Below are 141,015 nucleotides of genomic sequence, written 5' to 3' on the forward strand. Positions count from 1 at the left end.
GCACTATAGTTGATATTTAAGCTCAGGGGGAGGGAGCGGAGGAGGGAAGGGGTGGCAACACGGGACGGCGCTGGGCGCACTCAGCCTAGCGCCGGCCCTGTCTGAACCCACCTGAAGTTCGGGGATCCGGGGCGATCCGAGCGCTGCTCGGATCTCACTGCCTGCCCCGGATCCCCGAGGCAAAACCTCACGAGCCCTCTGTCGAGTCGTGAGGTTTGATTTTCAGTGGGCTTAACGTTGATTGGCTGAGAGAGCCATCTTTCACGCTCTCAGCCAATCAGCGCTAAGCCCATTGAAAACACTACAAGGGAGGGAAAAAAGATGGCACTCATCATCCCCCGCCACCTGACACTGCTGTCACAGTAAGTGCACTATTGGTGTATCCAACCCACACTGTATAACACACTGTATCCGTGTTGGAAATTAGAAACTGAACTGCCACATGTTAGTGCCGCCCACTGTGTCACTTAACTTAGTCAGCCAGCTAGCTGGATGCAACCTTTTGGCCTTAACTAGATTAAGCAAATAATATTGTGAGGTGGTCAAAATTGATTGGAGATTACTGGAAATAAATGTTATTGAGGTTAATTATACTGTAGGAACAAAAACAGGCCCATTTTATGTGATTTTAGCTGTTTTTATGATTTTGTAAGAAAAAAATCCAGATCCAAAACCAAAACACGAAACTAAAACACGGAGGTGAGGTTTTGACAAAACCAATCCAGATCCAAAACCAGGGGAGATCCAGATCAAAAACCAAAACACGAGGGTCGGCGCACATCTCTAATATACATACATATGTCACACATACCTTACACACATACATTTATACACACACATATATCACTCATACATTACATAAACACACTTACCTTCCACTATGTCATTAGGCCACTCCCCCTAGTGGCAAAACCGGGAGGGGGCATCCCGACTCCAGCATAGCAACTGCCGGCATCCCGATGGTAAGTATTGGAGTTAGGGGGAGGATAAGAAGTTAGAGTTAGGCACTAAGGGGAGGGTTAGGCTGAGGAGGGGGTGGGGTCGGTTAGGTTTAGGCTGCGGGGAGAGAGGGTAAGGGATAGGGAACCCAGTCAGGATGCCGGCGTTGGGGTTCTCACCGATTGGGATTCTGAGCGCCGGAATCCTGTACCAAACCCGTGTTGCCATAGCAGGTCCCCCCGTTATAGGTGGCATGAACCAAACAAACTTAGCTCTGCATATTTCTAATGTGTTTAAGATCTAGTTAATTAGAAACTGGGATAAATTGATGTGATTGGCCAAAACAAGTGGCTGGTGGGAAGGATACATTATCATGTGCCAGTATAATCGTAAGCCGGTGACAAATGCTAATATTGGGCCATGTAAATTTTGCAAACATATTGGAAGTTCAAATAAAATTGTAACTCCTAAAATAATTTCTTATTAGAACTGTCCCTCTCTATTGCACCTCTACTATGACTAATGCTGCAACTGGTGCTATTAGTGACACACGCAGCGAGTGAGTAATCGTGTGTCACACACCACAGTTTTTGCAGCTGTTCCTATAGATGCAGTAACAATATAGCGTGCAATGAGACATCTTCACTGACAATCCTTGGGATCTTGTAATGCTTAGAATACCAGTCCTTGTGCGCTGGTTACGATTTTCTCTGTGGGCTTTGTACCCAGGGCCTAATTCAGAGATGGACGCTAATGCAATTGTCACGCAGATCGAGAGGTTATTTGCCATTGCGAATGTGCATAAGCCGCACTGTGCGTGCGCAGCGATCGCATTGCGATTACGGACGCAGAGTGGATCTCATCACAAAGTGACTGACAAGTCAGCGTTTGGGAGTAGTAACAGGCAGTGGTCAAAGAAAAGCAGGCGTGCCTGGCCGTTTGAACGCCATTACATGGGCATGCATAAATTAGCCACTGCTATCACATATGCAGCTCTGCGTGTCAGAAGAGCCCACAAGGCTGCGGCAGGTCAGACCTGCCGCAAGGGTAAGATGGCCATCGATGTGGTTCGCTGTTACCAATATTTACGCAGGTATGCGTCGTCGCACGCAGGTAAAAGGGCAGCAGTGGGCGTCTTTATGCTCCAGTGATCTTTGCGAACATTAGCATATTTTCGCTGCGGTGTTGCATATGTAATCGCAGCTGCAATCGCGTTAGCGTCTGTCTCTGAATCAGGCCCTCAGTCCACAAAAGGTTTCTTTTAAAAACACAGAGCCTGATCCACTACGGATCGCAATATAGCGTACGCACACAGGGCCTGACTCAGACGCGGTCGTAAAGTTACATTCGCACGCAGCCTGCCAATCTGCGCATGTGTACAAGACGCAGTGCGCGTGCGTAAATCAGTCACTGCGATCGGGAAGCAGTCGCACCCAGTACATAGACGCTCCGCAAGCATGAATGACAGGATGTGCCGTTTGTGGGTGGTGACAGAGGGTGGTCGATGGTAACGGGGGTGTGGTGGTGCCAACACAGGCATGTCTGTGCATTGGAACGCCATTTCAGGGGCGTGCATAATTAACACGCATCCTCAGCATACACGTCACGTGACTGAATTAAAAACAGCAGCATTCGCAGTGCTTGCGGTAGGGTATGGTCAACCATAAGTGGTGAATATGGGTCCGATGTCAGCCGATGTTACCGATTGTTTCATACACTTCATGGAGATGATGTCTGTTACTAAGGGAAAGTGGGCGTCTTGTGTCAGGCTGGTGGGCGTCTAAATACATACCTCAATCGCACAGCATAACATAGTGGTTGTGCTAATGTCTTGCTAGCGATCGTGGGATTTGCATACGAACGCAGCCTTGCGACCATATCTGCATCAGACCCACAGTTCAACTGAGAGTATGCTAATACATAGCGATCGCAATGCCACCACAGCACTACATAAGGACGCTCACTTCACCTACACGCACATCCGTAATGGTTAGCAAGACAGCGAAAACATCGGTACAATCGAGTACCATCGGATCCATATGCGCAGTTAAGGCAGGTTAGACCTCACTCAGGAATTGCTAACTTCAGCTCACGCTATGAGGCCTCAGGCTGCGTATGGTATCACAGTGGATAATTTATGTATGCCCCTGCAACGGCGTTGAAACGCACTGGGGCGCCTGCGTTCGCCCGACCACCCCGTCACCACCCAAAAATGGTACTTCCTGTCAATCACTCTGCGATTGGTCTGCGTAGCCGCTGCGCATGCACAGTACGCAACAATCGCCCGATTGTGTGCGTCTTAGCACCTGTGTTCCTTGCTGAATCAGGCCCACAGTGCAATAACATGAATTTGGTGTAACGCATAGCAATATGTTTACTTAAATCTGTCCAGTGCACGTCATAAGGTGCGTACACACTGGGCGATAAAGTGGACGACTGAACAATAACGATATCGTTATCGTTCAGTCGTCCACTTTATCGTCCATTTTTAACCCCAAAAAGATGAACGATAACGACGACGCGCGTTCCTGCGGGTCGTTCGTCATTATCGTTCATCGGGCTGACATGCAGGCCAACCTGACGATCTCGTCAGGTTGCTGCATGTCAGGGAATGGGGGAGAGAGCCCGGCGCTGAACGATATCGTTAATGATATCGTTCAGCGGCTGTGCTCAATGTCATGAACGACATTGAGCACAGCCTGCCGGGGACAACACTACACGATATCGCTCAGGGAGCATATCGTGTAGTGTGTACCCACCAATACAGTACGCTGTGCTAGCCTACAGGGAAGGTGACAGTCCGAAAATCGGACAACCTCCATACACTACACGATGTATGGGGGTCTACTTTGTCCCAAAGTTACATTTATAAATTTTGGGAGGTATGTTTTCCTAGGGATTAAGGGCCTGATACAGACCCGCTCGCTAAGATGCATACTCTCGCTGCTGCTGATGGCATCCAGTGTGTATGCATTGTGCGTGTGCATACCTTAGTGAAAGTTCACAATGCATTCGCTCGCTGCGCATAGACAGCCCAGCAGAGTGGGTCACAAGAGAAGCTTTCTCTTTCTCACCGCTTTCTCACCTCAGCAGCAGTCACCACTTTCTCACCTCAGCAGCAGTCACCACTTTCTCACCTCAGCAGCAGTCTCCGCTTTCTCACCTCAGCAGCAGTCACCACTTTCTCACCTCAGCAGCAGTCTCCGCTTTCTCACCTCAGCAGCAGTCTCCGCTTTCTCACATCAGCAGCAGTCTCCGCTTTCTCACCTCAGCAGCAGTCTCCGCTTTCTCACCTCAGCAGCAGTCTCCGCTTTCTGACATCAGCAGCAGTCTCCGCTTTCTCACCTCAGCAGCAGTCTCCGCTTTTTCACATCAGCAGCAGTCTCCGCTTTCTCACCTCAGCAGCAGTCTCCACTTTCTCACCTCAGCAGCAGTCACCGCTTTCTCACCTCAGCAGCAGCCTCCGCTTTCTCACCTCAGCAGCAGTCTCCGCTTTCTCACATCAGCAGCAGTCTCCGCTTTCTCACATCAGCAGCAGTCTCCGCTTTCTCACCTCAGCAGCAGTCTCCGCTTTCTCACCTCAGCAGCAGTCTCCGCTTTCTCACTTCAGCAGCAATCACCGCTTTCTCACCTCAGCAGCAGCCTCCGCTTTCTCACCTCAGCAGCAGTCTCCGCTTTCTCACCTCAGCAGCAGTCTCCGCTTTCTCACATCAGCAGCAGTCTCCGCTTTCTCACCTCAGCAGCAGTCTCCGCTTTCTCACCTCAGCAGCAGTCTCCGCTTTCTCACCTCAGCAGCAATCACCGCTTTCTCACCTCAGCAGCAGTCTCCGCTTTCTCACCTCAGCAGCAATCACCGCTTTCTCACCTCAGCAGCAGTCTCCGCTTTCTCACCTCAGCAGCAGTCTCTGCTTTCTCACCTCAGCAGCAGTCACCGCTTTCTCACATCAGCAGCAGTCTCCGCTTTCTCACATCAGCAGCAGTCTCCGCTTTCTCACATCAGCAGCAGTCTCCGCTTTCTCACATCAGCAGCAGTCACCGCTTTCTCACCTCAGCAGCAGTCACCGCTTTCTCACATCAGCAGCAGTCTCCGCTTTCTCACCTCAGCAGCAGTCTCCGCTTTCTCACCTCAGCAGCAGTCTCCGCTTTCTCACCTCAGCAGCGGTCTCCGCTTTCTCACCTCAGCAGCGGTCATCGCTTTCTCACATCAGCAGCGGTCTCCGCTTTCTCACCTCAGCAGCAGTCTCCGCTTTCTCACCTCAGCAGCGGTCATCGCTTTCTCACATCAGCAGCAGTCTCCGCTTTCTCACATCAGCAGCAGTCTCCGCTTTCTCACCTCAGCAGCAGTCTCCGCTTTCTCACCTCAGCAGCGGTCATCGCTTTCTCACATCAGCAGCGGTCTCCGCTTTCTCACATCAGCAGCGGTCTCCGCTTTCTCACCTCAGCAGCGGTCATCGCTTTCTCACCTCAGCAGCGGTCATCGCTTTCTCACATCAGCAGCAGCCTGTGCTTTCTCACCTCAGCAGCAGTCTCCGCTTTCTCACCTCAGCAGCGGTCATCGCTTTCTCACATCAGCAGCAGTCTCCGCTTTCTCACATCAGCAGCAGTCTCCGCTTTCTCACATCAGCAGCGGTCTCCGCTTTCTCACATCAGCAGCGGTCATCGCTTTCTCACCTCAGCAGCGGTCACCGCTTTCTCACCTCAGCAGCAGTCACCGCTTTCTCACATCAGCAGCAGTCTCCGCTTTCTCACATCAGCAGCAGTCTCCGCTTTCTCACCTCAGCAGCAGTCTCCGCTTTCTCACCTCAGCAGCGGTCTCCGCTTTCTCACCTCAGCAGCGGTCATCGCTTTCTCACATCAGCAGCGGTCTCCGCTTTCTCACCTCAGCAGCAGTCTCCGCTTTCTCACCTCAGCAGCGGTCATCGCTTTCTCACCTCAGCAGCGGTCTCCGCTTTCTCACCTCAGCAGCGGTCTCCGCTTTCTCACCTCAGCAGCAGTCTCCGCTTTCTCACCTCAGCAGCGGTCATCGCTTTCTCACATCAGCAGCAGTCTCCGCTTTCTCACATCAGCAGCAGTCTCCGCTTTCTCACCTCAGCAGCGGTCATCGCTTTCTCACATCAGCAGCGGTCTCCGCTTTCTCACCTCAGCAGCAGTCTCCGCTTTCTCACATCAGCAGCAGTCTCCGCTTTCTCACATCAGCAGCAGTCTCCGCTTTCTCACATCAGCAGCAGTCTCCGCTTTCTCACATCAGCAGCAGTCTCCGCTTTCTCACATCAGCAGTCTCCGCTTTCTCACATCAGCAGCGGTCATCGCTTTCTCACATCAGCAGCAGTCTCCGCTTTCTGACATCAGCAGCAGTCTCCGCTTTCTGACCTCAGCAGCAGTCTCCGCTTTCTCACATCAGCAGCAGTCTCCGCTTTCTGACCTCAGCAGCAGTCTCCGCTTTCTGACCTCAGCAGCAGTCTCCGCTTTCTCACATCAGCAGCGGTCTCCGCTTTCTCACATCAGCTGCAGTCTCCGCTTTCTCACCTCAGCAGCAGTCTCCGCTTTCTGACATCAGCAGCAGTCTCCGCTTTCTCACATCAGCAGCAGTCTCCGCTTTCTCACCTCAGCAGCAGGTGTCAAATGGTTGATTTTTACACATTTTAGTAATGGTGGAAAAATGACCTATCATCATTAAACCCATATTTTAGCTATTTAGAGAAAGTGACATGAAAATTAACAAATTTTACTATTCAAACTCCTCCAAATGCATATTACACATTGCCATACAGATGTGTCCACATACATGTTGCCTCCATGCACTACAAGTCACGTTAAACTTAACATGTGAGCAACGCACGACTCGGTAGCGCAGAGCGTCTTATGCACACAGAATATAGGCATGCCGCATATCGGTTTAATCAGCATAAGCTGCTTGTGTAGCCTATTCGCATCACTCTGTGAATAAGATGCATTTGAAGGGAAAATGACGCACGAAAAGACAGTGCTACCGAGTCACGACATGGCACGACTAGAAGAGATAAAGTGATCACTGATTTCTAACTCAATTGCACAAAATCAGCGGTTCGGATTCATCCAACCCAATTCACACCTAATCAATCTATCCCTAAATGTTCAGCCTAGAATGGAATTCTATGAATGTCTGTAGCTATGTGTGCGTGTGTGCGTGCGTGTGTGCGTGTATGGCTTCTTTGTATGTTTGTACTGTATATGAAATAGACATTAACTGCATGAGGCATTAGTACTGACTGTGATCAGTGTTGAGTCATTGTATGTAATAGCTGTCTCTGGGTCACCCAGCTCTGGGTTTCCTGCAGCACATTACATAGATGACTCGCCAATACGTGATTATGCTGTTAACTAAATGTAAAAGAATAAAGAATCTGCTTACTCAGCACACTGACTGCAGGCCTGCTCAGGCTCCCAGGTCCACAGGTGCCGCAGCCTGGAGAATAGTACTAGTGGGATGCTGGCGTGAGCGAGGACAGGACCACAACAATTTTTATTTTTTAAAATAAGTAAAAACAGTCAAATATTGAAATGTTTAATGGTTTATGTCGGTCTTCTGGATGGCCATGTCTGGACTATGGGAAGCCATGTTTAGAGTCTTGTCCAGGGGCGTTTTAAGAGGGGCATAGCCAGAACTTTGTGGGCCCCATACAGGGCCGTAACTAAGGGTATGCGACAGAGCGCTGTGGGTGGCACAGCCACTCACCCACGGCCCCTGCATCTGACTAGCAGAGTGCCTTTCTAGGCACCCTGCAGCCAGTATCTTTACAGCAGTGCCACCTGAAGCGTACTTAGGATGCTTCAGGCATGCACACCGCTGCTCCGGGCATTGCTGTAATTCCCAGCATTTGAGGTCCCTCCCCCTCCATATGAGATCACACAGAGGGGGCGTGGTCAGCGTTAGGAACACAAGTTACAGCTCTGGCCCCATAGCAACATTTTCAAAGGGCCCCTATCCTTGTAGAGAGACACCTTTTTCTGCTGCAGTTGTTGATTTTATGCTTCATAGTAATGCCCTAGCTAATTTTATGCCCAATAGTATTATATTAGTTACTGTCATGCCCGTTTGTAAAATGCCCTCGTTCATTTTATGTCCCATAGTAGATCCCTAGTTCATTGTATGCCCCATAGTTGTGCCCTAGTTCACAATATGTTAAATTGTAGTGCTGCCAGTATATATTATGCTACACAGTAACCCCAATTCACATTAAGCCATACAGTGTCACCAGTACATATTATGTCACATCGATGTGCCCTCAGTTCATAATGGCACATTGTAATGCCTCCAGTCCATATTATGCTACATAGTAGTGGCACCAGTTCATTTTATGCCACATTGTATTTCCCACATTTCATACTATGCAATATTTCAGTGCCTCCAATTTATATTATGCCACCTCACAGTGCACTCAGTTCATTATGCCACATTACAGTGCCTCAGTTCATATTATGCCACATTAGTGACCCCTGTTCCTATCATAACACACTATAGTCCTGCAGCTCATATTGTGCCACACTACAGTGCTCCAGTTCATATTACGTAACATTACAGTGCTATCCAGTTCATGTTATACAACATTATAGTGCCCAGTTCCTATTATGCCACATTAGCGTCCCTTGTTCCTATACCACACAATAATCCTCCAGCTCATATTGTGCATCATTACAGTGCTTTTGTATATATTACGTAACATACAGTGCCATCCAGTTCAGATGATGCCACATTACAGTTCCCAGTTCAGATGATGCCACATTACAGTGCCCAGTTCATATTATACCACATTACAGTGCCCTGTTCATATTATACCACATTACAGTGCCCTGTTCAGATTATGCTACCTTACAAGACCTCCCTTCAAGACCCAGTTGCTTAGCAGGCAATTCTGGGAACTTGGTAGACAACTACATGACTCGAGTTGGGCCCCCTTAGTCTCTGGGCCCCATAGTAATTGCATCACCTGCTCCCACTATGTCTATGCCCACCATCACTGTATTATCATAAAAGGCTTCATATAAACATGTGAATGATATTCGTAGAGTGACAAGTGGGGGTGCAGAGAGAGGGGTGGGGGTGCTGGTACTGTTTACATGGTCTTGGGCTTGTTTGAGGACAATGACAATAGGAATACATGGCAAGCTTGTTCAGCATTTAATTCCTATAAATCCAATTTAAATCTATCAGTCACAACCATCGATGATAAGCGACTTTAACAACTGCTCATTAGTAAATCTACTCCAAAGTCTCTTTCCTATTATGAACCACTTACTATTATTATTGTGTCTATTGTAGACACCTTTATCGGATTCCTTTCCTGGCAAGTTGAGCTAAATATTTAGTTTTGGTGGGTAGAACAAACACAAATGATTTGTCCTATCTGGTTTAATTTGATTACTGCATTGTATTGTGATTAAAATGCACACATCTTTATATATTTTTGTACCATTTGTAAAGTATATAAGCCTCCATCAAGATGAGCATAAGATAAGGATGATCACAGGAAGTCCTAATTTACTTTATACAAGTAGAGACATCGGAAAACATTTGAAACCATTCATGTTCTGGAACCAAAATTTAAAACTAAACAATAGTTTGTGACCAATGTTTGCTTTCCATTGTGATTTTCAAGGATCAGGGGACCAAAATACCCAGGTGCGTATCAGAAATGTGAGCTGAGCCTAATCATGTAACCAGATACCTATATTATCCATTGGTCATTCAGTGCTGCTGCCCACACGTTGCAGTACACTGTTTGGCCTGTGGACCAGCAAAAGTGGCATTTTTATGGGCCATAGGGGGAAATGTCTCCGACCTTCTAAAGAGAAAAAGTTGAGATTTTGCCCATTGCCGATTGGTTGCTATGAGCAACTTCTCCACTTTTTGTCTTGAGACTGGTGGGGCCCGTCACTAAATATAATTTTGTCCACCATACCACTCCATAAATTTGAGCTTGTAGTGATACTTCCAATTTGTATAGTTACAAAAATAATTTATGTTGACAATTGTAGGGAAAAAAAATATTTTCAAAAACCCATGAAATGCGAAGGGTCTTCTGTGCCCTTTTAAAGAGACGCATTTCACTCCCATATAGAAACCTCAAATCTAATCACAACCTGACTTTTAAAACTAGGAAAATAGGCTCCAAAGTAGCCGCATTCCTTCCTAACAATAAACTGTAGTCTCCTATACTTCCAATGGATCCAAATTCTTTATAGATGAAGCTAACAATGAAAGTGATGCTTAGGCTGCCGTGAGCAGTCACTGAAGAATGTTGTCCCTATTTCTCCAGTCGGATCATGATTTTGCAGGAGTTTTGGGACTCGTCTCATAACACATTCTTCATCTGCCATTTTCTTCTCATGGAATCGACAGAGGGGAAAACAATAATCGACAAGCGAAGGAGTCTTGTCCACTGCCAGTTTTCTCCACTCCAGAAAATAAATGGCTTTCCAGGAGCACTTCCTTCTGTTCATCCTGGCATGCAAATAGCAGAGGTTAAAAAGTGGCTGAGCAGGAATGAGCCAGCCTCCCTTCCCCATAAGCATTGCATAGCTTTCCTCTGTCTCTCCCTCTCTGGCTCAGTCTGATTTGGAGGTGTAACCCTGGGCTTTATTACAGCTCTGTACAGATTACTGAAGCCACTTGGAAAGAGGGAGATAGACACAGTCAGACATATATGATCCAAGCAAAAGGAGGACAAGAGCAATGCAGCTTCATTCCTGCCTTCCCACCAGGGACTTAGCATCTGGTCACCTCTCCTGAGAACACAAGCAGCAGGATTCTTATTGTATCACAGGAGAGGAGAGGACAGAGAGGGCACAGGCAGATGGTAAGTCTGGTCTATCGCTCATCTTTATAACTGAATGAGTAGACAGACATTGATACGCTGCCTTTTCTTGACATCACACTGTCGACAGGGAAGCATTCACCGGCGAACCCCATTTTGATAAAAATACAGAGGTACTGTACTTAGTCGAAAGCGAATCAGTAGTGCAGATCAGATGCTTGTTTCTATTTGTCTCACAGAGCTTGCACTCTAATTTTATGTTGGTGGATAGGCTGTAGGAAAATAGAGGTTATAGTGTAGAGGCGGGTACCGCATTAATATGTTACTGGGATCCCCTGAATTTTGCAATACACTGTATTAGGAACTCTTTTGGGGGTGCAGAGCAAGCAATGGCACACTGACACTTGGGGTCCCAGAACGCCATTATACTGACACCTGATGTATAGGTTAAGGTCAAGCACTACTGTTATATTGTTATTATTATTACCAGTTATTTATATAGTGCGGAATATATATATATATATATTCCACAGAGCTTTACAGAGAGAATATTTCCTTGCAACTTAACCCTTGGCAGCCTAATTATGTGTGTTTGTGTGTGTATATATCTATATACATACACAAGGATGGACAGACACATACACACATTGTTTTGCTCACTTGAATGACCTTTGTAATGTTGTCTCAGACACAACACTGAGCATTTAAACCTGTTGATCAGGTATCCAGAGATAAGTAGTTCTGCTTATGAGAGCACTGTTTTCAGGTCAGTGTACACTGTATGTTCTAGTATTCTATGAAGTGTCAGCGAGGTGGCCACATTCAGCCTGGGTCGGCCAGACAGTCACAGGCTGCACAGTGAAAGCTGCTTATCTCTTGATAGTTATCTCTGAAAAGATCATTTGCTTTTTTTTTTCTGTTACCCAGGCACATTAAGGGCATGATAATATCATGTTACCGGATGTGCAGCATGCAGCGTGGGTCTAGGGCTGAACGCATTACTTTTCTTTGTGTTTGTTTTTTTTTCACCTCCGCTCTAATATTGTGATTGTTTTTTCCAAACCGAACCAGATGATTATTATACCCGTCTGCTGCCACAAACATAAAACATGTACAGTACCAAAGAACAGACACAGAACGCAGCTTCCGATTCAAAGCACAAATGCGCTATTTTTTATTCTATTTATTTTTTTTATCGTTTTCTGGTTTATATTGTTTTTATGTTTTTTTTTTATATTTAGTTACATTTTTTATTTTGATATTTTATTGACAATTCTCATCGGACCTCACATGTCCATTAATGGGAAAGAGATCAGCTGTCAGGATTCTATATGGCTGCCTCTCAGTAATGATATCACTGGTTGCTTCAGCAATCCAATCCAATTACTGTCAGTGTGCTAGAGCCGAGAAGGGGAGATGCTTCGGAAATACTCCAGCATTGGATTGCCTGTAGTTACAATGTGTATATATATATATATATACGTTAAAGCCGCCATCGTTTAATGTTGTTCCAAATTTAGGAAATATATAAATTAATCTCAGATATGTAACAGAGGCAGGTAAATCTGCATCGGAAGACACAGGGCCTGGCCTAAGCGCTATGAGTAAATGGGGGTGACACACCTCCTTTTTTTCTGGAACGCTGACCGTCGCTGCCTACTCCACGCCCCCAAACCGCCGCAGCATGTGGAAGGAGACCTGCACACGCACACCATCAAGTTTGCTTAGAAATAGTAATCAGGCCCATTGTCCCGGAGGGGTATTGTTATAGAGGGTGATAGGATAAGTTTACAATAGGTCTCTGGATTGTAGATAACAGGTCTGTTGTTCTTTGTTAATCTATGTAGACGTTTACTAATTTTTTAGTGAGAGAGGGAAACAAAAGTTAATGCAATATGAATAGGATATTACTTTACATTGCACCTTTCACCTAAGTGCCATGAAACTGTATTTTAGAATGATTTCTATCAAGTTACTTCGCAAAACGTGACATCATTGCGGTACAGGGTTATTAGTGAATTGATAGGATGCATTCTCATAATTTGGGGGAGATGTACTAAGCTCTGGAAAGTGATAAACTGCCAGCCACTCAGCTAGTTTTTTTTTTAGTTTTTACAAGGTGCCCGGGACATGGAGCATAGCTCCGCCCGACTCCCATGAAGCCACACCCCCTGGTTCTAATTGGCCAACAAGCCAGTCATTGACAGAACAGGGATGACTATTGGTTTGGTGAAGACATTGATGGTCATCCATTGCATAGTTGGTTACCATCGAATGCCACTTGCTATTTTCAGATCGATGGTAACCATCGATGGTAAGCAGTGGTGGATTTTGCCTTGGGGCTGCGAGTCTGCAGCCCCCCCCAGCAAAAACCACCTCAGTGTAGTCAACTCAGTCTGTGGCTGCACTCTCTACATTGTGACTGGCAGTGGCTTCCTATTGGAAGCGCCACCTGCCAGTCACATATGCAACAGGCATCCCCTGGGGGAGGTGTCTCCTCCCCCCTAGGACTGCCAGTCCGGGCTGCTATTAGCAGAGAGCGGTTTCCAGGAGGAAGCCGCTACTCTGCCTTTCCGCCAGCCCTAACCGGCTTCTTGGGGCTGCAGGCAATGCAGCCCATTGGAAGCCGGTGACATGTGCATGCGTGGCTCCACGCCGCTAATGCGCAAGTGCCGGTCACGGTGCCTGACAGATCAATTGCGCAGGACCTAGAGGAGGCAGGACCGCAGGAACTGATGAGTGACCCTGTCATTTTCAGCTCCGGCAGCCCCCCTCATCAAAGAGGGTAGGAGCCGCTGCCGATGGTAATCATAACGATGGCCGTCCCTACCTTACAGTGAATGGCTGTCAGCACTCTGATTGGTGGATAGCTCCAGCCATCAACTAATCAGCATGCTGACAGCCATTCACAGTCTGGCTGCAGGCTGGGAGGCAGGTAGGGAATGCTGCACTCTTATTAGTGGATAGCTCCAACCATCCACCAATCAGCATGCTGATAGCCATTCACAGTCTGGCTGCAGGCTGGGAGGCACGTAGGGAATGCTGCACTCTTATTGGTGGATAGCTCCAACCATCCACCAATCAGCATGCTGATAGCCATTCACAGTCTGGCTGCAGGCTGGGAGGCACGTAGGGAATGCTGCACTCTTATTGGTGGATAGCTTCAGCCATCTACAAATCAAGTCAGCATGCTGACAACCATTCACTGTCTGGCTGCAGGCTGGGAGGCAGGTTAGGGATGGACATTGGAATCCCAGCATCCAATGGTTGCAGAGATTCCAACATCAAATCCAGCGCACATCGCAACCATTCCATGGTATGACTATCGCAATGGTTATACTGTGCGCATGTACAGAAGAAGTCTAGATGTCCATCCATAAGGAAGGTAGAGAATGCTGCCTGCCCACTGTAATTGCCTGCCTCTGAGCCACGTAATGTGCAGCCGCTCACTCTGTACATAGGACTGCCGGCTGAGAGGAAGGCAGAGAAAGATGCTCCCCGGTCGCTCTGTGGGCCTGATTCACTATGGAACGCAATATAGCGACAACACGCAGTTTCACTACGAATGTATGCTAACCAATAGCGATCGCAATGCCGCTGCAGCACTACATAAGGATGCCCACTTCACCTACACGCACATCCGTAATGTTTAGCAAGACTGCGAAAACATTGGTACAATAGAGTACCATCGAAGCCTCGCACACAGGTAAGGCAGGTCAGACCTTACTCAGGAATTGCTTACTTCAGCGCTCGCTATGAGGCTTCAGGCTGCGTATAGTATTGAAGTGGCAAATTTATGCACGCCCCTGCAACGCCGATGAAATGTACTGGCACGCCTGCATTTCTCCGACCACCCCCCTGTCACCACCCCCAAACAGTACTTCCTGTCAATCACTCTGCAATGAGGCTGTGTAGTCACTGCGATCGCAGTGCCGATCGCAGTGACTGGTTCGCACACACGCACCGCGATGCATACGCATGCGCAGTATGCAACAATCGGCGGATTGCGTGCGTAAAAGCAACTGCGTTCCTTGCTGAATCAGGACCTGTATGTGGATTACACACAATCAGAGCAGCACATGTTACCTTATGGAAAGTCTGATGGGATTTATAAAATCTATGCATTCCCCAGTACTTTATCTGTATAGTGTTCCCTGTTTCCCAGCGGTTACACAGGGGCTTGGCTCAATGTCAGCTGGTCCAGAGCTGGTGATTGGACGAGCGAGGTATAATGGGGGGGCAGGTGTATCTCTCAGTGGTACTGTACATCAGTACAAAGTGACCTGCAGGTCCTCGGCATATTCCAACTTTCCTGCATACTAAAAGGGGATTTCTACGCTTCTGCTCCACACAGCACAGGGAAAGGGACCAGCAGTCACACAGACACTTCCAGCACATCTTCAAAGACCCCTAGTATTAAAGTGCCCCGGGCAGCTGCCCAGTGTGCCCATGCTGTACGTTAAGACGACCCTGCCTTAAGCTGGGTACACACTAGACAATGTGCAAACGACGCGATGGTCATTCCTATTTCCCTTCATCCACAGAACAATCCGTCAAAAGACCGAATGAAACATCGTTTGCCCGTTAGATCGCTAACTATATAACGTTAACATATCGCCTTTTTGTCTGGTAGAACGAACACACTAGACTATTTGCACAAAATTAACGATATCTTCAGATCTGAAGATGCGATGAACGACGCACGGGAGCATGCAATACTGCGTATACACTAGACGATGTGGACGATTTGACGTTCCAATTCATCTAAAATCGTCAAATCGTATGATACAGGCAGGTGCATAAATATTGGGATATTGACAGAATTTTCATATTTTGGCCTCTATTCACCACCACAATGGCTTTGAAATGAAACAAACAAGATGTGCTTTAACTGCAGACTTTCAGATTTAATTTGAGGGTAATTACATCCAAATCAGGTGAACGGTGTAGGAATTACAACGGTTTCTATATGTGCCTCCCACTTTTTAAGGGGCCAAAAGTAATGGGACAAACTAAACAATCCTAAATCTAACTTTCACTTTTTAATACTTTGTTTCAAATTCTTTGCAGGCAATTACAGCCTGAAGTCTGGAACGCATAGACATCACCAGACGCTGGGTTTCATCCCTGGTGATGCTCTGCCAGGCCTCTACTGCAAATGTCTTCAGTTCCTGCTTGCTCTTGGGGCATTTTCACTTCAGTTTTGTCTTCATCAAGTGAAATGCATGCTCAATCGGATTCAGGTCAGGGGATTGACTTGGCCATTGCATAACATTCCACTTTTTAGCCTTAAAAAACTCTTTGGTTGCTTTTGCAGTATGCTTCGGGTCATTGTCCATCTGCACTGTGAAGCGCTGTCCAATGAGTTCTGAAGCATTTGACTGAATATGAGCATATAATATTGCCTGAAACACTTCAGAATTCATTCTGCTGCTTTTGTCAGCAGTCACATCATCACTAAATACAAGGGAACCAGTTCCATTGGCAGCCATACATGCCCACGTCATGACACTGCCACCACCATGCTTCGCTGATGAGGTGGTATGTTTTGGATCATGAGCAGTTCCTTTCCTTCTCCATACTCTTCTCTTCCCATCACTCTGGTACAAGTTGATCTTGGGGCTGTCCGCTCGCAAGTGGGTCGATGTTATGGACTGAGCATGCGCACGACGGAGGGAGCTCCGTCGTGCGCATGCGCCAGACGCGACGAGCGAAGGAAAGTACTTCGCTCGTTGTGTCTGATCAAAGGGGGCGTGCTGTCGATGTTGATTGACAGCATGCCCCCTTTGGTAGGCGTGCCGGGGGCGTGCCACCCTGACAGGGGCGTTCCCACGGGAATGCCTCCCGTCAGAAGCCGGCCCACTGACATCACTAGTGATGTCAGTGGGAGTGATTTTGGCTCTGATAGAGCCAAAATCACTCCGGAGCTTGCGGTTGAAAACCTCAACCGCAGGCTCTGGCTCGCAGTTTCGATGGTCGCGATGGTCACGACCATCGCGGCCATCAAAATGCACGCTCGTATAGCCTGTGGGTGGTGACCCGCAGCTATACGAGCGTCCAGGAGGACGCTCCATTTTCATGGAGGCCGGCCCTCATTCAGAGCGTGCGCTCTGCTCAGAGCGTACGGCTCTGAATGAGGGCCTTTGTCTCATCTGTCCATAGGATGTTGTTCCAGAACTGTAATGGCTTTTTTAGATGTTGTTTGGCAAACTCTAATCTGGTCCTATTTTTGTGGCTCACCAATGGTTTACATCTTGTGGTGAACCCTCTATATTCACTCTTGTGAAGTCTTCTATTGATTGTTGCCTTTGACACATATACACCTACCTCCTGGAGAGTGTTCTTGATTTGGCCAACTGTTGTGAAGGGGTTTTTCTTCACCAGGGAAATAATTCTTGTCATCCACCACAATTGTTTTCCGTGGTCTTCCGGGTCTTTTGGTGTTGCTGAGCTCTCCGGTGCATTCTTTCTTTTTAAGAATGTTCCAAACAGTTGATTTGGCCACACCTAATGTTTTTGCTATCTCTGATGGGTTTGTTTTGATTTTTCAGCCTAATGATGGCTTGCTTCACTGATAGTGACAGCTCTTTGGATTTCATATTGAGAGTCGACAGCAAATGATTCCAACAGCAAATGATTCCAAATGCAAATGTCACACCTAGAATCAACTCCAGACCTTTTACCTGCTTAATTGATAATGAAATAACGAGGGAATAGCCCACACCTGTCCATGAAATAGCTTTTGAGTTGATAGTCCCATTACTTTTGGCCCCTTAAAAAGTGGGAGGCACATATAGAAACCGTTGTAATTCCTACACCGTTCACCTGATTTGGATGTAATTACCCTCAAATTAAATCTGAAAGTCTGCAGTTAAAGCACATCTTGTTTGTTTCATTTCAAAGCCATTGTGGTGGTGAATAGAGACCAAAATATGAAAATTCTGTCAATGTCCCAATATTTATGCACCTGACTGTATATCATCTAGTGTGTACCCAGCTTTAGTGATGTCACCAGTTCCAGTTGAATAAATAGGCCGTATTTTCATGATTATTGATTCAGGTCACAGCAGAATGAACGTCATACTTGCTGACTTTTAGTTACTCCTCTCTTGGCTTCTCCCAGAGAGGAGATGCGGATGATCATTTCGGGGGACGGAGTCGGGCTCTTTGCGTCATTAGGCCCCTCCCCTGTGGCGGCAAACTGCCGTGAATCGCAAGTCCGTGGAGACTCGCATTCCCTGGTATTATCTCCCCATCCTGCCCACTTCACTAAAATGTGTGTGGGATGCGGGACCCTCTCTACTGGGGTGCTCGGGATTAGCCGATAAATTAGGAACCTCCTGCACTTTCCGGGAGAGTAGATAAGTATGATGAAAGTATCACAATTATTTGTGTAACAGCTCTCTAGTGTCCCTTTAGTGTAACTCTTTAGTTGTCTGAAATTTGGGTCTGTATGTAAATTTCGGACAGGACCATCCTCGTCCAGGATAGAATAAGTTATATGTCTGACAGCCCACGTGCCTTCTGCCAGGAAATGTGTAAGGGGTCTCAGGAACAGACAAAAAGATAAGGTTAGGAAGATATACTGTATGTAGAACAATAGCTGTACTTACTATGTGGTCTGGGTTCTAAACAAAACTCATGAGCCCAATAACCAGATCCGGTGACATGTCACACCATAGAGCAGCTAGGACATGCCAGGACTAAAGCTGGGTACACACTTGAAAGACTCGATGATCTAGTGACGTTCTTCTGATAGAATGCAACAATATACGTACCTGTACATTTATCGTGTTCGGGGAAAATTGCAGCATCCTACATCGCATCGTCCCATCTGACGTGCAGCACAGCAAATGAGACGAAAAGATGACCGATATGTGTAAACGACAGATTGGGAGTACACACTACACTACAATGATTGCACGACATATCGTGTATCGTGTACCCAGCTTAAGGGGCTGAGGATGTTGGGAGCTGTATATACGCTGAACACCTGGTACCTCCACCTGACCCATGAGAACACCTGGTATCTCCACCTGATACATGAAAAGGAGATGTTACTATTACTGATACAGTTTCATGGCATGTTTATCTACCTTGCGTGCACTTTATGTGATCTGGAACCTACCAGCATCTGGGGTTAAACGGCCCGTGCAGCGGCACCTGGTGACACATTCCATTAGCTCATGGACAATTCCTGTCTCAACTTGATTTTGGAGAGGGCTTGAAGTGTCTTACTACTGAGCACAGGAACTCTTCATGCTCGGTTACCTACGTAGCTGTAAATCATAATGTATTTATCCTAATTCAGTGCTGGTGCCATCCTGAGACTGTGGGAAAAGGGCATCTGACCAGGAACCACAGCCACAATAACTTGGGTCACTTCACTGGGATTCAGCTTTGATGTCTGTGAATAATGTTGAGAATACTGAGTAGATTTGTAAATAATATTGGAAAAAGGGAACGGTTCGGAAAAAAGGGATTCACCCTATGATTAAAAGTTAATAACTCCTTTTTCCCTCTTTCCCATACTCCTCTGTACGTTTTTTTTATTATTATATCTATATTTTGATTTTAAGACAGTATTCATGGTTAGGCGACTCTTTACAGTGTTCCCCTAGTTTCCAACGGGCTTCTAGTTTTACATCCAAAAACTTTAACGCACAATACTTATTTTCACATCATTAACTATCTATTGGAAAATGTTGTGCGTTTCAGTGGTAGAATTTCCCAATCCTGCCCCACCCGCGTCGTCCAAACGAATTTAACTCAGCGCCATTGCGAGACTACTGTACATTGAATAACGGAAAATTTTGCCATCGGTTCGAGTAAAGTCGTTGTGTACTATATTAAATGTTAAGTGATGTTACTATATCTGTATATTCTTGTAAATATTATATATATATATATAATATATATATATATGAGTTATGATGTCATTGTTTAAAACTGGTAAGTTCATAAGTAGGGGTAGGGAGTACATTATAATAGAGAGAGAGAGGTTATAAAAACATACAGTATACATACATTAACGATATATATTTGTGCTGCTACTATCCATCAGAAATATGTGAGGAGGAGGCAATGTGAGCACCCCCACCCACTGAAAAAAAGTTGTCCCCCATTAACTCCAGGGGTCTCTTGGCTACATTTTCATAAATGCCTCAGTTTGTAGGCAGCCATTTTGTTCCTCAATGATGTCGCTCCTTGTGATTTAATAGGCTGCATGAATATTGGATATGCATGTCTAGACTCTTAACTCTGCTTAAGCAAAAGGTTCTCATTAATCATTTTTGCCCTGATACGAAATAATAATTAACATGTGTAATTTCTCGATACAGACAAACACATGGTGTCAGGAGTTGACTAATACTGACTTAGACTGGGTGGGGGCATACAACACTCCCTATCCTATTCTCTTAAATTATATTAAACTGCACACCCAGCTGCTATTTAATTGATGGCATGCAGATTATTTGCATCATTAGCTGTAATTGTTTTGTGGCAAGGTGTGAGCATACTACTATTTATGTGTCTGTGTGCAATGCAGGACTGTGCTTCCCATACAGGACAAGGCACCTCAGAAATTCTGCTGTCAGGTCACATGGGATTAGGCAGTTTACTAAATCTGTTGTGGAATTGGACATGCTAATTCCAGCCCACCACAGCATTCCCCACTACACAAGTGTTGCTACAAACAATGCATGATATCACGAGCGCCTAATCAGTGGCTCACAGTCACATGACACTCCCAGGTCAGCCACAAGGCAGGTGCCTAAGGGCTGGAACTAGTAGGGGCTGTAAGAAAAATGTATGTTATTTAGCCATTCTCACCATTTTACTGGTTGACCAGAAAGGGGGAATCAGCCGTAGAGGTAAAATAATATTGAGATGACGTGATATTTTGGGGCCAGTTCTACAAAGTGGCATATTGTAAGAAAATAAGTTTTATTTGCTGGTTTACTAAGGTTTGTGGCAGATTATTATTACTATTATAATTAATATATTATTTATATAGCTTCTCCTAATAGGATTCAGTTTCAGTCTGTAATTCCTCAGCTGTTAAGGAACTACAAGTCCCAGCAGAGATCTTGATCAATGTACTGGCAGACTGATTGTATATTAGTTTCTAATGTTTCAGTCCGTGTCACCCAGCGATGTATCGGCCTTCTTATGCTGCCTACAGAATTATAACGGTTACCTGCTACTGTTTTTCAAGTCACGTTAATTATTATTTAAGATTTTCAAAGGCAAGATGTAAATACCATTGATGGCAAATATAGGGGTCAATCCTATTACGTGCAAAGGGTGCGAGTTGCCGTTGCAACGGCGTTAAAACACCAGCAACGATCCGCCACCTCGCACCCTTTGCATCCCGCTCCAAATTCGCTGAATTTTGCTTGGAGCTCTATTGGGCTGCGAGCAAAATTCAGCGAATCCAGGCTGCCGTAAAGTGCGTCCATCATCGCACCGGCGAGATCATCGTGGCTAATAGGATTGACCCCATAGTCTTTATTAATTAGATTTATTTAAAATTTACACATATTGATCTTATTTTTTTTGCTGACAGTAATGTTGTTAAACGAGAAGGCTAATAACTTTCTACATTCATTTATTCATTTATATGCTTTTTCAAGCAGCTGAGCTATTTACGCAAATGAGAAAACATTCGCAGATAATAGCTCTGAAACTAGATCCCCACTTTAGCCATGAAAAGTCGTATTCTTGTTTTTAGTTTCCTTAATTGGTTGTTATTATTATTATTAAAATTATTTTTATGACTGCTATTTATTTATATAGTACCAGAATATACTGCAGTGTTTGTTCTGTATATCCCATTATAAGACATCAAAGCAATTAGTGAACAAATAAACAAGAAATATCTTTGATATGTTGGTACAAAGAGTAAGTTCGTGACCTAACATACGGCTGCTGTGACAAATTGGTGTCAGCTCTGACATTTCGTGTGACCTGTCCTCATTTCGAAGCCCCATTTGTTAACTACTCTATAATGAGACAGCTGTGTGTGATTCAGGTCTGAGACACAAGTAGGGAGCAGTAATTGTGTGGTAAATTGGGCATCGGGATGGATTAATTTTAGAAAACGCACCACATCTAGATGGCAGTTGTTTCTATAATGTATGATCACTATTTAGCATTATTAAGGCTCCCCGAGTATCTTTCTGGTTAACCAAATGAAACCTGTCTAATATTTTATGAGTTAGAGTAATGTTATCCTCTGCCTGGGCACACACCAGTTGGCAGCAAACCTAGAGATGGCACGTGTACAAAACACTAATCCCAGCGTGACTCATTGCTCAGCTGCATGAGGCTATTAACGAGCCAGGTCGCAGACGACTTTCATGGCAGAACGGGCCATTCGCACCGGTGCAGAGTTCCAGCCATAGAATCCTCAGGTTGCGCTTTTGCTTCAAGATTCCATGACGGGGCGACAAGAATGTCAACGCTGAGATGTTTTCTTTTTGTAATAGTGCGTATGCACAGTGGACTCTTTGAAAAAAGCTTCTGCTAAAGGGGCGAAACGCGTCAGCGTACCCGTTGATTGTCAGCACCCTCAAGTGTGGCAGACTACTTTGGCGTTTGAGGACTTTTACAATTCATTAGAGCAGTGGTGGGCCACATGCGGCTCTTCCATTGTTCTGATGTGGCTCACCTGATTGACATTGACAACTGTTTAGCGGAGGCTCGTCTTTTGTTACAGCAGTCTTCTCCGCTCCGAAGGCATGTATGGGCGATGTGGTGATGCCACACTGCAAACAGAAGGCGGAGCTCAACTTGTGACTGAGCCTGCAGCCACGAGGAAGACGCGGTTTCATTTTATTTGTGACATGTGGGGGGGGCTGGAGTGGCCCGTTGAGTATGGGGGAAGCTGGCTGGACTGGAGTGGTCCATGGAGAGCGGGGGGCTGGATTGGCACATGTAGGGGCTGCTGTTGTGAGACGAGGGGCTGCTGGAGTGACCAATGGGGGGCTGAAGTGACACATGTGAGGATGTTGAAGTTACACATGAGGGGGACTGTATGATACCAGGGGGGTTGGATTGTATTATGTTTATTTTTTTTTTTCAATGTATTTTTTGTGGATGTGGCTTTTTCAGTGTATTATTTGTATATGTGGCTTTTTTAGTGTATTTTATGTGGATCTGGTTTTTTCAATGTTTTTTTTTTTTTTAACTATTGTTCTGGCTTTTTCTTTCTCTTTAATAGTTACCACCATGGTGATTGTGTGCATGCGCTTTTACAATGCTCCTACAAACATCATACCACTAGCGTGGCATAGTTGGCCATGCCCCTTTTTTTCCACGTGCACGTTCGGCGAGCACATGATCTCGGCTCTTTGACATGCATACAGATGTTTTGGGGCTCTTTGCCTCTGACTGTTTGGCCACCCCTGCATTAGAGGCTATTCGGCAAGTGCTGAAGCAAATCTGCTGGGTCTTTAACGACCTCCGATTCAGTACTGGCGGTATCACTGGCTGACTGGCACGGGAGACAGAAAGACTGCTGGTGCAGCATATCCGGCTCTGGCTGCCGCCCGAGTGATCTCGGAGACCAAACACGCTGGTTCAGCTGGGCAAATATCTGGAATACTCACAGCACATTTGAATATATGTCCGTAGACACCTCACTCTTCACTAAATGTGATTTTACAGTTTCTGTTTGCAAATCGCCATAGGATGTCTACGGATAGTTCTTCTGGATCCTATTTAAATCGTGCCAATACTGATACACTGGAAACCCGTATCAGGTCCAAATAAGGACTATAATAGAGCGTTTTTTTATATCAATACTTTTTTTTTGGACATAGTTTCATTTTTTACATTGATATCAATGACGCATTGTTTAAATAAAGACTGTAATTAAGCGGTGATCCGAATATTCAAGGGTGGGATACTCCCACTGTTGATTTAAAGCAGAGGTTCTCAAACTTGGTCCTCAGGACCCCACACAGGTCATGTTTTCCAGGTCACCTAGCAGGTGCACAGGTGTATTTATTACTCACTGACGGAACCATAGGGGGAGATAATTATTTCACTTGATTATGTGAGGAGACCTGGAAAACATGCACTGTTTGGTGTCCTGACAACCGAGTTTGAGAACATGTGATTTAAAGAATTACAGAAAGGATTTTGGTGTAAATGTTTATTGATACGTATTGTGACCCATGTTTTATTATTTTCATGTGATTAAATGAAAAGTAATTTTCAAACGATTTGAGCCCTGACTGTTACATTTTCTGCTATCTCACAATTGTATGGTTACATTGATTAGCGCAGTTTTCTCTAGTCGATTCTAATTAAGCGTGTTATGTATATTGGGTGTTCACTAGCCCTGTAATAAAGGCTTGTAGCTGTAATATAATTAAAAATAAACATTGTTTTTCTATATACAGCATAAAAATCGTATTAGCGCCGAGGTCATTTGGAAGTTTTTCTAGTATGCACAGTGGATGCTAAATCCCCCCGCACCTAGTATGGGGTGGGAATATTTGCCAATGCTATTGATGAAAGCTCCTCTTGCAGACGGAGCAGAGGGGCGGTGCCTTCGCTAACATGCGTACGACAAAGAATACGGACTGTAATCACATTACCATTCCAGCCGCATTAAATTCGCAACCCCCATTACGTGCGACGTAGAATCGGGTCTACATCATCAGTCTATTTGCATTGCGCAGAATTATTATCCTGTTAATAGCGATTGGGCGGTAGCGTCAATCAGTTCTGCACTATGGTGTGTTTTGCGTTCAGGGAGGGAGAGAACCAAAACGATGGGGGGGGGGACCATTTAAGGATCTGTTCCATCAGAGTAATGTGTGAAATTCATCGCTCATATGTGGAATGAGGTGAATATTCCATGGAAAAGTATTGAAAATTCCAGTCGTCTCTACTAAGACAGAAAAAGTAACCAGCAGTCTCCCACAGCTATTTAGCCTCAGCTTGGAACAAATGGAATTGCCCTCAGCCATCTATTCACATTGCCCTTTCTGCTGGCAGTAAGCAGATTTCCATTGGAAGCCTATATATGATCTAGTTAAATTGCAGAATTTAAAACATTCTTGCAGCTTGGTTGAAGTGCAACAAACAGTCTATATTTTCATCACTCTGACAGCCTAACACCAGGACATAACTTAACGTCCATCTGGTTTTTCTCTTGTCAAACTACATACATGAAACTTCCAGCTTTCCATAAAAGTCTACTATGAAGTAATATTCTCAGTTATAATAGATAGAACAGACTCCAGGATCCCCATAACTCTCTCCTTCTCTTATTTATATCTTTCCCTTTTCCTGCAATTGTTTCTGGAATGTAGGCTGGGGGCCTCCACCAAAGAACTATTATTGGGAGTGTAGAGGGTTTATACATATTGTTTCTTTAAATTGGCAATCCCCTTTTAATTGCTACTTTGTTGGCCACTGTGGCTTGTAGAATATTCTAGGTCAAGACACATCCATACCGGAATGTAGTTAGCAGACTGTCGGACGGCTGCAGTCCACTGGTCTGAGTCCCGACGCTGAAAGTCCAGAACAGGACTTAAAATAGGCGTTGAAATACCGACGCCTATCTTAATCCCGACACCGGAACACAGTCAGACTGCAGCCCGAACCAGGTAATTCCGGGGCATTTTAGCTGTTAGCCGCGGGGGGGGGGAGGTAGGTTTAGGTTCCATAGCGGGTTTAGCGTTAGTTTTTCTTTGGGGGGGAGGTTAGGGTTAGGTACCCTAGGGAGGGTTAGGGTTAGGCACCACTGTGTTGGTGTTAGGGTTAGGCACGAAGGGGGGAGGGTTAGGTTTAGGCACGAAGGGGGGAGACTTAGGTTTAGTTCACTAAGGGAAGGGTTAGGGTGCAGCGTAGAGAGGGTTAGGTTTAGGCACTAACGGAAAGGGTTAGGGTGCGGAGTGGGGAGGGTTAGGGTTAGGCTACAAGAAGGGAGGGTTAGGGGGGGAAGGGGGAGGGTAAGTATACTTACCAGACCCCTGTCGAGATACCAACCATCGGTATTTTGACAAGAGGCATCCCGACAGCCGGCATTACATACCGATTCCATCCATACGATATAGTTGCTGTGTGTGTTTGGTATTTATATTTTAGTCCTGATTTTCTCTGGTGTATCCCAATGATTGGTGGAATAAGAGAGTGTGCTCTTCCTGGTTGGGGATTTGTGCATGCTAAATGGGGCTTGGCTAGTTTGATTGAAACTCGGACTGGGTGTAATGGAGGCTTGGCCTACAATTTGTATTAATTTTGGGAACTTAATAACACATATATATATATATATATATATATATTATAATACTGCACGTTACTAGTAATTAGGACCAGGCATGCGCCCGGTCACCTCAGCCCCACCCTCACGCAGCTATACTTAATCTGTGCCATGCCATCTCCTGGTTTGCTCTAACTCTGTCTGGAGTAATCCCAGATGGGTGGTAAGTCTAGGTGCCCCCTCTGGATCTACTCACCCATGCCCCGGGCTGGCCCTGCCCACTGCACATGTCCAGCTCAGAACATGCAATCCTTGATTATTATATAGAATGCAGCTTTAACTTGCGTTATAGATATTGAAAGAGGAGGTTTTTTACTCCTCTTGTGCCCGTGTATAGGTCATATACAAGAATTTAAAAAGCAGAGCAGGCAAACTATATACCCAAGTTAAATAATGGCCATATGCATATGTTTTACTGTTCATGTAAGAGAAATAAACTGAATGTACAAACAGGGCATACTTTTTTTTTTCAAGTAAAAACGATTCTTTGAGAGGACGTACAGTATATGTTTCTGCACGGCAGTAAAATAAACATTCGCTTCAAGGCTCTGACCAAATACAGTAGACCCTGAACGAGCTTTGCCCTGACCAGTCACGCGTTTACCATGCAGATGTGATGGGAAATATCAGTTTTTCCTGGATTTAGAAATAAAAAAAGTGTGTGTATTTCTTCCTATATTTGATTTATAGTACAGATCCCCATACATTGGATTATTTGCAAACGATCTAATGTCGTTTGCAATCTCCCTTGAACTCTCCCTGGCAGCTGAAGGAAACAATGTGCAGAAAAAACTGCACGATGTTCCCCCAATCTATCGTTCACGATAGATTGTGGGCCTGATTCAGACCCGGACGCTAAGCCGCAAACTAACACAATGGCCGATAATCGCACGTTTCGCATGAGTATGCATCAATATGCGCATGCGCGAGTCAATCACTGCGCTTGGGAATTGTGCGCTCGTAGTACACAGACTGGACGCTACTTTGAGTGACAGATTGCGCCGTTTGTGGATGGTAACAGGGGAAGGTGCTTGTGAACGGTTGAGTGGATGTGCAAACGCAGGCGTGTCTGGGCGTCTAAGCGGTGTTTTAGGGGTGTGCATAATTAGCAAAGAAGTATCATTGTACACGTCACTTGGTTGGATTTTAGACAGCACTGATCGCAGTGCTTGCAGTGGGGTAGGGGATGCCTCAAGCGCTGCGTGCAGCTCCGATGGCTCTCGATGTCACCGATTAATCACACACTTCCTGGAGATGATGTGTGCTAAGAGAGAAAGGTGGGCGTCTTTATACTGGCGTGCGTTCGCTCTGCCGTCGCTCTTTAAGGCATAGAGGGCGTCCTTCCACCAGACAGTGCGATATCGGCATTTGCATACCCGGCCCCTTTTGGCTGCGTTCGTTCGCAGCTTAGCGTCCGGGTCTGAATCAGGCCCTGTGTGCGATATGACAGATGCATAGCACGGGTCTGGGAGATCCGTGTTACATGCATCTGTGTCATTGACACAGAAGCCCGGCGGGATCAGTGAGACCTGTCTCTGTTTCTATGTGTGAAAAAAATGAAAGCCTATGTAAAAAGAAAGAAAAAAACCTGCGTGGCCCCCTCCCCACAATTGCAACCGGCCCCGGGCTTTGACCCAGTGCTGGTTGTGCAAAATACGGGAGACAAAAGACGTAGAGGTCCCCGTATTTAAGCACAACCACCACCGGGCTCTGATACGGAATTGGTTCTGGTAATACAGAGGGAAAAAAATATGAGATATGGTAAGAACTTACCCTTGTTATCTCTATTTCTACGAAGTCCATAGGGTTCCACAGGATACCTTGGGGTATAGGTGTGACGTCAGTCGCAGGGCACCAAAGAGTTAAGCTTTCAGCCTCCCAGGATGCACTAGGTCCCCCTCCTATACCCCGCCCCCGGGCCAAGGCACCTCAGTTAGTTACCAAGCCATAGGCCGGAGGAGGAGAAGGAAGAGAGAGAACAAAGATCTGGACACATACAAGAATCACATTCTCACCAGAGGGAGACGGAAAACCGGTGACCAGAGCAAAGCCCATCTGCAGCACAGGTGCGACAGGGCGGGAGTCCTGTGGAACCCTATGGACTTCGTAGAAATAGAGATAACAAGGGTAAGTTCTTACCATATCTCATATTTTCTACTTCAGGGTCCATAGGGTATCCACAGGATACCTTGGGGATGTCCCAAAGCAGTATCCTTTAAGGGTGGGGACGCTCCTGTGCAGAAAGGAGAATCCGCCGCCCGAAGGAAGCATCCTGAGAGGCGAAGGTGTCAAACCTGTAATACCTCACGAAGGTATGGACAGAAGACCACGTAGCAGCCTTGCAGATCTGAACTGCCGAGGCACCACGTCGAGCTGCCCACGAAGGACCCACAGACCTAGTGGAATGAGCCTTCAGAGAAGGAGGGACCGGTAGGCCTTCATGAAGATAAGCTTCAGAAATAGCCATACGGATCCAGGCTGCCAAAGTTTGCTTTGAAGCAGGCCAACCCTTTTTACGGAAGCCAAAGAGGACAAACAAAGCGTCCGACTTCCTAAACGAAGAAGTGCGGTCAACATAAGTCCTTAAGGCCCGCACAACATCCAAAGAGGCCTCACCCACGGAAAGACCCGGTGAGTTAAAGGCCGGAACAACTATTTCCTCGTTAATATGAAACTGGGAAATAACTTTGGGAAGAAACTCGGGCCGAGTGCGGAGCACTGCCCTGTTCCCATAAAAAACCAAGAAAGGGGGTCTACAAGAAAGAGCCCCTAACTCAGAAACACGTCTGGCCGAAGCAATGGCCAGAAGGAAAACAGTCTTAGCTGTTAGCCATTTAAGATCCACTGAGCCCAGTGGTTCAAACGGCGGTCCTTGGAGAGCCCTCAGGACCACAGCCAAATCCCAAGGCGCCACAGGTGGAACAAAGGGCGGCTGAATGCGGAGAACACCCTGCATAAAGGTGCGCACATCCGGGATTGTAGCAATCCTACGGTGAAACCAGACAGATAGGGCCGAAACCTGTACCTTCAAAGAAGCAAGGCGAAGCCCATGATCTAGTCCCGCTTGCAGGAAGGCGAGAATCCGAGACAGACGAAACTCCCGCGGTGCATAACCTCTCGGTCGACACCACTGGAAGAACGTATGCCACACGCGATGGTATATCCTCGCGGAAGACGGTTTCCGAGCTCGTAACATGGTACGCACCACAGAGCTGGAAAACCCCCGGGACCTCAGCATGGCCGTCTCAACAGCCACGCCGTCAAAGACAGCCGAGTCAGGTCCGGGTGAAGGCAAGGACCCTGAGACAGAAGGTCCGGTCGTAGCGGCAACCGCAGAGGAATGTCCACGGACAGACCCTGAAGGTCTGAGAACCAGTGCCGTCTGGGCCACGCGGGAGCTATCAACAGGAGCGTCCCTCCTTCCTGTTTGAATTTCCGGATTACCCGTGGAAGAAGGGAGACCGGAGGGAACAGGTATGCGAACCGGAACGTCCACCGGACGGACAGAGCATCCACCAGAGACGCCCCTTCGTCTCTTGTGCGAGACCCGTACACCGGCAACTTGTTGTTGTGCCGGGACGCCATGAGGTCGATTTCTGGAAGACCCCACCTGTCCACCAGTAGTTGAAAAACGTCCGGGTGCAGGGACCATTCCCCCGGATGAACGTCCTGGCGACTTAGAAAGTCCGCCTCCCAATTGAGCACTCCCGGGATGAAAACCGCTGATATGGCCGGAAGATTGCGCTCCGCCCAAACCAGGATCCGAGAGACCTCTACGAGAGCCGCCCGACTGCGAGTTCCTCCTTGCCTGTTTATGTAGGCCACGGTGGTAGCGTTGTCCAACTGGACCTGCACCGGGCGACCCTGGAGAAACCGCTGTGCCTGCTGGAGAGCATTGAAGACCGCACGGAGTTCCAAGATATTTATTGGAAGCTCCGCTTCTGTCGGCGTCCACCTGCCCTGGAACAAGTGTGGACCCGAAACTGCTCCCCAGCCCCGAAGACTGGCGTCCGTTGTCAACAGGACCCAATTTGGAACCCAGAACGGACGTCCCTTGTTGAGGTGGGTCGTCTGTAACCACCACGTAAGGGACAGGCGAACCTCCTGGGTGAGCACAATCGTCTGGGACTTCAGAGACTGAGTCAGCCCGTTCCACTTGGACAGGATCAGGTGCTGCAGAGGTCTGGAGTGAAACTGGGCGTATTCCACCATGTCGAACACCGACACCATGGAGCCCAGTAACCTCATCGCCGAGTGTAAGGACACCCGGCGGCTGTGCAGACAACTGCGCACCCTTGACTGTAAAGCAGAGATCTTGTCCTCCGTCACGAAGATCCTTTGCTGTCCCGAGTCCAATAAGGCTCCAAGATGCAGAATCCTCCGAGACGGGATTAGAGTGGACTTCTGCCAGTTGATTAGCCAGCCGTGCTGTTGCAGCAGTGCAATGGTCAGGTCCAAGTGGCGTAACAGGAGCTCTGGAGATCCTGCCACCAATAACAGGTCGTCCAAATACGGCAACATGCGGACTCCCTGCAGCCGCAGAGAAGCCGCCATGACCGCCATCACCTTGGTGAAAACACGTGGTGCTGTTGCCAGGCCAAAAGGTAACGCCCGAAACTGGAAGTGGTCGCTGCTGATTGCAAACCTGAGGAACTGTTGATGGCGCCAAAGAATAGGGACATGCAGGTAAGCGTCCTGTATGTCCAATGACACCAAGTAGTCCCCAGGTTCCAGCGCCAGAATGATGGACCGTAGGGTCTCCATCCGAAACTTCGGGACCCGCAAAGACTTGTTGAGTGCTTTGAGGTTGAGAATCGGACGATATGACCCATTGGGTTTCTGTACCAAAAATAGATTTGAATAGAAACCCTGGCCCCTCTGGGAGAATGGAACCGCCACTATAACTCCAGCCTGGAGCATAGTGTGCAATACCTTCCGCAGCTCCGTAGCCTTGTTCCGGTCTGATGGGAGACCCGTGGTGAAGAAGCGAGCCGGGGGTCTGTGCCGGAAGGAGAGGGCGTATCCGTGGGAAACCACCTCCAGAACCCAAGTGTCTGTCGTAGTGGTCGACCAACACTGGGCGAACTGTAGCAGGCGGCCTCCCACCCTGGGATCCCCCAAAGGGAGGCCCGGACCGTCAGGCCGCAGGCTTGCCATCTGGCTTGGGGGCCGGACGTCTGGTACTCCATGCCTGCTTCCGGGGCTTGACCGATTTCTTAGGGCCAGCCTGTCGAGGAAACGACTGTGGTTTGGGCCTGCCCTGGGCCCTAGATGACCGAAAGGACGATGGTCCCGAACCAGAAGGAGCAGCGGCCGACGGGAGACAGGCAGATTTGGCTGCCGCCAGCGTGGCCACAATCTTATCCAGATCCGGACCGAAGAGAACTTCTCCGGTAAACGGCAACGCTTCCAGACCTTTCTTGGAATCTGCGTCCGCCTTCCAGGATCGCAGCCACAAGGTGCGACGAGCAGCTACCGCTGCTGAAGAAATTCTAGACACCAGAGTACTAATGTCTAGAGCCGCCTCGTTGATGTAGGTGGCCGAATCACGGAGATTGCCAATCAACTCCGCCTGATCGGCCGGACAGTCGGATTCAAAAGAAGCCTCTAATGAATCCGCCCAGCGCTCCATCGCTCTGGCAACCCAGCAAATGGCCATAGCCGGCCGTGCTGCCCCCCCAGCAAGGGAATAAGCGGACTTCAGGCAGATTTCTACCTTGCGGTCCGTAGCATCCTTAAGGGAGGACATGGATGGCATCGGCAATGTGGCACTACGGACAAGACGGGTCACGTGAGAATCCACCTGTGGAGGGGATTCCCACTTCGCAAAATAATTATCCGCGAACGGATAAGCCACCGCCAGGCGTCTCTGCGGCTGGTATCTTTTGCCAGGTTGTTTCCACGCCTCCTCTAAATGGTCCACCAACTGACCCGAAAGAGGAAAGACTGTGGCATCGCCCTTCACATCTTTGAAAAAGGCATACTTAGATTTAGCCGCTGGGGGAACTTCGTCCTCAATCACCAAGGCTGTGCGGACCGCCCGAATAAGTCCAGGAATATATACTTTGGACTTAGCATCAGCGTCCTTAGTATGGAGAGGTTCCTGATCGTAAGGATCTAGAATCTCCCCATCATCAGACGTCCCTTCGTCATCCTCATAAGGAGCGGACAGAGACGCCACCGGCCTTTTATGAGACCGCATCACAGACTCCCCTTGCAACACATCCGACAAGTGCTGTACAGAACTCGTCAGGGAGTTAACCCACGCTGGCTCCTGAGAACCCGGGAGCGGGGAAATAGGGAGACTGTGGGGTACCACCAATTGTCGTGGGAACCCCTGCATGGGTGACGACACCACAGACTGCTGGGACAAACCCATCGGAGTAAACGCGGGCTGCGGAGCTAACTGGCCCACTAAAGCTGTTAACGCCTGAGCGAAACAAGCCCAGGGCGGCTCCTGTACCGGTGCTGTAACCGTAATAGGCCGCGCCATGGACAAACACTGCCGGCAAAGGCCCTCCGCGCTACCCTCCCCCTCCGCTAACGGTACTTTGCACGTGGTACACTGTAGCCGGAGGGGAAAATCACTTTCAGACATGATGGCACCACGTATGTGACCTCTCTCACCAATTAAGTATTAAATAGGCGAGAGACCACCCTGCAGCACCGCACCGCAAGGGCTTTAGCAGAAAGAACAGGGACAGTAATAAAGCTGACAGTTTAGAGAAGAAAAGATTACAGGCAGCAGCGCTAGCACAGTCACATACAATGCAGAAAAATAACAATTCCTGCACTAACAGCGCTGATCACTCAACTACACAGACACAGGGCCTGGTAGGACACAGCGCTGCATACACAGACCTGACCACAGCGGAGGAGAGGTATGCGGGGGGACCCAGACCACGATGCTTCCGTCCAGCGCTTCCAGCAGCGTTCACCATGCGTTCTGGAGAAGATGGCCGCCGAGGAGCAGAGAGGAGGCTGGCCTGGGGGAGGAGCGCTGCCACAGGACCAGTCGGCAGCATGCAGAGAGGGCTGTGTGCAGCGGGGGAGGCGCCGGCTGTGAGACAGGGAAGGCGCGCTCCCCTGGCATGCATTTAACCCCTGGGACGCCGCAGCGCTACCGCTCTGCTGCGGTCCGCTGTCCCAGGGGCTAGTGGAAGCGCAGGTTGGTCGCCTGGCTCCACGCTGCAGCCAGTCCCCAGGGAGCCCCCTGCCTGGGGACTTAGGACCATGTGATCAGTGGGGACCCACCGCGGGACCCCGCTGCTTACCTCTGTCCCCCTTGAATCCGGCCATGGTCCGGAGCATCTGGGGTCACCGCTAGCTGTGACCCCAGACGCCCACCAGCATCCCCGGATCAGTACCGGCGTTCTGGTACCGGCGGGGTGTAGGGAAGACAGCATGGACGTCAGGACTGACTGTCCATGCTGTACATCCAGATGTGCAGCCACAGCTGCATGAAGAATAAGCTTCAGGGGCTCTTCTAGCCCCCACTCCAACAGGTGCACCCGACTCCGGCCGGGCACCAAACTAAACTGAGGTGCCTTGGCCCGGGGGCGGGGTATAGGAGGGGGACCTAGTGCATCCTGGGAGGCTGAAAGCTTAACTCTTTGGTGCCCTGCGACTGACGTCACACCTATACCCCAAGGTATCCTGTGGATACCCTATGGACCCTGAAGTAGAAATTAATAGAGTCACCCTGTATTTTCCAGAACCAGCATCAGACTTTCTGCTAGTGGGGGGGGGGCTAATGCCACACCCGGGGGAGCCCTTTCACTGGGTCCCCTGGTCAAAACATCAACCCTGACTGCTAGTCAGCCTAGGTCTGGGATCCCTGGGGAGCTGGGGTCCCCCTCTCCAGGGTACCCCAGGCCTAGGCCCCCCCTGCTCGAAGAATGTCCAGTTCTGGTAAATACAGGGGGAGCCTATACATTTTTTTCCCCTGTATTTCCAGAACCAGTTCCAGATCAGAGCGCAGTGCTGGTTGTGTTTAACTACAGGGGACCCCTACGTCTTTTGTCCCCCATATTTTGCATAACCAGTACTGGGTCAAAGTCCGGGGCTGGTTGAACTATTGGGGAGGCCACGCCGTTTTTGGGGGTTTTTTTTAACAGGCTGTCATTTCTTTTTTCTTTTTTAACATAGAAGCACAAACGGGACTCACTGATCCCATCCGTTCTTCTGTGAATGCATGTAGCACGGATCTCTCTGATCCCTGCTACATGCTATCGGCCATCGTTCATCATGGACACACACAGACTGTTTATAGATTTCCATTGCCTATGCTTCGTTCACCATACATTAAAACCTTATACATCAATATACATGATCTGTTATCCCTATATGATACTATTACAGTATATGAGCGATTTGGTGAAACGCTTATAACTAACATCATAGCTGGCTTGTTATTATTGACTAACTGCTTGTCAACACTCTTACGATTCGTATTGTATTCGAAGTGAAACATGTCATCAGGCCCCGCCCACTTTTGCTAGTGAAGTGGGCGGGATCTGGGAGTGTACTCTGAATTTTAGGAGTCTCCAAGACTGCATCAGCGGCCGCACTTCGGTCTCACCATTAAACGTAGTACCAGCCCCAGTGGCAAACGCATAATTTCTAGAGGGGGATTTCCAAATGCTCGATTTTAGAATGAGTGTGGCCAGTCCATGAAGAGAGCATAATTAGTACTTAACCATCTTTAATATGCATCATAACAAGTGAATTGTGTCATAATTCCAGCAGATACAGGACCAGCGATCACAGTAAGCCATTCGGTGCGGCAGTAGGTCCATCCTGCCTGCACTGAATGTTTTTATTTTAGACGTGGGCACCATTCCAAGAACATGCAGCACTAGTAAAATTCTATTCTATTACTATTTCTATTGTGGAAATGGCGTGGGCTGGGGAGGGGGGTTTCCAGGCAGACAGAAACCCCCCCTGCGTTTGCCTATGTGCCCTATGAAGGCACAGAATGCCCGCAATACTCCCGCGCCATCGTGGCCCCAAGCTCTGCTTCACAATGCTGGTAGTCTCTGTATTGTGCAGCAATTGAGGCCAAGAGTCAAGAGAGGTTGGAGGGTGCGCCCGCTCTTACAGCCTGGCACCCGCTACTACCTCATTGAATTAAAAGTGTCAGGGGAGGCAGGCCACTACCTTGCACAATAAAATTGAGTGACAGGAAGGCCCACTCCTACCGCCCGCCAGGTCCCGTGCAATTCTACTAGCGTCGCACTGCAACTTCGGCAAAAAAGATGCCCGGCCTACTACCCCCTGCCACCCCCCAACCACACAGATATTAATACTCACTTTCCAACCCCTCAGGTGAAAGTGTGGAGGTGGCGTCTTAAAAGTTCCACAGTCACCACCTACATTAAGTACAAGAAGGATGCCTCTCACAGAGACATCCTTCATTTTGTGGCGCCCCCCAGATCCAAGGCGCCCTAGACAGCTGCCTAATGGTAGAGCTGGCCCTGGGCATCAGCAGAGTCTCACGGGACCTGATGCACTGAGAGGGCTTTTTTTGGCGTGACTGCAGCGAATATGCGTAAGGACACAACTGTAGCGTTCCGTTTACAATCCAATCACCTTCAGAATTTGGCCTCATTCCCACCTGCGCTGTTTACATCGCCTTTCACGAAAAGACCATCACATTTATTATAGATTTGATTTATTATATCAATCTGTCAAGTGCCAGTCGAAAATGAAAAAAAAAACAATTGACAGCCGGACAGATTGCATAGAATCACGTCCCTAATAATGAAACGTATGCCTTCCCAAGCAATGACGTCATCCAGATCTGTTGTGCTGGGTTCTGTTGGCCAGGTCTGAGCATCCAAGCAGCAGCCTCACGCTTGCCAGCATATAGCAAGATGCTGTGCTGGATGGATTGCAGGGACGTTGCAAAGGTGAGCACAGCATAAGGATGGGGAAGGGTCCTGCTGCACAGGACATGTGCCCGCTGCAGATGGCTGCGTCTGATGCTCTGCAGTGTGAAACATGTAGGTTATACCAGCTCTGCAAAGGCGTAAGTGCCTCTAAATGGATTGTAACCTGCTGATTCTAACTATTTCACTGCAATTATTTTTTTTTCTGCAGAGCATCTAGTATTCTCCTTGCCTGCTAATTATGTCTCAGCATGCCACTAATAATAAATATATATATATATTATATATATATATTTTATTTTTATTTTTTTCTTTTGCAGTTATATGGCATGCAAAATACAGTTTTCTTTAAATTATACAGTTTATTGATGTATTGCATTTTAACCCACCTAGTGCCAGATGATTTGTGATTTTCTGTAAACGTGCATGTTTTCTGCATGTGCCCAGCAAAGATCAATAGGCTGTGGGTTAGCGAGGCTGCATTATCTGGCGAGCATGGCACATTGGCCTCTGGAAATCAGCATGTGAAGGAGCAGGAGAACATGCTGTCAGTTACAGCAGTTGCTGGGTGGATGGGGTGTGATAATTGAGTGGAACTGACGCTGCACATTGATACCAGTCCTCATCCTAGAAGCTCGGCAATGACTGGTGGTGTCATGTACCGGGCTGCTGTGTCAGGTCGTCTCTGCCATTTCTTGGGAGATCTCAGTGTGTGCACTTAGGGACACGTTACTGCAGAGAGCCTCAGTGCCACTAGTCATTATGAAGGTGACTGCGTCATTTTGTCCGGTTTATATTTATATACAGTATAGTTTGTCACTAGACCGTATACTTAAGAGAGAATCTGCTGTCTTCAGCTCTTTTAGGCTTTAGGCTACTAGTGAGTGAGGTTCCGTATACCAGCCTGGAGTGTCTTGTTGAGCTAATAACATTTGGTTGATTTAAAATAACTTTAGTGCAATTTTCCATAAACCTAGGCAGCTGCTTATCAAGACACTTAGCGTAGAGAAAGAAAATATGTATGTGCGATACCCAGGTGAACGGTATCAGAGTAATTTCAAACAGTAATGTTCTCACTTTACCTGGTACTTGAATTTCTCCACCCAGCACAGGTTCTAAGGTGCGATTCAGAGAGGTAAGGAAGGTGGGACTACACGAAAGGTATTTTTAACAGATGCCTTCATTGAAAGCAGGTTTATTTGAAGATGTTTGTCTCTAAGAATCAGCAACTGTATACTCTATTTTGTTACTATGCAGATTTCACCATTATTCATTTACACTGTTAGTTTCGGAACAAGACATTTACATACATCCTTGCATCAAAGATCAGTAGTGCAAATCAGATTCAGGGGTAAACAAATATCTTCTCATTCCAGAATAAGGCATTTTAGTAAATCACAGTAGCAATCACTTTTCAGACATTAGAAAATGTACATAAAAGAGCTCAACAATACTGAATATGTGAAGCAAATAACCTCAGTGAAATATTTCCTACAAACATCACAACACATTAAATGATTACAGTATACCTTATAGTGTAAGTGCATTTATAACCAACTGTGCATATCTCAAAGAAACGTTTATCAAGAAGCTGAATGTTCCCATAAATTGAGTCCAGTAGTAATAAAATGTCTCTTGAATCGTCACTGATCATACAAAAACAAAGGAAGTTGAGGATCCATTAATAAGCGTTTATAATGAAAGTGAACTGCACTTTCTAGAACACTATGGATTCCAGTATATATATATATATTGATTATTCTTGTATTTGGTCAGTCACTACTGTAGTATTACAAATAGAACTAGATACCTTGCTGTAATATTTAATCAGAGTCACTACTGCGGTAATGGATTATTAGCATTTAATCCTGTGTAAGGTTGCTTGGTAATTATCAGGCTATATAATGCTGCTTCTCCCAGCCCAGTGTTTTACAACTATGGGGGGATGTCCCTTGGCAATAGAGGTGATCACAAGCAGAGGGGTGATTGTCTTACCCAAGTCCACAGACAGTCGCTGTATGGCTCCTGTTTGCAGCTTCACGGGACGGGCGGATGCCGGTCTTCCCAGCAGTTGCCTGGACCACCGCTACCCAGCGGGTCTCAGGGCTACTTCGGCCACTTCCGCAGGTCTCCCGCCGCAGGGATAGTGCTGCTGTGCTGTTGTTCCGGGTGCAAGCGGCTGACACTCTGTGCCCCTTCAGTGCTGGAGCCCAGCGGAAGACGCCTCCATTGCCTCCCATAGTTCTGCTCCTGCCTCTCAGACTATGCAGCAGCTGTATATATCCCTTCTGCAGATCCAGGGTAACATTCTAAATCTGGGCTTCCCGCCCTTAGGGCACCCAATCAGCTGCAAGCAACATGAAAAGTAACTGGCAACATTGTATTGCCTGGAAGCCACATTAACCCTTGGTATTCCTGAGAGAGTAAAAAAGGCTGTGTTATCCCCTTTTCAGTTTTGGGATTATTCCTGGGGGGTTACATATGTACTCATATAAATAAACTGGTTGTGTGATATTAATCAGGGCCGGATTAACAATGGGGCAGATGGGGCTACAGCTCCAGGTCTCCACATAAAAATAGGCCCATCGTGACAGCAAGAATATGACCAGTTGGCCATAAATATTAAAAATGTATTTATAGTTTCCTAACAAAAGGTTGCAGTCACACCCATACAGCACTGGCCACACCCTCACCACACTGGCCACACCCACACACTGGCCACACCCACACAACACTGGTCACACCTCCTCTGCTTCTTTCAATAGGCCCTTGATAATTTTCAGTCCCAGGCCCATGTGGCCCCTTAATCCGGGCCTTCTATTTATATATTCTATTGGCTATTATTAAAAGAGAAATGCCTTATTAGCGTCATCTTAACCAGATGCAACCATGCCAGGCTGGGCTTTCCCTGACATGGCTGCATCTGATGCGACCAGTCAAAAAGGTCCACTGGGCGGCTGTCGGAAGCCGTCAATCTCCTGCAGAATGTCTCTTAACACTGAGAATAGGTGCATGATAGTACACTGAACTCTATGGGGCGATTCAATGTAGAGCGATGCTGAATAGCCCTGGGAGGGAGCTCCTGCAGCTTTTCAATTCACTGTGCTGTTTTGGTCCGACTAAAGAATTTATTTTCGCACCACCCCTGAGGGTGCGAGTAGAAATCCGACTAAAGTGCCGGCTGCACGGCTGTTTTCCGGCTTAGCGCGACGCTAACAGCTGCACGGCCAGCACTTTAGTCGGAGAATGCCGGTTCTCGCATACCTCCCAACTTTTGTGCACCAAGAATAGGGATACTTTGCTGGAAGGGGTGGGGCCTCATGAAAATGGGGCGGAGCCTTGCGGCAACCCGCGTTTACGTCACTGTATCGGCGTGCCCAGCACTCTTTGAGATGCTGGGCAGCATCCAAGCTCTCCTTACACTGGTGAACAGATGCCATGCGCATGCACACGGCATCTGTTCACCTTCTGCACACCCGGGTATGTGCTCTCCCCAACTTCCCCCCCACTGCGGGACACTGCGACCGCGGGTGGGACAGCGGGACAGTTGGGAGGTATGGGCTCTCGCGACTAAACACGCAGGTTTAGTCAACACAGACGGTGTAATGGTTAGTATTACTACCTCACAGCACTGAGGTCGTGGGTTAGATTCCCACCATGGCCCCAACTGTGTGGAGTTTGTATATTCTCCCTGTGCTTGCGTGGGTTTCCTCTGGGTGCTCCGGTTTCCTCCCACACTCCAAAAATATACTGGTAGGTTAATTGGCTCCCAACAAAAATTAACCCTAGTGTGTATGTGTGTGAGCATGTGGTAGGGAATATAGGGCCTGATTCAGAGCCGTTCGCTATTTGCGGTCGTTCGTTCTAAAACAAGGGGTGGCTATTCAAATGATCAGTTCGCAAATTGCAGTCTGTTCACACCTCTAAGTCTGAATGAGCGAGCAAAACATACGCTCGTTTATTTGTTAAAAACGCCCCCTGGCCGCACGCACCATACGTCATGTCCGCTATTTATTAGATTAATCGAGTACATCGGCCAGCGTATGAACTGCTCGCTATTCTTGTGGTTGGTTTTTGCTACCACAATCTTGCGAGCAGTTCTGGCTATAAAATAACCCAGTGACGTGGTCAATGACGCTGCTGTATTAATTATGCACACCCATAAAACGCCCTTTTTGACCTTTAAGCACGCCTGCGTTCGGATCTCCACTCCCCATTTTCAAGCACCTTCCCCTGTTACCACCCACAAACGCCTCATTCTGTCACTCAAAATAGCAGGCATTCGCTATATTGCGAGCACATGAATTTCGGCCGCACTGACTGGTTCGCGCATGCGTATAACGATCCGTACGCATGCGCAGATGTGCGAACATCGCTCGGAACGAGCGTACTGCCGCTAGCGAGTGGCTCTGAATGAGGGCCATAGATTGTAAGCTCCACTGGGGCAGGGACTGATGTGAATGGCCAAATATTCTCTGTATAGCGCTGTAGAATATGTGTGCGCTATATAAATAACAGGTAATAAATAAATAAGTTGCAAGAACTGGTATTCTCCAGCTTAACTGCTTCCCGACCAAGCAAACAACACAGTGAATTGAATAGCTCCAGGAGCTCCCCCCTGGGCTATTCAGCAGCGCCCCCTGAAGGTAATGTGAGGGAATTTTCACGGTTAGAGAGCTACCCATACATCCCATGGTGTGTATCACTGATTTATTTTAAACCATTTAGAGCGTCTCCAGGGTCTTACCCCGACATCCTTACTGTGATGACCTGTTGGGCTACGTAGAGTTGGCTTTTGCAAACCTCTGCATTTCATCCTTTTCACTTGTAGCTCTGACAGCTTCCATCTGTACAGGAGATATTACTGCTCTGGTTTATGAAAACATTACAAATGAGGTGTGCAGTGGGAAAGTCATGCTTCATATATGACACATGTGAATGGCACGCCGGCTTTCATGAGGTGCGAATGAAGGGGTTATTATGGGTAACCCCCCTGGCGATAGCTGCCCCATGGGGAAGTGCATTTAGCAAGGTTCACAGTGGTGCAAGTAGAAAAAAGTCCCAGTTGGCGATATTATATTGATTAATGGCTGTGATAAAAGATTTCCAATTAATGGCAGCAATATAAAATAATTACCTCCACTTTTTTAATAATGATGCCCGGGAATTCTGGTCAGAAGAGGTTCAAAGGTTGTAGACGAGAATTAGGGGTCTGTTTCAGAGGCGCGAGCCATTTGCGCACAAAGCCGATATTCACGTGGTAAAGTGGTTATCTGCAACTGCGCATGCCCGAAAATTTCGAAAACCCCCATGGCGCATGCGTCATGCGGAGAGCACGTACAATGATCCTGGGCCTGACTCAGACTCGCTCGCAAGCGCATAACGCTCACAAGTGGGTCCATGGCCGGGCAGTGCGCACGTGTGCCGTGCGCACTGCACATGCCCCGGAGCGAGTGAGAAATTCACTCGCTCCAGGGCTCACTACAAACGGGGCGGCTGTCGATGTTGATCAACAGCTCGCCCCGTTTTGTAGGCGGGGTGGGGGGGTGGCTGGTCAAACAGAGGCGTTCCTGATGGAACGCCTGCCGTTTGAGGGCAGCCCTACTGACAACACCAGTGATGTCAGTAGGGAACTTCCTGCTCTATTAGAGCCAGAAGCTCAGTGGGGCTTGCGGCAGATGAGACCCTACCACAAGGGTCTCGTCGCAAGCCCGATGGTCGCGACCATCGCAACTATCACCTGGCCGCTCGCAAAAGCTGTGGCAGCGAGCGGGGCTGAATCAGGGCCTCTGTTACAATCGGGACAGACGGTATCAAATATGTGGCGGCAAAGTGATGGGCGTTCCTAGGCAGTGACTGGGAGGTGACCACAAAAAAAAGTACACAAAAAAGGTCAGTCTTGTGGGTGTGTCTTGTGGGTGTGTCTTGTGGGCGTGTCTTGTGCTCTGGGAGTTTCTGTGAGATCAGCTGCAGAGACCATAGTCGGACATAGAAACTGCACGCGCCATAGGGCTGGTGAAAGCGTGGATGGTGCATTAATGGTGGCGTATAAAGAATCATCACCGGTATTACAGCGTGCAGAGATGCAGAAAGTGGGCATCTCAGTGCTTGCACATACAGACGCAGGTTACTGCAGCAGGGGGAGGCTGATACCAGCATTTGCATAGTATCGCAAATATATATATATATAGTACATATTCTGTATATTGTACATTTCTGAATAGGTCCACAAAATACACATCGTGTTGCAACCCCATATACTGTTTATATATATATTAGGCCTAATACAGAGTTGTGCGTTAATGCGGCTGCTGCTGCGTATGTGTATGCAAAGTATATTTGAAAATATGCAAATGTCGCAGACGGTGGGATTTGTATCGAGATGCCCACAGATGCCATCGCAAATCCAAGGAAATCTGTACTAATATGCAGCCGCATACGCAGATACTTCGCTAATCGGCCTTTTGAGGGACTCTGTGGTCGCCCAGAATGGCCGTCTGACCTGAGTTGCTGGAGCCATGTTGTGTGCATATGGGACCGCAGACACAGGCAGCTGAAAACGGTCGCACCATGTCTGCATTTTTGGCTGCCCACCCTGTTACCTCCCCCAAACGGCCTTCAACTGTCAATCTCTTTGCGAATAAAAAGTCGCTGCTTGTGACCACGCTAATGGAATGTGACGCATACACAGTGCGTCGGGCGCATCCGCAGACGGCTATCGCTCAACTGTGGAAACATCAGCATAGCGTACAGTACAGTACAACTCTGACGCAGGCCCATTGTGCACTTTCCATACTGAAAATGATGTATGGAATAGTGATCACTCCGCGTACGATATACAACATGGCTGCTAGAAGTCACATGACCATACAAGGTTCTATTTTATCCTTATTATCTCTTATATACTCTCTACTAGAACAGGATGACTGTTGTTTACCAACAGATCAATGCGACTTGTCCGTGTATACCATACTCACCGACTTTGCTGTCAAGTCGGCACAGAGGGGGCATGGTGGCCGGAAAGGTGGGCTGTGCAATGAATGTGGCGGCACAATCGCGTCAACGTGGCCCCGCCGCTCGCTATACAGTGCAGAGAATACAGGTATTGTATAGCAGGGGGAGGGGCTATGATGACTCAATTCAGCATGAATCGCATCATTGTCCCCCCCTGACCTCCCACTTGTGCTTTGCAAGTGGGCGGCCGCGAGGGTGTGTGTGTGTAAGCGGGGGGAGGGGGTGCAAGTGAGTGCGGACAGGTGGAAGGGGGTGCAGGAGACTTGCCTTAACGGGTGGCAGGGAGCACCACATAATTTTCGGGAGCCTCCCGGCCATTCCAGGAGAGTAGGCAGGTATGGTACATGCATGGTGCTAGTCCTGGTAGCTGAACTTATTCTGTGGGAGAAAGGCCTATATACGTATAACCGTAGACGTAATGAGAGTTGACACAAAGAAGACAACGTCTTTAGCAGTGGTCCCTCCGGAGATGGGGCTGGCAGTCCAAAATTCTAAAAGGGGAGCCACACCAACTGCCAGTGAGCCCTGGCCAGTGATGTTTGGCAGTGCTTAGGGTGGCAGTTGGTGTGGCTCCCCTATTAGAATTTAGGACTGTGCCACAGCCCCACCTTTTTTTTTAAATATAATGCAAAGAAGTAATTCTGGTCATGTCCATTGGTCAGTTCGGGTTTGTGGGGATAGTAGATAACGTTGGGGGAGATGTACTAAGCTCTGAAAGTGATACATTGGAGAGAGATAAAGTACCAGCCACTCAGATCTTAGCTGTCATGTTACAGGCTGTGGGGCCTTTTCATTCAACAATGAATGGCCCGGTAACCACATATTTAAGTTACCGGGCCATTCATCATCAGGGGTCCGATAGGACCTCTTTGGTATTCAGCAAACTCCGAAGTTTGCTGCCGAGAACAAGGGTCATCTTCAGACGGAGCTTGTTCTCGGATCCCCGCTTCTTCCTACGGGAAGGAGTTCCGGGGATGCGAAGAGGGATCCGAGCGGATCCCTCCGCTGCCTCCTCACCAGCTCCCCAGCGGCTTTGCGCATCCGTGACCTGAGGTCTTCCATGATGAATAGGCCCCTGTGTTTGAAAAATGACAGTTAAGAGCTGATTGGTTGGTACTTTATCTCTCTGAAATTTATCCCTTTCCAAAGCTTAGTACATCTGCCCAGGGCCGTAGCTAGGGTAGTGCAACCAGTGCCATCGCACAGGGCACCACAGGTCAGGGGCATACATGCCTACCCTCCCGGTTTTCGGGTAACCCCCCGCACCCCCGGAAGGGTAGGCATTTCTCCCGCATTCTGCCCACTTCCTAGTGAAGTGGGCAGAATGAGGAGAATACCGGCGGCGATCGCGGGTCTCTGTGTAGGGGCGGGGCTTAAAACATGATTCTACATGAATCATGTCATTTGGCCCCGCCCCTATGCAAATTCTAGCCTATCGTGGCAATTTTACCACGAGGGGGCGGGGCTTAATGACGCGAATCGTCAGGCCCCGCCCCATCACCCCCCTCCTGCTTCTCTTACCCGGGCTTCTCCCGGGAAGAGATCTGAAAAGGTAGGGAACTCTGGTCAGGGGGCGCTGTTTGGGCCTGTTAAATTCTGTTTATTATCATTCTTGCTTGCAGCTTCCTCTTATTTAATTCCCAGCATCTCCTCGCCTCTCCTATCCCTTCCCCGGCCCTTCCCCATGAAGCCATGGCCCTTTTTTGGTGCACTATGGGCCTGATTCAGAGCCGGACGCAATTACCGCTCGCTTGTCCAGAAAATAGGGGTGGCTATTCAAATGAACCGTTCGCTCTTTGCGGTCTGTTCACGCCTCTAGGTCTGAACGAGCGAACAAAACTTGCGGTCGTTTTTTGGAAAAATACGCCCCCTGGCCGCTCGCATCCTACGTCATGTCCGCTATTTATTAGATTAATCGAGTACATCGACCAGCGTATGAACTGCTCGCTACTCTTGTGGTTGGTTTTTGCTACCACAATTTTGCGAGCAGTTCTGGCTATAAAATAACCCAGTGACGTGGTCAATGACGCTGCTGTATTAATTATGCACACCCATAAAACGCCCCTGATCTCCACTCCCCATTTTCAAGCACCTTCCCCTGTTACCACCCACATACGCCTCCTCCTGTCACTCAAAATAGCAGGCAATCGCTATTTATTTAACGATTTTCGGCCGCACTGACTGGTTCGCGCATGCGTATTACGATCCGTACGCATGCGCAGTTGGGCAAACATCGCTCGGAACGAACGAGCAGCCGCTTACGAGCGGCTCTGAATCAGGCCCTGAATCAGGCCCTATGTCCCTTTGAAAAATGAGGGGGCGCCAATGCTCTTTCTGGCACAGGGCACCAAAAAGTCTAGTTACGGCTCTGCATCTGCCCCACTCTGTCCATTTACAGAGCAGTTTCTGTGATATACAGTTATGTGACCACCCAGTAAAGAATCTCAGACAACTGTGTTTAAATGACAAAATGCAGAAATTGAAACCCGCTCTCTGCTGCGGAACCTCATAGGTATCAGAGCCGTCAATCATCACTTTTCCTCCTGACACAATAGCTCATTATTGAGAACAGTACAGACTGATGAGCTGGTATTAATCACCATCCCCAAAGTAAACGGCTGCGAGCTCCTTACAGGCTTGGGAGGCAAATCACTTTGTACCTGCAGCTAAATGTTGTTTTTCCCACAATTCCAGACCTGCCTTCTACAACAACAAGCGGTGTTTCCTACATACCACACACACTACCCCGAGCACAGCGAACCTGCGCCGCACTACAGCTTGTACCGAAATATAACTACTGCACCACACCCTTGTATTCCTGCTTAGAGAATAACACTACAGTATACGTATTTATAATCTCAATCTGTACCTTAGAGTTCTTTACATAAAAGCACAGTGTCCTACTCTCCTCAGATCTTGAAGGGGATTTGCAAGGTGCAAGTGCGGGATTTGTGAGTGCGCAATTTGTGTCATCATGGCCTCTGCTGACCAATGAAGGAGGGCGACCCCCGGAAACCGATTCTACATCAATCTACTTTTCCAGACATTAGGGGGTAAATTTACTAAAGTGAGAGTTTTTAGAAGTGAGTTTTAAAAGTGATGTTGCCCATAGCAACCAATCAGATTCTAGCTATTATCTTCTAGAAGGTGCTATTTAAATGTTAAGTAGAATCTGATTGGTTGCTATGGGCAACATCACTTTTAAAACTCACTTCTAAAAATTCTCACTTTTGTAAATTTACCCCTAGGCATGTCCAAATGTGTGGGAGGGTGGGAAAGGCTCCCCACCCATTCCCTCTGTATACATATACTATGAGCCTACAGATGTGTCCTTTTTAAAATGGCTTCAGTCGCGCCAAATAGCCCCTCTCGCCACGCCAGGGCCCGGGGGACCTCGCCTCGTTAAGCATCTTACTCGCACAACATGTGGTAGATTACACTGATCAATGTGATGTCCAACATTTGTATATCTGCGTGTGACTGAGGGCCTGATTCAGGGCCTGATTCAGAGCCAGACGCTATTTGCGGTCGTTCGTTCTGAAAAAAGGGGCTGGTCGTTTTTTTGGAGACTACGCCCCCTGGCTGCTCGCATCATACGTCATGTCCGCTATTTAGTAGATTAATCGAGTACATCGACCAGCGTATGAACTGCTCGCTATTCTTGTGGTTGGTTTTTCCTACCGCAATCTTGCGAGCAGTTCTGACTATAAAATAACCCAGTGACGTGGTCAATGACGCTGCTGTTTTAATTATGCACACCCATAAAACGCCCGTTTTGACCTTTAAGCACGCCTGCGTTGGGATCTCCACTCCCCGTTTTCAAGCACCTTCCCCTGTTACCACCCACATACGCCTCATTCTGTCACTCAAAATAGCAGGCATTCGCTATTTAGCGAACAAACGATTTTCGGCCGCACTGACTGGTTCACGCATGCGTATTACGATCCGTACGCATGCGCAGTTGGGCAAACATCGCTCAGGAACGAACGAGCGGCCGCTTACGAGCGGCTCTGAATCAGGCCCTCAGTACGGAATGCAATTGCAGCTCCGATTTCGTACGGAACGCAACGGCGAAAATATGCTAATGCTTGCCAAAGCTCAGCCGGCATAAAGACGCCCACTGCGGCTTTCACCTATTTGTCCAATATCGTTCTTCTGCGTAAACAACATCGGTAACATCGACGCACACCGACCCCTCACGCCGCATTTACAGCAGGTCTGGCCAGCCGCAAATACACTGCAAGTCCCCTGGCACGCAGAGAGCTCTCATGCTGCGCATGCAATCGCAGTGGCTAATTTATGCACGCCCTGGAAATAGCGTTCAACCGGACAGACACGCCTGCGTTTTTCCAACCACTCCCTCGTTACCTCCCCCCAAATACTGAGCCTGTCACTCACTCTGCAATGGATTCCTCTGTGTGTCTGTAATCGCAGCGCTATTGCTGTGCACGCGCAGTGCGGCTTATACACATGGATGATGGCTAACAATCGCGTGATCTGCGTCTGTGGTTGCACTTGTGATCGGTACTGAATGAGGCCCTGAGTCTGAATCAATGTAAAAATGGCTCCAATGCGAGTGGCTGCGGCTTTTCCTTGCGCCGAGTTCCGTTGTGCTTCACCTGCGACTCTGTTCGTGCGCAATACCAGTTCCTGTGCGGTTAATGACGCAGCCCAGGGTCTGCAGTACACTGTGAGCGATTTCTCGGTCCATCTGCATTGCCAATAAGATGCAAAATTGAAAGAATAAATACAGTTCGTTGCATCTCTCAACGTGGCACAGTTACGTCACGTCGGGCGTCATGTCGGTGTGCAGACGCTACGTGTATGAGGACACGTCTGTAAGTCGTCCCCCTTGTACCGATCTTCTGTCCTTACCCCACAACAGTGATGGGCAACCCGAATTACGTCAAGGGCCGCATGTGCCGTCCTCCAATGTAAATTTTACACAGACCTCCTCACATGCTCCCATGTGACTGTGTCCCTCAGATATCCCCAAATTCCCCTCAGACCTCCCTGAATGACACTCAGACCTTTCCACATGCCATTTAGATCTTCCTACATGACACCCAGATCTCCCCACATGCACTCACATACTTCTCAAAATCTCTAAAGGCAAATATCAGATCAAAATAAGCCCCACCCACTTCTGTATGAGCCCCACCCCTTTAATGTCTGCAAATTGGGACAGGTGGCAGGTATGTACGATCTCACATGCCCCCACCCATTGCATTCTCCATATGCCCCCCAAACAATGGTGCTCACCACATGCTTTGCACTCATTGGGTCTCATTCAGACCCGGTCGCAAGCACTGAGCGCTCGCAACCAGGTCGATGTTAAGGCCCTGGGCACGAAGAGCGGACACACTGCGCGTGCGCAAGCCCCGGAGCGAGAGATGTTGATCGACAGCTCGCCCGTTTTGTAGGCGGGGGGGGGGGTGGCTACACAAACGGAGGCGTTCCTGACGGAACGCATGCCGTTTTGTGGGCGGCCGCACTGACATCAGCAGTGAAGTCAGTGGGGAGCTTAGTGCTCGATCAGAGAAGGAAGCTTCCTGGGGCTTGCGGTTGCCGAGACCCAACCTTAGGGTCTCTTCGCATGCCCCCACCCATTGCATTCTCCATATGCCCCCCAAACAATGGTGCTCACCACATGCTTTGCACTCATTGGGTCTCATTCAGACCCGGTCGCAAGCACTGAGCGCTCGCAACCAGGTCGATGTTAAGGCCCTGGGCACGAAGAGCGGACACACTGCGCGTGCGCAAGCCCCGGAGCGAGAGATGTTGATCGACAGCTCGCCCGTTTTGTAGGCGGGGGGGGGGGTGGCTACACAAACGGAGGCGTTCCTGACGGAACGCATGCCGTTTTGTGGGCGGCCGCACTGACATCAGCAGTGAAGTCAGTGGGGAGCTTAGTGCTCGATCAGAGAAGGAAGCTTCCTGGGGCTTGCGGTTGCCGAGACCCAACCTTAGGGTCTCTTCGCAAGCCCCGATGGTCGCGATGGTCTTGACCATCGCAACCATCACCCTGGTCGGTCGCTAAAGCTGTGGGTGGTAACCCACAGCTTAGCTAGCGACCAGGAGGCCGCACTTAAAAATCAAGCGGCCGCCCACATTCAGAGAGAGCGATTACTTCTTGCGACCGCCTCTGAATGAGGGCCATTATCTTTACTCACAGAAAAAAAAAGCCAATGACTTGTCTTCCCAATCCCAGCCTGCATAGGAAGGGAGAGCACACTGCACGTCCTCCTCATCCAATCCCATGTGCCGCTGCTACAGCAGTCTGCAGAGGAGGTCACATGTTGCGAAAAGCCAGCTGCTCCGATTCAGACAATTCTTAAGCTTAGTACACACCATACGATGATGCAACTCAGTGAGGCAGCGATGCGATATAATGATACATTACGCATTCCATACACGCTGCACGATTTGGCGTATGTCATTGCAATGTATCGTTACATGCTGCATATAACTTCACTGCGTCGTTCAATGCATCGAGTCATCTGCCGTGCAGATGGGACGATGACATGATCGACTTATCGGGCATACACACTGCTCGATGTGTACAATATATCCTTTCCAATCCACGTCAGAATGATATATCATACGATACATCGAATAACGTGTACCCAACTTTAGAAAGCAGAGAGTGTCAGAGCAGTAGGGATGGCCATTGAATGGTTAACTGTCGATGGTCTCCTTCCATAGAAGGGAACTTTTGATGGAATACCTTGAATGGTTCAAACCATCAATAAGAGTCACCAGCGGCGGCATGTGATGGCATGGAACCAATCAGAGAAGGAGGGTGGGGCTTAGAGATGTGCGCAGGGAGGCCGGCACTAAGGGGGTCATTCAGACCCGCTCATGAGCGGCAGTACGCTCGCAAGCGGGTCGATGTCCCCCACTGCGTATGCGCACGACGGAGGGAGCTCCGTCGTGCGCATGCGCGAGACCCGGAGAGCGATGGGCTCTCCATCGCTCCGGGTCTCGCACCAAAGGGGGCGTGCTGTCGATGTTGATTGACAGCACGCCCCCTTTGGTGGGCGTGCCGGAGGCGTTCCCATGGGAACGCCTACCATCTCAAGCCGGCCCCACTGACATCACTAGTGATGTCAGTGGGAGTGATTTTGGCTCTGATAGAGCCAAAATCACTCCAGGGCTTGCGGCAGTGAGACCCTACCGCAGGGTCTCCGTCGCAAGCCCGATGGTCGCGATGGTCAAGACCATCGCGACCATCATCATGGACGCTCGCTATAGCTGTGGGTGGTAACCCACAGCTATGCGAGCGTCCATGAGGACGCTCCAAAAAAAGGTAGGAGGGCCTGATTCAGAGCGAGCGCTCTGGTCAGAGCGTTCAGCTCTGAATCAGGCCCTAAGGCCCATGTGATTCAAATTAAAAAAATATATCACCATCGATCCTCCACCATTATTGGCGGAGAAACATCAGACCTCCACCATTGATGGCACAACACTCGAACATTGGTACAAGCCATCGATAGTTGATGGCCAATCCCTACAGAGCCGGGTACAGCACCAGGCGGTGCAGCTGGAGGCTAAGCGGGCCGCCTGTTACCCACCACTGCCCTAAAATATACATATTCGCATTAAACTCTAACCTGCTTGTTACTATCTCAGTCATGTTTTCCTTACACAAATCTTTGCTTTTTTCAGATCTTCTATATATTCCTTTATTTCTAAGAAAAAATACCAATAACATCATGTGTTATATAAAGGCACAGAGGGCCTAATTCAGACCTGCCCGCGAGCGCAGGACGCTCGCAAGCGGGTCGATGGTGCCCTAATGCGCATGCGCACGACGGAGGGAGCTCCGTCGTGTGCATGCGCGAGACCCGCATAGCGACAGCCAAGCTGTCGCTCGGGGTCTCGCAACAAAGGGGGTGTACTGTCGATGGTGAGTGACAGCACGCCCCCTTTGGTGGGCGTGCCGGGGGCGTGGCTGCCAGACGGAGGCATTGCCATGGGAGCGCCTTCCGTCTGGGTCCGGCCCCACTGACATCACTAGTGATGTCAGTGGGAGTGATTTTGGCTCTGATAGAGCCAAAATCACTCCAGGGCTTGCGGCAGCGAGACCCTATCACAGGGTCTCATCGCAAGCCCGATGGTCGCGATGGTCATGACCATCGCGACCATCATCATGGACGCTCGCTATAGCTGTGGGTGGTCACCCACAGCTATGCCAGCGTCCAAGAGGCCGCTCCAAGTTGAGGTAGGAGGGCCCTGATTCAGAGCGAGCGCTCTGGTCAGAGCGTCCGGCTCTGAATCAGGCCCAGAAGCCATAAAATGTACATTACTAATGCGTCAGAACTAATTTGAACATCTGTAGCACAAACCATAAATTACTTACATAATGCTGGGACTGGCAGTGTGATGATCACTATACTTGCACTGCAGTAGGAATGATTCATGAGGGTGGGATGGACCACACAGGGACACGGAATGGCCTTGTGACCAATCCAAACTGTCACAGAGTAGTTATCAGAACCGCCTTGTGCAGCTGACTCAGACTTGTGTGTAGACTTCATGGCACAGAACAATTACTATTATTTTATTTTTATGTATAAAGAGACAATATCAAGAGACAATAAATGATCTTTAAATCTAAGACGTGTGGGGTACACTTTATACAAATGGTAACACAACAGCAATTATAGGTGTTGGTGTGGATACAGGTTCATGAGTGCAGGTGCTATGCTAGTTCCCAGCTCCAGGCAGTTGATAATAACAGGTACAGCACCAGAGGTGCGGAAACAGTCACACACATATATACACACTATCACAGAGTCACACACAGACATGCACACTATCACAGAGTCACACACAGACATGCACACTATCACAGAGTCATGCACACTATCACAGAGTCACACACATATATACACACTATCACAGAGTCACACACAGACATGCACACTATCACAGAGTCACACACATATATACACACTATCACAGTCACACACATATATACACACTATCACAGTCACACACATATATACACACTATCACAGAGTCACACACAGACATGCACACTATCACAGAGTCACACACAGACATGCACACTATCACAGTCACACACAGACATGCACACTATCACAGTCACACACAGACATGCACACTATCACAGAGTTACACACAGACATGCACACTATCAGAGTCACACACAGACATGCACACTATCACAGAGTCACACACAGACATGCACACTATCACACTCACACACAGACATGCACACTATCACAGTCACACACAGACATGCACACTATCACAGAGTCACACACAGACATGCACACTATCACAGAGTCACACACAGACATGCACACTATCACAGTCACACACAGACATGCACACTATCTCAGAGTCTCACACAGACATGCACACTATCACAGAGTCACACACAGACATGCACACTATCACAGTCACACACAGACATGCACACTATCACAGTCACACACAGACATGCACAATATCACAGAGTCACACACAGACATGCACACTATCACAGTCACACACAGACATGCACACTATCACAGAGTCACACACAGACATGCACACTATCACAGTCACACACAGACATGGACATTATCACAGTCACACACAGACATGGACACTATCACAGAGTTACACACAGACATGCACACTATCACAGTCACACACAGACATGCACACTATCACAGTCACACACAGACATGCACACTATCACAGAGTCACACACAGACATGCACACTATCACAGCCACACACAGACATGCACACTATCACAGAGTCACACACAGACATGCACACTATCACAGTCACACACAGACATGCACACTATCACAGAGTCACACACAGACATGCACACTATCACAGAGTCACACACAGACATGCACACTATCACAGAGTCACACACAGACATGCACACTATCACAGAGTCATGCACACTATCACAGAGTCACACACATATATACACACTATCACAGAGTCACACACAGACATGCACACTATCACAGAGTCACACACATATATACACACTATCACAGTCACACACATATATACACACTATCACAGTCACACACATATATACACACTATCACAGAGTCACACACAGACATGCACACTATCACAGAGTCACACACAGACATGCACACTATCACAGTCACACACAGACATGCACACTATCACAGTCACATACAGACATGCACACTATCACAGAGTTACACACAGACATGCACACTATCAGAGTCACACACAGACATGCACACTATCACAGAGTCACACACAGACATGCACACTATCACACTCACACACAGACATGCACACTATCACACTCACACACAGACATGCACACTATCACAGAGTCACACACAGACATGCACACTATCACAGAGTCACACACAGACATGCACACTATCACAGTCACACACAGACATGCACACTATCTCAGAGTCTCACACAGACATGCACACTATCACAGAGTCACACACAGACATGCACACTATCACAGTCACACACAGACATGCACACTATCACAGAGTCACACACAGACATGCACACTATCACAGTCACACACAGACATGCACACTATCACAGAGTCACACACAGACATGCACACTATCACAGTCACACACAGACATGGACATTATCACAGTCACACACAGACATGGACACTATCACAGAGTCACACACAGACATGCACACTATCACAGTCACACACAGACATGCACACTATCACAGTCACACACAGACATGCACACTATCACAGAGTCACACACAGACATGCACACTATCACAGTCACACACAGACATGCACACTATCACAGAGTCACACACAGACATGCACACTATCACAGTCACACACAGACATGCACACTATCACAGAGTCACACACAGACATGCACACTATCACAGAGTCACACACAGACATGCACACTATCACAGAGTCACACACAGACATGCACACTATCACAGTCACACACAGACATGCACACTATCACAGAGTCACACACAGACATGCACACTATCACAGTCACACACAGACATGTACACGATCACAGAGTCACACACAGACATGCACACTATCACAGAGTCACACACAGACATGCACACTATCAGAGTCACACACAGACATGCACACTATCACAGAGTCACACACAGACATGCACACTATCACAGTCACACACAGACATGCACACTATCACAGAGTCACACACAGACATGCACACTATCACAGTCACACACAGACATGCACACTATCACAGAGTCACACACAGACATGCACACTATCACAGTCACACACAGACATGCACACTATCACAGAGTCACACACAGACATGCACACTATCAGTCACACACAGACATGCACACTATCACAGAGTCACACACAGACATGCACACTATCACAGTCACACACAGACATGCACACTATCACAGAGTCACACACAGACATGCACACTATCACAGTCACACACAGACATGCACACGATCACAGAGTCACACACAGACATGCACACGATCACAGTCACACACAGACATGCACACTATCACAGAGTCACACACAGACATGCACACTATCAGTCACACACAGACATGCACACTATCACAGAGTCACACACAGACATGCACACTATCACAGTCACACACAGACATGCACACTATCACAGAGTCACACACAGACATGCACACTATCACAGTCACACACAGACATGTACACTATCACAGAGTCACACACAGACATGCACACTATCACAGAGTCACACACAGACATGCACACTATCAGAGTCACACACAGACATGCACACTATCACAGAGTCACACACAGACATGCACACTATCACAGTCACACACAGACATGCACACTATCACAGAGTCACACACAGACATGCACACTATCACAGTCACACACAGACATGCACACTATCACAGAGTCACACACAGACATGCACACTATCACAGTCACACACAGACATGCACACTATCACAGAGTCACACACAGACATGCACACTATCACAGTCACACACAGACATGCACACTATCACAGAGTCACGCAGCACACAGACATGCACACTATCACAGAGTCACACACAGACATGCACACTATCACAGTCACACACAGACATGCACACTATCACAGAGTCACACACAGACATGCACACTATCACAGAGTCACACACAGACATGCACACAATCAGTCACACACAGACATGCACACTATCACAGAGTCACACACAGACATGCACACTATCACAGTCACACACAGACATGCACACTATCACAGAGTCACACACAGACATGCACACTATCACAGTCACACACAGACATGCACACTATCAGAGTCACACACAGACTTGCACACTATCACAGAGTCACACACAGACATGCACACTATCAGAGTCACACACAGACATGCACACTATCACAGAGTCACACACAGACATGCACACTATCACAGAGTCACGCAGCACACAGATACGCACAGTCACACACAGACATGTACTCTATCATACAGCACACAGACATGTATACTATCACAGAGTCACGCAGCACACAGACATGCACACTATCACAGAGTCACGCAGCACACAGATATGCACACTATCACAGAGTCATGCAGCACACAGACATGCACACTATCACAGAGTCATGCAGCACACAGATATGCAGAGTCACACACAGACATGCACACTATCACACAGACATGTACACTATCACAGAGCCACGCAGCACACAGATATGCACAGTCACACACAGACATGCACACTATCACAGAGTCACGCAGCACACAGACATGCACACTATCACAGTCACACACTGACATGCACACTATCACAGAGTCACACACAGACATGCACACTATCACAGTCACACACGGAGATGCACACTATCACAGAGTCACACACAGACATGCACACTATCACAGTCACACACAGACATGCACACTATCACAGAGTCACACACAGACATGCACACTATCACAGAGTCACACACAGACATGCACACTATCACAGAGTCACACACAGACATGTACACTATCACAGAGTCACGCAGCACACAGATATGCACAGTCACACACAGGCATGCACACTATCACACAGTCACGCAGCACACAGACATGCACACTATCAGAGTCACACACAGACATGCACACTATCAGAGTCACACACAGACTTGCACACTATCACAGAGTCACACACAGACATGCACACTATCAGAGTCACACACAGACATGCACACTATCACAGAGTCACACACAGACATGCACACTATCACAGAGTCACGCAGCACACAGATACGCACAGTCACACACAGACATGTACTCTATCATACAGCACACAGACATGTATACTATCACAGAGTCACGCAGCACACAGACATGTATACTATCACAGAGTCACGCAGCACACAGACATGCACACTTTCACAGAGTCACGCAGCACACAGATATGCACACTATCACAGAGTCATGCAGCACACAGACATGCACACTATCACAGAGTCACGCAGCACACAGACATGCACACTATCACAGAGTCACGCAGCACACAGATATGCACACTATCACAGAGTCACACAGCACACAGATATGCACACTATCACAGAGTCACGCAACACACAGACATGCACACTATCACAGAGTTACGCAGCACACAGACATGCACACTATCATACAGCACACAGACATGTATACTATCACAGAGTCACGCAGCACACAGACATGCACACTATCACAGAGTCACGCAGCACACAGATATGCACACTATCACAGAGTCACGCTGCACACAGACATGCACACTATCACAGAGTTACGCAGCACACATACATGCACACTATCACAGAGTCACGCAGCACACAGATATGCATAGTCACACACAGATATGCACACTATCACACAGCACATAGATATACATTCACACACAGACATGCACATTATCACAGAGTTACGCAGCACACAGACATGCACACTATCACAGAGTCACGCAGCACACAGATATGCATAGTCACACACAGATATGCACACTATCACACAGCACATAGATATACATTCACACACAGACATGCACATTATCACAGAGTCAAGCAGCACACAGACATGCACACTATCACAGAGTCACGCAGCACACAGATATGCACAGTAACACACAGACATGCACAACATCACAGTCATACAGCACACAGATATGCACACTATCACGGTCATGCAGCACACAGATATGCACACTATCACGGTCATGCAGCACACAGATATGCAGAGTATCACACAGACATGTACACTATCACGGTCATGCAGCACACAGATATGCAGAGTCACTCACAGACATGCACACTATCACACAGACATGTACACTATCACAGAGCCACGCAGCACACAGATATGCACAGTCACACACAGACGCAGACATGCACAAAAAATATCCCCACTATGAATTAAATTTAACCAGCGGACACAGCGATAGCGATAACCCGGCAGTTTGAAGGAGTCTTTCACATTTTGTGAAATACTCCACCAGGGGAAGCTGACACGCACTGCTGATCGCAGATTCACGATTATTGGGAATCTGTGCGTGCGCAGGACCCATTCTGCAAGTGTGCAGAATGGGTCCTGCGTAGTCGCACGCAGACCCTTGAATGCTTCTGCCTGATTGACAGGCAGAGGCATTTTAGGTGGCGGGGCGGGGGCGGCCGGCGTTCCCGGAATCAGGGGCGTGTCCTCCCCGTTTTCTGGGAGTGGCCAGCCCAGGATCTGCCTTGATCAACGCAGTGTCCTGGGCCCACAAGCCGGCCAGTCTGAGTAAGCTGAGGCCCACGCAGCTGGCCGGAGTCCCGGCGCCGTCCACCTTCGCGACCATTGACCTCCGTCGCAGTGCTGAGGTCGCAAATGCAGCAGGTATATGACACCTCCTGCTGCATTTGCATTATAGCAAGGATCGCAATTGCAAATCTGTCTGCGTACGGCTTTGCACTGCGATCCTTGCTGAATCAGACCCAGTGTCAGTATCCTGAGCAGGCCCGAGGCTGCAGGAGAGGGATAGGGAGATCTCTCTCCTGCTTGCAAGCCTCCATAAGCTAAAGCGGTTAAACAAACGGCACCAAAATCCCAAAAGCTTCGCTTTACAAGTGCAGAGCAGGGTGCTGAGGGTTCCTGCAGGGAGTCTCTGTGCGCGCTGCGTGATCCCAAAAAAGGGGAGTGGCCGGCAAACCCTGCTTGATAAATAGGCTCCTAGGAAAGATTAGTAGTAGATTAGTTGCCCAAAGCAACCAAGTCTAACTGTAATTCCAAAGACACAGGAGTCTATTTACTAAGCCTTGTATGGAGATAAAGTGAACGGAGATAAAGTACCAGCCAATCAGCTCATAACTGCCATGTCAAAGGCTGGGTTTGAAAAATGACAGGAGCTGATTGGTTGGGACTTTATCTCCATCCAAGGCTTAGTAAATAGACAGTTAGATATGACAGAAGTTGCTCTGGGCAACTTCTCCACTTTATCTCTCTTCAAGCCTTGATACATCTCCCCCTGTGCTGCCTGCAGGATCAACACTTAACAGTGCAGTGTAGCTCCACCCCCTACTCTGACTCCACCCGCTCATACTTACCTACATTGCTGGGCAGCTTTCCGGGAGCAGCAGGAGGGGACCTGCTGCTCTCCTCTTCGGGGGGCGGGGCCAGTCGATAGACAGCATTAGGCCCCGCCCCCTTTACAGAAAATCCCCGTGATTCGCGGGTCCGTGAGGAGGGGGCGGGGCTAAATGACGCGATTTGCCTCATTTAGCCCCGCCCCTTCCCGATGGACCCGATAATCTCAGGTAATATCTCCCCATCCTGCCCATTTCACTAGGCGGGAAGCGGGAGATATGCCTACTCTTTCGGGATCGCGGCGGGTTACCCGAAAAATCGGGAGCCTCCCGCAATTCCCGGGAGAGTAAGCATGTATGCACCCGCTCCATCTCTAGACTTCTAAACCGCCGCAGTAACTTAATGGTCTGGGTGGACCCTTGTAAAAGGGCGGTCCCAGAGCGTGTGCTTCCTCTTAATCCGGCTCTTGGAGAAGAGATACATGTATCGCCACAATCTCGCTTCTCTTATTGCCATCTGAGGATAGTGATGGCAGAAGATATTCAAATAAAAATGTTTTATTTGTTTACCTAAAGCACTTTTTCTAATCGGAATGTAGGGGAAAATATATTTTTTTACATATTTTTTTAAAAGAGATTTCACATTTTAAATATATATTTTCTGCCATAGACAAAGCCTAAGGGGCGTATTCATTATTACTTAAAATTCTCTGCAGATAATTAGGTTTAGAAGTCGCATGGAGTTTATACCTAATTACCGGAGGAATTCATCATTCCGCCAGTCCAAGTATCTATACCGAAAAGCTGTCATTTTTGCGTTGACAGCTTTTCTGAAAATAAGTTATTTTCCCTGCTTGCATCCCCTGCCGTCCTCCATCTCCCCGCTACATCACCCACTTCTGCATTGCACTATCAGCGCTGTGCAAGGATCTGTCCCCCGGCAGCGTGTCTGGCTCCTGCTCAATCCACTGTTGCTGGCAGCCCCCCCGATCTTATGTCCAGAAGGTAGCAGACCCAACCCCCTGCCTGGTCTACCCAGCTGCTACATACATGATGCAGGGGGAATGCATCTCAAACGCTGCCAGCGGGGAGATGTTTTCACTGCACCGGCTCTGTGCTGTGTCCCAGATGCAGTTTGAAGGTGGGCACCGGGGAATGGAGGCTGTGGGCTGCAGGCAGGAGCTGGGGGCAGAGGGGGCTGCTTATACTTTTTTTTTTCCCCCCAAATACTAAACCTCCCATCGTCTGAGGATTGACCAGTGCGGGAATCATTGACAATAAAACATACTCAATTGAAATAAAGACACAGAGACTTGTATTTGGCAGAATTGTTAGCTATTTTATTTAATTTACCAATAAATGAATTAATTACTAAAATTAATTAAATTAATTTAAATATGGTGGCAAAGAAAGAACGGCTAACAACAGCCCAAGCCTAACACTATAAACACTCCAACCACAACACATACACTCAAGCCTTCTACCTTGACTACCCACCCGGAAAGGTGATGATGCTGTCCCCGGCGGGGTGGTCCAGCAGACTTTAACAGTCAACGAAGGTGAGCGAAACAAAAAGTAAACCAATATTCACAGTGCTAATAGGTAACCTGCCGTTCTTTCCCGCCTAAAATAGCCAACGAAGAAATCACCAAACCCTAATTAAAGAGAGCACATAACGTAAAATTTAGGGAGGGAGGGTGGGAAGACAGGAACAAAAGAGGCTGACTCCGCCTCCAACAAACTCTAATATCCCTGCTACCACCTACAATCCTAAAAACCCATAGGCCCTAATTATCACATGATTCCCCACACTGGTCCGCCCCCATCCTAGGCGGTTTAATCCTCTCCACTCCTATACAGTCATTTCGTTTATCTTCTCTATGCTCTCCCGTCGCTACATGCTGCTACTGACAGGAAGCTTCTCCCCTCTGCTATAGTACAGTAAATATACAGTTAATTGATTAAGCACTTACAAGTGCCACCTGGGGAGCAGAGGGGAGACGCTTCCCATCAGCAGCATCTAGCAGCGGGGATAACACACAGTGCAGCCGGAGCCGGAGGAGGACTTGCTCACGCTGAAAGCAGGTACTGTAAGTATGTCCCTTTCCTACACAAGCTGCCAAGTAGACGGCAGCTTGTGTACACTATCGGGGGCTGTACGGCATCTGAGGATGGCGTACAGTAACACCTCGAATTCCGAAAAGAAATAATGTTCGGAATTTGATGAATAGCCTAATTTCTACATCCCCATGCTAAAGTATGGGGAGTGTGGAAATTAACACTGACAAACTATGATTACTGAATACAAGATAAAACCAAATTAAGGAAAAAAATACATTAAGGGGCCTATTCATTAAACATTAAAATTCTCTGGAGATAATTAGGTTTAGAACTCTCATGGAGTTCTAGCTAATTATAGGTGGAATTCATCATTCCACCTCTCCATAAGTATCTATTCCGAAAAGCTGTAATTTTTGCGATGACAACACTGCCTACACTACCTTATCGCATCTGGAAACAGTGCTGCGCATGCGCTGTTACATCTGTAAAACCAGCGCATGTGCAGCACTGCCTACAGATGCGTTAAGTTTCATACCCCCCCCCCGATCCCCCCCCCCCCCCCCCGACTTACCTGTCCGCGCAGCAGCCTCCGGCTCCGTCCTGCTGGTCTGTCATGTGGTTTCCCAGCAAACCACATGACAGATTAGAAAAAAATATCTTGTGCTCTGCTGTGGGAGCACACATGACAGACCAGCCTCCGGAACCTGAGGACGGAGCAGAGCGCCGGAGGGACTCGTCGGGGGACCTGCACACGCTGATACAGGTAAGTTTCACCTGCTATTCGCCACCTCACAGTGGCGAATAGTAACTGCATCAAATCAATTTTCGGAATTTGATGAATACCACAATTTCCACATCCCCATACTAATCTACTAATGTATGGGGAGTGTGGAAATTAACGCAGGGGAACTTAGCAAGGAGATATCTGTGATATCTCCTGTGCTAAGTCTGTTCATGAATACCAAAATAACGTTATTTAAGGAAAATGTCCTTAAAAACGTTATTTTAGTGTTGATGAATAGGCCCCTAAAAACGATACTTAAGTGTTGATGAATAGGCCTCTAAGTCAGAGCTTCCAGTCCCTCTGTGCACACGGATCTCAGGTCACACACACACACGCGCAGGTGCACCATGATTGTCTGACAAGTCTGCTGCGGGTAGCTGAGTATCAGTCAGCGGTTCAGGCACATTGTAGCCATAACTCTACTATCACTATGATGGTTATAGAAAAATCTGCTTTATCACTATCAATAAACAGGGGCCTGAGTGACGGATGGATCTCCCTCTCTGTGTTGCTCCGACCCTGAGCGATATCGTGTAGTGTATCCCCGGCAGGCTGTGCTCAATGTCGTTCATGACATTGAGCACAGCCGCTGAACGATATCATTAACAATATCGTTCAGCGCCGGGCTCTCTCCCCCCATTCCCCAACATGCAGCAACCTGACAAGGTCGTCAGGTTGGCCTGCATGTTCAGGCGATGGACATGTCGGAAACGAGCAGCGGGAGTGCGCATCGCTGGTCGTTTCCGACATAAAGGTGCACGATTTGTGCACGATTACTGAGCGTTTGCACGATTACGATGTCGTAATCGTGCAGTCGCTCAGTAATATCGCCCAGTGTGTACCCACCAATACTGTAAGTGAAAAGGTTTATTCCCGTAATGCTGCAGCAGCTCCGTCAGATCAGACTGTTCTCAATATTTTGTCTCATTTGTGAAAGTTAAATCTACCATGAGAACTTGTGATAACTTTAATCACAATCTCATCCGCCTGCAGTCCTGCTTGCACAGCATATTATCTCTATGTTATATTAAGTCACTTGTACTTATTACTCAGACTACCCACGAGCGAGGCTGCCAGAATGAATGCAATGACAGAATTTAGGATGGCTTCCAGTTCACCCTTTAGCCTTCATGTTGTAATAGGAAGGCATGATAGTGTTGATACACCCTCCACAGGCCTTTAAAATCTATTTAAAAGGACCAGTAAACTGTTAGAGAATATGGTTATTCCAAGCAAGCTTATTTCAAGCAAAGAAGACTGGAGAACTTTACTAAGACCAGAACATATAAAATCTCACAACATAACAAGTTATTATTACGCGTTTCGCACATGTGCACAAAACAACAACCTGGCTATTAGGGACTGAATCAGCTGCAGCCCCCAGAAGCCATCAGCTGTATCCCCCTTGGCAATGCCTGTCCAGCATTTCATTATTAGGAAGCACTTCTAATGGGAAGCCAGTGCATTCACTGGGGTTAGCGGATTTTACTAGGGGTGGCTGTAGCCCCAAGTAAAAATCCCCCACTCAATACCAACAACAATTGTCCTGATTTCTCTGAGACAGTCCCAATATGAGGCTGGTGGGAAAGTTAGGAGGTATATCCCAATCAGCGCTGCCCTACATAGCTCTGCGCCCAACTCTGGTACGCACAATAATGGAAAAGTCTTTGGAAAGGGAGTACAGGGCAGTCTAGCACTTGTCATAAAGTCCTAGGCACACCCTCATCATGATGTAGATATGCCCTGGCGGCGGTGTTCATGCCCCCATTGTGACTTGCACACCCCCATCCCAATTCACTGGTTGCTATAAAAAAAAGTTGCATATGCTCCTAGAATATCCGGTAGACTCCCATAATATTCAGTGTAGCTCTAGACTGCTGCCCTATTTTTTTCCTGATGGTTGTTAAATGAGTAGTAAAGTGCCCGGGAATCTAATGGAATTACCCAAATTGTGTCATTAAGCTACACCCACATCAGGGAATTTCACAGGCAAAATGCGTGAGTATAAGTGTCTCATCAAGCCCCGCCCACATTTTCTGTATCACACTTTCTCCTGTAATGAAGGAACGACAAGTTGGTAAATATATTTTAATTAGATTATTTTAAATTGCAGCTTATTTTACATACAGGAACCGTAAAGCTGTAATTACCAGACATTTTCTCTTTTAGGTACTGTAAATTTTAATACTACAGGAGCAAGTGCAACATTGCTGAGCTTGGTTTTTCTGTTGAGAACGGATTAACACCCTGGTTTACTAGATCTTTTTCTAAGTATCACCACGTATTACATATCTGTCAGAGAGGATCGGAGTCAGACAAAGGTAGCCCCCAAAGCATAGTTGTGTTTCTGTCTATTTATAATTGCACATATGTGTGAATGAGGACATCTCCCAGCCAGAGGTTTGTCTTTCTCCTTGGATGTTTGGTACTGAGTCCCTGGTGACTCGGTACCCTGGGAGCGCGTTCTCGTATTAGCTCCACATTTCATCATAGGGGAAATCTAGGACATACAGTAACAACGTGGCCTGCTAAATCCAAACAATGAAATCCCACAACTCTATAACCCTGCTATCCCCAGTGCGTTGCTCTCTGCGTGAGAATGTTAAAAATACATATTAATGTTTTCACAATAGAGATATTCTTAATTACGTCCAACTCTGTTTGGAAATATTTTCCCTTTTAATTTAGACCAGCATTTTAACATTTTAAGAATAAACATCTGGTGTCATATACAATTGCCTGCTTCTCCAGGGATACATTTGTGCTCTCACTCCATTTAATTCTCCACTTTATTATTTAAATAAAAATGTCCCCAGGCCCAGTGCCGAATTAAGGGCCTTTACAAGGGTACTACATAACACATGCACTTTATCCTATACAGCAACATTTGAGACCATAGTCTGTGTGCCTCAAAGCTATATTGTCATTGTACAAAATCGCAATCCTTGATTCAGAAACAAATCTGATGTAGGTATGAATACTTGTCAACTTTTATTAATGTCACTCTAGGACTTGAAGGTGTGAGGTGCAGGGGAAGTAGTGCAGCTCATTTCGTCATTGCAACCCTGCCACCATTGCATAGTGGTGCAATTGTTAACATTTTGTGGCGAAACGCGTCACAAAGCTCCCAGACCTTGAAGACTGGTCTATTCTCCCCGGAGGGTGGGAGAGCTCCCTGAAATTCAGGAATAGGTAAATATGAATTGTATGGCCATCTTAAAAAACAGTGGCCCTGATTCAGAGCCGGACGCTCTGACCAGAGCGCTCGCTCTGAATCAGGGCCCACCTCCATAAATATGGAGCGTCCTCCTGGACGCTCGTATAGCTGTGGGTCACCACCCACAGCCTATACGAGCGTGCAGGATGATGGTCGCAATGGTCTTGACCATCGCGACCATCGCCAGTGCGAGCAGAAGCCTGCGGTTGAGTTTCTCAACCGCAAGGCCAGGAGTGATTCCCACTGACATCAATAGTGATGTCAGTGGGGCCGGCTTCTGACGGTAGGCGTTCCCTTGGGAACGCCTCCGTCTGGCAGGCATGCCCCCGGCACGCCCACCAAAGGGGGCGTGCTGTCAATCAACATCGACAGCACGCCCCCTTTGATCAGAGACAACGAGCGAAGGAAAGTCCTTTGTTCGTCGCGTCTCGTGCATACGCGCACGACGGAGCTCCCTCCGTCGTGCGCATGCGCAGTGCACACCATCGACCCACTTGCGAGCGGACAGCCCAATGTTAGCTATTCAGTTGATGCCACAAAATATATGATGCATCAATGTTGTTTTGTCCTATCAACTTTATGCGTACCAAATCAGTCTCGTGTCCGAAATCGAATCTCATGATACAAAATGAATGTTAGTTTGAAACAGTAGTACAAATATTACGGTGTGTATAGATATATATATATATATAATTATTTTTATTATTAGTATTATCATCCTTTATTTATATGGCATCACAAGGGCTCCGAAGTGCCTTACAAAGTACACAAAATAAACAGTATGAACAAAACTAGAATAAAGTGACTTACAGTACACAACAAGATTTATAAACATTGCTGCATCACCAAATAAGAAGCAGGGCGGCAGGACCCAAGGGTTTGGTGCCGCTGCTGGCAGTGGGGAGGAGATGATGATATAAATGAAGGAAGAGAGCTTACAATCTAAACATCATACCACTAAATTAACATCACTACTGCAGAAAAAAACTAACTGCAACCTCAATTTACAGATGTGTCATCATACACCTACCCTCAATACACCATGAGATGCTAGATGCCTGGTGCAAGTGAGCTGCACCATGCGTTACAGCGCCTTTTTTTGCATTTCTTTCACTCAAATTCGCGTCTTAGGGCCATATTCAATTAGAGGCAAAAAAGTCAGTTTTTCCTGGGGATAAAGTATTGGGCGCGTGCCCGCGTATCCCCGTATTCAATTAGGACCCAGCGGAAAGGTAAGTATTGAAAAGTCCTGTCACTTTTGGGGAAATCAGCCTGTCACCCCCCAAAAGATGGTCTGACACGGGGGATCACTATGGGTACCCCCGAATTGGCCTGCTGAAGTTCTTTGGGCTTTTTAAACGGCGTCGGCAGGTGCTTTTATGCGTCTTTGTAAAGATGGTGAAGAATTGCATTTAACAACATTGTGGTGAAGAATTGCATTTAACAAAATTTTTTTGGGAAAACAACTAGTCCCATCAAAAATTTTTTGACACCGATAACTTTTAAGGGACATTCCAAGTGGTGCAGGATACTATTTTAAAGTCTGCACCCCAAAACCCCAATTCTGCACTTTTTATCGCCACCTATTCTTAACAAAGATCTGCGAAAAGTCTTTGAAATTGAATATGGGGATAAGTGAAAATGTCGAAAATGACATCATCGGCGATAACGGACTTTTCACCTCCTATTGAATATGGCCCTTAGTCTCAATACGATGTGACAAATGGCTTCACGAGATTGCACTAATTCAATTGATATGCGACACTTGAATATCTGTATGCGAGTGAGTCTGAATCTGTACAACGGAACTTGGCGTGAAAAAAAAAAAACCCCGCGGACGCTGCACTTTGTTTACGGTTTCAGGCTCAGTCGCGCACCGATATATAAGTATTGCATATCAAATAAATCAGCGCAGTCTCGTGAAGTGGTTTTGTCGCATTGCGTTGCAACTAAAACGCACATTCTAGCAAGAAAAGCCAATTCGCACGTGACCTGGCGGCATCGAGAAGGGCTGTTTTGTGAAACTGCAGCAATAATGTATGAAGAGAAGACACATCTCTACACTGAATACAGTAAGAGTCACGTACGGTACATCCTTTCTGATAGCTGGGCGACTCGAGAAGATGGTTAAATGTCATATGTTGAAGACCGTCTGTTTTTATAGTTCAATCACACAAGTAATGAGAGCCGTGGGTGCAAGCATGGACTAAGCACTGCTACTATTGGCTGTGCGTTCTGGGCAGTAACACAAGCGGAATATCACACAATGAGGCCTTTTATCTCTCTCAGCCCTTTTCTCTCTGACAACAGCAATCTCTGTTAAAAAAAAATATATAAGCAAGTGGCCAACGGCGTTATGCGAAGCTGCATTTCCACTTAACCGTAAGTTCAATAAAATCTATACAGTCAACGTCTGATGTGAAAAAATGGTTTGTCTGGCTGTGTTCAGCGCATCTAACACTCAAAACCTCTCACTAAAAAACTCTGTAGTGTGATGTTAACCTTTCTTTAGCTTGGAGGTCAAGTGCGTTTATCGAGGCTCTGGCGAGGCCGGCCTGTAGATTTTGTCTCCGAGTGTTACTGTTGTATTTTTGTGTTTGTTATTGAGCACAATAATGTCATTATGGGGTATATTTACTAAAGTGAGAGTTTTTAGAAGTGGAGATGTTGCCAATAGCAACCAATCAGATTCTACTTAACATTTAACTAGCACCTTCTAGAAGATAATAGCTAGCATCTGATTGGTTGCTATGGGCAACATCTCCACTTCTAAAAACTGTCCCGTTATATACTCCTTAGTAACTTGCACAGATTTCTGTTTTGTTCGCTCTGTAGTTATTGAACACTAAATACATGTATTTTCTGCATATAATAAAAAAGCTGGTGCAGCATAGCAGGACCAGGCCCGAAGTCTTTTTTACTAGGCCACGGAACATCCCTTTCCAGCTCAATGTATATTTGTTTAGCATTACAATTCCCAGAAATAGGAAAGGACTTAACCAAAACATTGCTTAAGAGAGGAAATGTCGGAAAATTTCAATGGGACCTCAAACTAATAAAGTGTTCGCTGACTGCAGGTTGTTTGACATGTTATCTGCGGTGAATGTTCTCTCCCAGTCACATACCGGTATAATAATTTTTTGTTTTTATAAATTGGTCTCAAGGAAGAAAAAAAAAAAAATAGCTGTAAATGATTTCATATGTGGTCTGTCTGCTCGTTGGAATAATCCCAGGTATTTTAGTTGGTTTTGATGTTAGAGCCCATTTTTAGGCATATGAGTGAAAATCGGGAACAACCAGTGCGTCCTTGTCCTGATGAATCCTTAATGCAACATGGCAGGGTCACCTCAGATATTATTAAAGGTAGATGATGCTGGGAGGTCAATACAAGGTTTAAGACAAAAAGAGAACCTGTCATCTGCACGTTGAGGGCAGCAAATCTATGAGCAGCCTAGCGGTTCGCTAGGAACTACTGACATCACATGACAATTTGGGCCTGATTTTAAAGTTGCACGTAAGTGCATTTGCATGATGTAAAGATGCCTCTTGGTGTGCGTTTGTATGTATCGATATATAGAGTATCCCTTATCTTGGGCTTGTAGCTCGCTGCGCTTGGATCGGAGCAAGTGCAGTACAGAATACAGATGCAAATAGCAATTCGTCATTGCTGCGGCACGGTGACAGCTGATGCAAAATCTGCTGTCCCCACAAGCGGCTTCACTGCTCGTTTTCGGAGCAGTGATGGGAGTGTGCATGCGTGACCTGCACAAGAGCACTGGCGTCCGGTGGAAGGAGCCGGACAGGGGCGGAGGGATCCGAAAGGATCCTTCTTCACAACCCAGACCTCTTTCTCATAGGAAAGGAGTTGGTTGCGATCCACAAGCAGATGCATTCGCCATATGAAGATGGCGAATGCTATTGTTCTCAAGCTCCAAAAATATTGTATTTTCGGAGCTTGATGAGTTTTGTCCTCATACTAGTGTATGGGGACAGCGGGCCATTCCGGCAGAGGAAGGTAAGCAGGAGATATCTGTGATACTAGTGTATGGGGACAGCGGGCCATTCCGGGAGAGGAAGGTAAGCAGGAGATATCTGTGATACTAGTGTATGGGGACAGCAGGCCATTCCGGGAGAGAAAGGTAAGCAGGAGATATCTGTGATACTAGTGTATGGGGACAGCGGGCCATTCCGGGAGAGAAAGGGTAAGCAGGGGATATCTGTGATACTAGTGTATGGGGACAGCGGGCCATTCCGAGAGAGGAAGGTAAGCAGGGGATATCTGTGATACTAGTGTATGGGGACAGCGGGCCATTCCGAGAGAGGAAGGTAAGCAGGGGATATCTGTGATACTAGTGTATGCGGACAGCGGGCCATTCCGCAAGAGGAAGGTAAGTAGCAGATATCTGTGATACTAGTGTATGGGGACAGCGGGCCATTCCGGGAGAGGAACATAAAGATGAGATATCTGTGATACTAGTGTATGGGGTGTATATCTGTGATATCTTCTGCTTTACCCACGTGATGGCCCTAAACTAAATTTTTACAATTGCAGGTGAAAATGTGCATTTTCTCCTGCTTTTGTAAAAATTAAGTGATGATGAATAGGCCCGTTAAAGACAAAGGGGAGAGGGAGGAACAGATCAGGAGGTGCAGAGTTTACCACTTCCCCATCATTAAACAGAAAGGAAAGGAGAAAAGACTTGTGTTCTACCAGGGCCCTAGGAGCAAACTTGGTTAGTCCATGCCTGGGTTCACCAATTCTATGCCCTGCTTATGCAGTCCACTATACTACTGGTCCGGTATGAGTATTTGCCCCCAACCCAACTGCCTCAGAGTCGATGTTTCACACAAGTGGAGCACTTGTTTGTGCATGCGCCATAGCCGTGCCGATTGATTATCGTTTACACAGACATAGAGGAATCCTTCGCAAAGTGAGTGACAGGTAGTCAGCGTTTGGGGGAGGTTACGGGGTGGCTAGTCAAACACAGGTGTGTGGACTGTTCAAAAGCTGTTTCATTGGCATACATAAATTAACTATAGCAATCTCCGTCGCAGCATGAGAGCTCTCCGCGTGTCTGGAGAGACGATGTGTTTGAGACAGGTCAGACTTGCCGCATATGCTGCATGGCTGCCCGGTCTGTGTCGATGTTACCGATGTTTACGCTGTTGAACGTCATCGGATGGATATGAGAAGGCAGCAGTGGGCGTCCCTGTGCTCGGGGAGGCTTGAAGACATTAACATATTTTCGCTGTTGCGATTACTGAGAAATAGCAGCTGCGATATCATTTGTGTGCGGATCTAAAACAGGCCCTTAGTTTTTAAACATTAACTTTATTCCACAGACCCATCTGTTTGGTCACTTTTAATATTCTAATCATTAACATGATTGTCACCTTATCCTTAAAATAATATTAATAAAATTAAAACATGAATTAATCAGAGCTGAGTAAACATAAAATTATACAACTTTATGCTGTTTCATGCCGTTGTGGTATTTTCTACAGATATCTATGAGTTGTCAAAAAGACTCCTAATTTATGTACAGAAATCCCCACCCAGTTACTGTTTTTCTAATAATCGACAGTTTTGCAGCAAAAGACAGGATGCAAAATTGTCAATAGCCTTGGCAAGCTGTATTGTGTATTCATTATCACTGCTATATATAGTAACGGTTTCTCTTCTCTTGTTTCACAGGTCTCCTGGGTGTATGCAAATACATATAACAAGCCACGTTAGAACAGCAAGCAACTAAAGTCAAAGTCAGGGCGTGGAAAGTAAAAATGGCCAATCGGCTGCAGCTTCACTTGTTAATATGTATGGCCACCTTGGCCGTCATTGAGTCATCAACTTCCTTAATTAAAGTAGACATCACGAAAGCTCCACTTTTTCCTGAAGCTGCTGAGGGCAATTCAGGGAGGAATTTTTCAGAAGAAACTTCTAAGAGTGGAGTGGACGTCCAAGATGTTTCCCCCCAGCAGGAAAGGAATAATGAAGATATATCTCATACCAAACCACCTGGAAGGAGATTTGGCAGTTTGATATCAGCAGCTGCGTTTATGCCGGATGAGAAGATAACAGAAAATATGGAGGAGAACGTGGAGAAGGTCTCAAATGAATTTCCGTATAAAGATCATAAAAAAATGTCAACGGCCAACTTGCAGAAACACAATAAAATGAGCCAGAGACACTCATCGAGCAACGTTGGGGCAAGTTCTGAAGAAGCTGGACACGTGCTCTCCAATGTACAGCCCACAATTTCCAAAATATCTGAACCAGATTCAGAATCGGAGGCTACAAATCAAGTCCAGATGAGAAATGGCGAGAGACCGGAGCTGAGCAATGAGAGGTTATCTTCTCAAGCTTTGCAAATGGAAAATTATGTTGAAACTAGAAATGTTCAAGAGAGGAAAATTGAAGCATTGACCACTGTTCATCCAATTGTTTCCACCATAGCACTGACGACCAAACCGCTGTCAGATGTACACACAGGAGACAATGGACCTTTCACCCAAATACAAAAACTTCAAATAGAGAGTGGAGATGAACAAGCAAACAAAGCACTTTTGAAGAACACGGTCGAATCTCAAAATTACCTTGCAGACCACGATACTCAAGACACGTCGGAAGCTCTAAGAGTGGCAGATGAGGACAACTTTCTTGGTGAAAATATATTCCCAAATGTCTATGCAATGCAGCCTACAGAGAAATACCATGCTGCATTCAGGACAACTGATGGATACTCCACATTACTAGATACTGGACCAGAAGGCAATGAAGTTATATCTTCTGACGTTGAGTTCCTCCATGCTGACGGCATACATTATCAGAAGGACGAAAACACCATCTCAGAGGAGTTCACAAAAGCTGAAAATGATACAGAAGATCCATATTTTTCTCCGTTACTTCAATCCAAGAAGACATTAGATGCAGTTGATCAAGTAAGTAATGTAGAGACTTCTACAGATCTTCCCGACAAGCCACATCCCTCAACCCCACTGCCCACCTTACCTCCTTATCTCATGGAAGATGACCTTCCTCATGCTACTGTGAGTATCAGGGATCATGTAACATTAGAAGCAAAAGCAAGGACGGAGACCGAACGGATATTATTGATCGGGGGGACTGAAGATGAGGAGGCCACTCCTGTCATCCTCCCAATATCTTCCAGTAAGACAAGCCTGCAGGACAAGCTCTTACCGTCTTTACAAGGTCACCAAACCCCAACACCAGTGATGCAAGTACACGGGAAGAGTGAGTATATATTTTACAATCTATTGCTGTGTTCCCAAAGCCAATACCTACGTATTTCTGTTGTAAGAACTGTGGCAGATGATACCTCCAAATATAATATGTCATGGTCTCATGTGCTTACAAACCACCGATTTTACTTTTGGCTTGTTTATTTGTAAATGTTTTGCAAAGCATGAGAGCGTAATCTAAATCCACAAAGACAAACGTATTTGCAGCAGGCCGTCATATCACTTACACATCACCAGTCAAAAACATCCTATACTACACAAAGCTTTAAGACATCCAGAGGTTCTAATGCCCTGGTCTCCCTCATACTGGGATCACTAAACTCATAGGTCCCCTAATTTGATGTGCAACCCACTCCCCCCCCAAAAAAGCGTTTAAAAAGGCGAATCCCGAAGGAAGAACCACAAAGAATTTCATGGTGGTGGTTATGGAACAAAAATACACACATTTGCTTTAAATTTACTTTTTTGCAAAGTCATGGAAAAAGCACTTTTTTCGTCCATTTTGGTAGATTGTCTTTACCGTATGAGGAGAAATAAGCAAATTATTGTAATGCTGTAAATTCAAAGCCTTCTGAAAAACAACAAGCAATAGTTTTTGTGGATATTGCATAAATAAAAATTACTGATATTGATTTTGGAATGTGACCAGTCCAATAAGTGCCAAAAATAGGCCCATGGGCGAAGGGGTTACATGTAATGTACCTCTTGCAATGGAAGCAGCCATTTTGGTAGCCTAAGCAATGTTTTTGACAATGCTGCTTAAGAACTCACTAGGAGTCAGTGACATCACTGAGAGCTCACAAAATGGCTGCCTCAATTGTGTGCAGGTGACAGGCAGACATTAAAAGGAATCTTTTACAACTTGCACTGGTGTTTTCAAGCAAAGTCCAGACAGGTGTTTTTCTTGGAGCGTACCTGGAACACTTTTTACACTCAGGTACTCTTATAAGATGCTCTTAAAATTCCACTCTCCTCTCTTGAAATGGATTCCAAAAAGTGCCTAAGAGCATTTGTTCTATATAAAACACTAGGTGCAGTCTAAGTAAAGAGGACTGCCTCCTTTTCCACACACCTGAATGACGGGGCCTGATTCAGAGATGTACGCGTCGCAAACCCAACATCTCCATTTTATGTGGGTCTGCGCGTGCTTGCTCACAATCACCCCCTAGCCGCAGCCTGATTGAAAAGTACCGTTCTCCAAAGAGCGGGCACGTTGCCCCCGTTTTGGAGGCGTGCCAAGCCCAGGGCCTGCACCTTCGTCCAGTTCCAACAGACAGGATGAGTAAGTTTAAGCTCACATAACCTGTCCAAAGCAGCAACTATCACAACCAGTGGTCGTGATGGTGATCCAAGGATCGCTGATGCAGGAAGTGTCTATTTCCCTACATTCCCCTCCTGCTGCGTTTGCATTTTAGTCAGACGGTATTGCACAGCAGTTTCCCTGCAGCTCTGCAGTACTGTCCATCGCTGAATCAAGCCCTGACACACAAAAAAAAAAAGTTACTTTTAGGTGTGTTTGACTAAAGGCCCCCATAGATAAGGCAATTTCCCAATCCCCAGAGGCCGGAGTTAGGGCCATCGGTGAAATGCAACATGTTGGTTTCCCTGATTTGCCTATCTCGGCCAAAATACGATCAGCAAATCTGGGATTTTAACATGAAGAATTCCACAGATTCCCCAACGGATCGACAATCATCTATGGCCGCCGATATGCATTTCCGGCTGGCCGTTCGGTGGTTCTGGTTCGATCAGGGAATCTGGGGGAAATAGCCAGCAGATGTATTGGGCCTTTAAGGTCTGGCCGCTTTACAGTATTCAATCTTAATTTCCAGCTCAACTGGAATGTTCCCAATTTGTTAGCCAATTAGGTAATCTGTATGTTCACAGCAGCACAGATTATTTCAGTGTGTGTGTGTGGGGGGGGTGTACTAAGCATTCCATCCGCGAAGCACAAAGCACAGCTCTCCCGATAAGAGCTGTCCTTTGCGGCAGCCTCGGATAGAAGGACTTCCGGGTTTTACGCGCAGAAACCACTCTAGCGTCCTTCTGAGCATCCCGCGGGGGGAGCTGGGAGGGATCCGATTGGATCCCTCTCAGGGGGCAACCCGATATGAAACCCATAGGCTTCTTTGGGGTTACGCCATCTGCAGATGGCGTTATCCACCAGGACGGCATTTTCAGGGTTTTACTGTATTTTCAGTTTAGTACATCCCACCCTCTGTGCCTTATCCACTCTTGTAATTGTGTTAGTAAGGACAGGGTTACATGTGACAGAGGCAGCAGGAAGTCACAGACTGAGAGTTATATAGTGGAAGGAGCAGGTGCCGCAGCAGCACAGAGTATATCAGGAGATGAGTGATGTGTTAGTGAGGACAGGGTTACATGTGACAGGGGCAGTGACATGATGTGAGGAGGGGAATGGAGGCAGCAAGATGCCACAGACTGAGAGTTATATAGTGGGAGGAGCAGGGTCACCAGCAGCACAGAGTATATCAAGAGATGAGTGATGTGTTAGTGAGGACAGGGTTACATGTGACAGGGGCAGTGACATAATGTGAGGAAGGGAATGGAGGCAACAGGATGCCACAGACTGAGAGTTATATAGTGGAAGGAACACATTTATATGTGATGGAACCCACCATATTCTTTTCCATTTACCTCTAGATTCTGATAAAGCTCAGGAACCTGACAGACCCCCCACGCAACCATGGAAGAAACCAATCATTGGAAGTGCTCCACCTGGACTTGCCATGTCTACTACATGGCCGAGACCGCAAGGTAAGATACACTTTCAGCTCAGACCCACAACTGGAGGGGCATGTAGGCAGCAGACAGCCTTCGCTTAACTAACCATGCTTTTTTATCTTTCTTTCCCATTGCCGGTTTGACCAGTCAGCGTCTGTCACGTTATACAAGGTGTTACATAAATGATAGCTAGAATCTGGTGGCTACAGTATGAGCAACTTCTCCACTTTTTCCTCTTTAAAAGTTTTGATACATCTCCCCCAGTGACAGATTGGCAGACTTGCTTTGCAGAAATGAACAGTGTGGATTGGTCGAATACATTGGGACGGGGCCAGTGTTGTCTCAGCAGCTCACATGACTGCAATGTCTCAGCAGCTCACATGACTGCAATGTCTCAGCAGCTCACATGACTGCATTATTAATGGTTTTGCCTGTATCACTTTCAGCAGAATACTGTCCTAAAGCTGTGGTAAAACCAGCTGCTGTGTCGCATACTGTATCTGAGCATTTTACTTTGGGGTTTAGAGTTCATTTGAATATCAGAAATATGTATAAAAATGTCATATCTGTGTGTATTTTATAACAATTTAAAGCAAAATTTACCTCTATATTGGCATAGATTTTCCTTTTCTGGGTTTATTCCAAGACTTTGATCCATTTTGTTAATGTTGGATACAGTAAAATGTACCTGACACAGGAAGCTCTGTGCCCCAGAAATGGTCTGGAGAGTTTTGTGAGAGCGCACTGCTGCCTGTGCCATGGAATGACGGGAAACCTGCTTCCAATTAGTGAGCCGCTGGCGAAGAGATCAAAATATACGATAATCCAAAAATACAGAGCAGTCCGCACAAGAAAAACAAATCTGCAAATCAAAGCAGGCTTCAAAATATTGCTATTATGTAACATTAAACAGATATCTCAGGGTCTAGATGTATTTATAAGCTTTCTGTACGTAGACCACTTTATAAAGTTATATATAATCTACCCATGCTTACAGTATCAAGGTTGGCAGTTTATACTCACTTCTAAAGCTGGGTACACACTAGACGATATGTTGTCCACATCGGGCAGTGTGTACCCGCTATGTAGCTGACGATGCGTGTTCCCGTGCGTCGCCAGCGACATCGCCCATCGGACCTACATGCAGGTCCACAGGGCGGTACCATCGCCATCGCTCCCGACATCGGCAAGTGTGTATGCACTTGCTGTTGCCGCCACCCCACCCGTTCCCATCGCAAGTGAGGTCGGTACACACTAGACATCGTCTAGTGTGTACCAGCCTTAAGCATGTCTACACAGTGATTAGTTATGGTATTGGATACATTTGGGGGGACATTCAGAGATGGGGTCAAATAAAAAAAAGCCTGTGCAGACCCCTAAACATCGTAGATGTACGCTGACCATCAGGTTAGCGCACATGTCTGAATGAGGCCCTTTGATAGTAAGTGACAGTTCACAAGATGGAGTAACACCAGAATCGGATTAAGTGGCCGTGTGAGCCAGAGGAGGGAGAAAGCAGAAGCTAACCCAAAGCTCTCTGCCAGTGGGCTATCTATAATGAACGCAGGGTGCGTAATGCACAAATGCACGCGGGCCCCTGGGTCTAGGGGGGGGCCACAAATCAAATCAAATTGCACAACAGCCATTTTCCTGGAGATCTGCACATGTGCAATACAGAAATCACTGGGAACATGGCGAGGACGCCATGTTCCTGGAGACCAGCGCACACCCGGTCTGGCGCAGTGCTACTCACAACTAATCCACTGAGAGAGGAGGAGGCTAGCAAAGAGGCTGCACATGAGCCCTTCTCCTCTCTAAATCCGCCCCTGCTCTCTGCCTTTATCAAAGTCAATAACTTAATATATTTTATTGACCAGATGATGTGGGCGCAGTCCTGCCATAGGGCCATAACTAGGGTAGTGCGACCAGTGCCATGGCACAGGGCACCGCAGGGCAGGGGGCGCTGTTTTGGCCTGTCAATTTTCCTGTTTATTATCATTCTCACTTGTAGCTTCCTGTTCTTTTATCCCCAGCATCTCCTGGTCTCCCCTATCTCTTCCCTGGCCCTTCCCATGAAGCCATGGCCCTTTTTCAGGTGCACAGGGGCCTATTCATCAAACTAACGGTAATTAAGGAAAATGACCTTAAAAATGTTATTTTAGTGTTGATGAATAGGCCCTATAGTCTTATGAATGGGGGGGGGGTTCGGGCACCAATGTTCTCTCTGGCACAGGGCACCAAAAAAATCTAGTTACGGCTCTGTCCTGCCGCTTATACCTTGCAATTCGCAAAGAAACATTCTTCGTACCACCGGTTAGTGCAGATCCTGGGCCTATGGAACAGAAGGGGGGGGGCGGGGAGGCCGTGATAAAAAAAAACATCTCTGCCCCTCCCTACCCCTCCAAATTTTACTGGCAGGCCTGGTGATTGCCTGTTACGCTTCAGATCAGAAAAGTCCTATATATAAATGTTTGAAGTTACTGAATTTGCATAGTAGATATAATGGAACCTCTGTTTTCTGTTCTGAATAATATAAAAAAAGATACATATATGAAATGTATATGGCTGTCTTATTTATGTAGAAGTGACATCTATATTTCATGTATTCACTGACTAATGACGCATGACGGTTTGTGGCTTTGCGCCTATGAGCCAGGAACACTCCTGCATCAACCCCTCTATGGACCCTGCCTCCTTCATGTCCAGAGACGGAATACAGAACCTGAACGCATAATGAATAACAAGAAACAGATGGATGGAGAAAAAGGATCAGATTTGGGGAGGGGGGTTGGGTTAACCCTTCAATTATTCACTGCTGTGTGGATAATTTGCTCCCCAGTGCGGCGTACAGAAAGAATAGTGTATGCATTGCGTAATATAAACTATTTTATTCACATATATATGCTAATTATATATATATATATATATATATATTATATATATATATATATATATATATATATATAAAATTAGCAGAGTAACGTGTACATTGTATTGTGGTAGACAAGATTTTCCACATCCAGCTGTGCATAAATTCTTAGGCGACAAATGAAGACAGCACTTATAACATATTTTCCTTTCTCTATCCGTCCTGTCAGCTTGTCATGTGACCATGGGGATGGGCGTAATTAGCAGAGTATAAGGACACTAACAGTGTCATAGCTGCAGCACCCTGGGCACAGACAGTTCTAGGACAAAGCTAATAGCTCCTTTAGAGGTCACCTAGGTCAGGGATTCCTCCTAGATCCAGTGTAACTTATATATGTGGCATGAAATGATTAGAATATTTGCAGTCACCTCAGCCTTGACCCCAGTGCTAAATATGGTCTCCCTGGCATCCCCTCGCCCTACTAACACCATCCACACATCGCACCTACCTCATCCGCAGAGGTTACGTAGTGCTGCTTGCCCTTTTCTGGACTATTGGAAACTTAGAGCCTGATTCAGAGCCAGACGCTCTGACCAGAGCGCTCGCTCTGAATCAGGGCCCTCCTACCTAAACTTGGAGCGGCCTCTTGGACGCTCGCATAGCTGTTGGTTACCACCCACAGCTTATGCGAGCGTCCATGATGATGGTCATCGGGCTTGCGACGAGACCCTGCGGTAGGGTCTCGGTGACCGCAAGCCCTGGAGTGATTTTGGCTCTATCAGAGCCAAAATCACTCCCACTGACATCACTAGTGACTAGTGATGTCAGTGGAGCCAGACCCAGACGGAAGGCATTTCTATGGGAACGCCTCCGTCTGGCGGCCACGCCCCCGGCACGCCCACCAAAGGGGGTGTGCTGTCAATCAACATCGACAGCACGCCCCCTTTGGTGCGAGACCTGGAGCGACTGCTTCCCCCTCGCTCCCCAGGTCTCGCGCATGCGCACGACGGAGCTCCCTCCTATCTAGAATCTGATTGGTTGCTATGGACAACATCTCCACTTCTAAAAACCTGCACTTTAGTAAATATACGCATTAGAGCAGCGGTTCTCAAACTCGGCCCTCGGGACCCCACACAGGTCACGTTTTCCAGGTCTCCTAGTAGGAGCACAGGTGTATTCATTACTCACTGACACGTTTTAAAGATCCACAGGTGGAGCTAATTAATTCACTTGTGATTCTGTGAGGAGACCTGGAAAACATGCACTGTTTGGGGTCCTGAGTTTGAGAACCTGTGTATTAGAGTGTATAGTACATGACACCTACAGGGGTCTATTTATCAAGCAGTGAAAAGCATGGAGAAGTAGACCAGTGGAGAAGTTGCCCACAGCAACCAATCAGCTCTGAAGTAGTATTTATCAAGTACAGTCTATAGAATAATAGGTAGGAGCTGATTGGCTGCTGTGGGCAACTTCTCCACTCATCTGCTTGCTAAATAGACCCCACAGACACACACACTGCTTCCAACAGAATGGTAGGTGCCTCCTATTGCACCCCCAGATGGTACATATGGGTGGTGCCCTTCTCATCTGCAATACTAACCAACACCATCAACGTATTAGTGGGGTGTCCATTATTAAACAATTATTACTTACTTACTTGAGCCCCTTATGACAAATGGGTGTTTATAAGCAGGGGCGCCGAGGGGGGGGGGGGGGGAGCAGGTACAGATTACCTGGGCCCGTGTTTGCTGGACGGGCCCAGTGGGGGCCCTGGTCCGGCACCACTCCCCCTCCCTCTTACGTCACAGCAGCCCAACAAACGCTGCCGTGTGCTGGGTTGCACTGGGAGACTGCTCACGGCTGCTGAAGCAGCTGCCAGAGCAGTCTCCTATGCCTATGGGGGGGAGGGATCACGCTGATCGCGCCCCCCATTGGCTGTTCGTCGGGCTGAGGGACACACAGCGCAAAAATTACATTGTTTCTTTTTTAAGGGGGCGTGGTCACACATCCCACGATTAGGCCACGCCCCCTGTCACCTGAGCCCAGCGCGGCTGTCGGCGGCCCTATTTATAAGCATACACAATAGAAGGCATAAACCTGCTCTGTGTATTTATGTGGAGGTCCACTTATGATTACATATACTCGCTCCACCTGCTTCCATGATCCTTGTGCACAGTGTCAAATTGAGCTTTGTACAGCTACTGATGAAGTGATAAAATCTTCCCCATTATAGAGGGCAATGGTATAAAGCAGAGGTTCTCAAACTTGGTCCTCAGGACCCCACACAGTTCACGTTTTGCAGGTCACCCAGCAGGAGCACAGGTGTACTGAGTCGTTACTCACTGACACATTTTAAAAGATCCACAGGTGGAGATAGTTATTTCACCTGTGAGTTTGTCAGGAGACCTGGAAAACATGCACTGTTTGATGTCCTGAGTTTGAGAACCTGTGGTATAAAGGATTCCCCTATTGTAGTGTCTGCAGTAGACTAGCAATAAAGACCTGTTTGTAGCCCAGCTAACTGGCTAAGGTAGGCTAATTTTTTTCTTAGTTTGTTTTATCCAGCAGGTGGCCAGGACCAGAATAAAATGGAGTTATTAGAATGTGGAGGCCTCTTTTATATACCACCTATTTTTCCCAACGCTATGGTAAATGCCGAATCTCTGACAAATCAGCTGAGGGGGGTGAGAAGAACCAGAGGAGCTCCAGTTAAACTGGCTGCTTGGAGCTGAGGCCCTGTTGTCCAGCTAGGGGTAGGAAACGGTTAGCAAAATGCATCTAGTAGATGGGAGTTCAGATTTAAGATAAGTAGGCCTCAACATTCTGCTGCCCTCTTTTCGATGAAACCAGAACAGCCATCTAAAATGCTGGGCACCAGTACGAAGAGTGGCATTGCCGCATTGTGTAGGGATGGTCAATTGGTCATGCCATGTTGGGTCTTTTAGGACCCTATCCTCAGATGCTGTGCTGCTGGTTGGGGTTGTTTCTGTGCCTCCTGGACCTGCTAGTAACTAGTGGATAAAGGAGGAGTCTCCAAAAAGGCAATCTCTGGCTACATTCATACAGTTGGACCTGGTTAAGAATCTGACCCCCCCCCCCCCCCTCGTAGTTGATAAGGAGGTTCCTTCTCTCAGACCACACATTATGTTATCTGAGGCAATATTCTTCAGGATTAAACCTATCAATTCACTAGAGATTAATGCCCTCACTGAGGCATGAGACACAAAATGCCTCAGTGATGTCACTAGCTCCTGTTTCATTTTAAAACTTAATTAAAAAAAAATGCCAAAGGCTCTTCAGCAGCTGCTGCAGGCTACGGCCAAGCTTTGAATGCAGACGGTCTCGAAACGTGGCCTAGATCATAGGAATTATAGGAGCCTTCAGATAAATATGTCACACAGTAAATATGGACTAATGTTTATGGAATCATTGTCAGGTCCTTTAAGATGTCAGACAGTATTACAAAAGGAATTAAACTCCATTTCCTGAGCGCTGTCCCAGATCCGCCGTCTGCAGAGATTTAAAAACTCTGGAAATTTAAGACAGACAATTGAAAGAACACAGAGATAGTGTGTTGCCGTGGAAGCTGGGCAGGTGTCAGGGGGTTGCAATTCCAGAGTCTACTCTATAGGAAATGACTCACAGAGTCTGGACCATGGGGCAGGACTCAGGGGGAGATTGCAGGTCCCAGCTGCAGAAAAAGAAAAAAGGGGTCCATACAGTTTACAGGGAAGAAAAAGTTTAGCTCACTCCGGCTTCAATTAGTTTATTAAAGGTTCACGGACTGTTGCCAAATGTATCACCTGGGATACTTTGTTCAATGTAAAGCAGGGTTTTGGTGAAAATGGCAATTATTGTTGTATTAACACTACTCGCTCACTGCTGTGAGATAGGAAACAGTAATAAACATACACAATAGTTCCTTGCCGAGGTTCAAGTGCTGGCTGCAAAAATACAAGATAAACAGGCTATAGTGCCATGTATGATCCAACCAATCACGCCCACTTTTGGGCAGGCTCCACCCCTCTCTAGGCATTCATCTTGCTCAAGCTTCAATTATTTTATTAGTTATCAGTTACTAAAGAGAAAATATATAAAGTTATGTGTGGACTGTATAGAGAGGATGTAATTTGGTAGGATAGCTTATGGAGGTTATGTGGGCAGTTCTGGGATTTGATAAGCTGCTTGAAGAGGTGAGGGAATGCTTAAAGATTTGGAGGCTAGAGGAAAGTCTTATTTTGCGTGGGATGGCATTCCACAGAGTGGGTGTAGCCCGAAAAATAAGTCCTGTAACTGTGAAGGGGAGCAGGTGATGTGTGTGGATGAGAGACGCAAAGCGGAGAGCGAGGTCGGATTAAGATATATTTTGAGATAAGTGAAGAGATGTATGTCGGTGTTGGCGTAGTTTGGTAAGTAGCATTATGTGTAAGTAAAATTATTTTATATTGAACTGCAGAACAGAAATAACCAATGGAGGGATTGACAAAGCAGACAAGGAACGTGTAGCAAGGAAGATCAGCCTCGCAGCTGCATTTAAAATGGATTGTACTGGAGAGAGCCTGTTTTGGGGAGGACCAGTAAGGAGACTATTGCAATGATCATTGCGGGAGATAATGAGTGCATGGATGAGAGTTTTGCAGTGTCTTGTGTTAGATATACAGTAGGCATTTTCTCAATATGTTTTTTAGATGTATGTAAAAGGATTTGGAAACAGATTGATTGTGGAGAACAAAGGACAGTTCAGAATCAAAGATGATGGAATGGTATTGAAATACCGACGGCTCTTTAGCCGCCGGTTCAAATACCACCTCCGGAAGCCCGAGCAGGAGATCCCGACGCAACTAGGTAAGTAATCTGAGGAGGGATTGCGGCGATTGTATTTTGACTGCCGGCAACCCGTCCGCCGGCATAATAACTGCATCCCAAGATGACAGGTAGGCAGCGAACTTGTGGGGTGGGGTTGATTGTTGAGCCATCAACAGTGATAGAGATATCAGGTTGGTAAATACTATTGGCTGGTTGAAATCTAATGCTGGGTACACACTGCACAGATATATCTGCAGATCAAGTGATCTGCAGATATATCAGTAGTTGATGCTCATTCACGTTGATGGTAGTTGATGGTCCCAGTGACCAGGGGTTGTGCCGCGCCCCCCTACCCGCAGCTGCCACTGCATGTGTACGGGCGATCAGCCGATCGACCGTATACACTTGCCGATGGACAGATCTATCTGTCCATTGGCTGTGCAGCACAGCCGACGTGATATGTCTGTGAACGATGATGTTCACATACATATCACTGGTACACACTGGCCACAGGCACCTGATATATTGGTCGATCAATTGACCGCCCAATATATCTGCCAGTGTGTACCCAGCTTTAGACTGAGCCATACAGTACTCCATCTGATAGAGGTAGCGAAGAGGACGTGGATTCAGAGAAATGAACCCTGAAAGAGCAATTAGATAGGTAGGATAAGAACCAGGCTAGGGCTGTGTCCTGAAGAACTAGGGATTGTAGTGTTTGTATGAGAAGAGACTGGTCAACAGTGTCACATGCAGCAATTAGAATTGATAAGTGTTTTCTGAATTCCTGGAAAATGAGGACTGTTGGGTGGTATGCACTAACTGAATTATATAGATGTCAAGGATACATAGGAATATTGGACCTCATTCATACCCACTCGCTAGATGCGATCGCTCGCATCCAGCGTATGCAAATTTGTCAAAGTGACAGCATGGGAAGCGATCGCTCGCCAAGGCATAAGCACACCCACTTTGCATACACAGAGCGATCGCTCGCACAGCCAGACACCCATTAGCATATGTTAAAACACCCACTAGCACACGTCATCTCCAGGAAGTGTATTAAAACATTGGTACATCGAGCACCATTGGTAGCGATCGCAGCGCTTGTGGTTGCCTTACCCTGCCGCAAGCACTGCGAGGACTTCAGTGTAAAAAACTGGCTTGTGACGTGTACTATGACGCTGCCTGTTAATTATGCACGCCTTAAAAACGGCGTTGAAATACCGAGGCACCCTTGCGTTCGCACCTCCACACCCCCGTTATTAGTGTCCTGCCACTGTTACCACCCACAAACGGCCTCTCCTGTCACTCATTTCACTGGGCTGTCTTTGCTGGGCGAGCGAGCAGGCTGCGATCGCACAGAGTAGTTCGCGCATGCGCAGAACGAAGCGTGCGCATGCGTGTTCGCAAACCAGCGCACACTGCTAGCGAGCGGGTCTGAACGAGGTCCATTGTCCCAAGCATGAAGTGGCCAGGTCTATGTACAATTTGTGATGTCTGAGCCTAACGTCTATAATAAATAAACAAGCTTCTGACAGTTGGAAGCCACAGGTTCTGTTTTGTCACCCTTATACCCCTTTCAGACATACGACCCGGGAAATTTCCTGCTCAGACCCAGGAATTTCCCCTTTGTAAAATCCCGGGTATTTGGTGGAGACCCCCCTTTCACACTACATAGTCTAGAAATTCCCGGGTAGACCCCTTTCAGACACAAGCTGGGTATTTCTGTTTTATACACACTGGATGTCTGATAATACCTAGTGTTGTAGGTGCTTATAGAAAGCGAGATGACAGTGTGACCGACATTTATCCCACGCTGCTACCGTAGCTACCCCACCTCTCACTTCCTTCTCTGACACGTCAGCGCCACAGCCTAATCCGGACATGTCCCCCGAGATGTGCTAGGGGAGAGCGGGGGACTAGCCAGGCTGGAGCCAGTACTGCCATTCTGTAATGGGTCCCCGGGCTGCAGTGACAGGGGAGGCCCACTCTTGGAGCCAGGTTGATGGCGCTGCGCTAGAGCCGAGCTTGGTGACCCCGTGAAACCCCCGCCCCAGTGACCCGGAGCCGCCTCTTCTAGCATCCTGCTCCTCGCATTGCCCCTCGCAATAGGGGCAGTAGTGGTGGTCCAGCGGGAGTGTGGACGGGTGGTGAGCGGCAGCGCTGAGCGTCCTATAGGACGCTCTGCGCTGCCAACTCAGAGCAGCAGCGCTGAGCATCCTATAGGACGCTCTGCGCTGTCGGCTCAAAGCAGCAGCACTGAGCGTCCTATAGGACGCTCTGCGCTGCCAGCTCAGAGCAGCAGCGCTGAGCGTTCTATAGGACGCTCTGCGCTGCCAACTCCATGTAAAAGCTGTTTGGTGCTGCCCGGGAGTAGTAAATTCCCGGGTAGCCCTATTCAGACAGAGGCAGGGTAATTTCCCGGGACTTCAGTCCCGGGAAAAACCCTGGTCGATTGCAGGGGCGGCTACCCGGGAACGTGTTCCCGGGTAGGTACCTTTCAGACAGACTTGGCTTCCCGGGAATTTGGCTGAGGCAGGCCAAATTCCCGGGAATCTCGAGATGTCTGAAAGGGGTATTAGTGGGGGAGGGGGGGGGTCTGTAATACTATAATCAGAGTTGCCTACCTTTGAAGATCTCTTCCCGGGAGAAGCCCGGGTAAGAGAAGCAGGAGGGAGGCAATGGAGGCGGAGCTTGACGATTCACGCCATTAAGCCCCGCCCCCTCGCTGTAAAATTGCCGCGATTGGCTAGAATTTGCATAGGGGCGGTGCCAAATGACGTGATTCATGTAGAATCACGTTTTAAGCCCCGCCCCCTGCACGGAGACCCACGATCGCCGCGGGTATTCTCCTCATTCTGCCCACTTCACTAGGAAGTGGGCAGAATGCGGGAGAAATGCCTACCCTTCCGGGGGTGCGGGGGGTTACCCGTAAAATCGGGAGCCTCCCGCGAAAACCGGGAGGGTAGGCATGTATGACTATAATACTGCAGAGTGCTGCTCTATTTTATTAGCATTTCAGTTTAAGAAATAATCTCTCTCACTACAAGCAAGCGCCCAGCTGGAAGTAGTGCTTTTGAATACTCAATTTATTTTGAGCACAGGCACAAAATGTTTTACATGCTTGTTTCCATAGCAGCAGCAACCATTTTGGTGGAGCCTGTTGCTGGGACAACCTGTCAATCTGCAGTGAAATGGCAGGCCTCACTTTTATCATTGGAATGCTATAGGCAGTTGATAGCTTTAATTAATCATTGTACCACTACCTGTACAAAAGATTTAAGAGGTTCCACAACATGCAGAAGGTTATGAAGGCGTAATTATGTATGGTCATGGACCAAGGTCAAAAGAGCCAAAGCACAGGTCACTAGATTTGCGCAAGTGAGTCTAGGTATCTGTAAGGCACATGGGTTTGCGGAGAAAGATGATGTATTGTGCGGAGCAGCACAAGGCATACTTGCCAACTCTCCCTCATTGTCAAGGAGACTCCCTGAAATAGCAGCAATCTCCCTGAAGAGTCTACCAATCTCCCTCATTTCACCTTACCCCCATTATGACACTGTTATATAAAAGAAAAAACAGAGATATATACATTCAAATGGGTTCATTAGTATAATTTCCCTGCATTGGTTATAAGGCACAATGATCCCTATAGCTAGCTACATGTATTTTCTGAGAAGTATCAGTGTGTTTTCATCAACAAGTAGATCTTAATAACTGCTTCGGGGCTCATTTACATATGGATGTTAATCAATTTTATGACACGCCTCTCAGATGTAGCAGTACACGCCCACTTTACCGCCGCGCTCATAGGTGCTGCTTTCACAATCTCCCTGTAAAGCTTTTTCAAAAGTAGTCAAGTATGGCACAAGGGCACCAGGCTGAGTGGAAAAATTGGGCAATGCATGGGGCGGGCTTACCTTTCCAGCATGGAGTATGCATAGTTTTGCATAGACTTTCCATACTATCCTTTTAAACCGTGACACTCATGAATTATATATTATATATAGTTTTGCAGAGTGGTGCAAAAACAAGACTTCATTTTTCCGTTGCAAGATTATTGACATTAATAAAGGGGTTAAGAGGGAGCGTTTAGGTCTCAAGCGCAATGGGAGGACCATCAGACCACACCAGCGCAAAACCAATGCATTTTGCAGTGCTCACCAAGTGACCCTGTCTACATAACGTTTCTACATGAGATGCAGGGGCGTATCTACCCATTGGCCAGGATGGCACTCGCCAGGGACGCCGACCAAAGGGGGGCGCCACCCGGCAGTGCCACCAGAGGCCAAGGGGTGGACAAGTCCCTCGGCCCCACAAGTGTAGGGCAGACCGCGGTGAGAGCGGTCTGCCCTACACAGTTTACAAGCACGCAGCCGCCAGCGGCAGCTGTGTGTTTGTAATAGCAGCCAGCCAATAAGAGCCTGCCTGACTCTCAGTAGCTGCTGCGTCGTCCGCGGAGGGAGCCAGCTGGATCTCCGTCTTCCGGCTCCCTCTGCAGCATGTGATGGGCAAGACGTCATGACGTATGATGTCTCTCCCATGCAGGAGAAGAGCGGGCAGGACTGAGCGGACAGTGGCGGTCGCGTCAGGAGCGAGGATCAGGTAAGTTTTTTTTTTTGTGTGTGTAGGGGAGGGGCACTGAAATAGGGGGTGGCCGCTACTGGGGGCAATTTATGGGGGGGTGCCCACTACAGGGGGCTCTGTATAGGGGTGGCCACTACTGGGGGCACTCTATAGGGGAGGCCACTACTGGAGGCACTGAAGTAAGGGGTGGCCGCTACTGGGGCACTTTATGGGGGGGTGCCAGCTACTGGGGGCTCTGTATATGGGTGGCCACTACTGGGGACAATTTAGGGGGGGGGTCACTACTGGGGGCACTCTATAGGGGTGGCCACTACTGAGGGCACTGAAAAAGGGGGTGGCCGCTACTGGGGGCACTGTATAGGGGTGGCCACTACTGGGGGCACTGTATAGGGGTGGCCACTACTGGGGGCACTGTATAATGGTAGTCACTACTGGGGGCACTGTATAGGGGTGGCCACTACTGGGGGTAATTTAGGGGGGTGGCCACTACTGGTGGCACTGTATAGGGGGGACTACTACTGGGGGCACTGTATTGGGGGGGGCTACTAATGGGGGCAATTCAGCATAGGGGGATTGCTACAGGAGGGTTACTACTGGGGGCACTGCATAGGGGGCGCCAGTCCATTACATTGCCAGGGGCGCTTAGATCCCTAGATACACCCCTGATGAGATTAGGTTTGCGACTTGAGATAATGTACAGTAGATGTATCAGTAATGAAGTTTTATCGCCTGGAGAGGTCAGTACGTAAACAGCCAATCAGAAGTGGCGAGCTAGTGCTGGTGATATCATCTTGGTCACCTATCTGTGTTCTAGCTCTCCAGTTTCTGCAAGAGATATGAGTTTTATATGGGGAAGTGTCCACCTGAAAAGTCATTCCTGTATTGCTTACGCTTTCCAAATACGCCCCTTCCCCAATCCGCCTTTCTATGTGTAAGGAGATATATGGAAGCTGTACATAAAAATCTAGATCTGGATATATGCGTTGGCGCATTTTTGTGCACATTCGCAGTACGGAGATGTGTATTTTACAGTAAAAATAGAAGCACATCCAACTATGGCCCGTACTCAATTTGGAGCGAAAAGTCGGAATCGGCAAAAAAGTTTCGCCGATGACGTCATTTTCGCTGATTTCATTTTATCCCGTATTCAATTACATTTACTTTTCGCAGGTGCGAAAAGTCAATGCAATGAACCCGACGAAAAAGTTTCGCCTATGAATAGGAGGCGAAAGAAAGTGCAGAATTGGGGTTTTGGGGTGCAGAGTTGCGGAAACCACTCTGCACCCTTTGTACACCCCCCCTGATGCTAACTGCGTCAAAAAATGCAAAAAAAACCCCACAAAAAACACCCCAAAAAAACACTTTAAAAAATGGAGCAAAAAAAAGTTGGGGTACAAACTTCAAAACTAGCGAAATAGACTCTAGGGGCCCCCAAGTATGCCCCAGCTGTTTTTTTTTGTTTTACCTGAATGCTGAAGGTGCGTTTTTAGCGCTATTTAACACTTCACTTTAGACAATTAAAAACATGCTTGTACCCATTGTCATGTCATGTACCCCAAATTTGATGGGAATAGTTAATTTCACCAAAAAAAACTTCCTAACACTACTACAAAAACGCAAAATAGCTCTGATTGAGACCATTTAAAAACCCCAAATACCTTCAGCTGGGCTATTCGGGGGTAGCCAGAGTGATCCCTCATGTCAGAGTATCTTTTGGTGGGTGTCAGGCTGATTTCCGCAAAAGTGACAGAACTTTTCGCTGGTTTAAGTTTTGCCGGGTCCCGTTTTTGCGTCCTTTGGAATTGAATACGGGGATAAGCGGGCACACGTGCGATACTTTTTCGCCTGCAAAACCTCCGATGTGGTGCGAAAAGTCTGGCAAATTGAATACGGGCCTGTAAGTGAGGCCCAAGTGCGGGATTTATAGACACAGTGTGTATTGGCCATTCTATAGCAGCGGAGATAGAAAATCGTGATACATCTCTACAAAACCCCTGTTCTGCTGCAACATCTGGTCCAACGTAAAATCCCACTACAACCTCCCTCATCTCCAGTTTTTTGCGTAACTGATGACTGCAATATGAGACCCATCTTGTGCATGTTGGCGACTTTTTATTCTTTTCTGAGTTTTTTGTTGTTGATTACATCTAAATGTCTTGAAAAAGGCTCTCATATGAGCCGAAACGCGCGTCGACTAAGGAGTGTTTTCTTCAGATCCCCTGTGGTGAGGTATGTCTCTATAAGCTTTGGGTTCTTTTTGGACTATCGCCCAAATCCTTGTTTATGACATTACCCACGTTATCCACAAGGGAGATCATTTGCCATTTTTATCTATTTTTAATTTTCTATTTGTTGCTATTTTTTCGCATGTGATTTATTGTACTATTTATGGATTAACTTTTTGGTGCTGTGGAACTAAGTTTGTTGGTAATAAATTTTTTAATCTGGTATCCCCTGATTGCAATTTTTGGGAGTCTATTCTACATTGACAGATACAGAGAAAAGAAACCATTATGAGTGGTTAATCACTGTTCTTACTGTGAGTTTCGGTACGCTTGCTATGTTTTCCCACCAAAGAAACCTTTATATGGTGTTTCTGCATGTGTTGATTTTTCCACATGTCAACTGGTCGTGAGAAAAAAACCCTGTAACATCAATCCGTTTTCTGGAGGAAGAGGAGAAGGTGTAAAGGATCCAACTTTGAGAAAGGGATGTATCCACTTCTAAATATATTTATATAGCGCCCAGGTGTAGTTCTTTTTTGATTTTTGTGTATAAGATTGTCTATGTGTGAGTGTGGTGACACTCACTATCATTGAGAACTCCCATTATTGGCGACTGTGCGCAGACTGGGTAGAAACTTTTTTATTATATTATATATTGTATTATATCTTTATTGTGTCCAAAAGTATCACAAAGGGCGGGATGTACTAAGCATTAGCGATACGGTACATCCCGCCTGTCTTCAGGTACATACCGCGGTTCATTACCGCGGTGTGTCCAAAAGAATATCGCAAAGGACAGCTCTCCCGATAAGAGCTGTCCTTTGCCGGGCAGAGAGACTTCTGGGTCCTACATGCGCAGAAGGCCGCGGGAGGGATCCGATTGGATCCCGCCCAGGGGGGGGGGGGGGGGAGTGCCGAAAAGAAGCCCATAGGCTAAAATCCCCAACAACTGCATTTTAAGTGGTTTTACGGCTTTTTCACGTTTAGTACATCCCAGCCAAGGTCTCTACATCTTTCTGGTAAAGCAATTGGAAAATAAGCAAAAACGTGCCTGTTGGTGGGATTAACTACAGGCAAAAATGCGGCCAAAACTCAGAAAATGACGTTTTCAGAGTTTTGGCTGCATTTCCATTTGTACAATGCTCTGGAATGCGATACATTTTGGAGTTTGGTCCCGGAGGGTAACGCCATCTTTAGATGGCGTTACCCAATAGAAACCTATGGGCTTCCTATCGCACTTCTTCTGGGAGGGATCCAATCAGATCTCTCCGCCCGCCATTCTGCTCATGCGCAGAAGGGACTTCTAGCTAATAAGTACCTGTAACGCAAAGGACAGCTCTTATCAGGAGAGCTGTTCTTGGCAATTAGAATTGCAATTCTAGGTACATACCAGTGGTATTTAACGCTGGTATGTACCCAATAAGTGGCAGAATGTACCGCATCGAGGATGCCCTGTGTCATTTATCTATTTTGAATATTGAGGAGAAAATTATCTCAATATCTGCAGCACAGAAATTACAGAATTTCCCTCAGAGTACAGAGTTTAGAGCGGGAAACAGAGAAAAATGACATCATCATCAGCGCGATGTTTGGCTGCCTAGGACTGCTTTACATCAGTGTGTTTGATTGGTGTTGACCTCATCGGCTAAATAAACGTCTCAGTAAAACATATGTATTCTGCAGGGAACATTGTTAAATATGAAGCAGATGCTGAAGGAGGAAGATATTAGAAAGCTGAAGGCCTTGTGTCATCTACCGTATCCCAGCATCCTCTGGTTCCTGACCTTATGTCAGGGAAGTGGTTAATCTACTCTACAATGCGCTAACAGGGAGATTTCATTTCCTAAAGTCATGAAGAAACATCTGCAGCTCAACTAATAATAACACTATATTGTTTGGACAGTTTTATTTTGTAGTTCATTTACAACAGGGCTTTCAAATTCAACCATTTTGTCCTGATACATATAACATTGCAGTTTCCATAGAAAAAAAATATATACATATTAGTATAGATAAGTGATTTTTTTTTTTTTTTGTAAATGTATTAATATTTTCCAATTATTATACATTTTGAGTTCTGTTTGACTTAGGTCTGAGCACTTAATTTTAGTAAGTGTTCATTTCGACTGATGCTTGTCCGTGTGCGTTGATTCCTTATTGGCCTTGGCTTGGAGGTGTCGATCGCCAGAGTCCCCCCAAGTTTTGAATGGTCAGTCTCAGAGCTTCCGTCCAACTTTACCACATAACGTCTTTCAAACAGGCACCCCTTCCTCATAAACCTCCCATTGATGCAGATAGAGAGAGGAGAGGGCTGTGATATTGTGACAGACATTGGGAACGCAAGCAGATCCAGATAATAGCACTACAAAGGAAAGTCTGCTCCCAGAACTGTGTATTGATAAATACCAATATGTTAGGTGGGCCATCAGAGGGTTTAATGTAATGTAGGATGAAAATACCAATTCCTGACAATTTCAAACACTTTGATGAGCGTAAGGATATAATTATGCGTATACACTCAGCACATACCTCTGGTCGTGATTCTACACCATGCACAGTGGTGGATTTTCCAACTAGGCATGTGAGGCATGTGCCTAGGGCTGCACTTGCTGGGGGCACATGGGATTATATGGATGTATACTGGCTATCTGGTTGTACATGAGGCTATATGGATGTATACTGGCTATCTGGTTGTACATGAGGCTACATGGATGTATACTGGCTATCTGGTTACACATGAGGCTATATGGATGTATACTGGCTATCTGGTTGCACATGAGGCTATATGGATGTATACTGGCTATCTGGTTGCACATGAGGCTATATGGATGTATACTGGCTATCTGGTTGCACATGAGGCTATATGGATGTATACTGGCTATCTGGTTACACATGAGACTATATGGATGTATACTGGCTATCTGGTTGCACATGAGGCTATATGGATGTATACTGGCTATCTGGTTACACATGAGGCTATATGGATGTATACTGGCTATCTGGTTGTACATGAGGCTATATGGATGTATACTGGGTATCTGGTTGTACATGAGGCTATATGGATGTATACTGGCTATCTGGTTGCACATATGACTATATGGATGTATACTGGCTATCTGGTTGTACATGAGGCTATATGGATATATACTGGCTATCTGGTTGCACATGAGATTATATGGATGTATACTGGATATCTGGTTACACATGAGGCTATATGGATGTATACTGGCTATCTGGTTGCACATATGACTATATGGATATATACTGGCTATCTGGTTGCACATATGACTATATGCATATATACTGGCTATCTGGTTGCTAATAAGGCTATATGGATGTATACTGGCTATCTGGTTGTACATGAGGCTATATGGATGTATACTGGCTATCTGGTTACACATGAGGCTATATGGATGTATACTGGCTATCTGGTTGCACATGAGGCTATATGGATGTATACTGGCTATCTGGTTACACATGAGGCTATATGGATGTATATTGGCTATCTGGTTACACATGAGGCTATATGGATGTATACTGGCTATCTGGTTGCACATGAGGCTATATGGATGTATACTGGCTATCTGGTTACACATGAGGCTATATGGATGTATACTGGCTATCTGGTTGCACATGAGGCTATATGGATGTATACTGGCTATCTGGTTGCACATGAGACTATATGGATGTATACTGGCTATCTGGTTACACATGAGGCTATATGGATGTATACTGGCTATCTGGTTGCACATGAGGCTATATGGATGTATACTGGCTATCTGGTTGCACATGAGGCTATCTGGTTGCACATGTGACTATATGGATGTATACTGGCTATCTGGTTGTACTGGAGGCTATATGGATATATACTAGCTATCTGGTTACACATGAGGCTATATGGATGTCTACTGGCTATCTGGTTACACATGAGACTATATGGATGTATACTGGCTATCTGGTTGCACATGAGGCTATATGGATGTTTACTGGCTATCTGGTTGTACATGAGGCTATATGGATGTATACTGGCTATCTGGTTACACATGAGGCTATATGGATGTATACTGGCTATCTGGTTGCACATGAGGCTATATGGATGTATACTGGCTATCTGGTTGCACATGAGGCTATCTGGTTGCACATGTGACTATATGGATGTATACTGGCTATCTGGTTGCACATGTGACTATATGGATGTATACTGGCTATCTGGTTGTACTGGAGGCTATATGGATATATACTAGCTATCTGGTTACACATGAGGCTATATGGATGTCTACTGGCTATCTGGTTACACATGAGACTATATGGATGTATACTGGCTATCTGGTTGCACATGAGGCTATATGGATGTTTACTGGCTATCTGGTTGTACATGAGGCTATATGGATGTATACTGGCTATCTGGTTGCACATATGACTATATGGATGTATACTGGCTATCTGGTTGTACATGAGGCTATATGGATGTATACTGGCTATCTGGTTACATATGAGACTATATGGATATATACTGGCTATCTGGTTGCACATGAGATTATATGGATGTATACTGGCTATCTGGTTGTACATGAGGCTATATGGATATATACTGGCTATCTGGTTGCACATGTGACTATATGGATGTATACTGGCTATCTGGTTACACATGAGACTATATGGATGTACACTGGCTATCTGGTTGTACTGGAGGCTATATGGATATATACTGGCTATCTAGTTACACATGAGGCTATATGGATGTATACTGGCTACCTGGTTACACATGAGGCTATATGGATGTATACTGGCTATCTGGTTGCACATGAGGCTATATGGATGTATACTGGCTACCTGGTTACACATGAGGCTATATGGATGTATACTGGCTATCTGGCTGCACATGAGGCTATATGGATGTATACTGGCTATCTGGTTACACATGAGGCTATATGGATGTATACTGGCTATCTGGTTACACATGAGGCTATATGGATATATACTGGCTATCTGGTTGCACATGAGGCTATATGGATGTATACTGGCTATCTGGTTGCACATGAGGCTATATGGATGTATACTGGCTATCTGCTTGCACATGATGCTATATGGATGTATACTGGCTATCTGGTTGTACATGAGACTATATACTTGCTATATGAAGGCATTTTGGACTCCTGTGTCTGATGTATATGGTATTGGTTTGTTGCTGTACTGTAAGCAGGTGTGCATTACAGGGTACATTTTTTCTTGGATAAATTATTATATTCTCTGTATATACTATCAGCTTTGCCCGATCACAGTTACTGCTTTTCTCAAGTCTCACATTTCCTATGTCTGCTTTCTCTATGACTCACGCCTTGCGTTCAGCTTCTCCGTATGTTTATAGGAATTTTTTTGAATGGTTGCCATCACTGGAACGCGATTATGTCAGATATAAATGGAAAACAGCTTTATTAATCCATGGAATAAAAACAGAACCACATTTGTGTTATGAATTACAATATTAAATGAGTGCCAATCAAGTCCAACAAAGATCTGCTGGAGTCATTAATGGCTCCATTTTCCTGTTGCAAGTGGGTCTAATAACTCACACTAAAGGACGTTATGTCAGGGCTGCTCTGCAGGTGGCACTAAAGTATAAACTCAAATGCATGAGCCCAATTTTACTCGTGAGTAGCTGGCCGTAATTCCAGCCAGCGCTGTGAAATTGCTGCTTTAATGGCAGAGATTGCATCTCCGCAGAATAATGCGTTCGATGTTTCCGCATAATTGCCGACTTTCTGGCGCCCCTTTCGTGAGGGAACAGCCAGAACGGCATAGCAGGGGGGCGTGGCCGGCATAAGGGGGAACGGCCGCATAATCTTACCTGGCATTTGTGGGGGCGGAGCGGGGGCGTGGCCACATGAGGACATCATTTTGGCACCGCCACCCGCTACACAATGCAGCGCTTTCCGGCATTGTGAAGCAGGAGGCTGGGCCAAAATGACTTGCGTCATCTGCTTCCCCCGCTGCGGGGGTTTCTCTTGTCAATGCGGGGGGGCAGGAGTGGCACCCGATTTTTAGGAGGCTCCCGGACGAATCGGGAGGGTAGGCAAGTATGTGTTTCCGGTTTTGTGTGTGTGCGGCGGATGTGAGATGCTTTCAGTGGACGTCTCTAAGCGCTGTACGGCGAGTGACTCATTAGCATATTTTCGCAATTACGACCCGTGAGATATCGCAGCTGCGGGAGCGTTTGCCTCCATCACTGCACCAGGCCCAATCTCCGCTGTGACTGAATAAAGGTTTCAGAGGCGGCTCCCAGATGCTATCTCTGCTGTGATCAGGTTAGGCCTGTGATAAAGCAGATAATTTAATATAAAATGAGAGTACAGCAGATTAAATATTTCATCCAGTAGATGATTTTCTCAAAATGAAACCACCCTGTCCTGTTTGCTTATTAATCTCTCTGTGATGGTCAATTAACATAAAGAGGCCGATTTCTTAAAGAGAAGAAAATCCTATTGCAGGCATTAGAGCCGGCTCATGCTTTTCTTGTGTATATGTATGTATGTATATAATATACATACATTTTCACCTTATAAACATGGATTTAACATTAATAGGCCACTCTATGAAGGCTCAAAAAGCCCTTTTACCATAGTCAGTCTCCGCCTCCCATCCGTGAATTGTGATACCAGACGTAAATGTCTGAGAAATACTTTATTCTATGAATAAAGCATGTGTTTGACTGTTTCTACCCCATTTTTTATTCTTATAAAGTTTTTATCTACTTTTTCCCACCGTGCACGCGGAAGTGTTGGAAATCCGGCCCACGCTTGTGCATATATCAATCAACAGATACGGACCCGCCGTGGCAGTAAATTGATCATTACTACTCTAGTCTAAGCCAGTATTGGCCTGAGTATCGCTTAGGGGCCTTGGTAAGACTTTATTTGACAAGTTACGTCAATAAGTCTGTTTTTACCGCCATGGTAACTAAGCGACCATAACAAAAATGGGCTGGATGATAAATAGGCCCCTAATTGCTCAAGCCATAACCAATAAGCACTGTAATGATCGGGAGGAATGTAATGCCACAGCAGTACCCAACATTAATGCACCAGGTGGGTTCATTGAGTTTTCGCAGACAGTACAAGACTAGAGGCTGGAATAAGATAGGAGGGGACATCACAATAAAGGATCTGTCACACAGACCAGTAGTGGAGGAAGAGTTCCCGGTGACAGAATGGTCTGTTCTTATAAACCTGAATTACAACAGGACGAATAACAGAATCCGATAAACACAGACCTGGATAAACAGTGGAACAGAGACACCAGGATACATAAGACACAGGGCCTGATTCAGAGCCGCTCGTAAGCGGCCGCTCGTTCGTTATGAGCGATGTTCGCTCATCTGCGCATGCGTACGGATTGTAATACGCATGCGCGAACCAGTCAGTGCGGCCGAAAATCGTTTGTTCGCTAAATAGCGAATGCCTGCTATTTTGAGTGACAGGAGGAGGCGTATGTGGGTGGTAACAGGGGAAGGTGCTTGAAAACGGGGAGAGGAATTCAGAACGCAGGCGTGCTTAAAGGTCAAAACGGGCGTTTTAAGGGAGTGCATAATTAATACAGCAGCGTCATTGACCACGTCACTTGGTTGTTTTATAGTCAGAACTGCTCGCAAGATAGCGGTAGGAAAAACCAACCACAAGAATAGTGAGCAGTTCATACCCTGTTCGATGTACTCGATTAATATAATAAATAGCGGACATGACGTATGATGCGAGCGGCCAGGGGGCGTATTTTTCAAAATTACGACCGCAAGTTTTGTTCGCTCGTTCAGACATAGAGGCGTGAACAGACCGCAAAGAGCGAACGGATCATTTGAATAGCCACCCCTTTTTTCTGAACGAACGACCGCAAATAGCGTCCGGCTCTGAATCAGACCCACAGTCAGGAGCAGACAGAACACAAGCAGCAACCAGGACAGAGGCAAGAATTCGCCAAGCTTGAGAAGGACAGAGAGATTTACCAATGAAAGCAGGTTTCAAAGCAGAACAGGCTGTTTTGCAGGGTTGCAGAGCTCTGGATATATAATTATTTGAGTTCAACTACTCATATAGGTGCTGATGCAGCATTAGCCTCAATTATGCCCCAAATCGCAGGTGCCATATGCGTTTTTAAAATCGCATTTGTAACCATATGCAGAGTGGCGGCCATCTTAAATTCAGGCTTCCTCTTGGAATCCCAGTGAAAGCCGCACTCCTGAGCAGTAGCTATCAGGCCATGGATGTGCCAGCGTAGGTGACTGGAGTAACAGGTTCGCTCTCTGACAACAATGTGAAAATGTACACTATAAACTAAAACACCATCTAACGAACACAGGTATAAATATAACCGGGCTGATTCGTAGGTGGGCACAGACGCGGCTACATCTATTGGCGGTCACCCGTCTGCAGCTTGATGCAAATGCCGCAGCAAGGCCCATCCCTGGTGTACATACATGCGTCTGAATGTGCAAGGACTGAGACGCCCGCTCTCAGCGTCTGTAGGCGCTACAATACCGATTGATGCGCCTTTAGATGCTACCATCGAAACTTGCACCATCCTTGTGGCAGGTGCAGTTTCTCAGTCCGATGGCGTCCATTGTGAACGGTTGAGCTCCTGTGTACGAAACTACCTTCACGACACTGCCATAACGTGCCCATAAGACGGACCATCTCCGTGCCTGCACTAAGCCTCATCCCTGTCACCGCCCAGGAAAGCCCAACGCATTTACAAGACCTTTCTGAAAACGTGTGTCTCAATCGCAACAGCGACTTTTGCATACGGTATGTCTAACGCAGGCGCCGTAGAAGTTTTCAGGGATTTTCGCACAAAAACTTATTCGCTACGTGGGCATCGACAATGCCTGCGGCTCTGAATCAGGTCCAAAAAGCGTCAGAAAACGCCCTGAGCATATCGCCGCTTGCCATGGCAACAATATTGCGCTGGGCAGCAAATGGTTCACTTTAGCTATTTATTGCAGTGCAAAGCAAATTTGGCATGTAATATTATATATATATATATATATATATATATATATATATATATATACCCATGGAAAAGGTTAACAGCCCATCCTGCTTACTGTTTATACGAGAATTCATTCACCCTTTGTTGTTCTGTCACATAGAGTTTGTTCCAACTTGCCCTGGGCCCACATACATGTTGTACAGGCAAAGCTTCTAAGCTAGAACTGACAATCACAGTCCCAAGGGCCGGAATGCTGGAGGCAGGCCTGTGGAATGTTTGGTAGAAGGCGGTCCCGGGATGCTGAATATGACAATACACTATCACCAGGGGCCTAACTGAATATCAGTGAGCCCCATAGCAACGACAGTCCCACCAAATGGACAGATGCCTTAGCAAGTTATATAATAGCTAATAGATATCCATCTAAGTACACTTCCAAATAAGTGTACTGTATCTGGGGATGCCTCCGGGTCTCATTAGTGTGTAGATGTACTAAACCTTGGAGAGAGATAAAGTACCAACCAATCAGCTCCTGTCATTTTTCAAACACAGCCTGTACAGTGACAGTTAGGAACTGATTGGTTCATACTTTATCTCTGTCCAAGGCTTAGTACATCTCCCCCTGGTCGTATTTACATAAACACACCTATACTGTACTCAGCGTATACATGTCCATCCCCGCTCCTCCACTCCTGGCACAGGGGGCTGCAAGTCTAAGGGGTCTATTTACTAAGCAGTGTTAGGAGACCGAGTGAAGTGATAAGGTACCAGCCAATCAGCTCCCAACTGTCATTTTCAAACACAGCCTGTGAGATGGCAGTTAGGAGCTGATTGGCTGGCACCTTATCACTTTTCACTCTGTCTCCTAACACTGCTTAGTAAATAGACCCCTAATATACAGATGCTCGAACAGTACAGAAATGATTTATGCTGCAAAAATGGCCTTATATACAACTCTGAATGTTCCTCATATGTGTATTATTATCCAATAAGTATTACATACTGTTCTGTCGTAACCTACCTTCTGTAAAGAATTAAACATAAGAAAGTAACTGTGCATTTTGCTATGGAGCCCAAGAATAGAGTTTTTCTGCACTATATAAATTTATTTCAGCTTTTTTGTTTTTAATATGACTATTAAAAGCAGTAGTTGCTTAACTAGCTGGCGGAGTGTCATTATACTGCGAGCCAAGCCATCTTGTAGGCAGGGCGGAGACTCCCAGCATGCCGATGGGAAATAATCCAGCTCCATATGTGTTGCGACACTGTGTTTGTTTCCTTCAGAGTCAATACGCCTTAGCTGGAATGTTGCTTTGTGCCATATTTTGTTATCATTCGACATCAGTGTATAGTACAGCTCCGCAGCCATGTTTTTATACTGTAATCTGATAAATATAGACACCCACACATAATTATTCAGCTGCACTCTAGAGGGGGTTGAGAAGTTACAAGAGGGACAGAATTTGATCTACGGAAATAAATTATTTTGCAGAATGGAGTTCTCCATATGTCTTTACACGCGTAAGCAGCCATTTTATGGCATGGGAATGCAGCCAATAAAGTAACCGGGTACCATGAGTTCATTATTGTCAAAATAATCTATTAGTAATTTCTATCCTAGTGATGTCACTGACACGATGGGTTCCATTTCCATTAATAGTAATTCAGGCCACAAAATGGCTTCCTCCATTGTATGTAGGTTTAAAATACATGTTAAATATTGTAGACGAGCAACAATTTGTGAAGGGCAATATGACAGGTTCGGGGCTATTTATTGTTTCTTTGGGGTCTATTTACTAAGCAGTGTTAGGAGACAGAGTGAAAAGTGATAAGAAAGTGATAAGGTGACAGCCAATCAGCTCCCAACTGTCATCTCAGAGGCTGTGTTTGAAAAATGACAGTTGGGAGCTGATTGGCTGGCACCTTATCACTTTCTTATCACTTTTCACTCTGTCTCCTAACACTGCTTAGTAAATAGACCCCTTTATCTGTATTTCTCTCTGTATTTGCACCTAGTACATACTTGCCAACTGTTACTGAATGTCAGGGATGCTCTCTAAAATAGTGGTGATCTCCCTGTAGAGTCTAGCGATCTCCCTGAGACCGTCATCATCACACTCCACTCACTGTAGAGTTAAAACCGGGGACAATAAGGAGACGTGCGCTACAAGAAAATGGCCACCATTCTCCAGCACACTGATAGCTACATGAGTGGCTGTGTGCCCAAGGAAGAGTACTGATTGACTGGAGTGTGCTGCATAACGGGGGATCGGTGCCCAAGGATGTGTGCTGCATTACACGGGATGTGGCCCTGCTACAGCTCTGATGCTATATAATTTACTATAGCACAGCAGGGGGCGACCTTGAGCAGTATCTCTAAGGAAAAAAATGAAGGTTACCAGGGGCGTAACTATAATGGGAGCAGGGTGTGCGGGCCACACGGGTCCAGGGGGCCCCGCACCGAACACCCTGCACCCATATTATTTAAAACTCACCTGTTTGTGGTCCCACGTCGGGTGTCAGCACTACACAGAACACCGTAAAATGGCCGCCGTGGTAACTTGTCATCATTGTCTACATGAAGAATGTCAACATGATCAATTTTGACATGATAAATGTCGATATATATCATAAAACAGCCCTTAAAAATGTATGTTAAGTTTTTGACTGGAAAATATGCTATATTGTATCGCTGTTCGATCAAAGACTTTTTAAGGGAGTTTTCAGATTCCTCTAGTTTATAGAAGGCCACATAGGATAAATGTAATAGCCTACGGCTTGCAGGCATTGGCGAGTTCCTGGTAAGTCTTCTTTATGTTTTAAAGGGGCAATCATTCAAAACACTGGGCAGACTCGCTGGCGCTGGGAACTTGCCGATGACTGCAAGTCACAGGCTCTTACATTTATTCCCATGTACCTTAAGTCAAAGATGAGAACCTGTGAATCAGGAGCTCAGAATCCATTTATTAGACCCCCAGACTGTCAGATATTCAATACATTCAGGGGCAGCAGGAGAGGACGATTACAAAGTGCAGCCATCCTCCCCAAGCTGCTGTGGCCATGGCACCTTCAGTGGCGCAGCTTGTAAGGAGAGCCTAGGATTGGCCATTGATAGTTAGCAAACATTGATGGCTTGCTATCGATGTTTCTCCGCCATCACTGGCAAGGGTTAAAAAAAATTCTCATGGTGATCATCCCCGCCCTTGCCAAGTGTTGCAAAGCCCCACCCTCCTTCCCTGATTGGTTCCTCACATCACGTGACACCGCTAGTGAGGACCATCGATGGTTTAACCCATCAATGGTTTTCCCTTGATGGATTCCTACCATCAATGGATTTTTATTGATGGTACCACCGATGGGGACAGGGGCGGATTGGGCCGCCGGGACACCGGGCCATTTCCCGCTGGGCCGGTCCCTATGTTCCCTGTAGTGGCTGGTGGCCCTCCTTTACTCACCCCTCCTGCCGGCTGCCACGATCGGAGCTCAGCTCAGCTCCGATCGGGCAGAAATAGTACACTTTAAATAAAAAAAAATGGCCGTCGGGGGAGCTACTGCGCATGCCCAGCAGCAGCAGCTCCTCCCATAAGCCTTTGCGGAGCCAGTCAGTCACCACTGATGGCTCCGCCTCCAGCCCGACCGAAGGCCCGCCTCCAGGACATCTCCATTTGCACTGCAGTGTGGTGTGACTGATCTGCAAGCAGCCATCCCAGCAGCGCAGCCTAGACAGAAGGTAGGTAATCAAAATATACTGTATATGTTGAAATAATACCCAGCTCTCTCCCCCTATCCCACACAGCTCCAAAAACAACCCCCCCCCAATCGCGGCACCCCCTCCCCCCACACACACACAGGTCTTCTTTCCTGCTCCTCATAGCTCCAGACACTTCCCCTACCCCCAATAGCGGCACCCCCGACCCCCCCCCCTCCCCCACACACACAGGACCTCTTCCCTGCTCCTCACCTCAGCTCCAGACACTTCCCCCCCCCCCAATCGCGGCACCCCCGACCCCCCCCCTCCCCCACACACACAGGACCTCTTACCTGCTCCTCACCTCATTGCTCCAGACACTTCCCCCCCCAATCGCGGCACCTCCGACCCCCCCCCCCTCCCCCACACACACAGGACCTCTTACCTGCTCCTCAACTCATTGCTCCAGACACTTGCCCCCCCCCCCCAATCGCGGCACCCCCTCCCCCACACAGGTCTCCTTTCCTGCTCCTCATAGCTCCAGACACTTCCCCTACCCCCAATAGCGGCACCCCCTCCCCCACACACACAGGACCTCTTACCTGCTCCTCACCTCATAGCTCCAGACACTTCTCCCCCCCCCCCAATCACGGCATCCCCTCCCCCCTCCCCCCCACACACAGGTCATCTTTCCTGCTCCTCACCTCATAGCTCCAGACACTTCCAACCCCCAATCGCGGCATCCTTGACCCGCTCCCCCTCCCCCACACACACAGGTACTCTTTCCTGCTCCTCACCTCATAGCTCCAAACATTTCCCCCACCCCCATCCGCAGCTTCCCCTCCTCTCCACACACACACACACACACACAGGACCCCTTTCCTGCTCCTCATAGCTCCAGACACTTCCCCTACCCCCAATAGCGGCACCCCCGACCCCCCCCCCCTCCCCCACACACACAGGACCTCTTCCCTGCTCCTCACCTCAGCTCCAGACACTACCCCCCCCCCCTCCCCTACACACACAGGACCTCTTACATGCTCCTCACCTCATTGCTCCAGACACTCCCCCCCCCAATCGCGGCACCCCCGAGCCCCCCCCCTCCCCCACACACAGGACCTCTTACCTGCTCCTCAACTCATTGCTCCAAACACTTGCCCCCCCCCAATCGCGGCACCCCGACCCCCCCTCCCCCACACACAGGTCTCCTTTCCTGCTCCTCATAGCTCCAGACACTCCCCCGCCCCATCCACGGCACCTCCGACTCCCCACACAGGTCCCCTTTCCTGCTCTCTCTTCATAGCTCCAAATGCTTCACCCACACACAGGTCCCCTTTGCTGCTCATAGCTGCAAATATTCCCCACCCCCAATCACAGCACTCCCCTACACACACACACAGGTCCCCTAGCCTCACAGATCCAAACACTTTCCCCACTCCCATCTGTGGCACCCCTGACAACCCTCCTCCCCCACACATGTCCCCTTTCCTGCTCTCTCCTCACAGCTTCAAACACTTCACCCACCCTCATCCTCGGCACCCCCCATCCCCCTCCCCCACACAGGTCCGCTTAACTGGTAGAATAGTGTAAGTGACTAGGGTCCTCATTTATTAATGAGTGATGAAACTCGCTGTGTATGATAATAGTGCTCCAGCCAATCACCCTCCCAACTGTCATCTGTTTGAAAAATGACAGTTGGGAGCTGATTGGCCGGAGCACCATTATCATACGCAATGAGTTGTATCACTTGTTGTGAATGATAGAACTCGTTAATAAATGAGGCCCCTAAAAAGATTTACTTTTTCTGAAATGTGTACAGTATGTCCGTCAGTGAGGCGGTGATGTGCTGTTATTTTGTCAGTAGTGTCTCTCTGGGGGCGATTCAATTCAGCGTGATGTTGAATAGCCCGGAAAGGAGCTATTCAATTGACCGTTCTGTTAAGTCCGACTGAGAGGATTTCTGCTTGCACCCTCCTGAGGTGAGAGCAGAAATCCTACAGCATTGTGGCCGTAACTTTGGTCGGAGGATGCCGGTTAGCACGACTAAATACCCAGCTTAAGGCGCGGTCACTGGCATTCCCGACTTAAGTGGTTTTAGTGAGACTTAACAGTGCGGTCAATTGAATAGCTCCAGTAACTCCTTCCCGGGGCTATTCAACATCGCACTGAATTGAATCGCCCCCTGTGCTAGTGTATACAGGTGGATCTGTTTACAGGTTATGCTTGAAACTGCGGTCGGGGAATAATGTGCAGTCATGTGATCTAGCGTTCCTACTAGACTGTTTCAGCGGTGCTCTGTGCCCTGCCCTATTTCTAAAGGGCAGAAAGCACCCTGCCCTCCGGCGCAGCGCCCTTCTGAAACAAGCCTGGGGGTTCTGTCCCCACCCGCGGGCCGCAGTGACCCGCGGGTGGGGTAAATGGTGGTGCAGCGGTCAGCGTCGGTGAGTGGATGCCGGGCGCATGCTCCCGGCATCCATTCACAGTGACCGCAGCACTTGGGGGCACGCCCCAAAGACTGACATAAAGGGGATGTGTCATAAAGACACGCCCCCTTTTCCTTGACCATGGCTCTTTTCGGACGCGCGCCTTAGGCACGCGCAGAAGTGCCCTTTCTCTAGGTCCGGCACCGGATCTAGGGCCTAATTCAGACCCGGTCGCAAGCGCTGTGTGCTTGCAAGCGGCCCGATGTTTTAGGCACTGCGCATGCACCGCGTCCAGCGTGCGCGAGCCCCGCCGAGCGACTGAAGTTCAGTCGCTACGGGGCTCGCAACAACATGGGGCGGCTGTCGATGGTGAGTGACAGCTCGCCCCGTTTTGTGGGCGGTTGGGGGGGGGTGGCTGGACAAACGAAGGCGTTCCCTTAGGAATGCCTGGCATTTGTAGGGAGGCCTTACTGACATCACTACTGATGTCAATAGTGGACTTCCTGCTCTATTAGAGCAGGAAGTCCACTCGGCCTTGCGGCAGCCTAGACCCTACCGTAGGGTCTCGTCGCAAGGTCGATGGTCGCGATTATCGCGATTGTCTCCTGGCTGATCGCACAAGCTGTGTAGGAATTGGTATGATATCCCGGCTGCTGCATGGCTGGGAGCTCGAATCCCAGCAGCGGCAGCCCGACAAACCAGCAGAGCCCGGCAGCGGAAGCCCGACAGCCCTGGAAATTCCCGATCGTCCTAAGGTAAGTATCTATTAACCTAACCTCCCTAACCCTCCTTAGGGGTGCCTAACCCTAACCTCCCCCAATGTGCCTAACCCTAATCCCCCCTCTAAGTGCCTAACCCTAACCCCCCCCTTCCCCTCTGCCTAAACCTAAGTCCCCCGGGGGGTGCCTAACCCTAACCTCCCCCCGGGGGTGCCTAACCCTAACCCTCCCTCCCCCTAGCCTGACCCTAATACTCCCGGGGGGGTGCCTAACCCCAAGTCCCCCCCGGGTGCCCTAAACCTAACCCTCCCCCCCCCCCGCGGCTGTCCACTCGCGGCGCCCGGCATCCCTTCGATCGGGATGCCGGGCGCCTGTCTCCCGGCATTTCACCCTCGCCAGGACATGATAGGCGGGAAGCCGGCTGCCGGTATTAAGGCGGCCGGCTTCCCAATTGTATACCGCTGCTGGTGGTCTCCCACAGCTTTGCGAGCGCCTGGAGAACAAAACAAAAAAACGCCCACAATCCCAGCGTGCGGGCAGCAGCAGAGAGCGGGTCTGAATCAGGCCCTTAGAGTGAACACAGGGCCTGATTCAGACCCGCTCGCAAGCGCTATGCCTGCCGTTTGGGGGCGGCCCCACTGACATCACGAGTGATGTCAGTGGTGAGCTTCCGGCTCTATTAAGAGCCAGAAGCTCACTGGGGCTTGCTGGAACGAGACCCTACCGCAAGGGTCTCGTCGCAAGCCCCGATGGTCGAGACCATCGCGACCATCATCTGGCCGCTCGCAATAGCTGTCGGTGGTCACCCACAGCTATGCGAGCTGCCAGGAGGCCGCACAAAAAAAAAATGCCCTGATTCAGAGCGAGCACTCTTTCAGAGTGTCCGGCTCTGAATCAGGGCCACTATGATCCAACCATGTTAGTGAGTATTAGTAAATATGAATGTCCCTTTTGTAGTTATATTATATAGCAAGCACCAGTATGACATAGTATACAGCATTGTGGGCCTTATTCTGAGTCAGACGCAGCAGCAATGTTGGACGCAGTGGAGTGGTGTTTGTTGTCTGAGTTACACCACACATACATACTGAAGGTATTTGTACAGATATGCAGTACAGATTTGGACACACACAAAGAAGTGCATCAGAAATGTGTTGGCCGTTCCTGTTTGGTTACACAGGATTGGCTAATCAGACGCAGATGTAACGATGGGCATGTTATTGGAGTGACACAGGAGTGCTGAGGAAAGTGGTTGTGTACAGAGACGCTGAATCGCTCACATTGGAGGCCATCCTTATTTGGATGATCTGCCCCTAGCATAGGGCTGGTGCAAGTTTCAATGGCGCGACTGACGTTGGCGTCTGAAGCTGCACAAAGCATGATTGCAGCATCCGTGCACACTGACAGTGGGTGTCTTTGTCCTTGCACATTCAGATGCATGGATGTACACCAGGGAAGGGCTTTGTTGGCATTGGCATTAAGTCGCGGACGCAACTGCATCAAAAGATGCATGGACGGCCTCTACGGGAGGGAGTATCCCGCTCCCCTCAACAGTCCCCACCCCCTCAGCAGACCCGCCCCCATTAGGGCTGCTACCAGAATTTTCCCGGGCTGGTTTTTCATCCCAATCCGCCCCTGGATGGGGATCATCAATGAACCATTCAATGGATAACTCTAGGGGGTAAATTTACTAAAGTGAGAGTTTTTAGAAGTGAGTTTAAAAAGTGGTGTTGCCAATAGCAACCAATCAGATTCTACTTAACATTTAACTAGCACCTTCTGGAAGATAATAGCTAGAATCTGATTGGTTGCAATGGGCAACATCACTTTTAAAACTCACTTCTAAAAACTCTCACTTTAGTAAATTTACCCCTTGGAGTGCCCCAATTTCACAATAGGGTGACCATGACCCCACACACATGGCCACATTCCCTTGTACTGGGAAACGGAAAGATCTTCCACCAGCCCTAAATACATTCTACTCTGGACCACCTTGGTGGGTTCCAGCTAAAAGAAGGTTGAATGCCACTACTTTTCACCAACCACTATAATCTGAAACAATATACAATTCTATATAAGCACAAATTCCTTCCACGTTTAATGATTGGGCTAGAAATATTGACGTTAAACATCACCATCGATTTCTTTACCACTTTTTGTTTGATTATGTTGGAAGAGGCGATAAGTACATTGTTTAGAGAACATGAAAGAGCCGGTGGCATAGCCGCAGAGCGCTGTTGGCGAGTTCCCCACTCCTATTCTCTGGCGCCTGAAATTTAAGAGGTGAAACATAGAGAGCATGGAGCGCTGAGTACTGTAACTTGGCCCCGAGTCCTGAAGGACGCTGCTCACTTCATATCACTTAGCGTAAACCATTCTGCGCTGCCTGCGATGAGATCTCAGGGTCCCCCTGTCATCTTGGACTTGGTGATTAGTGTCACTTCATCATTAGCATCTTCAGGACCTTTTCCATCAGCTCATCAAGAACGTCCATCTCTCTGAACAAAAACTCCAGTCTCTCCTCACTGTACATTATGGAAAGTTTAGTCTGATCTGGCCCACCCAAGTCAGGGGGAGTAGAAAGTAAACATTGGAGTTGTTACGGATTTATTACTTGGGGATTTATCTCAGATCAATCGGAATTTCAGGTTACTCTAGCAGCAGCAGTATATCTGAGCTCTTCAGATACAAGACGAGAGAGAGAGAGAGAGAGAGAGATTACGAATGGTCTTATTCAGTTTCTGGTGTCACATGTATGACACGCACAAGTATTTACTATACACTATAATACCAACATCTTGGGGTATTTCCAAATGCTTGAATGGGTATGTAGTCATTATGTCGAAACCAGAATGCCGACATAGTCTGAATGTCGACATTGTTGAAAAGGGTAGGGATGGGGAGCCTCCTGCCCGGGGGCCGTATAAGGCCCTCGGAATCATTTGGTCTGGCCCTTGGAGCTTTCTTCTCCTAGTCTCATCTGGCTAGCAGGGGGCCTAGAATGGCACTCTACAGCCAGAATCTATGCAGTAGCACCGCCTGGAGTAACCTTAGGACGCTTCAGAATGTCACACCGCTGCCCTTACAGCTCCCCTGAGCATCCTCAGGATGCTCCGGGCATTGCTGTAATCACCGGCAATTGTGGTTCCGCCCCTGTGTGACATTACGCCTGCACCGGGCCCGCGAATAATGTTATATATGTCAAAATGGCCCTCGGCATAAAAAAGGTTCCCCACCCCTGCTTTAGGGTAAGTGATAGGGTTAGACTGGGTACACATTAGACGATATACCGATTTGAGGTGGATTGAAACGATATATGAGCGCACATCGTCTAATGTGTACCCGCCACTGCGCGCTCCCGCGTGTCGTCAGCGACGTCGTGTGATTGGCTATACTGCTCGGCCAATCACACAATATCGCATGCGGTGCAGTGCATATTAATGAAGGATGGCACGAGTGAGCATTCCGTCGTTCTAGTGTGTACCGGCAATCTTGCATGGTCAGAGGAGATGGGTACTCGCCCCGAGCATCGGCAAGATAGCCGGGTCGTTTAATGTGTACCTGGCCTGCTGCTAGGTTTAGGGCTCTTACACTAGAAAAACATTATGTCGACATGCCGACTGTCTACAAGCTGCTTGACCTTGTGGTCATGGTGCATGTGGTTCATGTCGACACTCTGAATGCCAACATTCAGACCATGTTGACGTTATGGTTTCGACATTCTAGATCTTGACATAACATACCACACCGGGTTGAATGGGGAAGTCTACTTAACAATCACTATATCTGTACTTGTGCCTCTGTAATACCTGCCCGCTATCGCCATCTAAGGGGACCTGTAACAGATTAGCATTAATAAACCTTGATTTTAATGAAAGTATTTAAATATCTTTAAATTTTTTTGAAATACATGTAATCTGCACGTGTGCGGTTGCCGATAGTCAGGAGGGGGATGATAAGAGCGCAGAGGAGGTTGTGGCCATCTGAAAGCGCCCCTGAGTGTGCGCCTGCGTCACCGATGGCGTGATGGTAGCTCAGCTCACATGTGTATACAAGCGCCACCGTACTCTATAGAGCTTGTTTTCAAACATCCTTCGTTTACAGTTTTTTTACATCCTATTTGAATTAATTTAGCAAAGCAAAAACAAAATAATTAGCACTGGTTATAACACTCCAGATGGTGGCACTTGGTTTTCCTCCTGTAAAAGCTCTCATAAACAAATAGTGAATTAAATAGGGAATTGAAGCTATAGCAATAGTAAATATAAATAGAACTAAAAGCATAGATGGAGATTACTGTCTATGATCAGCGCTGCTCATAAGAATTAAGGGCGACCTGACCAATTGTGATCCTGGCCCCCTCACTACTTGTGAGATGAGTTTGAAACTGTTATGTCTCACAACCTACTTAATAAAATAAAGTGTATAACAATGTTATTATGTTTTGGAGGCAGGGCCGTAACTAGGGGAGAGTGCGCAGGGTCCTGTATTTAGCTTGCGGGGTGCCTACAAAGTCCCCCTGCAGCCAGTAGAGGTGCTCTAAAGGATGCAGCAGGAAGTTCTCTTCTTCTTCACTAGGTCACATGGGGATGGGGCAAAAACAGGGCGTAAAATCGCCCCGCTGCGGCGCCCTTTTGGCGGGTAGATAAACCAAACTGAAACAAAACATAACATTACAAACAGAACTTTTTTCTTCATTACCACAATTATTGATATCCGCCCATTCTGATACGCAAGATAAACGGCTCCGGCGTCTCATTTCCCGCAGTCATTCGGCGCCACCATAGGGTTACACAGAAGAAAGATAATTGAAGGACTTGCGACCGATACTGCGCCTTTGTACGCAGATGCTTGGATTTGCAAAGCCGCAGGTGGGCGTCTCTATATAATGCTCGGCGCCTGCAACATTTGCGTATTTTCTCACAGCAGCTGCCTACGGGATCGCAGTTGCGGTGACATTAGCGTGCGTCTCTGAATCGGGCTCTGCATCCAATAGGTTGAAGTATTAAGGGAGAACTGTGATATCATTATACATCAATATACCCTTTAGGTCGGAAGATGCCCAGAACTCCTGTTATGCATGAATGCCAGGAAACCCTTTACACTGACCTGTGCACTGAAGTACACACCGTGAACGATGGTGGTTGGAGGATGACAGGCAGCGTAATACCGGCTGTACTATATCTGTGCACCACACAGCGGCCATGACCTCAGCTGGGACTCTGTGATGCTCAGTAATAGTCCGACTAAAAACGCTTGTCTGTCAGCGGATTGGGGTGGAATTTAGGCACATTGGGGCTTATCATGTCCTGATTTGGCAATGTAGGGACTGGGAGCTATGATGTATTGTCATATTACATTTGGAACCCCCATCTTCAAAACAATGCACTTGTCCCTGTGGAATTATCCCAGGTCATCCTGTCCCTCTTTCCCTGCTATCTCCTCCACGCTCACTGCACTTACCCTACACTAAGGCCCGTATTCAATTAGTTTCGCACTCGCAATATTTTTTCGCATGCCAGACTTTTCACCTACATCGCGTATTTTAGCTGCGAAAACTTATCACTATTCGCCAAATTCAATTCCAAAACACGCGAAAACGCAACCCGGCGAATTCAAAGCCGGTGAAAAGTGCTGTCAAAATTGGGGAAATCAGCCTGACACCCCCTAAAAGATGCACTATCATTGGGGATCAATGTACATGCCCCCAAATAGCCCTAATAAAGCTATTTGGGGTACTTAAAGTTATCAATTTGTTCTAATAAGCGTATTTGCTCTAGTGGTGAAGAATAGCATTAAGCAGTTTGCTTTTGTAAAAATAAGTAGTCCTGTCAAATTTGGGGTACATGAAAATGGGTGCAAGCATGGTTTAAAGTCGCTAAAGTAAAGTTGTAAAAAACATGAAAAACGCACCTGCAGTAAGCACCTGCAATTCAAAAAACACCTCACCCATGCTTGCAGACCCCCCAAAAGTCTAATTCGCTACTGTTTAAGTTTGAACCCCCATTTTGCACTTTTTCGCCCCTTTTTTCAAAGTAATTTTTTGGGGTGTTCCTCTTTTTTTGTAGTTTTTTTTTACACAGCTATCCTTTGGGGGGCTGTTCCAAGGGTGCAGAGTGGTTTCCCCACCGTTGCACCCAAAAATAGCGATTTTGTACTTTTTTTCAACACCTATTCATATGTGAATCTTTATCGCCTATTACATTGCATTGCGTTTTCACATACGCGAAAAGTGTTTGCAATTGAATACGGCGATTCTTTTCCGACAGGCGAAAAGTCGCAGTCGGCGAAACTTTTTCTCGGCTTTTCGCATCTAATTGAATACGGGCCTAACCGGAGAAGCAGTCACTGCATGTTCCCTGCCTTCCATATTGAGTTGGGAAACTCCTGGCATGATCCGTAGGGTGTAATCAGTGAGTAGAGACGTTGGTATAATGTTTGGGGGCCAGTGCTGGTATTTGCAATGAAGGCAGCTATGAGTATGAGATAAGCGATGCCCCAGGCGGCAGAAAGGCTTACATGACTCTGGTACAAACCACAAGAAAAGACTGCCCCCCCCTTTTGTGTCTACCTGCCAGGTGTATGTCTCAACACCTAAAGTATTTACAAAAAGCCCTGGATTAGTGTTGCTTACGGGACACATGATGCTATAGCAACGGGGTACTTCAATGAATTGCGAAACATTACCACATCTAGTTATATCAGTCCCATAGCTTAACATAGAATCAAGTGATATTGCTCCATGTAAGATACGGCCTGTGTTATGAATGTAGCTCATTGTAGTGAGAGCAAGGCTATGACTGCCAAGCTGAGTAATGCAGACATTCCACACATGCATTATAACTGTCTTGTCTGAGCTCTAAGGATGTGATTGATTGCTGCTGACCGGAATATCCACTAAAAGACAAACCTTGGCCCCTGGTTCCTACTCTGTGTGTGCTGGGATCTGTGACAGCTCTGTAGTCATAATTCCAATTCATTAGTGAACTGTATTTAAACCTGGCTTCACCATGAAACATTATCATGCTAGCCTGACCCCACCATTTAACACAGACACGCCCAATAATTTGCATGACTCCTTGTGGTCACCTTCGATGTAGAGGGTTTATGTTTTATTTAGGATTACACAATGGAGTTCAATTACTCATTTATGAATTCTGGTCAATATTGTGAAATAGATCTTCTTATGTATTGTTTCGTAATGTATGATACAGCGTACGTGTTGCGTTTATTTTTTAATTAATCGGCTTGACGTTTTTTTGTTTCAGACCCGGTGCCAGGTACTAACCCACCGCAGACGGGAGAAATTGCAACGCCCAAAGTCTTCCCCAATGGAACCAGAAAGAATGGACGCAGAGGGGAAATAAGAGTCACAACTCAAAGAGCCCTACATCGGCCCTCACTAATAGATGCCCCGACCAGCCTTCCTTCCAAAAAGACAACCTTGGAGACACCACTGTGCAGCAAGACCAGTGGCACATGTGAATTTGTTGGAACCAACCAAACGCTCCTAAAGTGGGAAGACCTACATCACACTCTACATTTTGCCTGGGATATGCATGTCTACGGGACCGGCGCCCTATTTCTTCTTCTATCCGTAATTGCACTGATCAACCTGATTGGATCTCCTATTCTACGAGTGTCCTACCTTCCTTATGTAATTGTTGCTAATGCCCTCTTGTTTGCAATTGGAATCCTCCGGGGTGTTTTCTTTCTTCTCGACCCGTACGGGACAAAGATGAAGATTTCGCAACCCATTGCTCTTGTTCTTTACAATGTTACCTTCCCGCTTATGCTATCAGCTTTTGCTGCTTTGGTCCTCCTGGTTCTGAAGATCGCCCGCCTCCAGATTCTGCCGCCAAAGTTGCAGAGTCTCGCTTTGCTTGCGGTTGTAGCAACCATTCATTTCATAGTCCTCCTGAGTGCGGACCTGCTCACCCACCTGCTCAATCCTTCGGTAAACATGGTCTTGCAGATCCTTTCCATTTCCTGGGGCATATTTCTAATGGTTGGAAATTTTGTGGCTTACCATCGACTAAGAAAGAGCAATAAGGACATTGTAAACGAAACACAAAGGGCATCACCTGCTGGTGAGGAAATTGTGGTGGTTCAAACTCAAACAAGAAGTACCAAGTGCATATTTACAACATCCAGAGTTTTGTTAGTAAGCAGTATTTTTGGGCTTCTGTGCTGCGGCCTGCAGGTGTATGCCATATTGTGGCTGTACGGAATACTTGGTAGGAAGAATGAATTTTCCTGGTCTTGGTGGTTCCTGCAGTTTTGGTTCCGGATCTTTGAGTTGTCTCTGTGCTTCTCCTTGGTTTTCGTAGCATCGCACAGCTTCTGTCTTCAGTGCAGTAGTAATGATCATACTTGCTGGTCCAAAATCATCAGCTACTTCTGCACCTACAAGAAAAGTGATGTTCCAGAGTATCCAAACAACTGCTACGATTGGACAAACAATATACAAGACAGGGCGGTCAACAACAACATCAGCAAAAGCCTCATCAGGAACCAGGCAGAGAACGTTCCACTCAGGATCCTCAAGGAAAACAATGAAGCAAAGAGTGGCCCAGTGTTCGGGAACAATAGTCGATCTTCATCGCCACTCTTTAAACCTAAACCAGAACCCGTGTTTGGACCAAAAGCGCAGAATGTTATCATGGGACGCTCCTACACTAGTATATGTTTTGAAAAGGAGTCCATGCTTTCACTTACAGATTTGGAGTTCCGTCCACCCTCACCTATCAATCTGAGCAGAAGCATAGATGAAGCATTGTTTAGGGAGCATCTGGTCAGAGACAGTATATTTCTAGATTCCAGCCTTCAGTATCCCAGTTACCTAACCAGACAGGACTCATGTTCTTCTTTAAAGGAATGTTCCGCTTTGAACCAGACAGTTGACCCACTGATTTCATCCGACTTGAAAATGAGAAGATGCAGCAACCCAAACTATATGTACAGCTTGGCCAAGGGTGACTCGATGACCGAGGTTGACTCTCCAAGCGAAAGTCTACAGCAAAGCAAAGAGCTTCCTCGTGACGCTACGACAGAAGCAGTGGTGTCAAGTTGCTCCATGGACAGTGTCTCCAAGGGGTCCATCAAAATCAGCTGGAATCCCTGGCGTCACGGGCTGTCTTCTGTGGAAAGCCTGCCTCTCGAAGATACGCCTACCACTCAACTTCTCAAGCAAGGATCCCAACCCAGCATCCTATCCAGGGGCAGTGAGCCGGAGAAAACGTTTGGGAGGAGACTCATTGAAAGAAGCCAAACGACAGACTCTCACAGCATTGCCAGTGAGACCATTGAACTGTGAGCCTGAAACCATGTGCAAAAAAAAGCAGCATGGACTGAAGGGAATGGTTGCCAGGTTTTTAAAGACACTTAAATACTGTCAAGGAGGATTTGAAACTACAATTGTTTTAAAGAGGATACAAAAGCACAAAAAGACTATGCAAGATGCCCCTCCCCCCATCTAGCTGTTATATACAGTGTGTGTATTATCTGTTATAAGCACATGGAATGTCTGTGTTTGTAAGCAACAACATAACTCTTCGTTTTGTTACAGGACTGTTTTTTTTATATATATATTATATATATATATTTATTTTGGACTGCGAAAGTGATTTCCCTCACCAGCCATTGTATTAAAACTAATGCTATGATATATAAGAATTACGAGACGGACGTCTTTGACTTTTCTGTGTTATTTTGTCTCAAACAAAAGCACTTAACAGGCGGGGTATGTGTGAGTTCCTGCCTCCGCAGTCGAACTGGACTTAACCTCATAAAATACTTATGTACAGAAGCCTAAACTGTAGGAATTAACAAATGTGGTACTTTGAGTAAAGAGGTACGTGTCGTGCAAGCTAAGGAGAGCTGGTGCATACGATGTGTTTCCAAGACAACCATTAGAGGCCTAAGGATCGTTCTGCAATGCAGTGACCTAACCAAAAATAACATGAAAAAAGTGCTCATTTCTGGACAGTGTTTTATGACAATCAGACACATACTCTCATCGTAATACAATAGGCTAATAGCGCAGTGTTCTGCCCACACAGACAGTAGCATGACACTATGGGGTCAATTTCCTAAAGGTCGGTTTTAATTGATTTTAAATCGATCTAAATCGATGTTGTGTTTCACAGGCTACATCGCACATTTACTAAAATACAATTTATTTTTTTTAGATTGATGTTTAAACGTTTGTAATCATGCGATTTAGCCCCTCAAGCACAACATCGATTTAAAATTGATCAAAATCGATTAAACTCGACCTTTAGTAGATTCACCCAATGAATTATTACTTACATCTGTATTTTCTGCAATGACTTCCTGTGTATACACTAACGGGTATATTTCATGCACAATGATGTAGTAATATACCAAATATCTCAACTATAAGTCTGATTATGAGTTGCACGTAATGCAGATGCAATTCCGCCCATTTACAGCGATCGCTAATCTATGCGGATATTTGCCTGTATTCTATCTCCAACACATTTATGCGACCACAGCGCCCCCTGTCCCTCGCATGCAAGAGCAACCGTCATTACCCTTTTTCACCCCGGAACGAGATGCAGTCAGGAAGCCGATGGTCAAAATGCCGACCGCCGGCTTCCCGATTGTCAAATCCCAGCAAGGCACTAATGACAGGCGTTGAAATCCCGACACCTGTCAGACCTACGCCGGGAGCCCGACGCCCAGCATACCAGACGAAGGTAAGCCAGACGCGGACAGCCGTAGGGGAGGGGGGGTAGGTTAGGTTTTAGGGCTCCCAGGGGGATGGTCACGTAGGTAGCATTGATCACTATAGAGCGGTGCAGATACAGTGCTCACTGCTGTATTGATCAAAGAGGATTGTGGGTATGTGGAGCATGTTACATTTCTGCCCCACGCCTTTCCTGTAAGCCGAAGAGGCACCGCACCAACAGCCATCTCTGTGATCTCCCATCGCTCATTCATTCAGTGGGATGGATTGTAGTCAGGTTTACATGTCACCTACATCTACATGACACCTGAGTGCACTAAACCTTACTTACTGTGGGGGAGATGTACTAAGCGTTGCAGAGTGAGATAAACTGGAGATAGATAAAGTACCAACCAATCAGCTCCTCACTGCCATTTTCCAAACACAGCCTGTAACATGACAGGAGCTGGTTGGTTGGTACTTTAGCTCTTTGCTCTTTATCACTCTTCAAGGCTTAGTACATCTCTCCCTATGAGGCAGATGTACTTAGCTCTGGAAAGTGATAAATGAAAGAGTGATAAACTATCAACCAATCAGCTCCTAACTGTCATTTTTCAAACACAGGCCCGTATTCAATTAGAAGCGAAAAAGCCGAGATCCGCGAGAAAAAGTATCGCCGTATTCAATTCCATCCTCTTTTCGCGTACGCGGAAACGCAATGTAATAGGTGAAAAAGATTCACCTCTGAGTAGGTGGAGTTAAGAAGTACAACATTTTTGTTTGGGGGTGCAAAGAGGGGAAACCACTCAGAACCCATGGGACAGCCCCCCCAATAGACAACTGCGTCAAAAAAATCCTACATATAAAAACTTAAGAACACTCCAAAAAAGTACTTTGAATTTTGGGGCGAAAAAGTGCAAAGTGGGGGGACAAGTTCGCAAACTAGCGAAATAAGGTTCTGGGGGTGCTCTAAAGGGGTCAAGTGTTTTGGGGATTGCAGGTGCATTTTTGGGGGTGGAATTTAAATTTTTGTAAAAGTTAACTTTAGCAACTATAAACCATGCTAGCACCCATTTTCAGGTACCCCAAATTTGCCAGGACTACTTATTTTCACCAAAAAATACTGCTTTATGCCATTCTTCACCACTTGTGCAAAGACACTAATTAGTGGTAATTATGAAAACTTAACTCCAAACAGTTGTATTAGGACTAATCGGGGACTACTACATTGATCCTCAATGTTTCTGCAGCTTATTGGGGGGTTCAGGCTGATTTCCCCGATTCTGACGCCACTTTTCGCCTGTTCTGACTTCGCGTGTCTCCGTTTTCGCATCTTATGGAATTGAATACGGCCAATAGCGGGGGCGCGCACGATAAGCTAAAATACACGATGTAGGCGAAAAGTCCGGCAGGCGAAACTTTATCGCGGGTGCGAAACTAATTGACTACCACCCACAGCCTGTAACATGAGTGGCTGGTAGTTTATCACTCTCCAATTTATCACTGAGCTTTGGGCCTGATTCAGAGCCGGACGCAATTAGCGCTCGCTCGTCCAGAAAATAGGGGTGGCTATTCAAATGAACCGTTTGCTCTTTGCGGTCTGTTCACGCCTCTAGGTCTGAACGAGCGAACAAAACTTGCGGTCGTTTTTTGAAAAAAATACGCCCCCTGGCCGCTCGCATCCTACGTCATGTCCGCTATTTATTAGATTAATCGAGTACATCGACCAGGGTATGAACTGCTCGCTATTCTTGTGGTTGGTTTTTGCTACCACAATTTTGCGAGCAGTTCTGGCTATAAAATAACCCAGTGACGTGGTCAGTGACGCTGCTGTTTTAATTATGCACACCCTTAAAACGCCCGTTTTGACTTTTAAGCACGCCTGCGTTCTGATCTCCACTCCCCGTTTTCAAGCACCTTCCCCCATTACCACCCACATACGCCTCCTCCTGTCACTCAAATTATCAGGCATTCGCTATTTTGCGAGCACATGAATTTCGACCGCACTGACTGGTTCGCGCATGCGTATAACGATCCGTACGCATGCGCAGTTGGGCAAACATCGCTCGGAGCGAACGAGCGGCCGCTTACGAGCGGCTCTGAATCAGGCCCTTAGTACATCTGCCCCTGCATGAGAGGAAATGTCTGATTGGCTGCTATCGGCTACTGCACATTGTAAATCACCCCCTGTGCAGATGGAACACTAGATTTGCTTAGGACCAATGAGTCGTATATTCAGTATACCCAATTGTGCTTTTCCTTCATATAAATAATTATTCCCACCACCTCCCCTGCAGCCATCTTTAGATGCCCTGCCCTCACCATCTTGGTAGATTGTGTAGTAAAATGGCTCTGTTAGAGGCACACTTTACCCAGCTGCGGTTCTGATGAACACAGTATTAGCATACGAATTAATGTTACTACAGTAATATTATTTCCCGCTATTTTTGTAGCACAACAATGGATCATTAAACCCCTGGTGCTAGTTGAAGTATCAGCTGCTATTAACTCTATAACTCACTCCTGCGCCACCCACAACCTCTTACTTCCTGTGTGGGGAGCCCCCGTTTTACCCTACGTGGGTATGATTTGCAGTTTATGCTCCCTAGAATTCAGCAGAACACAGCCCTGTACCAGTAATACCAGAGACGCGGCAGCAGGAGGTTTATTCACCGCTCCTGGTGTTTGCACTATTGTCTCCACCAGCAGTTCCAAATATAGGTGTTGCCAAATAAATAGGTGCCATCGATTTAGTAAAATGGCTCTGTAAGAGGCACACTTTGCTGATTACATAACGGCACTGTACTAGCTGCTTCCAATTGGTCAGTAAAAGCAACATACAACACACACACACAAACGCATATAGTATATATATATATATATTATATACCACAATGAAGGACAATGTACACAAGTGTCACACCTGCTGCCATGCATTAAGATCACTGCCTCCAAAAAGTATTTTGTTTATTTGGCACACCCAAAGGCAGCCGTTTTTGTGGCTGAATCAAAATTCAATCTATCAATTCACCACTAACCAGTGTAGTGACTGAGGCTCGAGGCACAAAATGCCCCATGCCTCGGTGATGTCACTGGCTCGTAGTAAATTGTTAGGCAGAACCTGTAGCTTATAATCAAACAGAGCCTTTAGATTGTCTCCTTTGCTTACACAAATGTCAGTATTTACAGTTGTTTTATAGTATGTATTTACACATGTGAAGCGATAATATATGGGACAATATACTTCCTACTGTGAATTATATGGATATTAGAAGTCCTAATATCATACATGCCTGCCAACATTTAAACACACCAAATTAGCAGTAACCCTGCCCATATCTATCCATACCACACACCTATCTGTCCAAATCCCACCCATATCTGTCTAAACCCTGCCCTATCTGTCCAAACCCCACCTATATCTGTCAAAACTCCACCCATATCTACAAACCCCACCCATATTTGTCAGAACCCCACCCATATTTGTTCAAACCCCACCCCTGTCTGGCCAAAATGCGTATGCTTTTGCTCAAAACTACGCTGCATTCATAACCTGTGAGTCGGGACAGATACTGTAGGTGGTATGTATCAATAATTTACAGTAGGGGTTGCATTATTCCCTATAATGAGCACTGAAATGACATCAGAACTCACTGATTATACATATATTGCATTTGGGAGTTTATACAAGTATTGACATCACTTGTGTATTGTATATACGTCTTTTTACTTGTGCCTGTATATTGCTGCTTTTCTTACACCGGTAATCACTGAGACAGTGCTGATTATATGGGCTCTCCCCAGGGGCTGATGAAGAAATCGGCACATTATATCGGTGTGAAGTGTAGATTATAAACTGTGACAATCTGAAGTGAGGCAGTCACACGAGGGCGTGTGCTGTCTCTATCACTGCACATTAATGTATGTATATAATCTTGTGTCAGGGCTTGGTATGCCAGCCGTACTGTGTGTGCCAAATTCTACTTGTAATTAAAATATGTCTTTAAAAAATAAAACGCATGACTTTAGGTGTCGTTATTCCTTGATATTAGCGGACAGAGGGGCTGATTCAGTAAGGAACGCAAGTGTGCGCACGCATGCAAGCACTCGTCTGCTGCGTGTATATGCTAATCAATGCATACGCACGGCAACCGCAGCATATGATGCAGACGCCCAGCACTACACAATGCCACCCACTTCCCTTTACTCAAGCCTGAGTAGTCCGCAAGACAGCGGAAACATCGAGAACCATCGGAACCATATGCACAATAGAGGTTGACCTGATCTCATGCAGGATTTGGCCGCGTGCATCGAGTCGTCTGGCTGCATATGCCACCGCACTGCCTTAATTATGCACGTCCCTATAACGGCGTCCCAACGCACAGGCGCGCCTGCTTTCGCCTGACCACCCACTCTTCACCACCCACAAACGGCACTCCCTGTCAATCAAAATGCGTGTAGCCTGCGTACCCTTACCTGCTCACACTGGCTAGTTTGCGATGCATGCACAGTGTGAAAAAAATTCTCATCTGCGTTACTTGCTGAATCAGCCCCAGAGACCCGATGGGTGGTGTACAACTCCGATGGTTCCCGATCGGCGCATTCGCAGGATCTGTACTGTGCAAGTGCCGATCAGAGTCTGCAGTGCCCCCTATGTTTGGGGGCGGGGAAGGGCGGCGATGGGGAGCGTTTCGGCTGAGGCCTGTGTCTGTGTCTTCTAACGCAGCTTCACTGGCCTCGGAAGTGTGAATTTCACGGCCATCCTGAGTAACCAGCGGGTAACCTGAGGTAGACGGCCGATGTTCACGCAAGTGATTCGATGGCTGCTTCCTCGGACGCAGCAGCAGATCATAGAAGTCTACTTACACGAGACGCCTCCTGCGGCATTAGCATAACAGCTCTGAATCAGGCCCAGAGATAACATTAATTGGGCAAACCAGTGATATAAAGTTATATAGAAATTTACATCAGCGTCCTGTATGAAACGTCATATATATATATATTCTACTTCATTTATTTGTGCCATTGGGCGTCCTCTGTGTGTCTACAAGATTCTTGTATTAGCCGGGATGTACTAAGGTTGCGGTGACCATTCCGCCAGTCACCGCAACCTTACTAATCACATATGTACTAACATATGCGATTAGTATCGCAAAGGACAGCACTTGCGATAAGAGCTGCCCTTTGCGAAGCAGCCGACGCCGGGTGACGGGGTCTCCGTGGACCCCGCCCCCTCCGAGCTCCGGGAGCTTCCTGCTGGTCACCTGTGCAGGAAGCCCCGGGCTCCTCCTCCTCCTCCCTCCACCCAGAAGAAGATTAGGAGGAGGAGAGCGAAGGACCCAGGAGGAGCGCGGGCCGGCGACAATGGAGAGCAGGTGAGTGGGGGCCAGCGCTGGGCAACGGCTGCGAATCGTCAGGAGCCGGGTGCGGTAAGAAGCCCATAGGCTTCTATAGGGTAACGCCAGGTTTTTCTGCCGTTACCCTCTGCACCGATAAAAGTGCTGCCGGGGCTTAGTACATGTGGAATTGCGGTAAACCCCCCAAAAACAGTGTTTTTAGCGCATTTCTCCTTTAGTACATCCCGGCCTATCTGAGAACCAAACAAACACATGGGAGTAAGGGCCCATTTAACGAAGAATAACCCTTTAGCACTGCGCTAAGGAGGCCATGTCCACCTTTCAGTATTAAACAAACAGTGCTGAGCTTAGATGGCAATACAGGATCCGATTCAGAGCCGGACGCTAGTTGCGCTCGCTCGTTCAGAAAAAGGGGCCGGCTATTTAAATTAACCGTTCGCTCTTTGCGGTCTGTTGACGCCTCTAGGTCTGAACGAGCAAACAAAACATGCAGACGTTTTTTTTGTAAAAAACGTCCCCTGGCCGCTCGCATCATACGTCATCTCCGCTATTTATTAGATTAATCGAGTACATCGAAAGGCGTATGAATGAACTGCTCGCTATTCTTGTGGTAGCATTTTCCTACCGCAATCATGCGAGCAGTTTTGGCTAAAAGACAACCAAGTGACGTGGTCGATGACGCTGCTTTGTTAATTATGCACACCCTTAAAACGCCCGTTTTGACCGTTTGGCACGCCTGCGTTCGGATCTCCACTCCCCGTTTTCAAGCACTTTCCCCTGTTACCACCCACAAACGCCTCATCCTGTCACTCAAATTAGCAGGCACTCGCTATTTTACGAGCACACGATTTCTGACCGGTTCACGCATGCGTACTGAAACCCATACGCATGCGCAGATGTGCGAACATCGCTCGGAACGAACGAGCAGCCGCTTACGAGCGGCTCTGAATGAGACCCACAGTCCCCATTGCCGGCCATTGAGACCTGGCGAGTATATTTGCTTTGGTCGATTTTTGTCCGATGTTGGGTCGATTTTTGTGTTTCAGAGTTTAAATCACACATTTACTAACAGATGATTTTTTACATTTTTTTTAAACGATGTAAAAAAAAAATTATATCTAAGTAAATGTGTCATTTAGACCCTGAAACACAAAAATTACCAAAAATCGACCACACATCGATCCAACATCGATCAAAATCGACCAAAAAGTTCGACCTTCAAAAAAATAAACCCACTACTAACAGGCTTTCCAACTTCAGCAAAGCCTTCCGGCTATTGCCGAGTACCCGCCGGATGAAAGTCTTATACACATGCAAAGACTGGCCGTCGCTCATGTGTATGACACAACAGTCCGTCACTGGCAGCGATAGTTTGTCAGCCACACAGCAGATGCTGCTGAAGAGGAGGTCGTTGCTGGATCTTGCTGGAGGGGTAAGTAATGTTAAATACCAACGGCATATTCATTTGTATGACCGCAATACTAAAGGAAATATGTCGCTGTTAAATGTGGCCCTACATTTGCTATGCAGCGCTTTTAACAGCTGCTGTGACTTCTGTGGATTTGCCACTGGTTCTAAAGGGGCAATAATATAACATACAAAACAAGACGTGTTGTGTAGTTAATAATATTGCTCCTTTAAATCCAGTGACTGAACCCGCCGAAGAGGTGCACACACTGCTGGCAATAGCTAACTGGTCAGAGTCTTACCCGATACCCCACACACTGATGCTGCAGTGGCTCCTCCACAGTTGTCGATAACTTTCGCTCCATTCATTAATTTATTCAGGCTTAGAACACATACAGTAGGCCAGTGTTCCCAATCTCATTCCACAGGGAGCACTAACAGTGCATGTTTTCCAGGTCTCCTCACAAGTGAAATAATTAGCTCCCCCTGTGGATCTTTTAAAATGTGTCAGCCAGTAATGAATACACCTGTGCACCAACTAAGAAAAATGGAAACCATGCACTGTTAAGGCCCCCGTACATCAGGCGTCCGATTTTGCTAATGGATCAGAAACGCCGATCCACCGGTCGGAAATGCCGCCTGGCGGCCATCGATGTTCCACGATCCGTTGCAGGATCAGTGAAATTCTTCATGTTAAATTTCACCGATGTGCCAATCACGATAATTTTTTGATCGTGATCAGCTTATCTGTGAAATCCAACATGTTGGACTTCACCGATCCTGCGATGCCAGGTTTCAGGATCGCAGGAACGCAGCGATCCGTCGCTGATGTATGGGGCCTTTAGTGAGGAATGAGTTTGGGAAACACGGTCATAGGCCACAGACATAGGCGGAACTATCGTGGGTGCAAGTGGTGCGGCTGCTACGGAGCCAGATCCGTCCTCCCAGGGCCCGCCTCTCCCACTGCACCCAATCACGCTGCACCATGCCTGGCCTGGGGGAGTGAATGACGCCCACGGGCCGCACCAGATACGCCCCTACTCCCACTATCAAAGACACACCGCACCGAGCAGCCCCCTCCTCCCCGTGTCAAAGAGACGAGCTGCACTGGGACGAGAGGAGTTTACTCCTCCCTGACAGCTAAACACCTCTGAGTAACCGCAGCACACTCGCCCAAGGGAGAGGTCAGCGCCCAGAGCCCGCACTGAGCTGTGAGAGTCTGCAGCAGTGCGGACTGCAGAAGAGCATACCACCCAGCTTGGAGGTATGCCCACTCCTGGGGAGTCCTTTGGAGAGAGGTGTCTCTCGAGCATAATGGGGGGATGGGGGGCTTTCAAGATTTTGCTATGGGGCCCACACAGACATAGTTCTAATTACGCCCCTGGCCACAGACAGCACTCTCAGCTAATTATTGGTGATACTGGGGCTGATTCAGCAAGGAACGCAGATGAGAATTCACACGCACCCGGCTGATGGTTTCGCACTGCGCATGCAAAAGCGTGCGCGAACTTGCCAATGCGAGCGGGTAAGAGTACGCAGGCTACACGCAATGTGTACGCAGACCCTTCCGATATTGATTGACAGGAAGTGCTATTTGTGGGTGGTGATGGGGGCTGATTGGGCGAACGCAGGCGTGCCTGTGCTTTGGGACGCCGTTATAGGGGCGTGCATAATTAAGGCACTGCAGCGGCATACGCAGCCAGATGACTCGATGCACGCAGGAAGTGGCCAAAATCCTGCACGAGATCAGGTCAAGCTCTATTGTGCGTATGGTTTCAATGGTTCTCGATGTTACCGATGTTTCCGCTGTCTTGCGGACTACTCAGGATTTGAGTAAAGGGAAGTGGGCGGCATTGTGTAGCGCTGGGCATCTGCATCTTATGCTGCATTTTCCGTGCGTATGCATTAATTAGCATATATTCACAGCGGCCGAGTGCATGCGTGCGCACACTTACGTTCCTTGCTGAATCAGGCCCAGTTCACTGTTGTTGCCTATCGTCTTCAGAACAATTAAAGAGCAACAGGCCATTAGAGCTGATGGGGAAAAATAATTGTACTGTAGTTTCAATGTCTAATGGACATTTATTTATTTCAACAAGAAAAGCTCACTGAAATTAGTGACCCTAGAAAAATCCAACTACAGTATGCAAAACATGTGAATGAAGTGGAAAAAGTCATGAACGACAGTGCCATCAAGTGGCTTAAATGTGAATTACACTACCAAAGACCATGTATATTTATTGCCATTATTTATAAAGCGCACACATATTCTGGAGCACTTTACAGAGAACATTTTAGTCATGCACATCAGTCCCTGCACCACTAGAGCTAACAATCTATATTCCCTACCACTTGGACAAACACATGCTAGGTTTAATTTTTGGGCTGCAGCTATGAACCTACTTGTATGTTTTTGGAGTGCGGGAGGACACCAGCGTGCCTAAATGAATCCCACGCAAGCACCAGGGTTCATTTATTGGAGGAGAGCCAGATGGTTTCCCTGCATCGATGGAAGAACATAACCTAATAGTTTTTTTTTTTACCAGGTGCCGGGACACAGAGCATAGCTCCGGCCCCGACACCTGTGAAGCCACACCCCGGTTCTGATTGGCCCACGAGCCAGTCAGTGATAGAACACGGATGACCATCGGTTTGGTCAAGACATCGATGGTCATCCATTGCATAGTTGGTTACCATTGATGGGCACTTGCTATTTTGCCATCGATGGTAACCATACAGATGGCCATGCCTAGACCTGACTGCTGGGACAGTCTGAAGGCAAATCCCACTTCATCCACAAAGGTGGAGTGATGGATCACACATTGCCCTAAAGCCAATTGGACAATGCTTATTGAAAATCTAGCTCCCGCCTACAATGTGAGGCCACTAATGGAATATTTCTCCGGTCCATTTTAAGTTACCAATCCGCCTCTGGGTGCAACACTGTTTATGCAGCTATGCAGAAAATGTCCATTACTAATGTATAGTAGCTATTACTAATCACATACACAGAGCATCCACAGACATTTTCCCTAAGAACAACCCAGGGAAAATTAGTATATGAGAAACTGAAAGTTCCGTCTATGAATATTAGTGACAATTGGGGGGGATTCTGTTAGCAGGCTAATGCGGGATTTCTGGCCAAAGTGGTGCATGCAAAAACAAGCAAGATTTCCATACCAAGCACATTGCAGGGGCAAATTGCGATTCATTTAAGCTGTCCCTCAGTGGTTACTGACTGGTTTCTGCGTGTTCCTTGCACAAGTTTTTGGATACGCTAGTGCCTAACCCTTACCCTCCCCTTAGTGCCTAACCCCTAAACCTAACCCTAACCCTCTCTCCAAACTTACCTTTGTTATCCTGGCGGTCGGGATGCTGGCACCGGGATTACCCGGAGGTAATGTAAGTGTCGGCATCCTGACCGCTGGGATGCCATACATATCCCGCACTGGTTACATTTACAGTATAAAAAAACCTCTAAACTGAAAGAATAAAAATATGGTGTGGGCGGGCCCATTTGTTCAGGTAGGGGCACTTGGCTATACCCCCAGACACTTTAGGCGGAAACACTGTGCTATAAGCCATATACTTTGGGTTTCTATCTACAGCCATGGCCAAAAGTTTTGAGAATGACACAAGTTTTGGTTTTCACAAAGTTTGCTGCTTCAGTGTTTTTAGACCTTTTTGTCAGATGTTACTATGGTATACTGAAGTAACATTACAGCATTTCATGAGTGTCAAAGGCTTTTATTGACAATTACATTAAGTTTATACAAAGAGTCAATATTTGCAGTGTTGACCCTTCTTTTTCAAGACCTCTGCAATTCGCCCTGGCATGCTGTCAATCATCTTCTGGGCCACATACTGACTGATGGCCGCCCATTCTCGCCTAATCAATGCTTGGAGTTTGTCAGAATTTGTGGGTTTTTGTTTGTCCACCCGCCTCTTGAGGATTGACCACAAGTTCTCAATGTATTAAGGTCTGCAGAGTTTCCTGGCCATGGACTAAAATTTTCGATGTTTTGTTCCCAACCATCCAAGAACAGTTTGATGACGAAAAATGCCTTTTCCAGCATGATGGAGCACCTTGCCACAAGGCAAAAGTGATAACTAAGTGGCTCGGGGAACAAAACATCAAAATTTTGGGTCCATGGCCAGGAAATTCCCCAGACATTAATCCCATTGAGAACTTGATGACAGCATGCCAGGGCGAATTGCAGAGGTCTTGAAAAAGAAGGGTCAACACTGCAAATATTGACTCTTTGCATAAACTTAATGTAATTGTCAATAAAAGCCTTTGACACATAAGAAAAGCTTGTAATTATACCTCAGTATACCATAGTAACATCTGACACATAAGAAATGCCTGTAATGTTACTTCAGTATACCATAGTAACATCTGACAAAAAGGTCTAAAAACACTGAAGCAGCGAACTTTGTGAAAACCAATACTTGTGTCATTCTCAAAACTTTTGGCCATGGCTGTACTTTGTAAATAATGTGTGAAAAAATCACAAGAGTTCTGCAAGCTTAGAATAATGTTTCCTCCCCTCCTAATATCTGGATGTGGGGGCACCCTACACTACTTATATCTCGTCATTATGGCGGTTCTGCACCGGGACCTCACACTGTGACTTTGAAAGATTTACTGAAGGTCTAGTCTAGAGCAATAGACATCCTATGTTGCTGAGTCTGCCGAACCATCAAAGTAAAGAAACTGCAAGAAGTGGATCTGTTTCATATTTCCTCTATTTATTTAACTAGGGTCACACAAGAGGGGTGGCCACTGTGTAGGGTGGTCTTGGCAGGACACCAGGAAAGGCTTATACAAATATCACACACAAGGTGACGTCAGGCAAATATTGTGTTTTTTAACAAAACGAGTCAGATTGGGCTCCCCGCCACCTCTCCATAAGGAATATGTATGTAATACACCAGGGGGCACAACGGTTTTGTGTCTGTTGCAATTTGCTTCAAGGATCTTGTTTACATTAAAATCAAGAACCTAAGAACAATTTGAAGTTGGAGATATTTGTTGTCATTCCCTATTACATTGGACTGTAGCAGTGACACGTCACTAAATATAATATACCTCAGCGCTGAACTTTGTTTTAAGTGGTCTGTGCACAATATGTTACTCCTACCGCACCGCGAAGGAGCGGAAAGGACGCCATCATTACCCCAGCTGTATCTATAGACTATAAGTCACGGTGAATGCAGAATTTATCTACAAGGTGCGGAATGGCAAAACGTGGATCTGGAAGATTGTAACATCAAAACGTCACACCTCTGTGACACAGACGCGTTCACCACGAAGTTCTGCCACAACTTTGCTCATCCCTCATATTAAAGAGGTAAAACCCCTTTAAAGTCAAAAGAACACTATTGGTGCGTACACACTGGGCGATTAAAGTGGACGACTGAACGATAACGATATCGTTATCGTTCAGTCGTCCACTTTATTGTCCATTTTTGACACCAAAACGATGAACGATAACGACGACGCACGTTCCCGCGGGTCGTTCGTCATTATCGTTCATCGGTTTAACATGCAGCCCAACCTGACGACGTTGTCAGGTTGCTGCATGTTGGGGAATGGGGGAGAGAGCCCAGCGCTGAACGATATCGTTAATGATATCGTTCAGCGGCTGTGCTCAATGTCATGAACGACATTGAGAACAGCCTGCCGGGGACACACTAGACGATATCGCTCAGGGAGCATATCGTCTAGTGTGTACGCTCCTTAAGGGGTAAATTTACTAAGATTCGAGTCTGATCGAGTTTGTTTCTTTTTAAAACTCGATTAGCATCGCCAAAACTCTGATTTGAGGCTCCTGAAACTCACAAATTTACTAAAGGGGCCTATCCATTAGCAGATAAATTGAACGATAGAACGATATATCGTTCAATTTATCTGCTATGGATAGGCCCTGAACGATGACAGATGCGCACTCCCGCAGCCGATAAATTGAATCTTTCATCTCTCCAACATGTTGGTCAATTATCGCATATTAGAAATATCTGGCAGTTTATATACGGTAAACGACGAACGACAAATGACGAAAAATATTAGCAGCAGCTACAGAGCGCTGCAGAGAAAATAATCCACTCCCTGAATGATGTCATGCGATATCGTTCATCGTTCATCTTTTGCCAAAACCTGTCATGTACGTGACAGATATCTTTCAGCACAGCCACCGAAAGTTTCGCAGTGCCTGGCTGGAATTTCCTTCTTTTTGCGCTTGCGGGGCCAGCACGATTTTACCAAGAGTTTCTTGGTAAGTCGGGCCTTGAAGGGGTGGGCGCGCGTGGCCCTGGTAGCGCCTGATACTAGGCGTCCCATCACTCCTGCGATATTGCTCAGTTTAGTGCCGGCTCTCCCTTCTGCTTGCTCCTCCAACTACGAGTCCTGCCTGTTCCAGCTCACCTTTGTGATGGCCTTTCATGGGGTTTTTCGCATTGGCGAGTTGGTCGCTCGTTCTAAAACAGCCCTGTCACCGTTACTGCGCTCCAATGTTCTTATAAACGTTCAATTTTATGCCGCATTTAGCACTCAAAGACTGATTAGCTGGGACGGGGCCGCTGGGTTCCTCTGCATCCCTGTACTGACTCCCAGTTGTGCCCGGTACGTTTAGCGAAGACGTACATGTTGGCCCGGCCCCCGGTTGAGGGTCCATGGTTGATGCATGCTGATGGTTCCCCGGTCACTGTCTTTCACTTCAGATGGGTTTTTCAGTGATGCATTCGGTCTATCGGTTTATCCCTTGCGGATTATGGCATGCATTATTTTAGAATAGGAGCTGCCACTGATGCTGCCACTCGTGGACTTTCAACTGCTGAGATCCAGGCTCTCGGACGATGGAAGTCCGATGCCTATAAGCATTATATCCGTTAATGTTGGAGGGTAACGTGTTAACCATTGTTTTGCTGTCATGGCAGAATTTTTGTCTTGGGTGCATTTTTGCCGTTCGTCACCATCGCTCGATGGGGGCCCCGAGAGAGTTTGCCCTTTTCCCCTGCTAAAACAGCAGACTGATTGGCTATGGTACTCCAAGCAGGTTTTTATCTCGGGCCAAGTCCTCCCTTCCCTCCTCCTTTTAACTCCTCTTTATCCTTGTTCAGCTATTCCTAAGGCAGTCCTCTCAACCTTTAGTATATGGTTCAACCTTTCATTTGTTTTGTTTCAGGTGGCCTTTTGGATGATTGCCCGGTGTGGTTTATAGGACACTCCTATGTGTTTTAGGCTGCTAGATCTCCCTTGGTCCGTTCATCCTCCTTGTCAGTAGTGGTCCCCCTGGATAGGTGGTTGGGTCAAAGAGGCATGCGTTGGGTAGAGTTAATTCCCCGGCTTTATCAGAGGGCTGAGGAATTTGGTCCCCCGGCAGTTTTGATTATACATCTGAGCGGAAATGATTTGGGAACTCAGGGCCTAATTCAGACCCGCTTGCGAGCGCTGAGCGCTCGCAAGCGGGTCGATGTTCGCCAAGGAATTGTTTGTCCACCGGCAGAGCCGGCTCCAGGGGTTGGAGCACCCTGTGCCGGCTTTTTACAGTGCGCCCGAAAATGGAGGTATGGCCTAATTCCAATAGGTCACGCCCCCTACGTGATGTTATTTGGAGGCGTGCCCGCATGGCTGGCTGGGGGGAGCCTCACTAGCTGGGCTTACCCCAGCCCCACTCCCATCACTGAATGGGAGGGACGCCTGCCGATCAGAGCCTTGCCCGGACAAACTGTTTAAAAAATAAATAAATTAAAAAAGATTTTAGTGGCCCCAACATGGTCCGGGCCACCAGGGAAAGACCCCGGGAAATCTACGGCCAATCCGCCCCTGTTGATGCATCATCCATCATAGAGTGTGACTGTCCCAACCATCCTGCTGGAAAAGGTCTGGTGTATAGGTCACATGGATGCAGGAGGCAGATAATCAATGTGGTAGGAAGAGATCATGATGCCTGGTGGAATCTTGCAGATGGTATTACCGCAGGCGGAGCTGGCAGACAGAATTACCGCAGGCAGAGCTGGCAGGTGGTATTAGCGCAGGTGGAGCTGGCAGATGGAATTGCCATTTTCCTTACAGTGCTGCTAATTGCTCAAACAGGATCCTATCCCCGTACCTATGCAGGTATTTATAGGAGCAATATAAGCAGCAACAAGTAAATACTGCTCAGACGGCAACCGCTAATAGCAGCCACTTTACCATCCCTGACACTAGTTCCTGGACTAACCCGCGTGCCTCATGCCACTCCAGATGGTGAAGATGATGGCACTCCTGCTGATGTTCCCCGGTAGCGGTAGCACCATCTATGGCGGCGTCAGTCTGCGCTGGTGGAATAGGCATGTCGCAGATCTCTGCAGGTGTCAGCAGACACAGAAATAAAATAATAAAATAGGAAATCATATTGCAAAGTCTTCCAAAGTCTTGCTGCGTGAGCAATAAGAGAAAATGACTGCACTGGCTGAGAGTCAGTGCAGCACTGATTTTAGTGATATCCATGATTGTGCACAGATGGTTAAATCAAAATAACTAAGGTACTAATTAAGTCACTTGTGCTCAAGTATGGCTATCCCTAAAACCTGGACATGTTAGTGTGCCTTGGGAACCCCTTCACTTGAAGCATACATTTTGCTAATCGCATCCCACACTGGCAGTCCCAGGGGAAGAAAACACCTCCCTCTGGGGCTTCCTGTCCTGTGTGTGACTGTCAGGTAGCGCTTCCAATGGGAAGCCACTGCCAGTCACAGAGTGCAGCCAGTGCAGTCATGGACTGCAACTGGCTCACTGAGGTGCAGTCCTTCATCCCTTAGGTGAAATCCGCCACTGTTTATAAGCAAAATCTTGGAGGAGAGTGAGGAGATGGCCAGTGTGGAGGAATGGCGTTGGTCAGAGAGGGGCGGAGAAGGCGCAAGGGAGTGTGGAGAGAGGGGAGATTGGACATGTAGGGAGGGGCAAAGTGGTTTAAGGCTTTATACGTGAGGGTGAGAAGTTTGAACTGAGGCCCTGATTCAGAGCCGGACGCTCTGACAGAGCGCTCGCTCTGAATCAGGGCCGTCCCTCTTAGTTTTTAGAGCGGCCTCCTGGCCGCTCGCATAGCTGTGGGTGACCACCCACAGCTATAGCGAGCGGCCAAAAAGATGGTCGCGATGGTCAAGACCATCGCAACCATCGGGCTTGCGACGAGACCCTTGCGGTAGGGTCTCGTTGCCGCAAACCCTGGAGTGCTTTTGGCTCTAACAGAGTCAAAAGCACTCCCACTGACATCACTTGTGATATCAGTGGGGCCGGACCCAGACGGTAGGCGTTCCCATGGGAATGCCTGTCTGGGCAGCCACGCCCCCGGCACGCCCACCAAAGGGGGCGTGCTGTCACTCACCATCGACAGCACGGCCCCTTTGGTGCGAGATCCATAGTGACAGCTTGGCCGTCGTTATTCGGGTCTCGCGCATGCGCACGACAGAGCTGCCTCCGTTGTGCGCATGCGCACTTGGCCTACATCAACCCGCTTGCGAGCGCTCAGCGCTCGCGAGCGGGTCTGAATTAGGCCCTGAGGCCCTGATTCAGAGCCGGACGCTCTGACAGAGCGCTCGCTCTGAATCAGTGCCGGGCTTTTGGTTTTTTTGAACGGCCTCCTGGGCGCTCACATAGCTGTGGGTGACCACCCACAGCTATTGCGAGCGGCCATGAGGATGATCCAGATTGCGACGAGACCCTTGTGGTAGGGTCTTGTGGCCGCAAGCCCCAGAGAGATTTCGGCTCTAACAGAGCCAAAATCTCTCCACTGACATCACAGCGCTTGCGACCGGGTCTGAATCAGGCCCTGAGTTCTGAGCAGGAAAAAGAGCCAGTGTTGCAGGTTATAGAGGAAGGAGGCAGACGCTCAGCTGCATAGCTGGGCTAAGCGCATGACCATGTGCAGATAGGAAGGGGCCACATACATGCCTACCCTCCTGGAATTTGCGGGAGGCTCCTGATTTTTCAGGAATCCCCCCCGCACCCCCGGAAGTGAAGTGGGCAGAATGGGGAGAATATTAACAAGGATCGGCGTGTCTGCGCGTTGGGGGAGGGGCCTAATGACGCAATTCTATGAGAATCGCGTCGTTTAGCCCCGCGCCTAATTGAAACAGGCATCGTTGCAGCAAATTCCCGCAATGGGCGGGGCTTAATGACGAGACCCGACCAGTTACACCCCTAACTCCGTCCACCTGCTTCTCCCCGGGCTTCTCCCGGGGAGAATTCTTTAGTCGGCAAGTATGGGCCAAATGCACCGGAATGTGTAGCATTGCCCGGAGCATTCTAAGGACGCTCCGAGCTACTGCAGAGCCTGCACGGTGCCTGCATGGCGCGTCCAAAGAATGCTCCATACAGCACTGCGGCAACAATACTGGCTACAGCGTGCCATTCCAGACGCATGGGCCGTGGGGCATCTCTGTGCTGCGGCACCAGTTGCACTCCCCTAGTTACGACCCTGCAGACGCTGTACGGTGGGAGAGGAAATAAGATGAGCAGCAGTGTAAAGAAATAGATTGTGAATAATTAGTTTGAAAGCTGCTATATCAGCAAAGAGCTGAAGCTTGACGGTCGGTCATTACACACCTGTCAGCTTAGTATGAAAAATAATCAGGACACACTTTTATACACCCCTGGTGCACCTTTACCCAGTCCAGCCATATCCCAAATTGCACAAACATCCACTCATTCTGCCTTGGTCTCCCGCCCCCCACCTTACCTGTAGGCTGCACCTAGAGATCAGAGTCAGACTGTTTTGAGATGTGCATTAGTCAATACCAGACAGACTGCACACAGACCAAGTAATATAAATAATAAGTTATTGTGACAGAAAACAGAGCAGAGCTTGCAATCTACATCGTGCCTCAGTGCGGCTGAGACCCAGCAGGAGAAGTGTAATGGGGACATCCTGAATTCCCTGCCATGGGGGTAAATTTACTAAAGTGAGAGTTTTTAGAAGTGGAGATGTTGCCCATAGCAGCCAATCAGATTCTACTTAACATTTAATGAGCACCTTCTAGAAGATAATAGCTAGAACCTGATTGGTTGCCATGGGCAACATCTCCACTTCTAAAAACTCTCACTTTAGTAAATTTGCTCCTAAAGGGCCCCGTACACAGTGCGATATGCACAATGCGATGCGACAGCCGACATATCGGGTGGTCCCCACACATGGAACGATCCGGTGGCCGACCGCCCAATATGCTGGCACCCCCCTCCCTCACCCGCATAGCGCTGCATGGGATCGTTCGTCGATCCCGCAGATCAATTGAACAAGCAGAAAGATCTGGAGGAGCGACAGACGACCCCACGGGAGCGCGTAGCGGATGATATCATGCCCACGCACGGAACTATATAGCGGCGATATCATTCAAAACGTCAGATCGGCCTCTATATCGCTTCGTGTGTGAGGCCCTTGCAGGGGAGTTTTAAGAGAGGAGAGGGCCCGTGTACAGCCTCCATTTGGGCCCCCTCCTCTCTGACAGCGGCACTGAGCGCTGTAGATTATGGCTTCATGCCAGAATCTACCGAGCATTCGCGGGTCTCCGGGAAAATGGCGCCCGGGCCTAGTTTCCCAGGGACATCTTTTCTACACATGCGCAGATCACTGGGAAAATGCCCGCCGCCATTTTCCCAGCGAGTGTTTGCTGCTCTACAGCGCCGTTTTGGCGCTGCGGAGCAGCACTTCGAGAATCGGCGGAGAGGTAAGTATAATTACCTATGGGTGCAGGGTGTGCGGTGTGGGCCCCCCTGGACCTGGTGGCCTGTGTGCCCCGCACACCCTGCACCCATTATAGATACACCCCTGGGCCCTTGTCTGTAAATGCTGCACTTACTGTATGTACCTACTATAACCAGCCTCCACATAACAAATCCCCAGTACCAGCCCCAGTTATAGTGCATCCATCACTCCCTCTGTTGTTTGTTAAGCATTCGGCAAACAGACATCAAGGTCACATTGTCCAGGCAAGAAAAATCATGTCGCACAGACCTATTGTGCTGTTAGTAAAGTAAATGGCACTGAATAATATACATGAGGTCACCATGACTTGCATGGAGAAGGGAACAGAACCTGCTCATAGAATCTGCCTAATAAGCTGCTGTCAGCACATTGTACAACAAGCTGAGGGAGCTGCGGCTCTCCAACCGTGGAAGAACAACTCCCTGGGGTCTAGAGCGTATCTAACTAACCATAAAGGGTAAGCCGGGGTCTACTAAGAAGAAATAAACAAAAAAGAAAGCAAGAAAGATGTCACTATATATACGTGTGATTATTATTAGTATCCTTTATTTACATGGCGCCTCAAGGGGGCTGCAGGCAGCGCCTTGCACAGTACATTAGTAGTAACTATTGAAGTCAGTTTAGAAGTGGGTGTCTGAAATCACTTCATCAGTTATTACCTCATATGGTTTCAGTAGCTTGCATAAAACAGAGTATTCTCTAGGGAATCAGGATGAGTTCAAATCACGACAGCGGCTGCCCGGCAGGGGTGAAAATCCCGATCGTCCAAGGTAAGTATTTGCTAACCCTATTCTACCCCCTAACCCTCCCTTAGGGGTGCCTAACCCTAATCTCCCCCCCAGGTGCCTAACCCTAATCCCCCTCTAAGTACCTAAACCTAACCCCCCCTTCCCCGCCCCCTACACCTAAGTCCCCCAGGGGGGTGTCAAACCCACTCTTCCCCTAGCCTAACTCTAACATCCCGGGGGGGTGCCTAACCCTAAGTCCCCGCCGGGAGCCTCCTAACCTAACCCTCCCCCCGCGGCTATCCGCGCCCGGCTTACCTTCGATCGGTAAGCCGGGTGTCGGGCTCCCGGTGTAGGTCTACTGACAGGCGTCGGGATTGCGACGCCTGTCATTAGACACTTGCTGGGAATAGACAGTCGGGAAGCCGGCGGTCGGGATTACATCCATCGGCTTCCCGACTGCCACCCTTCTCTAGTGTGCTGGACTAAAGGTACACTCCCCCTCCTCTCCCTATGTCATGGCTTGTAGTGTAGGTTTGGATGGCTTGTTGCTGTTCCTCCATTCGCTGAAGCATTTAAAGGGTGGAATTCCACCTGGTCACTACCTCTTGCTTTGGTTGGCTCTTGCAATGTTACTTGAGTTTTCGGAAATGACAAATCCTGGGGAGAGTCCTATCTGGGTAAGCAATTTTGCTATGAGATTTTCTAACCGGTTGACACCGGTATGCAGGGACGGACTGGGGCCTTACCTCAAAAGAGGCATCATTACGTCTCACGGGGGATTGCCACGAGACACGGGGGCCTGGCCTTGCTGCGCACCCCCGTCTGTCAGTATCCTGGCTGAGCAGAGTGCCGGGAGGCGGAGCTGCTTGGCCAGGGTTTGCAGCCAGTCCGGCCCATCTGGTCATCAGTCCTTCTGGCATTTGCCATTAGTGCGAGATGGGCAGTCCGGCCCTGCCGGTATGCCTATTAGTGAAGCTGGTGATAGCGGGGACCATTTATCAATGATCGCTTTTGCTACACGATCAGGGCATGCCAGTAACGCCCAGGATCGCATTGCAAAATGCAATCATAGCGGCCGGATATATAATCCGGGACATGCATGGTCCCTACAATGTCTTCCGGAAAGCTGCCGGCCAGTACAGGGGGTGCTGCGCATGCACAGCTGCCATAGCCGGGGAGGACTCCAGCGGATCCCTCCGCCGGCTAACTATGCGCGGTGTAGCTGTGGGGGCCAATATCTGGAATGCATCGCATCCCCCATAGAAACCTATGGGGGATGCGGCTGCCTGCGGGAATGCAGGGATCACAGCAGGTATTGGAGATACCTGCTGCGGTCCCTCCTTAATACATCCGGGGGAAACTTTATATTTAAGGTAAACCACCGAAACCGGTCGTCACAGTCATGTAATCTTTAGTATGACCAGTACCGCTTGTCCACACATCTGTGGTTAAATAGATAATGGGTACAATGGCATTTTCTAGGCCCAGAACGAATTATTATTATTATTTTTTTTTATCGTCCCGGTACAGGCGAGTAATTGCTATTCTGCTGAAACAGAATGTAGATGGAATTTGGTAGTGGGGACACAGGACCTCAATTAATGACTAAAACTAGATGCATTGATGGCGGATATTGGACGCAGATCTAATACTAGCATAGCCGTCATGGCTTCAGTGATCCACTGTGCAACTGGATGGCAGCTGTCATATTTGCTTCCTCTTGCAAAGGATTGTTTCACAGTCAATTATTGTTTGAAACTAGCGTTCTTGGTCCTTTTTTGGGATGAAGATTCGCCCCCAGCAGCAGCAGCAGCCGTAGCACACAGGGATTCTTCTGGGGAGTCCTGGATAGGGGAGGAGTCAGATAGCTGTTGCAAACTGGATACAGGACTTCTTCCGATAATTAACGAGGAGATTGATGATGAAGGTATTGGCGGTGGAGATTGCATGTGCTGAGATCTATCCATGCTGCTGGCAGCTGATGCTGGACTGCTTATTATTATTTTTTTACAGGATTTCCAAAATAACTTGCATGAACTTGCCGCAAATGATGTAATAACAAGGAGATTACTAAATGGTTAACGTCCCTACCTCTACAAATGGTAGAGATGGATTGACAAATGTTGTCAGGATTTGGGTCAAATGAATTCCATTTTTAATGCCTATTTTGGTCTTATGCCCAGGAAAATGACCTTCTTCTTATCACGGGCAAGAACTGTTGCCACCGCTGGCTGACTTACTTTTACACAGACATCCTCATGACAGTGCCCACACAGAGCCCCATTAAGAGAAACACAATGCTCCTAATGCATGCTTGCCTACCCTCTCGAATATCGGGTGCCACTCCCGGCCCCCCGGAAAGGCAGGCAAGCCTCCCGACATTCCCCAACCCTCCCAACTTCCCCCCAGAATACACAAAAAATCCCTGCAGCAGGGGGGCCGTGACGCGATTCACGCTGAATCGCTTCATCGTGGCCCCGCCCCCTGCTTCACACTGCCGAAAATAATATGAGATATGGTAAGAACTTACCTTTGTTATCTCTATTTCTACGAAGTCCATAGGGTTCCACAGGATACCTTGGGGTATAGGCGATGGCGGCAGACATCCAGGCACCACAGAGTTAAATTCTCAGCCTCCCAGGATGCACTGTCGTCCCTCTCCTATACCCCGCCCCCGAGCCTCAGGCCACTCAGTTTCGTAACAAGCCATAGGCCGGAGCAGGAGCAAAAAAGAGAGAGAAGAAAGTCTGGAACACACAAGAATCACATTCTCACCAGAAGGAGACGGAGAAACCGGTGACCAGATCGAAGCCCATCTGCAGTACAGGTGCGACAGGGCGGGAGTCCTGTGGAACCCTATGGACTTCGTAGAAATAGAGATAACAAAGGTAAGTTCTTACCATATCTCATATTTTCTACTTCAGGGTCCATAGGGTATCCACAGGATACCTTGGGGATGTCCCAAAGCAGTATCCTTTAAGGGTGGGGACGCTCCTGTGCAGTAAGGAGAATCCGCCGCCCGAAGGAAGCATCCTGAGAGGCGAAGATATCAAAAACCTAATACCTTACAAAAATATGGACAGATGACCACGTGGCTACCAATCACCGCTGAACCGCTGAAGCGCCACGTCGAGCTGCCCACGAAGGAACCACAGACCTAGTGGAAGAGCTTTAAAAGAGGATGGAACAGGAAGACCTGTGAATCCATCCTGCCAAAGCTAGTGCAGTGGCAGGCCAACCCATTTTATGGAAACCAGACAGGACAAAACCGAGAGTCTGATTTCTTAAATGGACTGGTACGGTCAACTTAAATTCTTAGAGCCCGTACCACATCCAAAGAGGCCTCACCAGCAGAAAGGACTGGGGAAGTAAAGGCAGGTAATATAATTTCCTAATTGATGTGGAAACTAGACACCACCGTAGGTACAAAACCAGGGCAAAAGCGAAGCACTGCCCTGTTCCTAGGAAAGATGAGAAAGAGGGAGGTCTACATGACAGAGCCCCCCATTCTGAGATCCTACCGGCCAAACCAATGGCCAGAAGGAATACATTCCTAGCCATAAGCCATTTGAAGTCCACTGAGCCCAGTGGATCAAATGGCGGTCCTCAGAGAGCCCTAAAAACCACAGCCAAATCCCAAGGAGCCACAGGAGGAACAAAGGGATGCTGAATATAATGTATACCCTGCACAAAGGTGCGGACATCAGGAAGAGTAGCAATCCTACGATGAAACCAACAGGGCAGAAACCTGCACCGTCAGGTAAGCAAGGCGAAGACCGTTATCTAAGCCCACCTGTAGGAAAGCCAACACTCTGGATATCCGGAATACCCGAGGAGCAGAGCCTGTAGGGCGACACAACTGAAAGAAAGTATGCCATACCTGATGGTAAATTCTTGCAGATAAAATCTTCCGAGCTCTTAGCATGGACATAGACCCTGTTAACTATAGAGCTGGAAAAACTCCTAGACCTTAAGAGGGCAGTCTCCACCGCCACACCGGCAAGGACAGACAACCCAGGTCTGGGTATCAGCCAGGATCCTGAGACAACAGGTCTGGTCGTAGAGGTAACAGCTTCGGAGTTTTAACTGAAACACTCCAAAGATCTGAGTAATAGTGCCGTCTGGCCCACGCACGAGCTATCAGCAGGAGTGCGCCTCCTTCTTGCTATTACTGGAAGAAGGGATAACGGAGGGACGAGGTACACAACTTAGAAGGTCCACTGGACCAACATACGTCTACCATAAGAGTCTCATCTCTGAAAGGCTCCACTTGTTCACCAGAAGATTGAACACCTCCTGATGAAGAGGACATTTCCCTGAATGCACGTCCTGACGGCTGGGAAAGCCTGCTTTCTATCTGAGGATTTCTGAATGAACACTGCCGATGACGGCAGGGATATAGCCTTCCACCCAAGCCAGAATTCGGGACACCACTGTTAGTGTCGCCCGACTTCGGGAACCACCTAAGTGGTTTACATAAGCCATCATGATGGCGTTGTCAGACCGTACCTGCACGGTATTTCCGTGGAGGACCGGTCCTGCATGCTGGAGAACCGTGAATACTGCTCAGAGTTCTCAGATGTTTATGGGAAGCGCAAAAACTACTGGTGTTCACCTGCCCTGGAACAAGTGTGGACCCGTCACTGCTACCCAGCCATGGATACTGGCGTCCGTTGTCAGAAGGACCCGGTGCGCAATCCCAAAGGGGGTGCCCCTTGTTTAGGTAAGCTTTCCTCAGCCACCAGGCCAGAGAAAGACAAACCTTCGGGGAAAGCACTATTGACTTTATCCTACCCATCCCATCCGGAGAAGATCAATTTTTCTAGAGTGACACTGGGTACTCTCCACCATGTCGAACAGCAACACCCTGGAACCCAGGAACCACATTGCCGAGTGAATAGACACTCGGCGACTCTGCAGGCAACTGCGTACCTTTGCCTGTAATGCAGATATCTTTTCCTCAATCACAAAGATCCTCAGATGTTGGGATATGGAGCATCCTCTGTGAAGAATCAGAGGACCATTTCCAGTGTATCAGCCAGCCCTAACGTAGCAACACAGATATTGTCCGTTGCAGATGGCACTGAAGTATCTCTGGAGACTCTGGTAACACCAGGAGGTCGCCCGGATTGGGTAACAAGCGGACCCCCTGCATCTGCAGGTGGGCTGCCATAACTGCCATGACCCTGGTAAAACTGGAAATGCTTATCGACCACTGCAAACCTGAGGAAAAACACTGGTGTTCGAACAAAATAGGGACATTCAGGTAGTCACCCTGAATATATCCAACGACACCACAAAATTCCCAGGCTCCATTGAATGATGGAATGCAGGGTCCCCCTCCTGAACCAAGGAACCCTTAAGAATTTGTTGAAGGATTCGAGGTTGAGGATGTCCAGGTAAGACCCATTGGGTTTCCGTAGCAGAAAGAGGATGGAGTAATACCTCGTTCCCCTTTGGGGCAACGGAATAGGTACTAAAACTCCTGCCTGGAGCATAGAGTGTAACACCCTCAAAAATTACAGGGCCTTGTCTTGAATTGACAGAAGACCCGTAATGAAAAACTGTCTGGGAGGCTTTTACCGGGAGGAGAGGACATACATTCAAGAAAATACTTCTCTTACCCCAGTGTCCGTGGAGGTCAGACACCAGCACTGGGCGAACTGGAGAAGCCGGCCTCCAACTCTGGGGTCCCCCGAGAGGAGGCCCGTAGGAGGCGGGCCCGGGGGAGGAGCGCTGACACAGCCCGCTCAGACCGCTGTGGAATGGCACTGTGCAGCGGGGGAGACGCCGGCTGTGAGACAGGGAAGGCGTTCTCCCCTGGCCTGCTATTAACCCCTGGGACGCCGCGCTGTACCGCACATGCTGCGGTCCGCTGTCCCTGGTGGTCTAGTGGAAGGCGCAGGATCAGTACCTGGCCCCACGCGCAGCCGGTCCCCAGGGAGCCCCCTGCCTGGGGACCAAAAAGGACTGTGTTACCGGCGGGTGCCCACCGCGGGACCCCGCCGCTTACCTTGTCCCCCGTGCATCCAGCCACAGTCCAGGTAGCTGGGGTCACCAGGTAGCCTAACCCTAACCTCCCGGGGGGTGCCTAACCCTAAATCCCCCCCGGGTGCCCTAAACCTAGCCCTCCCCCCCAGCGGCTGTCCGCGCCCGGCACTTTGATCGGGATGTCAGGCGTCGGTCTTCCGGTGTCTGGTTAATGACAGGCGTCTAGATTTAGACGCCTGTCATTAGTA

At 47.5% G+C, this 141,015-nt stretch overlaps 1 protein-coding gene across 3 annotated transcripts; it reads left to right on the forward strand.

The window, feature by feature from the left end:
* Positions 1 to 10,603: 10,603 nt before the first annotated feature.
* On the forward strand, positions 10,604 to 119,530 carry PRRT3 (proline rich transmembrane protein 3). Of its 3 annotated transcripts, none has more exons than XM_088473236.1 (4): positions 10,604 to 10,775; positions 70,239 to 71,795; positions 74,468 to 74,581; positions 112,116 to 119,530. In XM_088473236.1, exons 2-4 carry the CDS (start codon positions 70,325 to 70,327, stop codon positions 114,161 to 114,163), a joined length of 3,633 nt encoding a protein of 1,210 aa, XP_088329362.1. In that variant the 5' UTR covers positions 10,604 to 10,775; positions 70,239 to 70,324; the 3' UTR covers positions 114,164 to 119,530. The 3 variants fall into 3 exon arrangements, with proteins under 3 accessions (XP_088329362.1, XP_088329363.1, XP_088329364.1); XM_088473237.1 differs by lacking the exon at positions 10,604 to 10,775 and adding an exon at positions 35,861 to 35,927; XM_088473238.1 differs by lacking the exon at positions 10,604 to 10,775 and adding an exon at positions 66,851 to 66,925.
* The last annotated feature ends 21,485 nt before the right edge of the window (positions 119,531 to 141,015 follow it).

The sequence above is a fragment of the Taudactylus pleione genome, unplaced genomic scaffold (assembly GCF_031769625.1).
Source record: "Taudactylus pleione unplaced genomic scaffold, aTauple2 ptg000133l, whole genome shotgun sequence".
Taxonomy (NCBI): Eukaryota; Metazoa; Chordata; class Amphibia; order Anura; family Myobatrachidae; genus Taudactylus; species Taudactylus pleione.

Coding starts and splice junctions, on each gene's coding strand:
- PRRT3 (XM_088473236.1), top strand. CDS start 70,325: ATGGCCAATCGGCTGCAGCTTCACTTGTTAATATGTATGGCCACCTTG. Junction 71,796..74,467: donor GATGCAAGTACACGGGAAGA/GTGAGTATATAT, acceptor ATTTACCTCTAG/ATTCTGATAAAGCTCAGGAA. Junction 74,582..112,115: donor TACATGGCCGAGACCGCAAG/GTAAGATACACT, acceptor TTTTTGTTTCAG/ACCCGGTGCCAGGTACTAAC.